Source organism: Adiantum capillus-veneris, chromosome 16, assembly GCF_014529385.1.
Source record: "Adiantum capillus-veneris isolate H3 chromosome 16, ASM1452938v2, whole genome shotgun sequence".
Taxonomy (NCBI): domain Eukaryota; kingdom Viridiplantae; phylum Streptophyta; class Polypodiopsida; order Polypodiales; family Pteridaceae; genus Adiantum; species Adiantum capillus-veneris.
In genome coordinates this window covers 20,840,647-20,984,825 of record NC_140946.1, presented here as the reverse complement: position 1 = coordinate 20,984,825, position 144,179 = coordinate 20,840,647, and the positions used below count along the sequence as shown (strand labels likewise).

Below are 144,179 nucleotides of genomic sequence, written 5' to 3'. Positions count from 1 at the left end.
GTAGCTTCTATCTACGCTCAAAAAAGACGACAAAAGGAATTTTTTGATAAGCATGTACGGACTAAAGATTTAAAGTTGGGGACTATGTCCTAGTTTACACTCTGAAACAGCATGCTAAGAAGCTTAAAAAGCGAGGGATGGGACCTCTGGTGATTAAAGATCTATCACCAAGTGGAGCCGTCAAGCTTGCTACATTAGACGGAGAAGAAATGCCCAATTGGATTAGTGGATGGAGAGTGAAAAAGTATCTGTTGCCGCTAACACAAGACATGCTTCTCAAAATACATCAAGAAAAGCTGCGTGTCCAAAAAAAGAAAAAGATTGTAGAGGAAGCGCAAGCTGAGGCGAAGGAAAGAATGGAGAAAAGAAGACTACTGCGTCAGAAACAGCGCAATGAAGGAGCAATACGAATAAACGCAGTTAGTATAACAGAAATGGGGAATGACAAAGAAGAACCCATCATTGAATGCAAAGTAGGGACCAACCAAATCAAAGCCAGAGCACTATTGGATTCAGGAGCTCAAGCTAACCTACTTTCACTCAGTTTGTATAGACAATTGACAAATGACACGAAATTACAAACTGCCAAGCAAGAGTTAAAAAGTTACTCTGAGAACTCAATCAAAACTGTCGGATGCACAGTTTTACATATACAGATTAACCAGTATGTGTATCCTCATATGTTTTACGTGGTTGAAGACCAAGCTACACAACATCCATTATTGCTAGGACAACCATGGCAGAAGCAATACAATGCAATGATTGACTGGAGTTCTAAATCAGTGCTTATCAAATACGAAGGTGAAAGTCAATCAGTTAAGTTCACCAAAGGAGCAGAGCCAACTCCAAAGGAAGAATCCACGGACAAGGGCAAACAACAAACAGAGAAAAAGAAGAAGCAATGGCAACCAAAAGTTTCTACACAACTGGATTGCTCGTCGACGAGGAACTCTCAACATTGGATAAGGAAGACAAGCAATAATATAACACCTCAACCTTGGGATAAAACGGAGTCAACGTTGGTATGGAGACCAAAAAAGGCTGTGCCAGAAAACACAAACAGAGTCTTCGATACCAGACAACAGAGTGATCCCCGACAATCAAGGATAGTGAAACAGATCTGGATCCCAAAGATTTGTAAACGGGAATTCCCTTCAGTACAAGCCACGGAAACTCCTAGGTATTTCAAGGCGAGGAAATCAACACACAGAACAAAGCAGGTTTGGGTCGCAAAGAGTTTGTGGTAAGCACAAGCAAAGCGGAAGCAGATTTGGATTGTGAAAAAAGACAACAAGGTAACGAAGAATCTATCTACTGATTCTACTACCAAATTGCCAAAACCAACCCAAAACCCGACCACCAATCCATCAATCAAACAAAGAGCAGCTTTATTGGAAAGAATGTTGTATCGTCGCTCTACAATTACATTGGGAATTTATGACCAAAACAACTACAAGGCTTCGCCCACAGACACTTCATAGTCGTCCGGGAGGACTCAGACTAGGAGGGGGGGAGGTATACAGGAGCTACAAAGCAGCTACAAGCGGGAAAAACAAAGAAAAACAAAAATTATATTACAAGGGCAGTGTCTTACATGATTTTGTAATTTTTTATGTTTGATTGCGGATATTGATAATATTTATGCCCTTATATACCTTGTTTTGCAACAAAAAGAGATCAAATGATGAATTTGGGTCTCTAGATGTGTAAATATCACTAAATAAGAGTGTTTTTGGAGCTAAAAAGTGGTAATCCAAGTCCAGAAATCACAAAGAAGTGTATATTCATATACACAGGGTTACCATCTATTTATCGTGTATGTTTGGAATTTTTTTGCTTCAATTTGCTATTTTTCTTTATTTTTAATGATTTTCTTAATAAAAGTAAAAGAAAAATAAAAAAGCAGGTGAAATGAGATCGGAAAAAAGAAAAGAATAGACGGTGATGGTCCTAATGACAAGGGCAACCCATGGTAAAAATTGGGTACAATTCTGAAAAAGTTGCGGAAAGCCCGAAATGACAATATTTTGGCAAAGTGGACAGATTCCTCAGAAACAGGTCAAAAGGAGTCCAAATTGAGAAATTTCAAATCCTAAAGTGCATTTCACGATGAGATAGGAGTACATGTCAAATTTGGTAACAAGTGATCTAGGAAGCCCGAAGTTAAGTATTTTTCACTTCACTATCAAGCTCATTTCCACTATTACCTTCTTGGAGAGAGCAAAGAGCACACAGGAGCATCCGACCTTCTACCGCCTTCTACGACTGCTACGAGAGCTCAGAGGACACCAGACATGAGAGGTAGACTCGTTGCCATAAGCTTTTGATGCTTATCGTTAACTTTTGTCGCGAAAACTCACCAAAACCAAGAAACAAGAGCAGACGGGGAATGGGGAAGAACGCTAGGTAGGGGCACAACCGCCTAACCAAACCTTGCAAGAACTTAGAGGTGGGTTACCCTAGTATAGGAGATGAGTTTCTAACACTCAAAGCTCGAGAAAGAACGACTGAAAAAACCCTAGGTCAACAGAGCCTGCAAGAGGCAAACAGAAAAAAGTTGTCGGAACGACACAAAACTTCTCAGGAAGCTTAACAACATCGAGGGCAATGCAACCATGGAGTATCTCCGGGTTTGGATCACCAAAAGTAGGTCGGAACAACCGATTCGGCTGCGGACACACAAAGCGTCATTTTGGCATAACGGCTAAAATTGACGACCAAATGACATGAAACTTCACAAGCAGCTTCAAATATACATGGATGACTTATGTTTGCAAGCAAAACCCAAAAGAAAGCTGATTCACTTACCGATGGTGAAAAAGACGCTTTCGGGCAACCAAATGGAGAAAGATGGAGAACGGGGAGCCAAAGTCAAGTTCAACCAAATAGGTGGCTTCACAACATATCCAATGAGCTGGAAATGCAACTCTCGAGAAGAAAAGTTGAAGAAATTCAACTCCAAGGCAAAAAGACGACTTCGGAGACTGAAATGCCTATAAGGGGGCTTTTTAGCTAAACTGATGACTTTTTAAGTTGAAAACTAGTTAGCAGGGCTTAGGGCACTAGCACAAAGCATTCTTTGCACAAAAAAACCAACATTTCAAGAAAAGACATCATACGCGTATGATGTCTCACAGCATGATTTTCACATCCATTTCAACATTTGAGTGCATAGCCTCATTCCACATGTTAATCACATCCTATGAACCAAGTATCATGAGAATTGGAGTTAGAAAACCCAAGGAAAACCAAAAAGACGCAAAGTAGGCCATAAAATTGATTTTTGGTCCTAATTTTGTCAAAATAACTCCAAACTCATTAAAACTTTGTAGGATTGTTGATTAACACATCTACAAGCTATCTGGAACCAAAAAGCACCATTTTGACACAAAAGACGTCATACGCGTATGATGTCTATTTGCACCTACAGAGCAAAAAATGCTCATTTGTCATCATACATCCATTATATATATCTAATACATGCTACATATGAAGTTTGGAACCATTTGGTCAGGTGGATCACCCCATTAGCCCAATTAAGAGAAAATCCTTCATACAAAGCCTATTTTTGTCCCAAATCCAACATATTCAAGTCCAAACCAAGATTTGAGTATAAACAGTCCTTCACTAGCAAATGGAGAGTCCACAGAACCAATCCCATGAAAAATTGATGAAAAAGACATCATACGCGTATGATGCCTCCAGAGCCATTTTTAGTCCAAATTCTATCCAAACTTGATAAATCCACTGAATAAGCCTATCTAAAGCCAAAACCAAGCTTATAGAGAAAATTGGTCCAAAAATGCACTAAAAGACATCATACGCGTATGATGTCTCACTATGTGATTTTGGCACCTCAGGGCTTCAACCACCAAACAGAAGTGATCTACATGCCATTTGAAGGTGAACCACCAAGTTTTATCCAATTTGGATCATAAAATCCATTTCCCTTTCAAAATTTTGCCAAGAGCCTGAACTGGACTGAACTGGCCAATACTTGACCAAATGGGATCCAAACTCAAATCCAAGCATATGATACTCATGTATACACTATCAACTACAAGCACAACCAATATGAAGTCATTCTGACACAAAAGACATCATACGCGTATGATGTCTCAAGCATGATTTTGAGCCCAGTTTGCATATTTTTTCACCTACATTGCATCCTTAGGCCCTGAATAGCTCATGTTTCAATTTTCAAGTCATTTGAATAGTTAAAAGCTTCATTTCGGCTTTCAGTACTAAAAAGACGCTAACTTCTGTAATTGGACTTACAGGATCCATGGATTCCGCTAAGTCATCGGCAACTAAGAGAAAAAGACCAACCATCAAGGATGCTCTTGCAGAAGCAGAACCTTTTGATATTCCAACAGAAACCCTCAAGCCAACCAAGACTTGGGTGGAGGAAGCACTACTAGAAAAAGAGGGAATAAAGATCTACCAAGGGACTTTCAGAGATCCTCAAGGGCAATCGGTCGATGTACCTATGATCCCACGAGAATTAGTGGATTATAGCAGATCAGAGAACATCAGCAGATACCTGGAAAAGGCTGACTTACACAGGTTCTTCACCTCGAGACCATCAGGTGTAGACACAAGAAGAGTGTATGAGTTGGCAACATCCATTCAGAAGGATGGGAAAGCCACGTTGACAGCCATGGATGGAGAAACAGTTGAAGTACAGATCACTCCATAGCTCATTGCAGATGCATTGAAGCTGCACAACAAAGGGAGTTCTGTCAGAGAAAGAAGGGAGGCCATAGAGGTCTATGGATCAAAGAAACAAAATACAACCTACGGAGATATGGCAGATCAACGAGCGGCAACCCTTTGCCGATTATACAACCAGTTTCTCCATGTGTGCAGTAAAAGACCGCAGAAGTATACTACACCACCCCATGCCATTGTGACAACCATCACATGGGCACTGAAAGCAACATGCCAAAAGAGGTGAATTATGCTCAATACATCCACGAGCAAGTAATCGCCATGCACAACCAGAAGCCAAAGTACATAGGAGGAGGAGAAATCCTAACAAGAATAGCTTATGAAGCTATTGGAGCGAGGGATCAAGGGCCACGGGTTCCCTCCCAGAATGAGTGGCTTAGAGAAGCCGATGAAGAGAAAGAACAGCAAGAAGTATCCAAGAGCGCGTCCACAAGAGCACGCCAAAAACTAGAAATAGTTTCAGAACCTGAAGAGGCTGTGGACGAGCCGCTCAAGAAGAAAGCGAAGAAGAAGGCTGATCCCAAGCAAACCAAAAGTCAAAAAGCCGCAAGAATGGAAAGGCTGGTGGAGCAGTTTAGAGCGGAAAGAGCTCTAAAGGGGGACTTTGAAGAAATGTGGGTGCCAGACCCCACTAAAGTCGGAACCAGCTCAGCCAGGCCACATGTTGATCAATATGATCAATATATTAGAGCTTATGAGGAGTCGGAGGCCATACTGGAGCAGCAACCTGTCGAGCCTTATACTGAAGAGGAAGTACAGCTTTTAAAAGCTGAGCTGAAAAAGGACGACAAGGAGAAGAAGGAAGTAGATGAGTCTACTGAACTTCGAGAGAAAGACGGGCAAGCAAACAAAGGGAAAGCCAAGATGACTGAAGACAATCAGCCCTCCTTTACTGATGTACCAAGCCCGAAGAAGACGGAAATTATTGTGGAGGAGACCACAATAGAAATAGAAACAGAAGTTATGGAAAAGCCGGAGGCCGGGACCAAGGAAAAGGAGATAGATCCAGTTCAGCAAAAAAAAGATGATTATGAGGATCTGGTAGCGATCGGATACAGTGAAGAAGAGGCCCTGGAGGCATTTTATGGGATATCCCTACGAAAACAAGATGATCGGGAAGGGATGAAGGAAAAGACAAAGGGTACAATGGAGAGTGAAGAGAAAATGGACGAACAGAACATACTAGAAGAGCCGAAGCCATTGGAGGTGGTGGCAGAAAGAGCTGTCAAGTTGACAGATGAAGATGAAAAAGACATGCACATGGTGCATGAACTGCTCAGCAAGATTAAAGAAAGATCCAGAGCAAAGGAAGTAGCAATTGAGACAGCAAAACAAAAGGAAGCAGAGTTGCAGAAGAAGTTAGAGAATGCTATGACTGAATCTGAAAGTCATAAAGCATCACTCTACGACGCAGAAAACGAGAGAGACGGCTTGATACTCCAACTAGCCGAAGCTTCAAGAGAGGTAACAAGTTCATAGGAAGCAAAGGAGCGAATAGAAGATGAGCTGGAGGCAGCCAAGGATGAGCTCATTGAGCTAAGGTAAAGAGTCGAACTTCAAGAAAGGACAATCACGAGACTCAAGACCACCCCTAGAGCTAGCAGAGCAGGAACAGAACAAGAGGGAGCCCTCGTACCAGCTCTGGAAGATCAGGTCAGAAGTTTGCAAAGAGAGCTAAGGTTAGAGCAAGTGCAAAGATTGCACATGGCGGAGGGATCATTGGCTGCAGAGGAGAGGCTCACATCAGAAAACCAAACACTTAGGACAGAAAATGAGGCCCTCCGCAAACAGCTCCAAGACCTCCAAGAGCAACAAAGAAGAGAAACAGAGACACCACAAGAAGAAGCAGGGGGAGCAGCCATAGAGCTACCAGAAACTGGAGAGGCAACCACAATTGAAGATCCAGCCCCAGTTCAAGAAGTGGCCTCAACTTCAGGAATCTCTGAAGAAGAAGAACAAAGGCTCCAGGACCAAATAGAAAAGTCAACAGAGGAAAGTGCCAAGGCGGAAATGGAATGGGAAAGGAGACTCCTCATCTCCATTAGACTTCAAGGTTTAGACACAAAAGTGCTCCATGAAGAGTGGATGCAACCCAGCCTGCCTTTCCCTCTGATGAAATTTGAAGTGATAAAGACGAAAAAGAGAATAGAGGAGGAGCAGTATGTCGCTCTTTACGAAGGCGACATTACAAAAGATGAACAATCAAAGAAGATTGTAGATTCTCAACCTAGATGGAGGAAAGGTTGGCTGAACAAATACCCAGCCTACCTCATCTACTTGGTAGAGGCTCCAAAGGAGATTCGGGAGGATGCAACCTTCTGCCCGGTGCCAAGAGTCAGAAGCTGGAAAGAGCATGGCAGGATTGCAGAAAAGAAGCCAAATTGGCTTAATTACCCAAGGATGCCAGGACCAAAGGCAGGAGAGAGAATAGGTAAAGCCTACATGGTGAAAACCCTAACGGGCACCATCAAACTCTTTACTGGCTCTCCTGACCTTTCGTGTCAGATGCTAAAGAAAATCTGCAGGACTCTCTTAGCATGCATTGAAGTGTTCGCGCCAGATAAATCCACGACCTCGAGTCTACTATCGACGGCCGACACAGTGACGGATATGATGTATGATCTTTCATTGCAGCCATCACCAAAGGTGTTACATCTCTTATACCAAAGAATTATGTTTTTGCCTAGCTTCCACATGCAAACATTCGAAGAAGCTTTCTACACCGGCTTTTTCACTCACGAAAGCAAAATATTCGGCCAAACCTTGACCATCGGCAACCTACGCTACGAATCACATTTGCAGATGCTCAAGACGACAGGACTCTATTGACCAAGCCTAAAAGTCATGTCAGGGACGACATGAACGCGAAGGGGGGGAGTGTTGAGCCAGCAGAGGAAGTGTTGAGCCAGCAGAGGATCACACCCACATTTTTGCTCACACCCATCATTTTGTAACCATTGATTGTAATAAATGTCGTTCCGACATTAATTTTGATTTGAGCCATTCATTAAGTAACGGGACTCAATTGAGTTTCCAGCTTGTAATCCCGAAGTAATTTCACCTGTTGATGTAAATAATTAGAGATGTTCTCACCTCCAAGGCTGAGGTATATAAGCCAAAGTTTTGTAACCTAAAGGAGGATTCAATTAATCAAAGTGAGTTTTTGAGCGCCGTGACTGTGTCTGAGAGAGAGAGAGAGAGAGAGAGAGAGAGAGAGAGAGTCTTATCTTCTTGCTACACGAGCTACGGGGCCGCCATTGGAGAAGCGACACCGCCATTGTGTTAGCAACGGTGAGAGCTACGCACAGATACCAAGAGTGCGTGCTATCGGCTTCTACGTGTGGTAAGTTCCTACGAGCTTCGGTGTGAGTTTTCTTCCAACTCGTGTGTCAGAATAGAGCGTGCAGCATATCTATAGAACCACAACGAGTAGAGCTACACTTTAGTACCATCGGGGTCAAGTTTCGGTCACCTGTATTTTTTGGCCTGTCTTCATACGCGTTTACCGCACGGAGTGGTTATAGGTTGATTTTGCAGTTCAAGTATTTAGGGTGTTGTTCTTACCTAGTGTATAGACTTCCCCTTGAGTTTGAGATCGATTCAATGATTCTAGATCCTGTTTCGTATAGCATTCGTTCGTAGTACGGATTTCAATCACTTGCGTATTTTAGAACTTAGATTTGATTTCCTTAGTAGTGATTGTCATTAGAAGGTCGAGTAGGTGATTTGACACCCACCTAGTTGTTTCCATGCGCCTGCGGGTCAAGCTTCGTCCTCGTCTGACAAATTCTGTTGTTGGTTGAGTTCTCGCTATTTAGCTTCCGCTAGCGGCGTAACCGCCTTAACACTCTCCATTAAGTAATCTACTCAATTATCTATTTAGCTACGTCTTATTTCCTAACAACTGGTATTAGAGCAAGGTTTGCTCGTAGCTAAATTATCTCAAAGAAAAGAATTCCTTGAATTGAGTGAAAGTTATGGCGGAGAAAGGGAAGCTCAAGATTGAGAAGTTCAACGGCAAAAACTACCAACATTGGAAGATGCAGATTGAAGACTATCTTTACCAGAAGGACCTCTATTTGCCACTAGGCGGTCTTGCAAAGAAGCCCGCAACGATGGCAGATGAAGCATGGATTGTCCTTGATCGAAAGGCCCTAGGAACAATCCGGTTAATCTTGGCGTCAACGGTGGCCTTCAATGTTTCGGAGATGAAGACCACGGAGGACTTGATGAAGTCACTTGACGACTTCTACGAGAAACCATCGGCATCCAATAAGGTATTTCTTATGAAGCGCTTGTTCAATCTAAAGATGGCAGAGAATGGTTCAGTTGCAGAACATCTAAATGACTTTAACACAAACATAAGTCAACTTCGATCGGTGAAAATCAATTTCGATGACGAAGTGCGAGCTCTCCTTATACTATCATCTCTACCGGATAGTTGGGACAACCTTGTGATGGCTGTAAGTAATTCTATTTCTGGCACAAATACTTTTAAGTTTGATGATGTTGTGGGTGTTCTCCTAAGCGAGGAAATACAAAGGAGAAGCACAGGAGAATCATCAAGTGCTGCACTGTCAGTGGAAACAAGAGGAAGGCCTAAGGAGAGGTTCAAAAACCAAAAGGGTCGTGATCGCTCAAGGCGGAGCAAGTCACGCACAAAGTCGGTTCTTGAATGTTGGAACTGCAGCAAGAAGGGCCACGTCAAGAAGGATTGCAGGTCCAAGAAGAAGAAGGAGACAGAGTCTCAAGACAACAAGCCAACATCGGAGGCCAATGTAGCAGGTAAAGTAGAGCAAGATGCTCTACTTCTCTCATTAGACAATGTGTCTAATTCCTGGATAGTAGATTCTGGGGCTTCATTCCATACGACACCAAACAAGCAACATTTCCAAGACTACACCAAAGGTAATTTTGGGTATGTATACTTGGGAGATGATGAAGCTTGTGAGATTGTCGGCAAAGGTACAGTTTCTGTCAAAACTGCTAACGGAAATGAATGGAAGCTTAATGATGTTAGGCATGCTCCTTCTCTTCGCAAGAATTTAATCTCTACAGGACAATTGGACGATGAAGGTCACAACATTGCATTCGGAAACAAACGGTGGAAGATCTCAAAGGGATCTTTGGTGGTTGCCAAGGGAGAAAAGGTCGGTACACTTTACTTGTGTACTGTTAGCACACAACCTTCAGCTTGTGCAGCAACTACAAAAGTTGACAGTGCATTGTGGCACTACCGGCTTGGGCATATGAGTGCCAAAGGAATGAAAATCCTTCAAACAAAGAAGCATCTACCAGGTTTGAAAGAAGTGGACTTAGAGTTCTGTGAAGATTGTGTTTATGGTAAACAAAAGAGGGTAAAATTTCAAAAATCAGGAAATGAAAGAAAAAATAAAAAACTTGAGTTGGTTCATTATGATGTTTGGGGTCCTGCAAGTACACCATCACTTGGTGGCTCATTGTACTATGTAACATTCATAGACGATGCGACTAGAAAAACATGGGTTTATGTCATGAAGAATAAATCTGATGTATTTTCCATATTTCAAAGGTGGAAAGCCTTTGTGGAGAATGAAACAGGTACCAAGGTTAAATGCCTCAGATCCGACAATGGAGGTGAATATTGCAGCCAAGCTTTTGAAAGCTTTTGTGCTAGCAATGGCATTCGGAGGCAAAGGACAACCCCAAGGACACCTCAGCAAAATGGTATTTCGGAAAGGATGAACAGGACAATTATGGAGCGAGCACGAAGCATGCGGCTACATGCAGGCCTACCGCTTGAGCTTTGGGCAGAAGCTGTAAGTACGTCTGTGTACTTAATCAACCGGTCACCCTCAATGGCATTGGATGGGGGAGTTCCAGAAGAGGCATGGACAGGTAAACCGGTGAATTATGCATTGCTCAAAGTGTTTGGGTGTGAGGCTTTCATGCATATAGATAGAAGCCTAAGATCAAAGCTAGATGCAAAGTCCAAAAAGTGTTTCTTCATTGGCTATGGAGAAGGTGACTTTGGGTATCGCCTATGGAATCCTGAAGATGGTAAAATCTTAAGGAGTAGGGATGTAATTTTTAACGAATAAAATATGTACAAAGATTACTTGGAAAGAAAACAAACAAAAGAAACAGGTGATGAGTACATGGAGCTTGAGGACGGTGAAGACTCAAGGACTGCAAACGGTGACAATGTGCAACAACGTCAACCAAATGAGGAGCCTCAACCTATTCCCCGAAGATCTACAAGAGCAAGTAGACCTCCAGAAAGGTTTGTTCCTTCCTTCAATCATCTCTTGATCTCAGATTCTGGAGAGCCGGAATCATACGAAGAAGCTATGCAACATGAATCCAAAGAAGAATGGACGAAGAGCATGCAAGTGGAGATGGACTCAATACATCGCAACCAAACATGGGAGTTGGTTGAGTTGCCTAAAGGTAAGCGGACACTTCAAAACAAATGGGTGTACAAGGTGAAGGAAGAAGAAGGTGGGAAGAAAAGGTACAAGTCTAGGCTTGTGGTAAAAGGGTTTTCTCAAAAGAAAGGTATTGACTTCAATGAAATATTTTCTCCTGTTGTAAAAATGAACTCAATTAAGCTTGTCTTAAGCCTTGTGGCTGCTCATGATCTAAATCTCGAGCAAATGGATGTAAATACGGCATTCCCTCACGGTGACTTAGAGGAGGAAATCTACATGCTTCAACCAAAGGGGTATGAAGTAAAAGGTAAGGAGAAAATGGTTTGCAGATTAAAGAAGAGCTTGTATGGTTTAAAGCAAGCATCAAGACAATGGTACTTGAAGTTTGATCGATGGATGTTGGATCATGGATTCACAAGATGCAACTCGGATCATTGCGTCTAGACGAAGAATTTGGGAGATGGGAAATTCATCATCCTAATGTTATATGTTGATGACATGTTGATTGCAAGTGCTAACATGCAGGACATCAAAGACCTAAAAGAGGAGTTGTCTAAATCTTTTTCAATGAAAGATTTAGGTGCTGCAAAGAGGATACTTGGTATGAAAATATCAAGGGATAGGACGAAGAAGACAATAAAGCTATCTCAAGAAGATTACATCAAGAAGGTACTAGAAAGGTTTGCAATGCAAAATGCAAAACCAGTTTCTACACCTTTGGCTGGTCACTTTAAACTAACGAAGGATATGTGTCCAAAGACACAATAGGAGATAGCCTATATGTCTAAAGTTCCATATGCTGCAGCAGTAGGTTCTCTAATGTATGCTATGGTTTGGACAAGGCCAGACATTGCACATGCAGTGGGAGTTGTGAGTAGGTTCATGGACAACCCAGGTAAAGAGCATTGGCAAGCTATGAAGTGGATACTTAGGTATCTAAAAGGGACAACAACAAATGCTTTGTATTTTGGAGGAACTGATATTTTTCTAGAAGGGTATGCTAATGCAGATATGGCAGGTGACAAAGATACTCGAAGGAGCACTACTGGCTATGTGTTCATGGTTGGAGGCACAACAGTAAGCTGGGCTTCAAAGCTGCAGAAAGTGGTTTCACTTTCTACCACGGAAGCAGAGTATGTAGCAATGACGGAGGCAAGCAAAGAAATTATGTGGCTTCACAGATTCTTAGAAGAGCTTGGATTCAAACAAGACAATTCTGTCTTGTACAGTGATAGCCAAAGCGCTATCCATCTTGTGAAGAACTCAGCCTTTCATTCAAGGACAAAGCACATTGAGGTGAGATATCACTTCATACGCACTCTTTTGGAAGAGGGACATCTAAAGCTAGGAAAGGTGCATACAAGTGAAAATTCTGCAGACATGTTTACAAAGGTGGTCAACAAGGAGAAGTTGAGATTTTGCTCATCTTCAATCGGCATTCAAGGATAAGAAGCCAAGATGGAAAGCAGTCACAGGTTTGGTTTGGAGATCAGTCTCCAAGTGGGAGATTGTTAAGTATGGAGCCTGATTTACCCTTGTAATTTTCTGTGGTAAAAGCGCACATTTGTAAGGCCCCCATTATGAGGAGAAGCCATCGTGAGTGAAGGAAAATCACTCACCGGAAAGCAAAATTTTTACGGACAAGAATCAGGGGCAATTTTAGGGGCCTCGGGGGCGGAGGCCCCTGAGACTTTTTTTTTCCCTCGCTAGAATATTCCTTTTCGCCGGAATATTATGGCCGGACGGCGGCCAAAAAGTGGTCGAAAAACAACCGGTCTGTTGGCTGGTGGTCGGAAGTCAATGGCCAGTGGCCTGTGACCGGTGGCCGAATTCAAAAGCGGACTTGTCTTCTCAAGGGCGGCCACACATGGGCGGATTGGAGGGTCCAATTTGGACTTATTCACACAAGGGCGGCTACACATGGCTGCCTCTCATAAGAGAGGGCGGCTCTTTTGGCCTATAAAAGGAGGCCATTTCTACACACATTTCATAGTGTGAAGTTGATGCAACAAGGTGAGTGTGAGGTGGTGAGAGTGAAGCAAGGCAGGAGCTCCATTAAGGGTATAATCCCTTTGTAAACTACTTCTTGTTTTGAAGTACTAAAGCCATTGAGTGGCTGCTTTCCCGTGGACGTAGCCCACATTGGGTGAACCACGTATATCGTGTGTACTCTCTCTCTCTCTACTCTATAATCTCGTGTATGTAAATCTGTCTCTCTCCATTAAGTAATCTACTCAATTATCTATTTAGCTATGTCTTATTTCCTAACAGGCTCATCAACCTTTGGAACGTAGCTGGAGCATTAGTTAACCCAAACGGCATAACCCGATAGGCAAATATACCCCATTCTGTTGCAGAAGCAGTTTTGTGCTGATCTTTTGGGTCAACCAAAAGTTGATTGTATCCCAAAAAGCCGTCTAAGAAGCTGTAAGCTTCTTTTCCTGCAACTCGTTCTAAAACATGCTCGGTTATCAGAAGAGAAAATTTGTCTCTGACGTTAGCTGCATTCACCTTTTTGAGATTAACACACACTCGTAATTTTCCATTCTTCTTGGGTACTACCACAATTGGAGACACCCAATCTATGTGTTCAATTTTGTAAATGAATTCGGCTTCCTTTAGTTTTGCAATCTCTTCTTTGATCTTCCTAGCAAATGTTTCATTATACGTGTATGGTCTCTGTCTACTTGGTCTTGCGTCATCCCTCATGGGTATAGTATGTTGACAGATTTCTGGATCAACACCCTTGAGATCCTTGTAAGACCAAGCAAAAATATCTCGGTATTTCTTTAACAAGCTCAGCAAAAGCTTTTCTTCTTCTTCTGTTAGGTCATTCGCAATGTAAGCAGGTCGAGGCTCTTCTCTTGGTTCAGCCAAGTCTATCCTTTTAGCATTTTCAGGTCCTTCGTAAGACTCGCCCTGTTTCCGTAGTTCCCTAACAGGTTGTTCAACTATAATTTTTTGATCTTGGAGAGTATACTTTTTGTAATGGGATGGAACATGCATTACATCCTTACCATCCTCTTCCGTGGTTTCTATTTTGGTTATGTATATCTCCTTTAGAGTTGTTTTCAACTCTTGATATTTCTTTTTCCGCTCGACTCTGGTCATGAGTGGTTTCTTATCCTGTGATTTTTCTTGAGTACCCTTCCTTGTTTTTCTCAATGTCTGAGACATTTCTAAGTTTTTTTTTGAAGGATATCTGCTAGTTATTTTGTCCTTGACACAATCATTAGCATAGGTCGTGTTTTCACAATTTTGGTGTCTCGCTTTCGTCTATACCATTTTTGTCTTCTTGATTTTTGGTTTGGAAAGTCAAAAAACTTTTTCTCCCCTCCTTTTAAGAGTAACTTAGCTCTTGTATGCTCTTTTTCTAATCCCGAATCTTCTGAGGTACCTGAGTGTTCATCTAACTCATCAGTTGCATCGTAATAGAGGTCTGAAAAGACTTATTGAGCTTTCATTAAGTCCTTGGGTTCCTCATCTTCGTTTTCAATGTTGAAGATTGGAATCATTTGGATGGGAATTATGTCGTAGCCATCCTCATTGCAAAATTGAGTAGGCATAGACGTATTCACACATACAACCATTGTTGCTAAAATTTGAGTCCACTTGAATGGCTCAAACAAATGTTCTGGAAAGGGTTTAGGTACGTAGGCTTCGTCTGTGCAGTCCCTTTCTAGGATACATTCTTCTCATCTTAAGCTTCCGTTTTCTGAAGCTCCACACATCCAAATAGGAGTGTCTTTGTTTAACCAGGACGGGAGTTTGGTTTCAGCTGAAGAGACTGAATCAAACTCTTGGATGGGTGTTTTCAAGACATCTCTATAAGTGTGATCTTTTAGATTGACTCTTGTATAGGTCCCACTTGCTTCAAGTACAGATAGTTGTTTCCCCAATCTTGGATAAGCTATACATGTTGCATGAAAGGTCTTCCCAATATGATTTCATAGTTGAGTTTTTTCCCAAAGTCTACTATGGCAAAAGTGTGTTGATATTCAATTCCACAAGAATTGACTATCACTTTTTCAAGTAGCCCTAATGGTCTCTCAATGTGTCCGTCAGCCAACTACAATTTCATTCGAGTTTGTCTAATGGCTGGCTATCCCCAGGATTCTCATACTGCTTTAGTGGCTATGGCTATGCCAGCTCCACTATCCAGTATCGCCATGGTTTCAATGTCATTATATTTCACTGGGAGGGTGGTGTTTCCTTCTTCCCCTTCATAATATTCTCCGACCTTGTTCATAGGAACTGATCAAATCTCTTTGTTTTCCATTTCATTTTTCAAATTTTCCAAATTCTTTGAGATTTATCCCATAATCCCCACCTTCTCTAGGGTTTTCTGTAAATCGGTCCACGAGTATGGTCTGAGATTTAACAGTTCTCCCAAGGTAAGAGTGCATTGGATGAGTGTAGACATGATTGAATTAATGTTGTCTACTTCTAAGGTCTGTTCAGCTCTTTTTACTTGAGTGGTATTGCACACGATGGATTCATCTTCGTTACCTCCCAAGTAAGAAGGTAATGTTTTTAATGTTAATGGTTTCGACATTCCTGAAGCTTCCGATCCTCAATCCCCATACAAGGATTGTAAATCCATGTTCATATCAGAAGGTAGGTTATCCAACCAGACTTCCTCTATAGGAGCTGACTTTAAAGTTAGGCTCCCATCATTGATCTCTCTCACTTTTTTCCATAAGTGGCCTTGCCAGTCTTCCTCAACGAATGGAATTCTGTCTAAGACATCTTTGCTGTCGGCACTATAAACTCTGGTTCATTTGTTTCAAAGTGGGGTTCTGCCATCACATCGGATTTTGCTTTCGTTTCTTCTACCGCAAGCTCTTCAAGTTTTGCAATACTTTCAAGCTTGGGTTTTTGTTTTTCCAGCATTTCTTGCGTGATTCTTACCAAATTTTGATAAGCTTTCAGCTTAGCTGCTTCCATGTCTAGAGATGGATAGTTTTTCCACTTGTTTTCCATGTTTTGGCCTGCTTTAAGTCCTGCTTGGTAGGCTTCCAAGGCGGCATTGATAGGCTCAAAAATTTTATCAACCAGAAGGGATTCTCCAGATTTCACGGTTGTTTCCTTGAATTCACTGCTAGCTTCTTTGCTTTCTCTTCGATTTCAACCCATTGTTTTTGTTTTCTCATCTCATATCTTTTGCTTCTGCTCCTTTTGATTCTTTGAGAAGAAACTTTTGTATTTTCCGAATCATCAGAGGAGTTGTGTTTGTTTTTCTTTGCCTGGGCTCTAGTGATTACCTCCATTGGAACAATCGGTTCACTCTCTGATGAACTACTAGGCATCACTTGGACTACGTTTACTACGATTTTTCCCTTGTTCAAAGGATTTTTATGACAATCTTCCAGAAAGTGTCCTCCCTTTTTTCAACATTGTATGCAATAGGCTTCAGTTGGTTTTTGTCAGGCTCTGGATATTTGTTTTCGCAATGGTCATCAGCACCACAATTATGACAGTTTCCTGTTCTAGGCTTCATCATGGGTCTTCCCATGGGAGGTCTGACACCTTGATTAGCTACATAATACATCGATGCTAGCTCTGGTGGAGCATAAGTCACGTTCTCTTCCATTGGTGGTGGATGTGGATTATACCAATCTCCTTCTACCATTACCATAGATGGACCAGGCTCTGTGTAGGGTGTAACAGGCACTAATGCTTGTTCATCTACGACTCCTTCAGGGTGCATGTACTTTACAGGCACTGCATTATGCCTTGGATACTGAGGTTGTTGTCCCAACACAGGTTGAGGTCTTTCCATGCCCATTGGTGGTCTTTGAGATTGGGCCATATTAGGCTGATATCTGTACATGGGTTGTCATTGTGGCCTCATGGGCACGTACTGAACATTCCCATCATACTTTGGTCTGAAGTAGCACTCGTGGGTCTCATGGTTGGTCCATTTACCCTCGATTGCACACCATTTTTGTGGCTTAATTGGTTGTCCATGTGGAGGTATCCCTTGTCCTGGTCCTCTCATAGGTGCTTTTTGCATGTTGTTCATCATGTCGTTCATCCTTTTTAGCATATCTTCTATGGCTGAGAGTGGTGTCGCAGCAGACGTTCCCACTTGTGCTGATTTTGTGGATGTTGTCTTCTCGCTTTGGTTATCCTTAGGGACATCTTCTTCGTTGAAAATCTCACAATTGTCTCCTAGGTCAATAGCATCAGACACACACACTTCTAGGGTTGTATGCTTTTTACTATAGAGTATAGCATGAAGTTCTTTGTTTAGCAGTCCCTCCAGAAACAAAGATACAAGTCGTTCTTCTGCAAGTATCTCCATATATGGGCATCTAGCAATGTATTGTTTCATTCGAGTTGCACAATCCCTAACAGACTCACCATGTTTCTGTTTAAAGCTATAGATTTGAGCTACCGTATTATGTTTGATCCCCGTTCTGGAACAAGTAGCTACAAATCCTTGAGATAATGTGTTCAAGTCCATGATTGACCTTGGTGGAATGTTTTGGAACCATGTCAATGCTTTTCCTTCTAATGTCATTCCAAACCCCTCGAATTGAGTATGGAAATCGAATATATGCTCTGCTCTTAGCACTTGCTTAAAGCTTGCTAAGTGGTCGTATGGATCCCCTAATCCACTGTATTTTCTGACCCATTTTTGAAAATCAGTTGGTCTGACGTGTCTGTTTAGTTCAACTCCAGGTCTTCTGGGACTTGGTCAAGTTCCGAGTCCTTCAAACCAATATGTTGGAAATAGTGACTCATGTAGCCCTGGACTGGCCTTAGTGTCACCCGGTTTTCTACGTGGTGAGGTGGTTTCTGGTTTCTTCACATTACTCTCAGATAATCTCTCACGGTGTTCATCTCTTGGAATTGTTTCTGGTCCTTGCCTCAATATCCAATCCTGTATGAAATACCCTTGGTATTTGGTTTGTTCTACCTCCTCGAAAGTCATCATAACAAAGTTGTTGTTATAACAATCCCTAAACAGGTAGGTTGGTAGGTCTGTTGATCCCTTATCTTTGATCTTGAAGATATAGGTTCATCGTCGTTAATTGTCCTGGTTTGGCATGAGAAGTCCACAGAAGATCTTTTATGTTTCAATCTTTCCAAAAATAGACTATAGGATTATCCGCACTAAGCCGTTTCAAAGGCTTCAAGTCTACTTGATCGTATCCCTCAAATTCTAAAGTTGGTGGTCCTTCTTTTGTTGACATGTCCGGGATTATGGTGTTTACTTCTAACCCCCATTTGTCTATCACGTCAGGGTTTTCGACTTGTAAATACTGAGTTCCGTTTTGATCCATGTACATTTTTCCTTGTTTGTTTGCCCTAACCTCTTCTTCGAACGCAATACCATGGTCATCAATGCGAATAGCATACTCCTCGTTAGGGTCCAAGTCAACCTAGGCTCCATAACGATTAGTCTTGTAAAAAGATAGTATATGCTTATAGCGCACCATCGTTCCGGTTTCCGAGTGAGTCGAGTAAGAAGACATTTCGGATGTTGAATCTGAAAAAGTGTCTGAGACTTCTTAAGGAATTGTGTGCAAGGAATTTCCTTGATTAACGCTTTCTTCGGTAGATACTCTACTGGAGGTTTTTCCGAGTATGCCCTGATTTCCTAGTATCCGACCAGATCTAAGGTTCATATAGACTTATGAATCCCTGGATAGAGTACTCACCTTTGGATTGACTTGTTGTCAATTTCCACCTAATTCAGTTGCAACTTTCTGTCAAGCCACTAATTCCTGTACAAATTTGATTAAGTTAGCTATTCTTCTATAAAGACAGTAGAGTTTTTGCTATTCTCGTGATTGATCTCTATCTATCACTTCAAATCGAGCTATGAAAGTCAAAATTTGACTTTCAAATTAGACTTTAGCAAAAATCAAAGGTCTAATCTGCAACCTATAAACTGAGTGTACATGTATCAATTTTGATCTGATTGAACCCAAAATTGCCCTGTGGCTTTATATTATGTTGGCCTATCACTGTATAAGTTCAAAAATAAAAAATGATGTCTCTGGATAGCAAAAGTAAATAATCACGATTATTTACTTTTGTCAGTTTTTGGCACTTTTTTTATTGGTTTGGCAAGTATACAACTTGCTTAAGTCCCTAGACAAGTTTCAACAAGTTTAGACAAAATCTGATCAAGTTTATCAACTCTTTGATGTCCGCAGACTCTGATTTTGAGAATCTGGCTTAAGTCTCACTTTTGGGATCCCAATTTCACCAAAATTGATTTGAGAGGTCTACTTGATGTGCTTGACCTTGTGGTATACTCAAATTTGCAAAATCATCAAGTTTTGAAGCAGATGTAAATAATCGCGATTATTTACTTCAATTATATTTTTACAAGTTTTTGTCCCAACTTTGACACAGATCTGTTAAGCACCTTAAGTTAAGGTCACTAACCAATTTTCAACAAGTTTGGATAATTTTTGGTCAAATGGTCATCAATTACCTGTCCGCACACTAACTTTACAATTTTAGTCACAAATTTTACTCCAATGGTGCAAATCTTTCCAAATTTGTTTGGTGGGCTTATTACAACATGGTGAAACTAGTGGTATGGTGACTTGGTCAAAAAAGTTAAAAAATTGGGTAGATGTAAATAATCGCGATTATTTACTTCTGATAATTTTTTACAATTTTTTGGTCAACTGAGCATGTACACATGTTTATCACATCAACATAAGCCTATGAATCAAATTTCAATAACTTTGGATAAATTTTCCCCCAATTTATACTCAAGATTCAAAAAGTCAGTACAAACTTTAGTTTTTACCCAATTTTTTGCCAGTTTAGTGATCCAAATCTCTTGGGCCTTTACAAAGTTGTTTTTACACATGCAATGAGTCAATGGTATGACCCTTGGCCAATTTAGAGCAGAAAGTTAATAATCGCGATTATTAACTTTAGGCTTAAAATGAGCACTTTTTTGCAATTTTCTCAATGACAGTCTTTATATGAGCTATTTTAAGCCTGTGAATCAAGTCAAAACTTAATTTGGCCTCAAATGTCAAGAAAAAGTAAATAATCTAAGTTTTGACCAACTCTTGAAATTTTTACCTCGAAGTGTCTTTGAGCTTACCAACTGGTTCAAACAACTCTTAGGCTTACTCTCTAGTCAGATTGAGTGGATTCGAGTCTTTTCGAGCTATTTCTAGTCGTAGACCTGAAATTCAGCAACTTCCAATAACAACTTACACTTGATTCTTTCAGAGAGAGCAATGTTCTGAATTCCACCTAGGATCCTACTTACTCTACTCCTAGATTCTCATGCAATTAGATTGTGGAAAATGTCCACAAACACTCGTTTTTTTGTGTTTTTTTAATGTTTTTCAGAGCCTTGATCTTAAGACTTGTTTCGTCTACCAATCATTCTCCAATTCCTAATCTAAATCTACAATCCTACAATCCTAAAGGCACTCGACAAGTACGATCACTTCCAAGCTACCTCTACAGAGCAAAAGACTACAATCTTAAGCTATGTGGTTTCTAAAAGAAAGTTTTAAACTCTAGGCGAACCTAGAGGAAGATAATGGACAACTACACAAAACGCTCGTGTTTTTCCCCAGTTTAGGTCTCTTCGATCCCCGACAGCGGCGCCAAATGTGGGGCGCATGTCTAACCTCACCATCCTATCTTATTGCAGTATTAGCGAGAACCACGATTAATTTGTCAAACCATGGGACGAAGCTGACTCGACTAGTGCATAGAGGCTACAAGAGGTTGTCAATCTCTTAGAAAACAACTAACAGCTCACATCTAACTCAAGCTAAACTCAAGTGAGTGAAATCACCAAAAGCCAATCGCTCTCATCGGCGACAAGCAAATCACATCCGTTACAGCATCAAATGACATCCAAACGTAACGAAACTTTTAGGACAAGTTTATAAGACCTAAGCACACATGCTTATGGTCTCAAACCCCACTTAAGGTCAAGTTCCAAAATCACGATTATTAACAAGAGTGGGATTTTGACCTAGTCGTTTTCGACCCAGAATGCATCTAAATGCTTAGCAATGATGCTCCAATACCCCGCCTATGCTTAGTTTTCGATTTAAAAGTGTAAATTCCTAGTTATGATGAAATTAGGCCGCGGGTCGACGACGCCAAAAGCTACGAAATACTGTGAATGACTTACGTCAATGCGTAGAGCTCTTACCTGCGGTTGCAATGTAACAAACGCAATCACAATGTGACAACTGGAGAGGGAGTAGGAAGCGCGAGAAGGAGAGAAGTGAGCGCCGTTAGCTCACGCTATATATTTCTTATCCAAAAACTTACAAAAATTGGCTTTTATACCTTAGCCAAGGTTTTTGGGCGATCAAAACTAATAATCTGGAGTTCTACCAAAGCTGAGAAATGACTGACTGATACAATCTAGAAGCTTGTAGCCCCGGCTCATTAATTACAAAGTTTATCCGAAAAATGGTGTCCATGTTAGCTTCTTGCTAACAATCATTAGCACCTTCATGTGCAAAATCAAAGTCATCAATGTTCATTCTACTCTCTTGGTTATTGTCAGCCATGTTAACAAATTTATGTATGTACTTAGTGTATGCTTTGGAAATTCAAAACCTTAGTTTCCACTCCTCTTAGCCTTTGAAAATTGGCTCTTAAGTATCTACACCCACGGCTCAAAGCGGTTAATTATAGAGAGTAGTGGAGTAGGTCTAACATAGCAAAGTTGTCGAGGGCTAGCTCCTTTTGAACTTTTTATGGCTCAATAATAGTAAAGCCGTAGGCAAGTCTAAAAAGACTCCATTATTAAGTCCAAATCTCCCGAGGTGTGCACTATATCCAACATAGTGAGCTCAACAAAACTGATAATATATCCCAGCTCCACTTACCCTAATATAATTAACACAGCGTGAGCTAACAACACTCACTTCTCTCCTTCTCACGCTTCCTACTCCCTCTCCGGTTGTCACATTGCGATTACGTTTGTTGCATTGCAACCGCAGGTAAGAGCTCTACGCATTGTCGTAAGCCATTCACAGTATTTCGTAGCTTTTGGCGTCGCCGACCCACGGCCTAATTTCATCATAATTAGGAATTTACACTTTTAAATAAAAAACTAAGCATAGGCGAGGTATTGGAGCATCATTGCTAAGCATTTAGATGCATTCTGGGTCGAAAACGACTAGGTCAAAAATCCACTGCTGTTAATAATTGCGATTTTGGAACTTGACCTAAAGTGGGGTTTGAGACAATAAGCATGTGTGCTTAGGTCTTATAAATTTGTCCTAGAAGTTTCATTACGTTTAGATGTCATTTGATGCTGTAACGGATGTGATTTGCTTGCATATGAGCGATTGGCTTTTGGTGATTTCAGTCACTTGAGTGTAGCCTAAGTTAGATGCAAGTTGTTAGTTGTTTTTCGAGAGATTGACAACCTCTTGTAGCCTCTATGCACTAGTCGAGTCAGCTTCATCCCATGGTTTGACAAATTAATCGTGGTTCTCGCTAATACTGCAATAAGATAGGATGGTGAGGTTAGACATGTGTCCCACAATGATGATGCCTGCATGTTTGTCAATTATCTCGTTACTAGGTTGCAGCAAGCTATGGGCAACCCTACTTTGCAAGCGAAAGTTACACAACAACATCGCGCTTATGGGATTCCCTTCCTCCTTAAGAGGAGAGAGAGCTTAGGAGTCCTCTTGAAGAGACCCCCAAAAGAAGACTCTCTCCCATACGAGAGGAGGAATCCAAAAAGTAAGAAAGCAATGAAACTTTAGGTTCCTTTGAAGATGTGGCTCCACCACGAAGATGGCGGTCTAGATGATCGTCCACTCCTCCCAAGAGGAAAAGATCGACACACAATCCTTCTCCTCATTACTTCGAAAGGGAAGAGAGGAAACAAAGGAAGAAACCGAGCAAAGCAACAATTTTGTGCGGGATTATCTGAAGAGATGGCCGAATATGTCTCAACGGCCTCATTCTATCACTGAAGTAGTCCATCACATCATGGTTGCTTCACGCATCAATTTCCAACAAGGGGCTAGACGGAATGTCAAGCCCAAAACAAAGATAAAAATGATGCAAAGGGGAAAAGCAATGCTCAAAATTCTTCCCAAGGCACTTCCAACAACAACAACAACAATCAGTCCAAGGAGAAGGGCGTTTACAAAGGCAAAAAAAAAAATCTCTCCTAAAGAGCTTGAAGCTTTTTGCAAGGACCATAAGTATTTCAAGTGTGGGGAGCAAGGGCACGGCTATCGTTCTTGCCCCAAGAAGAATGCTCACAATGAGACTCGTAGGGCTTCCACCATCGAAGCTCTAAAAGAGGATGCTCATTGCAAAGGATCATCACTTTCCTATGCTTGGGGAAAGGTAAGAGAGCATGATGCCTTCATCTTGTTTGACCCTGGCTCTACTCACAACTTCATATCAACGGAATTGAACACAAAGTTGGGCATTCAAGCTTCCAAGATGGGAGGTATTGTAACAGCTGACACAGCTTTCAAGGGACAACAAGCCTCCATTACTCCCTTGATTGGGAATTTGAGGCTTCATGTCCAAAGCTATGTCGACAAAGAATACTTTTTCATCTCTCCTCTCCAACATGAGGATGCTATCCTAGGGGCACCCTTGTTTGATCGCATGGTTGCCAATATGAAGTTCCTTGAAAGGAGAATCTACTTCACCTACAAGGCAAAGAACATGTATATAGATGCTAGTGAGCGTGGTTGCACTATTCCACTTGTAAATCCTCCTGCTTTTGATAAATCAATGAAAAGCTCGGTCTCTGCGTACATGATTTTTGTCAAAGAGTCTCTTTAAAAGATCCTAATGTTTCATCAAATGTAAATGGTAGGAATCAAGAAGAGTTGGACTTGTCTAATTTTCTAAAAGGATTCCAAGATGTGTTCATCAATGATATCCCTATGGACTTACCTCCAAAATGAGGGGATGATGACCATTGAATTGAGCTCCTACCAGGAAGCTCAGCGCCTAACAAGCCTCCTTATTGAGTCTCTCAAGCTCAACAAGAGGAGATCATGAGGCAAGTACATGAATTTTGTAGACAAAGGGATGGTGAGGCCTAGCTCCTCTCCATTTTGTTCTCCAGTCCTTTTAGTGCAAAAGCAAGATGGTACATACTGTATGTGTGTGGACTTCGAGCACTAAACCATACCACTATCAAAAACATATTTCCTGTGCCTCAGGTAGAAGATCTGTTTGATAAGCTACAAGTCTATACCTACTTCAGTAGGATTGACTTTAAAAATAGCTATCATCAAATAAGGATAGTGGATGAATATATCATAAAGACCGTGTTTCACACAACGTTTGGTCTTTATGAATATCTAGTCATGCCTTTTGACTTGACTAATGCACCAGCTACGTTCAATCGTCTACTGGAATTTTTTTTAGACCTTACTGTAAATTTACTGGAGTGTTCTTTGATGATATCATCATCTACTCCAAGTCTTTGGAGGAACATAAGAAACATCTCCAAGTGATTTTTCACAAGTGATTTTTCACAAGTGATTTTTCACAAGTGATTTTTCAAGCATTGAGGGAGAACAAGCTTTTTCTCAACCAAAAGAAAAGTGAATTTTTCCTTCAAGAGATTCAATACCTAGGTCATATTATCTCTCAAGATGGTATCCGTATGGATCCATCGAAGTTAGAGGTAATAACAGCATGGCCTAATCCAAGGAATCTACGTGAGCTAAGAAGCTTTATTGGTATGTGCGCATACCATAGATGCTTCATAGAAAAATTCTCTCAAATAGCAGGACCACTACATGACTTAACTAAGAAGAACATTAAGTATGTATGGACTGCTAAGGAGCAAAATGCTTTTGATAAGCTCACAGAAAAGCTTACCTCCCAACCAGCTCTCATGCTTCCGGATCTCTCAAAGCCATTTGAGGTCTAATGTGATGCTTGTGGTGATTCCCTGGGAGCAGTTTTTCTTCAAGAAGGACATGCCATAGCATATGAGAGCCAAAGGCTCAATACCAATGAACGAGTCTTGGGCATTTATGAGAAAGAGCTTTTAGCTATTCTACATGCCCTAGACACATGGAAGCACTACTTATTGGGGACTCCATTTATTCTACAAACCCACCACCAAAGTCTCAAGTATTTCATGACACAAACCAAGCTTTCCAACAAACAAATGAGGTGGGAAAATTTTCTTTCGCAATTTCATTTTCATATCACTCACATTGTTGGTAGGCACAATCAAGTGGCCAATGCACTTTCACGATGACCAAAAGTTAATGCGGTGTCTATAGCTACTCACAATGATCTATCTTCTACCGACCCTAACTTTAGAGACATGATGTCAACCCTTGCTTTGGGGAAGAAAGAGGAACCATTCACCTTGCAGGATGGTTATCTTTTCCATGTCAATATGCTATGTGTTACCCATTCCCATGCTCCTCCCTATGCGGGGCATAGAGGTATTCAACCTACTCTTTGAGGAGTAGAAACGTATTTCTATTGGCCTATTATGAAAGTGGACATACAAGAGTATGTTTCAAAATGCGTAGTATGCCAAAAGACCAAGTATGATAGAGGGAAGCAACCCAGATTACTCCAACCATTGCCTATCCCAAATTCACCATGGGAGAGTATATCCATGGATTTCATCTTTGGATTACCCATGTCTATCCATGGGAATACAGGAACATGGACAATAGTCGACAGGTTTAGCAAGCAAGCACAGTTTATTCTTGTCAAAAAGACTATTAAGGCACACCAAATGGCAACTCTCTTCATATCACAGATTTTCAAACACCATGGATTACCAATATCCATTGCGTCAGATAGAGATCTTAGAATGACCAGTAATTTTTGGAAAGGTCTCTTTGAAAATCTAGGAACAAGATTGAATTTCTCTTCGGCCTGTCACCCACAAACGGATGGCCAAAGTGAGATAGCCAATCTTACGATACTCGATCTACTAAGACTTACATTACCGAAGTAGATCAACGCTCACAATGGGAAAAGTACTTACCTCTTGTAGAGTATGCCTACAATAATATTGTACATACCTCTACAGAAGAGAACCTTTTGAGATCATTGAGGGAAGACCTAAAAGTCCATTGCTACTCAAAGTACATGGGAAGATCTTCGTTGTCGATGAGTATAGCCGTGACCTACAAGAATCTTTTCAAAAGATGAAGGAGGCTATATCCATCTCTCAACAAAGGCAAAAAGTTGCTGCTGATAAGCATAGAAGGACCTTAACATTCAAAGAAAATGATTGGGTCTTACTTAAGTTTCCTAAGACTCGATTAAGGCAAAATACGGGGAAAAATCCTAGAGCCATCAAAAGTATTATGCTAAGCTAGCAAAAAGATACTATGGTCCTTTCCAAATATTGAAACCTATCAATGAGATTAATTACCAACTTAAGATGCCCAACCATTGGCTCTTACACAATGCTTTTCATGTGAGCCTACTCAAGCCCTACAAAGGAGAGCCACCAAGCGAACCAATTATTGAAGACCCTCCCGAAGTTGAAGACCAAGAAGAGGTACTACAACCCGAAGCTATTCTTCAGCATGAAGACAAGATACTACGACAAAGTAAGATTATCCGACGATATCTTATTAAGTTCAAAAATTATCCTTTTGAAGATGCTAGATGGATGCAAGGAATACAGCTTAAGGATAGTATGAACCTTGCCAATGCTTACAATGCTACATTAGAGTAAGCAAATGTACAAATTTTTTTTAAATGACCCATGTTTTTGTCTTATAAGACTAGTTCTCTTTTTAATTGTGCACAAATTTAAATAGTATCCATACTTAGAATCATGTTTGTGATGACGACGTCTCTCAAACACCGAGTAGAATTTGTCACTCTACTTTGGGAGAATGAAATGGACTAAAGAGCAGACATGCTTGCGGTAGCTATGTCTCCCAAGCACAAAATGGATTGGTCATCCATCTTAGAAAGATGTCATAGGGGAAAAAGGGATTCTCTACCCGCTAAGTAAGATCGACTAATGACTGAGGCTTTATCTCTTCTACCTCATAGTCGAGGACGACTATGATTTCAAGAGAGAAGTAATGTCATAAAATCTAATATCTAATCAACACGAATGATTTTCTCATATTAAACTGATCATTTAATGTGGGAGAATGAACGGGAACAAGGGTTAGGATATAGACATGTGCTTATAGATCTATCTCAATACGGGGCCAATCATAATGGGCCCCAAATAAGAGATGGTCTATCAAAGAGCAAGGCTAACCAAAGGAGCATAAAGACCTTAGGGTTAGCTTCATTGAAGACCTCCAATAGTTAATGTAAAAGTCCTTTGACCTTAGGTAAGCTAGGGATGAGCTTGAGGTGGGAACCCGGCCCAAGGTTAAGGTGCTTGATGTGCTTGATGACTGAGATGCTTGAGGTGCTTAAGGTGCTTGATGACTGAGATGCTTGAGGTGCTTGTCATGCTTGAGATGCTAGAGTTGTACTTGAGGTAGGAACCCGGCCCAAGCTTGAGGGGCTTAAGGGACAAGCTTGTGGTGGGAACCGGGTCCAAAATTGAGTGGCTTGAGGTGTGCAAAAGTCAACACTAATCCCTACAAGGAGGGGGCGAGCCCTACAAGAGGGGGGATGAGAGAGAATACACACACACACACACACACTCACACAAGGTATGCTTGGTACTAAGAAAGAAAAAGGGAAACTTGTCAAGTCCGTCCTCATGTTGTGCCTAAAGCCTATTGGTTGGCCACCCATGGGGTCGAATGATAGTTTAGAAGTTTTAATTAAATGCTAAGTTTATGTTGCTATCATCAATTATGTTCACCCGCTATGCTCACAAAGTAATTTCACAAAAATACTCTCTTTAATTTCCACTACTTAAGTTAATAGGCCAATTCCATTACACACTGCATAGATTGCTGTTGTTGCCACCACCCTCAAAAACCAAAGACCGCGCGATGCCCATATTCTTGGGCACTCTCTTGCATGCCTTGGGAGGGGGACTGAGGCTTGCACATGATTCCGGGGTGCTCAATATGGCTAATTGACTGGGGCTAAAGTGTTTACCGAGCTTGGTCTTCAGTTATGGTCAAGAGAAAAAGAAACCATTGCAAGAAAACAGGTTAATATCCAATGTGAGATAAGAGGTAAAGTCATAGGGTAAAGAGCAAAGCTGGCCAAGTCATAAACCTTCTTCAAAATCCATGTCCTTGCTTGTGCTCATCGCATTGTTGCTCCCATACTCGTCAATCCCCAAGTCATCATTTCCAAAATCACAATCCTTTGACACCATCAGAAGGGTACGAAGACTTGACAAGTGGAATGGTGCAACTCTAAAGCACTCAACTCATCACATGAGGATGCAAGGTAGAATGAAAACATGCGAGTTCAAAAGAAGATGACTAACTCAAACAGCAAGGAAAAGTTATATACAAAATCCAACACAGAAAGAGGGATAGAGAGACAACACACACAAGGGAGGTAGAGAGAGACAGAGAAAGACAAAGAGAAGAATAATGGCACTCATAACTAAGACTTTCACATTTGTATTCGAATTAAACAAAATAATGTATGACATTAGATTTTTATTAATCATAAACACCACAGACATACACACAAAAAAAATCCAAAAATAAGCCTCTTACAAATTCCAAGCACAATTAGACAACGCCACATGCCAAAGCTGGTCCACATACTTCTGTCAAATTCTTCAATGAGGCATGCCCTTGCCCAATGGTCTTGCCACAAAAATTATGTCCTGCGTCTTGCTTGCGACGATAAATTGCCATGCACAATATAAGGACATGGGGACTGAACATGCTAATCTCCACCCGTCCATGCCCTATATAGGCCCTTGGCCTGCTAAATATAGGGACCCCCTTGACTGCATGTCCATCCTAGCCCTTGGCCGTGACTGGTCCTACCCTTGTCCTGACATTACTCCCCCCTTGGAGAAGCGTTTTCATCCACGAAAACACAAGTGTATCTTCATAAGAACACTAATGTCTTCTACCGTAACATCCCTCATGGATCCAACGGTTCATTTGAGCGGAACCCGGGTCAGTAGGAGGTTCAATGAAACCAAGAGTAACATCTTGATTTTCTACATTGTTGTCCATTTGTAACCATCTGATGGTATTGGTTCCTATCCAAACATGGTGTGTAGACTCCATTTAGAACGCTCATGAGCATGGTAAACGAGTTTATCACAACAAAGATGTACCAAAAGAGTACCTCTTGTCACTTTCCATGAAAGTAGCTTGCTGACATAACTCATCAGCCAAGTTTAAGTCCTTGACTTGTTCCCAATTCTCATCATCAGTAAACAACCCCACCCTAACGAGTGTTCACGGTTGAGAACCTGACTTATACATGAAGAGACTACCTAGTTGCAACATGCGTTAACTGATAGTAAGTAAACTCCAAGAAGAGCAATAAATGTGCTATTTGGATTGCTTGGTGCTAATGTACGCACTTGTAATCTGCCAATCCCCTTGGATACTAACAATACTGAGGTGTGTTTCCCCCACGGTTTACAGACAGTCTTCCCAAACAACTGATAAACGGGGAATCACAATAGCGTATAACATTCTTGAGGAATCAACAATGTCCGGAATAACCGTCCTGGTTAACTTGGAAAATCCACAAACACCCAAACCGAGCCATGACCTCTATTGGTGATTAGTAGACCCAAAAGTAATCTCATAGAGATAGTGCACATAGAGTGCAAAATGCTTCATAAGCAACAACCTGAGGAATATGCATGTCGTTCCAAATCAGTCTTTGCTAAACACTAGGGCCCATAACACCTAGTGTGCATGCATTTAGCAAAAAATAGATCCGAACCTGTATATCCATGGTGATCCTTGCCAATACTTATGGCAAATGTGATGCGCATAGCACACATTAGAAAAGAATGTAAATAGTTCTGAAAAGAAACTAAATACTTTCAGTTGCAATCTTTTGCAAGCCTTGCTGAAACGTCTGAATGGCAATAGAAGGTGAAACATTGATCACACCTAGGTACAGACAATGAACCTTTTTCATTAACCACGTATAGCCTTGCTATATGTAAACAACCATCTGTAATATTGTTTAGCAATACTTGTATAGCTGAACAAGTCATTCTAGGTATCCGACAATTTTTGAACACTGAAATTGCTCCTGATACATCGTGTTGAAAATGGTTTAGAAAACAGATGTGACCAGCACCTAGGGACTTTGTCGTGACACAGATTTGAAATAGTGGGTGCCAGTGTCAGTCCCAGAGACTCATATTCGCCACATGTGGAATATGTCTCAACTAAGGATGTCTGAAAAAAGAACATCCTACAAGTACAAGAGGTACTTGTGTGTGGAGGTAACTATAAACACTCTGCGACAAGAGTGAGAGGGACCCTCATTCGTTGCTCCACACTGGCTAAACCGAACTCCTTGAATTCCTAGACCATGTTGTATCCCATGTGACAACATGTGCCAAATTGAATCCTACAAGTAGGTTCGTAACAGCATAAGGCAGAAAGATAGATTGGACACTTGGCCCCAAAATACTTTGTGCCGACATGCCCTTGGGATGGCTCTGTAACATTCAAGCGTACTTATACGTCTTGAAAAACCAAGCAAAGCATACAAAAAATGGAATAAAGCCAAATCAATAGATGCATATCTGGAGATTTGCACGTAATGTTCACTTACCCGTATTCAAATAGAGAGGAGCATGTCCCCTACCTAAAAAAACAAACAACATTGCAGTGGGAACCCTGGGTGCTGCCTTCGCAATCCAAACCTGTTGGGTAGAAGCTACGTAGTCAAACTCCTTGGTAAGACCCTTTGTAGAACTGCGCAACTAGCAGGTAACGGTAACCAACCTAGTTAACCGTGTTCTAAATGACTGGAATCAACTTAAAAAGTTGAATTTGTCCGCTACCCCATGGTAGATGACTGGCTTCTTTCCTTGAAAGTAGAACTGAGATAGATCAAACTATGATCCTCAATGCCTATGGGGAGATGTAGCAATCACCCGCCGGGTCTTACCCCAAAACAATATGTACATAGACAATCCGTAGTGCTATAGAGGGAGCCAGAGATTCACACAAGTGAAATGCCTAGCTCTTATGGACAGCCATGCTGTCTCAACCTATTGCTGTATCTATACTCCGTGGTAGAGATCAGTTGATGGGAGTTTACGGTTATCAAAAACTCAACTCGAGCATCGCACTGAAAACATGTAGTGCAAAATGACACACTAAAAATCTGTAATGACAAGACTCTTGCTTGTCAATTAACGTCAATGTGTACTCCACTAGGTAGATTTGTTCGATGTTGAGAACAATCATCCAAGGAATACCAACAATTGGGTCTTACCCTAGATTAAACAATGGCTCTTAGCCAGCGTGTGTGGCTCATAGCCCTCATGGCAATTAGTGTTCAATCATCAAATCAATGAAGACTAATGTGGATGGCATCTTGCCCAATTTCTAGCTGAGAGTTAGAGCACCTTGGCTCGGGCTGACTCACCAGTGAAACATGTATCAAGAGATTCTTAGAAAGTTTTCATTATTCTTCGAGAGAGAGAACGAGAAAAACACAAACACATCTTGACCTACCTACCTTGCAGGGGTCATGATTGTATTAGAAAGAGTTAGCATTGGCACTTTTCCTGTAAATGAAGTCCAAATTTTAGGTTCCTTTTAGTGTTGTTGTGTGTTGACATCAACCAACAAGCATGTTAAACAATCTAGAACTTATCTTGTCCTTGACAAAGTGTCTGGTGTTATAGCGGAAGCGTATTTCATGAGGCGGTAGAAGTGAAACCACTTAGCTAGCATGCCGTGCAGACAGACTTGTAAGCCCTTGGCAAAGGTGATGGCCTCAAACGTGAGAGCCAAAACCATAAGTGCCTTGCATAGTCTAGACTGGTAGGGATGCAGTAGGTGATATTCCCTATTATGTTAGTTCCCCAAACTTGTGTGCCAATGGTCTTGATTCCAAGTCAATGGGCAATATCGTGGCATGCATGAGAAGTTGTGCCTCAGTGAGATTGTCAAAGCACTTTGCTTTGCATAGCAAACAATATTCTCTAAAGTAAATGTGAAACAGGGAAAAACAAGGAAAACTTAGAATTGTCTAACCTGGTCATTTGGATGTAACCCCTTGTCAGGTATATCATATACACCCTCAGGTATCGTTTACGCTTGTCTAGCACGTAACGAAAAACAACTTGCAGGCATACTGACAAATTTTCCTAAGTTCGTATGCAAATAGCATATTCCAAACGCTGAAAATGTCAATGACAAATGCTGAAATTGAAGCCTTGCTTCACATAAGTAGTTATGGAGTTTATGTGCTCCTAGCTAACGGAGACTCCTGCTAACAGACAGATGTCGTAGTAGCAAAGCAAAATCGACCCTGTCGAGCAATTTCAACCAAAATTGGCTAGTGTTGAGTGGCAAGCATCCTTTGCTAGCTTCTAGAAGCACTGACAATTAGTCAGCCATGCCAAACACTTTGCACTCTTCATCAAGTCGAGCAGCAATGTGCTTTTGCATCAAAGTGAACCGCTGACGAGCCGTGTTGCAGATCAGGGCGGTAGGTATGCAAACCATGCTTGATTCAAGTTGGCAATGTAAGCATGGGTCTTATGCCAATAATGGATACAATATGGCATGCATAAAACAAATTTTCCAATGATAATTATGTCCCATATGCAGAAGACGTATGCATGCAATCCTAGACATGAACGATCAGTCATGTTAGTCAATCCTCCATGCCGATAAATGGAAGTGACTAAAGTTAATACTAGCCGTGCTGTACTGACAATTAAGCCTTGCTTGATAAAATCCAACCTACCCCTTGGGCGGCCATCATGGCATAAGTTTTCATTCACAAACACAAGCGCAAACTGAAACATGCGTACCTGGAAACGTGTCAGAGTTTCCAATGTGCCTCGCAATATGCCGGAGGATTTTCATATACCAACGCCGCTTGAATCCTTTATCCCTTGGACAATCGATTGTGTCGGATACAATAGTCGAGTCCATGTCGTCATAGTGGTGTGGAGCCTTGCTCCTCTCTACATACTATTGGATGCACCATGACGCATCTCCCATATACCAAACATCCTTTGAGATGTACCAAATTCTGTCAAAAATCCTTGAATCCACGACCTTGTCATGCAGGGTGTTCATTCAAATTTTTGTGAGTATAAAAAATCAGCGACTTGTCGAATATGTGTCATAATCTTGCCAAGATGCGGCACCTTGCCGTACTCGATGAAGATTTTTTAATTTTTGTTTTTGTTGATTTTACTAAGGTTGCGGAAGTTCTGCAAGACTGTGCCTTGACAATCTCATCGAAGGGGGAGAGAGAGAGTGCTCTCTTGTGGTGGCCATGGAGCTCTCACGTGCGGGTGCTGCAAGGTTGGTGCCGTTGACAAACTCATCGAAGCATGGAACAAGAGGATGGGGGGCCGACCGTGGGCATCCCTCCTTAATCATGTTAGTCAATGGCTCTGCCTACCGTGGGCGGCCAGGGTGAGAACACCATGAAAATAAAAAACTTGAAAATACCTACTTGCCTGCACACCAATGGCGAATTCGAACTGTGCTTGAAGGGGGAAGGAGACAGAGCGTCCTCTCGTCCTCTATGCATGGTTGAGCAGTGATGAAGTTTGCAGCTTTTCTCAGCGCCATGCTAACGAGCTTCTCTGTGCTCAATTTCATCCCGGTCGACTGCCGACCCAATCACCAACAGAGGACTTGTTCCCGCCCTGTTTTGGTGTCGTGAGCTTGCCATGAAACTCCCATGTAAGAGGTCACTCTTGCGGCTCTACCCCCCATTTAGCCAAGCTTGCAAACGGGGGGCAGTCCCATGTACGCATCCTCTCAGTTCTAGCATGCAGCACCTTTGAGATCTCCAAGGGCGCCATGAAAGATAGAGAGAAAGAGAGAGAGAGAGAGAGAGAGAGAGAGAGAGAGAGAGAGAGAGAGAGAGAGAGAGAGAGAGAGAGAGAGAGAGAGAGTCGAAGTCATGCAAAAACTCAACTTCTTCCTCCTCCATAGCTTCCCCCCTCCTCCCTAAGCTCTGATACCAATATAAGGACATGGGGGCTGAACATGCTAATCTCCACCCAGCCATGCCCTATATAGGCCCTTGGCCTGCTAAATATAGGGACCCCCTTGACTGCATGTCCATCCTAGCCCTTGGCCGTGACTGGTCCTTCCCTTGTCCTGACACACAAGTCTTTTTGGAGGTAGGCAAGACAGTCACGATGTGCATGGCATGGACTCAGTGCACCACGTCCGCCATTCCATGAATGGAAGGTGGCGTCATCGACCACCACTAGCAGACGGTCAGACTTGCTGCTGCTGCAGAAAACTTTCAAAACTTGAATTAACCTACGTTACACGTGTTTCAATCTTAAATGATATAATCCTACGGACTACAAAAGGTCATGACAATTAAGACTTGCGCACATGGCCTTATGCAAGCCAAAAATCAAACGCTGCTACCTTCCAAAAACCCTCTAACTTTCACATGAGAAGAAATTCATTACTTTTCAACAACGAAAATCAATATGTATAAAAGTATGATAAGGAAGAGAAGATGCACATGGATGATGAAATCTGTCATAATAACTAATATCTAATTCTCCTAAATGATTTTCTCATGTTAAATTGATCATTCAATATGAGGAAGTACCAGGGGAGAAGCAGCTAGAATATTGGTTAGGCTGGCAGACCGGTCACAGTAGGGATTTAAAGGAGGGAAAATGGGGCCATCTGCAAAAGAGCAATGTGCATCAATGGGCTTCAAAGACCCTAAGGTTCAGCCCATTAAGACTTTCAAAATGCTAAGGTTCGAAAATTCAAAGGTTATGTCCAATGGTCAAACCTTAGGGTAAATTGGATGCTTGTGGGAAGACTCAAAAGTCTTCCCACATCCCTATCTAGGAGGGGGCAAGCCTTTTATGTAGGGGATGAGAGAGAAACACACCCACTCTTGCAAGCTCCCTTTACACAAAGGGCATAGTGGACACATGTCACCTCCCTAGCCCAGTTGCCCCCAAGGTGCATTCAAATCCTATTGGATGGCCATAGAGGTGGACCAATGAGAATTAGGCTAGAGTAAATTTAGTTTAATTCATTATAAAACACTCGATAAAAGAACCAATAGAAATTAAGCTCTCTAGAAGACTATTGGACAGTCTCCCAAGGGGTCCAATGAGCATTCAACAGCCCAATGGCTTGCCTGATTCCTATTGGCCAGATGACTAAAAGATCCAATGAGGTTTAATTGCGTTATTTAAATACATAAAGCTCTCACAAAAGGGGAAAGGGGGACACATGTCACAAGGCTATCACTTATGCTTCTTAATTGTCATTGGCTAAGCTTTGCAGGGGCCAATAGGATGCCAGCATGAGCAAATAGCAAGAGGGTTCGACCAAGAGAGAGAGGGGGATTGATTTTTGCAAGGCATTATCACACACACTCACACAATCTAATGTGTAGAGTAAACAAGACTATCTCCTTCTCAAGCTTTAATGGAAATCTCATCATCTACTCCAAGCTTGTGAGAAGGGAGGCCTACACCAACAACCCTCGGCTTTGTGATGCAAATCCAACCAAGAACCAAGCTCCAATGCATGGTCATCTCCTCTACCATGCTAATTACTAAGCTATCCTAAGCTATTACGAGTGATTATGTGAGGAGACATACTTCTTTCTCATAAGAATACTCCTTTTTCCTCTCGATCTACTCTCATACCTCGCTAGCTCTCACCATCTTCGAAGGTGTGTGAGGTCTTGGGTCTGAGACCGTGAGGGAATTGATGTTGTGTTTTCAAGTGTAACCTTGGTGCTTGAAGCTTCCATCTTCATTGCACCATCAAGTTATTGAAGGAACACAAAGTATTGTATTGTAAAATGTCTCCCTTGATGGGGGAAACCTATAATACAAAGCCTTTTGGAAGGGGGATCGGCTCCATGTAAATCCGGTCCTCAACTGTTGTCAATAGCTAAATTTCTCTCTCTTTTTGAAGTATTGTTCATGCCTATCTAACTAGGCGTTATGCTTTTGGTTGCTCTCTCCATCCAAGCACTCTTGCTATGCTCATTAGGAATCTATTCTTAATGAAATGCTCACTATGTCTATGTTATTTTCCGCTACACACAAGTTACTAGAACATTAAATGTTACAAAATCGCTGATTTTTGTCAGATGTAGCCAATGGTTTCAAGCAAGATATAGGCCGGGTTCAAATGGACCCGCGGAAGAAGTGGAGGTGAGCTGGACTAAAGTGATTTGCAAGTGCGAAGAACCCCCCTCTTCCGAACCCGCCATTTCCTTTCGGCTACCCCTCCCTCCCCCCCGGAAGAGCAGATTACCGCACACAAGAAGACAAAAGAAAACATAGAAAACCATCGAATTGTGAATGCATGTTTTTGTTCTATGGTAAAAGTTTATGTTATCACCTCTCCTCTCTTCCGCTGGTGTCGTCTGAACCATAGCACGCAGGGTATAAGTCGCCTCTCTTTTTTTCCATCAGGTCGTCTGAACCCGACCATAATTTGTGTCACTTGAGGGACGATGGTGTCATGTAGCGTGAAGCTTCTTCGTTCTTTGTGTGCTCATAGGGCAAGACTTGCTAGTACTCACAAGCTAAACTCTATGCAAATGGGTGCAAAGGACATGGAAGATAGGCTTCTATAAGAACGATCTGTTCTTGGGAGGGAAGGTTTTGAAAAGCCAGGAGCTGCTTATTGCAACACAAATTGTTAGATTCTACTACTTCAAACAGGTCTCGAAGGCTAGGAATGATCGTTTATTCGACAAAACCATGGAAACAACTAAGTTCACAGATATAATACAAAAAAGCAGGGAGGCAATCCTGGCCTTTGAAAAACGCGAGAACTTTGATAAATGGAACAGATTGATTGACACCGCTTTAACTAACTGTCATAGATAAGGACCCCGCGTTGTTCACAGGGTGGCCCCTCTATTAGCCGATGTATCAGTGACATCTAAGAGTTCTCATGGCTCGGCACGAGCATGGCAGGAATGTAATTTTTTGTGGTTGTCAATATAATTCACTCACCATTGTGAGTTTTTCCACACAAAAAAAAGACTCACAGGCTAAACTCTATGGATGCTCGAAAATGAAAAGCAACAAGTTTTCTAAAACGTGAAGCCTGAAAGGGTACGCACATGAAGGCACCTTGTAGAAAGTTTTCAAGGGGCCTTCAAGGGGCACACTCAAATGGGATCGAGGGTGGAGGTGAGAATAGTGAGGCGCGTGTATTGTAGACCGTACGATCAGACGATCCAAGTTTACAAATTCGCACGACCCGAATTTATAAAATTGCACGGTTCGAATTCATTTACATATGTGACGTTGAAATGCCACATACTTCAGTGAACGCATACGGGCGTGGTGGTTAGAGCACATGCATTGCATGGGGGAGGTCGTGGATTTGAAGCTCAAGGCGCGGACTCCAATTTACCTACTGGCTTGAATTTACGTGCTTGCCCGAATGTACTTTTCGCCCCAAATTTACACGATCGTCCGAATTTACAAAAATGTGTTCACTGAAGTATGTGACATTTCAATGCCACATATGTGAATGCGGGTCGATTTGTAAATTCGAAACACTTAAAAAGATTCAGACTGTGCAATCTTGTAAATTCGAGTCTCGCGAATTTATAAATTTGGGTTGTACGGCTTACAATACAGGCGCCTCACCATTCTCGCCTCCGGTTTCAAAGCATGGGATCAATGGCTCTTGTGCAAAATCAAAGGCGCACGCAAATCTTAGCCGTCGGACGGGTAAAAACTAAACTCGGGATCCCGATTTTAGTTTTTATGGTGGTGTCCACAAAAACTAAACTCGGGATCTCGAGTTTAGTTTTTATGCCGAGATCCCGAATTTACCTTCAAATAGATGTGAAATCACATCTATTTCAACGAGGCACACGTGGGCATGTTGGTCAAGGCGTGTGCCCCCCACACTGATGACGAGGGTTCAAAACCTAGCTGGGAAAGCGAGGCGTTCCGAGATTAGGCTGACCTTTCGAGATTAGTTTTTCGAAATCTAAACTCGAGATCCCGAGTTTAAATTTTAATCGATCAAGGATCCAGATCGATCACCATCCCGCCTTTCAATTGGGACCATTGATCCGATGCTTTGGGACCCGTGGCAGTTAAAGGGGAGGCTCAACAACCTCGGGGTCACATCACCGAACTGAGCTAAGGGCCCGCCCTCAGCTAGGCGTTTTAAAACTATTCGTTGTTCAACCTTGGCAACAGAGATTCAGCTCTGAATCGTTCGAAACGTGCTTTGTCAAATGGGAGTGCGGTGAGTTGTACTGTTCGTTTCTGCATCTGCAGCAACGTGCCATTGAAGGGTTCGCTCAAGATGTTCAAAAAGTAAGCGCTGTAGCTCTCCGTGTGCTGTGTTGTTGTTGAGAGAGAGAGAGAGAGAGAGAGAGAGAGAGAGAGAGAGAGAGAGAGAATGAATCAATATGGTCGCTTCCAATGGTTTGGATCCTGGAGGATGACTTCCACCGCACTGACAGTTGAAGGGCTGCATCTTGTCTTAGCATCAGTCAGGGGACCTTGGGGTACATATGTGGGGATATATTTAGTCCAGTTTGATTTGCACATTGTTTTGTCTTTGCTGTTTTCTTTCTTTCGTTTCCTTGTTTTTCTTTTTGGTTTTGTTGTTTTGGTTGAGGTTGGGTCGTTGGCTCGGTGCTATGCTCTCCTCTCGCTCTACCAGGATTTTACAACAGGTTCTCACATGGTTGTTGTCGTAAGCCTTCATTGTCTTCTTGGAGTTCCCTCTCCACCTCTAGTCTTTAAAGCCACCTTCAGCAAGTGGATTGATCTCTATACTAGCTGATAGCTCTTTGCCTGATCTAGTGTAGTTCACCGTGTGCCCCCTCCTGGAGTCTCTTGGTGATGCCAACTATTTCTTATCGACTGCTCTCTCCCATCCACTCGCCTTTTGCTATCAGATGATACCGGTTTGTAGGCGTATGTCTGACGTCAAGCTCTTCCTATTGTAGATGTTCCTTTGTCCTTTTTAGTGATGGTGGCTTTTGGTGGTTTAGGTTTTTGATATACTACTCAATGATCAACGACCATGAGAGAACCTCTTCTCCGTAGAGAAACTCAAATTTCTTCTACCGAACACATCTCAAATAGAGATTCTCGTGTCGGAATATCCTTGCGCGCAAAAAGGCGCTCAAGAGAGTATAACAAACTCCCGTTTAGTTCCTGAAAAGGAAGTTGGTTCATCTCATTCCGTTGAGCAGGAAAAAAATTCGACTGGTAGACGACCCACCTTGGCATAGGTCTGCATCTTCGTGTGTTATCCATGTACCCAAAGGTGTACATAATTCTTAAGTTGTCTTAGAGTTTCGGTGAACCTAGGAAATTACCTTCCCTTCGTAAGATCCTTAGTGCGAAGACGCTCAACCTGATGATCCCTTGGCTCGATCTTAGAGCAAAACCCGCTCATCAAATAAACTTGGATTTCAAATGTGGAATTCTACGAGCATAGGCCAAGGACGTCTCTCTTGCTTTTTCCCTCATAAAGAGAGTATTCCTTCACTTGTGCGAAAAGCACTACCATATCTTCCCTTACCGGGTAGGGGGTGTGGGCTTAAAGAGTACTCAAGTTGCTTGAAAGCTCATAATGGTTCTTTCATTATTTCCTATCCGCAATAGTAGGTAATCTGTTCGAGAATTACCGGATACCAGATCAATCATGGACCTTCCGGATGGTAGCAAAGCAGTTCATCGTATAAAACAATGTTCTGACTCAACCCTACTCTCATAAACACTCAAGAGTGATCAGTCCTGGTTAGACATATGCATTCCTCATGCGAAAAAGAAAACGCACTTTGTAACTTCCTCAAAGTTGTGACTTTGATCAGACCTTCCCTCTCACTTGAAGTTTGAGGGTCTTCTATTCAAAAACTGAGGAGTTAAATTGAATTCCCTTACTCCAAACTTTCTCCGGATAGCAACGTATCCTTCGAGGAGAGGTAACAAAAGCTCATTGTTTTTGTGTTCAATGGTTCCCGTCCCACTGCGGGGATTAGATTCTATGTACATTGAGGTGTACACTTTCAACTTGTATTGCTGACTCCAGCATCCGCTGCAAAGTATCTTGCGGATGCGTTCACAAAATTCAGGCAAAAGTCCTTCGTTAAACTTCTTTATCGTTTCTTCCTTATAGAGGTTCAAGAATGGAGCCACTTTGGAAAAAGTGAACGAATATTGATTCACATAATCCATGACTCGCTCGTGCTTCTATCAGACAAACCGATCCCAATCTTCTTTGATGCCTTCCTCAAAAGCGTAGAGGGAAAAAATTGGTCCAAAAATTCAGCCTTGAATTGAATCCAAGTCTTGTTGTAAATTCCTTATAGAGCTTTGGTATACTACCAAGTACTTGCAATTCCCCTTGAGGTGTTTGATCACATGCCTCAGCTTCTATGCTTATTAGAAATTGCCATTTGCAAAGGTAACTTCAAATTATCAAATGAAAGCAGTAGCTTTCGGGGCATTTTCCCTTTTGCCAACAGTATCAAACTTGACTGAAGTGTTTCTAAGTCTAGAGACCTTCTTCATATCCTTCCTAGAATGATGGGATTTCATGGCTATGATTTTGGATTGATGTTCATGGATATTTTCTGGATTCTGAAGGATCTTGAGCATTCCGCTCCTTGGATTCTCTAGGTTCTTGAAAGTTGAGCATCATGCTCTTGTCGCCTTCTCAGATAATCTCAAGTCTTGCGTCGACTTCTTGCAGAGAGAAAAATTCTCCAAACATTGCGAACTTTTCCTGCAAGACTTAGGTTTCCGCCTGCTTATTTCTCTCTTGGCTTGTCATGGATTCTTCCCGTATCTTCCCAGAGTTGTCTCCTTTACAGAGAAAGAGAGGAGACCATGCCTTGATACCACTGTGACAAACGGGAGCGCATAGCAATATAGAATATACTCGGATAAATAGAATTTATCACTTAATACTGAAGCCAGAGGATATAGAGAGAAATAAATAGAGAGAGAGAGATAGAGAGTGAGAAGATCAACACAGTACTAGGGACAGAAGAGGGGCTGGTGTCCCCCCCTCCCGTAATAGTATCTTTATTACTGAGGAGAAGTCTATACAAGCACTTGAACTGAACGTATTACCACGTTCGTTCTAGAATAAGACTTGATGGTTCTTGGAAGCCTCGGCTTCCTATTCTTAGGGCAAAGCCCTATTCCAAGGAACTTCATTCCTTATTTCAAATCCTCGAGAATCAAGGTTCTCGCCTTTGGATCTTACCTTCCAGTCTCAGGGCATGGCATCCCTACAACTCTTTTCTGACTCTGTTCCCAGAGTCCTCTTCTTGCAGAACGCGAAGTCCTTCCTCCGGAATCTCAACTTCCGGATCCCCAACTCAAGAGTCTACCACTCTCGGATCCATGGATCTTCGTCCCAAACTCGGGTACGAAACCCTTGGGCTGATCTGGCTCTAGTTCCTTAGAGCGCTTTCTCGTGCAGAGGCTCATACCTTCCTCTGCTCCTGCTCCCTCACTAAGAGGAAGTACACCTGCAAACAAATACTCAGAGATCATAACATGAAAATCGTTACCTTCAAAGTCTCGACGCTCGAAACGCAACTCGGTTCTCGAAAAGCAATTCTGCGGAAGAGATCTCTACATAGAAAATCCTCTCTTCCAATCCTACACACAAAAGAGGTGTTCGCAGGTTCCTTCTCATAAATCAGCCCCATCTATGACGTTTATGGGCTGAAAATAGAGAAAAACAGCAGCTTGTCGCGATAGAAACACTCTCCGTAGGCACTTCTTCACGAGGGAACTCGCGCACTGGCTCCTGGCGACATTTGGTATACTTGGGGCAGCCATGGGCATCACCGGCAACGTCTTCTTTGCGGCTGAAGCATCTCCTCCTTGCGAAAACTGGTCTTTCCTCTTGGAGAGGGCGTGTGATGCTTTTATAGCTCCCTGGCCACGACAGAGCTTCCTTCGTCTTCTCCAAGCTGTGTGTGTTTGCAACCCTAATTCCAACAATTGGTATCAGAGCAGGTTGCGTCCTCCTGGGCTTAGTCGCTAGCAGCTTAAATACACGCCTGCTCACTTTCTCTGATTTCAGTGAGCTTTGGCGAGTTCACATGTCGATAAAAATTTCGGGCTCATTTCGGCCTTCGTATCCACTATAGGCAGTATTGCACAGGCTATTTCGTCATTTTGTGTAGAATTTCTGTCAGTGCCATTTTCTGCATAACAGGTCCCTTACAATCTTCTATGGTTTGTGCTATATAGCACGTGTTGTTCTTGCTTCGTTTCTCCTCTTTTCAGGAAGTTTTCACATCAGGTGCAACATTACCATGGATGATAACAACACAAATGTGTTCAAGATGTTTGCTGCTGAGGACAAATTGGATGGGGACAATTACCCTATGTGGGCTTACATGATGCAATATGTTACTTGTGTCAAAGGGCGTCTGGAATATTGTGTAGGGCATTGATGTACGTCTTGGTTCTGAGGATGTAGGCGATGTTGAGGATGTTGCAGGTCTTGCTGCAAGGATTGCTGCTGTTAGAGTTGTTTTGCCTACAGTAGAATAAGCTCGTTGGGTTGTAAAGGATGCACAGGCTCATGTGTTGATTGCATTGTCTGTGAAGCTCACATTCGTTCAGCGAAATCTGCAAAACAGGCTTGGGATATTCTGGCCGATCTTTATGCAAGCCGCAATGAGACAAAAATTGCATTGCTACGTACAGAGCTGGAGTCAAAGACTATGCATGAGGAAGATGATATGGACACTTTCCTTGCTGGTGTCAAGGATATCAATGAGCAACTTATTTTTGCAGGTGAAGTCATTTCAGACAATCCCCTTGCGCAGACTGTTCTTGATGCCTTACCAGATTCTTACGAGACTTTTGCTAGTACGTGAAGACTTATGACCTAAGGAAATCCTGAAGTTGTCAAGTTTGATGCATCATGCACATTGTTGTTGCAAGAGTCACTTGCCATAAAAAAAAGGACTAGACAGCGTGTAGTTGAACAGGCATTTAACAACAATGCAGCCACTTCTTATGGTTCTTATGCGAGTGGAATATCACCGACAACAATTCGTCTAGAAATTCTGGTGATAAGGGCAAAAAGAAGATGCGCTGCCATTATTGCAAAGCTAATGATCACTTGATCAAGCAGTGTCCTAAGTTGAAGGCCAAAGAGTCTAAGAAGAAAGAGGGTGGTTCCACTGCAAGTTCTGGTTCCACTACAAATGCAGCTATTGTTGAGTCTTCTGTGAAAGGAGACTGTGATGCTGAAGTTGATGCAGAATGGGCTTTTAGTGCAGAGTGTACCTGTAATCGTGCTATCCATGATGGTATTTTGACAGTGGTGCTACAAAACACATTACCTCACATCGTGATTTGTTCACCTCTCTTGAGTCTGTCCCTCATGGGAATTCAATTACATGTGCCAACAATGCCTCTTATCTTGTTCAGGGAGTTGGGAAGATTGTGCTTACTGCTGCTGCAAATGGCAGTTCTTTCACACTTGTTGATGCACTTTATGTACTTGGGATCAAGAAGAATCTTTTGTCTGTATTTGCACTTGCTAGACTTGGTCTTGTAGTCAAATTTGTGGATGACAGATGTACAGTACATGATCTCAGTTTCAGTGATGAAATTGTTGCATCTGGTATTTTATGCCGTGGGGTGTATAAGCTCACTTTGTATGGCAAGTGTGGGCATAATTTTGCAAATGGAGTTTTGGATTCAAAGGCTATTTCAGATGCAAAACTTTGGCATGCACGTTTTGGTCATCTGAATTGTGCTAGTTTGCTGCGTTTGGAGAAATCTGATATGGTTGTTTCTTTTTCGCCTCTTGAAGCACCTTTCAAACAAGCACCTTTCAAACATGTTTGTGAAGATTGTATTTTGGGTAAGATGCAACGTTCTAAGTTTCCAAAGGATGGTTTAGTTAGGGCCACATGCAGGTTGCAGCTTGTGCATAGTGATGTTTGTGGGCCATGCAAACTCAGTCCTTGGGAAATTACCTTTACTTGTTACTCCAGGCATGCATTGGTATTTCCGCTTAAAATGAAGTCCGAAGTTTTTATGTGCTTCAAACAATTTCTGGCTATGGCTGAAAATGTCTTGAAATGTACTATAGGTACCCTCCGTTCCGATCGAGGGGGGGAGTATATGTCTCATGAATTTAATGCATTTCTGGCTAGTCGTGGGATAAAACACCAATGTACAGTGTCTTATACGCCTCAACAAAATGGTGTTGTTGAGAGGAAAAACAGATTACTTACGGAAATAGCACGTTGTATGGTCAAAAGTCAAGCTTTGCCGCATTCTTTTTGGCTTGAGGCCATCATGTGTGTTACTTATGTATTAAACAGGTGTCCTACGAAAGCTTTGCAGTCTATTACTCCATATGAAGCATGGCATGATAGAAAGCCTTCTATTGAGCACATGCGCGTTTTTGGTTGTTTGGCATATGCTTTGGTGCCACAAACACAGCGCAGAAAATTGGATGATAAGGCTGTCAAATGTATTTTTGTTGATTATAGTACTGAAAGCCAAGGTTACAGGTTGTATCATCCTCAAACAAAGCGTATCTTGGTCTCACGGGATGTTGTGTTTGTGGAAGATTTTGTTCAGCCCTTGTTGTCATGTACTAGAGACAATAATGTCAGCTCACAAGACATTTATGACACTTTGTTGCCTCTTTTTAGTGGTGGAAGTTCGAATGTAAATTCCAATGAGGCAAATGTATAGCCTATGGGGGTTTCTGAATGGCTGATTTGGGTGTTGGACAGGACACTGCCAACACTATCTACATTGACAGTCAGAGCGCATTGGCAGTTGCGAGGAATCCAGTTTTTTATGCTCGCACAAAGCACCTTGAGGTGCATTACCACTATGACAGGGAGAGGCTCTCAACAGGAGAGATCAGCTTGGCTTATGTGCCAACACAGGACAACCTTGCAGATCTTTTCACAGAGGCATTGTCTCGTGAGAAGTTCGAAGCTTTCCGCAAAGCTTTGGGCTTACTCCCCTTTGTGGACTGATCATGTCCTCGGGGCATGGCACTTCCCTTTACTCTTCGTGCTAGCTCTCGTTCACCGCATCACTCTAGGGGGGATTCGTTCATATACATGTGGTAGTGATGTGTGTGAACATACTTAGGACCGCCGAGGCATTTTTCCCTCACTAGGAGGTTTTTTCCCCGTGCATTGTATATACGCCCATCATTCTAGGGCTATCTATCTTTCTATTGCACAGTAAGTAAAACACTCTTTGTTGTGTGCCTTGAGCTGTAAGGTGCAGCGGAATGAATGTTTGATCTTTGCTCAAGATGAGTGCTCCGAACTGTGCTCAAGGTTCTTTTTGTTCTTATGGAAGGGAGAGCCTTCTGTTCTTAATGAGAGAGTGCAATGGACACAAACAAAGTGAATGGACACTGTGCGTGAGAGTGTGTGAGACTGAGAGATAGAGAGAGAAGAGAATACGACACCAGAGACGTAAAACCCTCCTTCGAAGGCCCCACTCTCGTTGGCGAGAGTGGTCTACTATTGATTGCACAAACCGGTACAAAGTGGATGCATGTGATTGATGCAAGTCTAGGCTAGGTCGATGTCCACAACGGGGATGACGACCGATCTAAGGGCCGAAAATGGGTGCTTTTGTCCTGCTGTCCAAAAACGCCAAGGGCTGAAATCTACTGCTGCTGAAAACGCAAGGAAAAATGCTGATTTGCTGGTCTTTACTTGTTGAAATTCTACTGCTGTGATGAGGCTGAAAATGCTATGGAAATGGGGGCGACAATGGCCTGTTGAAAACGCCAATGGCTGAGATCCGTGGCGATGATTGCTTGGATGAAAAACGTTAGGGCTGAGAGGATCGCCTGCTTGGAAGAAATCGCCCAAGGGATGGAAGTCTTGCTGAGAGAGAGGGGGAACCTGCTGCCAATGGCCTGTGTTCTCCTTGCTCATCTGCCAAATAGTGCTAGCCTTGGTTTGCTTATATATTATCTTACCCAATTTGCCCTACTCAGTTCCCAACAAAAGTCACTTAAATTAATAAGTGAAAAATGTCAAAAATAGGGAAAATAGGTTAAATGCACTAGAAAATTCCCCTGAAGGATTCTGTTGGGAATGCTTATGATCATGCTGTGTGCAACCAGAGGATATGCATCTACACTAAGTGGCTGGGCATGCACGGTCTGCGAACAGACTCACAAAAGTGCCAGAACACTTCTAAATCTAGACTGACTGGACTGACTAAACCCTTGTCGTGCTGTACCTTGTCCACGGACACATAGGGTTGGATGTGTCACGTGACATCCCCTCCTTTTCAAAGTGAGGTACTGGTACCGAACTGTATGGCGTCGAGGGAGATCGCCAATAGCATCCGGAATCCTGGAAGGGACTCTTCGCTGGCCCACTCTGATGTGTGGGTCGTGTGGTACTTGAACTTCATAAAGGTCTGCAACGCTTGCTTCTTTCGGCCGCGCCGAAAGCGACACAAAGTCTTCTGTGGCTCCTTCAATGCTTCAACTTCGTCAAAAGTCATGCTTCTTTCTTCTTCAAGAATCTCCATGGCTGAAAATTCCTGAAACCACTTCCAACACAAAAACATGGACATACCCATTCCATGTAAAGTGACTGGAAAAAATCTTGTCTTCCTAAAAGACTGTGCATGCAATGTAGATGAACAAAGAGACGGAGTGCCAAACCGTTCACCACACACACGCAAACAATGAGATCGAATCTTTCTCTTATGATCTAAAACAATTAACTGTGGCAATTCACAACGGAAATGCCCATGCTTGGTGCTCATACTTTAATGTGCTCTTTCTACAATTGTGTTGTGCCAAAGAAGAGACATGGAATGTGACTCCCTTGAATGCATACTTTTTAGCTTTTCATGAACACTTTGCATACATTCGTGCTCATTCATGAGTGAAACATGCTCAACGTACAATATGTCATGCCTAGGAAAAGGGATCACATAAAGACGCTGACGAAAATACAGGAAACGATCATGAATGAAACACTCGTACAATGCGTGCTGACAAATCATTCAAACACATAGTACTTCCTGTGAGGGTTCTTTGGACCTAAGCTCGAGAGCCAAGATTGGTTCTTCGTGATTGATCGAATCTGTAACTAGGTTAGCTTCGCTAGAAAAAGCATCAACTAACTCATCATCCTTGTGAACAATCACGTCATCTTAATGCAAATCATCATGCTTGTGAGAAATCACATCTTGATCATGCAAATCATCATGCTTGTCATTGTCATCCAAATCATCATGCTCATCATTATCATTCAAATCATCATGCTTATCATCATACCAATCCTGTGTATCATGCTTTGGAGAAGACGAGACCGAGAGAGTCTCCTTCTCCTGAATCCGTTCAATCTTCGCCTGCACATTAGCAATGAGAGAGGGAGAATGAACAACTTGCTCTCCACGAATGACAATGGGAGAGTCACTTTTGGCATTGAAAGTGAACGTATTTTCCGCCCAATCAATGAGAGGGTTATGCTCACGAAACCATCGAATGCCCAAAATCATATCACATCCTGAGAGAGGAGAGACAAAAAAATTTCTACGGAAAGCAGCTTGTTGAACTGTAAACAACACATCAAGGCACTCTTTCGTGATGAGAGAGTCCATACCGGGAGCGAAGCCAGAGACCTCGAGAGGAGATTTCTGACTAACCTCTAGGCGGGCTCTCTCAACAAGGGAGGGACTGATCACATCATGCATACTGCCTGGGTCAAACAATATGACAAAATGTTGCCCCGTCATATGACCATAACATTTAATGAGAGACTTATCAATGGGAGAGTCAAGAGAAACTTGGGGTACACTCGTGTTGTCATTGATTGCATTGACAGAGGAAGTGGGTTCTGTGGATTCTTTAGAGTCATTAGAGTTAAGCTTAGGACATGTTCTTTTTATGTGACCCTTAATGTGACAATGAAAACAACGACCTTCCTTAGAATAAGTGCTTTGCTCTTCCGACGTGATGTATCCTCTTAAAATTTCTTGTGCTACCTTTTCATCTGGAGTGAGCTTAGGTTTAGCAATTGTGTTAGCCTTACCCTTAGGTTCATTGATAGAGTTCTTTTCTGAGAGTGTTGGAAGATTGGTTAGAAGAGTTACCGTTCTTACCATTCTTACCGTTCTTTTCTGAGAGTGTTGGAAGATTGGTTAGAAGACTTACCGTTCTTACCATTCTTACCGTTCTTACTCTTCGGAGGGTTCTGAGAAGTCTGAGAGGTACTTGTGGAAGTCTTGTTCTCCTTAGGCTTTCCTTTGTTGTGCTTCATCTCCTGTGCGAGAGCAATCGGTAGCGCCTTGTTGAGATCGATTGGATCGAGCACCTCGACATCGTACTTGATATACTCATCCAATCCATAAAGGAATGTCTCCTTGCGCTCATCATTCAACTTGCGTAATTGGGTACCTAGCTGCAAAACACGATTAGAGAAAGACATCACTGGCATACCATTTTTCTTGAGAGCGCGCCAATCGTCCTTTAATTGTGCTAGGTACTGAGGTGGCATAAACCGCACCTTGAGCTTGTCTTGGAAATCAATCCAATTGAAGGAAAGGGGCGTGAATTCGTCGGCTTTCTCTAGGTGCGCGGCTAACTGTGCCTCTTGCCGTGCGTGGTACCAATTGATGGCATCACCGGCAAGGTACATAGCTGCCGTCAAAACCTTGCTATTTCCTGTCTTCTTAGTTGTCGCAAAATAAGCATTAAATTGATGCAACCAAGAATGAATAACCGTAGCATCCTTCTTACCATCATACTTACTGAAAGTCAACTTCTCTGTGACTGGGTTGTTGGAGTCCGCATCCCGGCTTGCGCCACTTGAGGAACTACCAACATCTTTGGCTGGTTCGGACTTCGAAGCGAGAACATGTCGTACCAACTCTTGCATGCGTTGTTCACTCTGTACCGCACGCTCGGCCTGTCGTTCTTCGGCCGCCAAGTGCGCTTAATCACGCTCACGCTCAAAGGTGTCTTGTCTGAGTTGGCGTTCACGCTCCAAGGCTTCCTGTCGTTTTGCTTTTCTTTCTAGTTGTGCCATCGCAACGCGAGTCGTTTCTTGTTGTTGTGCCATCATCTCCATCATCGACTTGACCATCGCCTCCATAGGATTTGGTACAACTCGTGGCATAGATGGGGAAAGGGGGGGTCGGGAAAACCTCCTGGTGGGGAAAACTCTTCTTCGCCACTTCCATGCTCACCACCTGTATGCGAAGTATCCATTCCGCTTCGGGTGATGACCATGCACTATGATCTTTGGTTCTTAAGTTCACGAGGAACTTGGGTTCTTGAGGGTCTTGGGTTCTTGAGGGTCTTGAGGTTCTTGAGGGTCTTCTTTTGCTTGCAATCTGTGTTTGAGAAGGATCTGCTCTTTTCTGCGGGTGCATCCCTTGGCGGCCTTGCGCTCACACCAAGGTTGCTTTCTCCCACCTCACGTCGATTGGCCGGCCGCTAAGTGCACGGTCCGCTCGCAATGAGTGAAAGAGGAGGCACAAGGGGAGGCTGGACAAGCCCTTCTTTCTTGGTTTTCCTGTCACTCTTCAAAAACACGATTAGGAATCGACACGCCCAAGTAAACTTGGGTTTGTGCGACCGCAACAAGCAAAAAATAAATAAAAATTCTTGTGGTTCTTTCCTTGAGTGATACAGAACACTACCAAAGCTCTGATACCAATGTAAGGCGCAGCGGAATGAATGTTTGAACTTTGCTCAAGATGAGTGCTCCGAACTGTGCTCAAGGTTCCTTTTGTTCTTATGGAAGGGAGAGCCTTCCGTTCTTAATGAGAGAGTGCAATGGACACAAACAAAGTGAATGGACAGTGTGTGAGACTGAGAGATAGAGAGAGAAGAGAATACGACACCAGAGACGTAAAACACTCTTCCGAAGGCCCCACTCTCGTTGGCGAGAGTGGTCTACTATTGATTGCACAAACCGGTACAAAGTGGATGCATGTGACTGATGCAAGTCTAGGCTAGGTCGATGTCGACGACGGGGATGACGAGACCGATCTAAGGGCTGAAAATGGGCGCTTTTGTCCTGCTGTCCAAAAACGCCAGGGGCTGAAATCTGCTGCTGCCGAAAACGCAAGGAAAAACGCTGGTTTGCTGGTCTTTACTCGCTGAAATTCTGCTGCTGTGATGAGGCTGAAAATGCTATGGAAATGGGGGCGACAATGGCGTGCTGAAAATGCCAATGGCTGAGATCTGTGGCGATGATTGCTTGGATGAAAAACGCTAGGGTCGAGAGGATCGCCTGCTTGGAAGAAATCGCCCAAGGGGTGGAAGTCTTGTTGAGAGAGAGGGGGAACTTGCCGATGGCCCGTGTTCTCCTTGCTCATCTACCAAATAGTGCTAGCCTTGGTTTGCTTATATATTATCTTACCCAATTTGCCCTACTCAGTTCCCAACAAAAGTCACTTAAATTAATAAGTGAAAAATGTCAAAAATAGGGAAAATAGGTTAAATGCACTGGAAAATTTCCCTAAAGGATTCTGATGGGAATGCTTATGATCATGCCGTGTGCAACCAGAGGATATGCATCTACACTAAGTGCCTGGACATGCACGGTCTGCGAACAGACTCACAAAAGTGCAAGAACACTTCTAAATCTAGACTGACTGGACTCTTTTCGTACTGTAGCTTGTCCACGGACACATAGGGTTGGATGTGTCACGTGACATGAGCTTCCTTCGTCTTCTCCAAGTTGTGTATGTTTTCCTGCAACCCTAATTCTAACACTTCTGCCAAAAAAAGAGAGAAAAATCGTTGGTTGGTTTTTATCGCTTTATTTAATCATAGGCTGCCCACTTATTAAGTGGGTGTCCGGTCACCTTAAAAAATGGTCTGAATCTGCCAAAAAACTCAATGAAACCTTATAAGTTAAAAACAAAACTTTCACAGCACTTCATAGGCGTCCCTGGATGCAATCACATGCACAGTTGCAATGCATACATAGACTTCCTCGCGGGAAAGCATCTGCTTTCCCGAAAAGCAACCCACTTTCTCAGAAAGCATCCGTTTTTTCCTCAAAGTTTCCTATTAACCCATCTTCATTCAAGTGGTTGCTTTTCCTCGTGCACAATTCTAACACATTTTGATATCTCCTCCTGACTATGGATATTCCCCTTTCGATGCACCTGTCACCCACCTTGTGACGCATCAGGAATACCCATCACCTAGTTCTTTCCTACCAAACTTATGGTACAATCTCCTTCACGATGCTATATGTCACTCATCCTATGACGCATCAGAGATGTCCGTTCCAGGATGGTCGGATACTTCTTTCAGATGTTCCCTGTCACCCATCCGCTGTGACGCATCAGAAGTACCCATTTTTGGTGGCCTTATAGATTTTCTCGTTCTAAGTGCTCCCGTCATTACTTTGAATGACACACTAGGAATACTCTGTACTCGGATGTCTCCAGTGAAAAAAACCCTCACTTAAAATTCTAAAAATCATTTTGAATTATTTTTCTTGGTGTTCCAAGCGAGAAAACCCTCTACTTAGAAATCCAATAATTCATTTAGGATTATTTTCCTATCAAATAAAGCCAATTTAGCAACAATAAGTTGAAAAATCTTACGTCTCTTCTCCTTTTGCTAGGGTTTTGGCGGGCATCTATAGGTTGGCTAGGGTTAGGCTCAGGGAGTCCTAACCCTCCGAGTCTTTAGTGGCGTGACACGTCAGTATTTTGTGACATCATCCCATTCTTGAAAGAAGAGTAATCGTCCGCAATTATAGGTGCAAAACAACTCAAGTTAGATAAAAAATATTCAAGGGTCATTCCGAGGGTCAATCCGGATGGTCATTCAGTTGTCTTATTCCTGTGCTGAGGGTCTGTCGGCTGTTTGAGCAGGGGTTGGCTCTGAGGGTGCATTTACTCTTTGGGGACATGTATAAAAATTATGTCATGTTTGAAAACATCCAAAACATCGGCCTTCTTGTAATAGAGTTTCTCATTGTTGTAGCGTCAAATGAGGCTTTTGTGTTGGATTTTTATGAGAATCCGGGAAATTGTTCATTGTGGTTGAGGGATCTTCTGTAGTAAACACAAGCTTTCCTTTCATAAGCTTGTATCCGACCGCGGCATGGTCCATAAGTTCTTGCATTGCGGCAACTTGCTTGGATAAATAATAAACTTGTAATGGCGATGGAAGTCCAATAGTGTAACGTTCGCACTGGTCCTTCAAGGTGATCAGCTTGAAGATTGACACCGGAAGATAAATATTGAGAAACCTTTGATTGTAATTTCCATGGTTTTCATGGCGAGAATATTCAAGTTATTTCATTTTGATAGAAGCTGTACTTCAAAATAGGGATGCCATGTGGCTCCGGGCAAAAATATGCTTGAAAGTTTGCCAAGTCCTTGAAGTGTGTAGCTTAGTAGTTGTAGAACTCCACCACTGCATAGCATTATCTTTGAGAAAACTTGTAATGGCGATGGAAGTCCAATAGTGTAACGTTCGCATTGGTCCTTCAAGGTGATCAGCTTGAAGATTGACATCGGAAGATAAATATTGAGAAACCTTTGATTGTAATTTCCATGGTTTTCGTGGCAAGAATATTCAAGTTATTTCATTTTGATAGAAGTTGTACTTCAAAATAGGGATGCCATGTGGCTCCAGGCAAAAATATACTTGAAAGTTTGCCAAGTCCTTGAAGTGTGTAGCTTAGTAGTTGTAGAACTCCACCACTGCGTAGCATTATCTTTGAGAAAACTAGCGGCTCGAGATATTTTTGATTCTTTAGTATGATTCCCCAGAGCATAGATGTTGTCAAACTGTTGTAGAAACTGTAAGGCTTTCTTTCTATCTTTCACGCTTGAAAAGGTGAAAAATTTTACTATAGATGTCACGAGACTGTGACAACCACTATCTATATTTGTTGGTTTCTTTGCCTTGATTTTTATTTAATGTTTGGGACCCTCTTTTTGAAATCACAAATGCCCGGACATTGCATGTTGTGAAACGGCCGTTGACTGGGAGTTTCACTCGCAAGAGTCAAGGCCAGGCAGCCACGAGATGGGCCGATCGATACTGGACTCCGACTATAAAGAAGAAGGCTAGGCTCAGTTAAAGTCATTTAGGCCCCTCGGCCAGACTTTATGAGTTGGTGGTTACTAGGAATTAAACCAAAAGGAGCAAATTGGACACATGGCAGTAGGAGAGCAATTTGCAGGTTAACTCTCACTTCCAGAATTCTCATCCCAAGTGGGGGTGCTCAAGAGTGAGAGAGGAGGCTGATTTTTACTCATAAGTGAACACAATGTGTGTGTGAGTAATGGGTGCAGGTTATCACAACTTTAATGGAAAGCTTGCCTTCTGCCTTGTCTCATGTAGCGCGATGATTTGCTCTCATGCATCTCTCTCTCCTTTGCACATATGATAATGCCCCACTAGCTGGGCTTCTCAGATGACGATGTACAATTTTGGGGGTTTTATGCACGTTTGCCAAGGCAAGAGCCTTGTGTACAAGAATCGGATTAGCTAATTGCTAATTCCCCACAAGTACGCGCAGTTCCATCGCGAAGAATTGCAAAACCGTAGATTTTTCTCGCGTGAAAATTGTCACAAAATGATGATGTGGCATGACCATTTATCTGAAACTGTCCGGGTGGATGCCACATCATCATTTTGTGACAAAAACTCGTCCAATTCAAAGGGGAACCGTTTCATTGCGTGCGGGAGCTTTTGAGACATGTAGACGTGTTTGCTCCACTCAAAATGATGCAAAACAGAGAATTACAGGTGGCTGTAATTTTTTGCAGGTTTAGGATTTTGGCCAGTTTTGATGCCTACAAGGAGCTTCGAGGCAGCTAGGGAATCACCGAAGAGGTGTTTTGGTGCAAATTGGAGGCCAAAAACAGAGAGTTCAACATGCTGTATATTTTTGTCAGGTGCTCTAAAGTGCGTGGAAAATCACCGTTCACTTGGGATTTTGTTCGTGGAGACTCCCATTGTTGTTATGTTACCGAAATTGGGCTAGAGTAGGGGAATTTCAGCCTGATAAAAGTGGGATATCTTGTAGAAGTTTACAGGTGTTTCTCAAGTGCAATAAGAATAAAGAAATAGCGAAAGGGGCGCTAACCTTTGGGGCCAACAAGGTGTTGTTGTCTACTTGGGATTGCTTTGGCTACCAAGTTGTGAATTGTTTTGAAGTCCTGAATTCCCATTACAGGTTCATTTGTAAAGTTACTTTGTGTCATAAAATACAGGGAAAGTTAAGTCGTAGAGATCGGGTGAAAGCCAAAGTTTACCGCCCTTTAGTGAGGCTATAGGCTGGTTTCATGGTTCTATTGCCGGGACAACATCACTTTTTTCTCAAGAAGTGAGCCTTGGTCAGTTTTTAGTGAAGACACAAAGCACAAGAACTTGGAATTCCATTGTGGTTGACAGGATGAATGACACCAAAGAAGAGGGTTCCTCTTCAGAGGACAAATAGGCTATTCCTCCAATGTATGAGGTTGGCGAGAGTTCATTGCCACCACTGCCTGTGCCTTTTGTAACAGACTTGGACACTCCAAGTCGAGATTCTACCGTGACACCACAAGAATTCACTTCAAAACAATTCACAGTTCACAAATGATTTGACACTGGCCCGACGGAGTTCCGTGCCTAGAGATATTGGCCCCAAAGACTGGCGCCCCTTTCGGTATTTCTTTTTGTATTAATCTACAACTCAAAGTACAAGGGCGTGGTCGGGACTCATTCTCAGACTCTGCGTCCAGATGCTTTGAGAAGTGAGAGCCCAACAATAAAAGATTACAAGGGATGCCAAAAGCAGAGCCCCAAAAGCTTGTAAATCAAAAGCTGTCCCAAAAATAAAGCATAGCAATTCCTCTCACAAGGCTTAGTGAAATAAAGCAAAAGCTCTCTCTATCTTTTTCTCAACTGCCTTGCGTAGAATAAAGCAAACAATTTGTGTAGCCAAAAAGCTGGGCGTCCGTACACAGCTTCCGCGAATGGGGCCGCAAAACGCGGGTGTCCGTACAACAGGCCACGTCTGTCACAAAAGACGGGCACCACGTGCCAATAGAAAAGAACAGACTGAACAAACTTTTAGCACTTCAATAACAACTGAACTGAGAGAGAGAGATGACACGTGACACGGAGTGGCGGAATTCCACCCCAGAGAGTATTGGCCCCAAACCTTGGCGCCCCTTTCGATATTTCTTTATATTGCATCAACACAGTACAAGGAACTCCAGACTCTGCACCTTCTCTAAGAAGCATGCCAGAGAATGAGCCCTAACCTCATATTTAAAGGCCCTTGGCCTGAAAAGCACTTACAGTGAAAAGCCTTCAAAACTCAAAAGCTTTTGGTCCAAAAAGCAAAGCCAAAAACTGCTAGCGTAATTTACGAAAATCCGCACAGCTGGCCACATCATCATGCCAGCGCAATTTTCGGAAATATGCCACGTCATCAATTTTTGCATGTGTGTGTGTCCTGCTTTATTTTAATCCTTTATGTCACTTGGGGCCCCCATCGGACGGGGTCCCCATAAGGTGGTAGGACTTCTTCTTCTGCTACTACTTGTTCTTCTTAGGGTTTAGGCCCCTCAGCCGGCATCTGTAAGTTGGTTTCATTCTTTAGGCTTTGACACGTCAGCAGCTTGTTACAACGTGAGCAGTGCCATGTCAGCATTTTGCCCTTAATTTTCGGGAGCCCAGTCTGCTACCAGCCGGTGTGTGTGAGTGCTGGGCAGCCACGTCACTGAGTTGTGACATACCCCCCTCTTGAAAGCATTGTAATCGCCCTTGATTACGCCTGCAAAACAGACAGAAGCCATAAACTGTCTTAGCAGACACTGACTGTTAGTACCGACGCACTAGGAACACACATCTAGCACATGTACCAATCGACAATCACATCACATGACATCACTAGACATCACAAGACATCTCATGACAAATCAAATTCAACATTCAATCGGATCTCAAAGCATGGTTTTGTCGGCAATGCAATTAGCAATCGCATCTAGAGCCACTCAGGATCTCATAGATGCCCGATTGACTAATCCCTATTGCAACCATGCCTATCGAGTACATTCAGACCAAAATGCTGCAGTAATTTCGTCTATCAGTTCTTGCACTAAAACAAGTCAAGAACAAATTAGTATCATATTATCGGGAATTCCAGTTTATAAAGTCATACAACAGAATATTGTTAGCTCTCAGTATCCTTGAAGCTCAAAGAGACATCAATGACTAGTATCAAAAATCGAGGCATCAAAGGAGCGGAGTAACTCCCCTCTTGTGCCTACCCACTGCACTAGATATCCGGCCAAGCTGAATTCGGGGCTCCATTTGGAATAGACTATGCTAAATCAAAAGCTTCAAGGTAAAGTTTCACAATCTGAGGAGTATCTGCTAGGTCCTCCTCCTCCATCCACTTCACATCCAATTTAGGATAGTTCTTGAATTTAACGAAGAACCGCCTTCTCACTTTACCCTTAATCTTTCTGTCCGTATGTGCCAATATCTATTCCGGAACGAGGATCTCCTCGTTTTCTTCCACCTCGGGTTGCTCATGAGGCTCCCCATCTTCAGGCACATCGCCTTTAAAAGGCTTCAAGAGACTCACATGAAAAGCATTGTGAATCCTCCAAGTGTCGGGCAGCTTCAGTCGGAAGGAGACATCATTTATCTTTTTGGAGATCTTGAAAGGTTCGTAGTATCGCATACTAAGTGTCACGTGACACATCCAACCCTATGTCTCCGTGGACAAGCTACATCATGACAAGGGTTCAGTTCAGTCAAGTCAATCTAGAATAGGAAGTGATTTGGCACTTTTGCGAGTCTGTTCGCAGACCGTGCATGTCCAGACACTTAGATTAGATGCATATCCTCTGGTTGCACACAACATGACCGTCAGATTCCAGTCAGATTCCATCAGTAGCATTTTTACAGTGCATAGACTTATTTTCCCTATTTTTGACATTTTTCACTTATTATTTTTAAGTGACTTTAGTTAAAAAGTAGGTAGGGAAATTTTGCTAAGTTTGTATAAATAAAAACCTAGTGCTAGCACTTTCTGGCAGAAGAGGCAGCAGGAGCACTCGCTCAACAGGCAACTTCTCAGCAGAACCCGCAAGATCCCTAGCGTTTTGCCTCACAGCAGCTACCCTAGAGTGTTTGCATCAGTAGACCAGCCTTGGCGGTTTTGTTCAGCAAATCAGCCCGGCGTCGTCACGACACAGTAGATAAGCCTAGCGTTTTGCATTTGCAGTACAACCGGCAACAGCAGGATCAATTTCAGCCCTAGCGTTTTTGGGACAGCAGAGCACCTAGCGTTTTTCAGTTCCTCCGCGATGGAATCAGCATAAGCATGAGCGTTTTCACTTTTCAGCCTTTAGCACCCGCAGAAGAACCCCCAAACCTCGTAGATCTCACCTTCCCGCAGCAGATCCTCGCCGCACGGTCAGACTCCGCAAGGTTTACAGTTTCAGCCCGGAAAACGCAGATTTCAGCATCTGCGTTTTGAGCGCGTCGTCGTCACATCGTCGTCATCGACATCGTCCCCGACATAGAGTCAAAATTCAGCAAGTAAAGATTTGCAGATTTCAGCCCTTAGAGTTTTCAGATTTCTGCCCGTCTCGTCATCGTCGGCAAGTCCAAGTATTGTAGAGATTTGTGCAATCATAAGTAGACCGCTCTCGCCATAGAGAGTGGGGCCTTCGGAGGAGGGTTTGACAACATCTCTGGTGTCGTATTCTTTTCTCTCTCTATCTCTCAGTCTCAGCACTTTCACGCACAGTGTCCATTCACTTTGTTTGTGTCCATTGCACTCTCTCACTAAAGGAACAGAAGGCTCTCCCTTCTGTAAGTAAAAGGAACCTTGAGCACAATTCGGAGCACTCATCTTGAGCAAAGTTCAACATTCACTTCTGCTGCACCTAACATTGGTATCAGAGCTTTGGCAATGTTCTGTATCACTCAAGGAAAGAACCACAAGAACCACATAATTTTTTTTGCTTGTTGAGGTCGCACGAATCCAAGTTCACTTGGGCGTGTCGATTTCTAATCGTGTTTTTGAAGAGTGATAGCAATCCTAGGAAAGAAGGGCTTGTCCAACCTCCCCTTGTGCCTCTTTTCACTCATTGAGAGCGGACCGTGCACTTAGCGGCCGGCCAATCGACGTGAGGTGGGCAAAAGCAACCTTGGTGTGAGCGCAAGGCCGCCAAGGGGTGCGCCCGCGGAAAAGAGCAGAACTCTGGTGAAGAGAAGATCCTTCTCTAACACAGATTGCAAGCGAAAGAAGAACCTCAAGAACCTCAAGACCCTCAAGAACCCCAAGAACTCAAGACCCTCAAGACCCCCAAGAACCCAAGACTCACAAGAACCCAAGTTCCTCGTGAATTTAAGAACCCAAGACCACAAGAACCCACAAAAACCCCCGACTTCAGTGGATGGTCATGACTCGAAGCGGAATGGATACTTCGCTTGGAGGTGATGAGCATAACAGAGGCGAAGAAGAATTTTCTCCACCAAGAGGTTTTTTCGACCCTCCCCCTTTCCCAGCTACGCCAAGGATTGCACTAACTCCTATAAAGGAGTTGACGCAGTTGTTTATGGACAACAAGTTCGAACGCGAAGCAAGAGAAGCAGAAAGAAAGGCCTACGAAGAAAGTATGGCAACCATAGATCGTGAATACGACGCAAAAATGGAAGCCATAGAGCATGAGCACGAGTGCAAGAACAAAGAAAGACTAGCAAGATTTGATATCGAGAACAAAGCAAGAATGCAAGAGATGCTGCGACTCTTTTCTCAAGTGCAGGCACAGATGCAAGAGATTCGGGAAAAGGAGACTCTCAGTCTCGTTTTCTTCAAAGCATGATACACATGATTTGCATGGTTATGATAAGCATGATGATTTTGAATGATAATGACAAGCACGATGATAAGCATGATGATGAGCATGATGATTTGCATGAAGAAGAAGTGATTGTTCACAAGAAGGATGAGTTAGTGGATACTTTTTCTAGCGAAGCTAACCTCATTGCAAATTCGATCAATCACGAAGATCTGATCTTGGCTCTCGAGCCTAGGTCCAAAGAACCCCCACAGGAAGTACTATGTGTTCGAATGATTTGTCAACAGGCATTGTTCGAGTGTTTCATTCGTGATCGTTTCCTGTATTTTAGTCAGCGTTTTTATGTAATCCCTTTTCCTAGGCATGAGATATTGTACGTTGAGCACGTTTCACTCATGAATGAGCACAAATGTATGCGGATTGTTCATGAAAAGCTGAAAAGTATGCATTCAAGGAAGTCACATTCCATGTCTCTTCTTTGGCACGACACAGTCGTAGAAAGAGCACAAGAAAGTATGAGCACCAAGCATGGGCATTTCCGTTGTGAATTGCCACAGTTGATTGCTTTAGATCAGCAAGACAAGATTAGATCTCATTGTTTGCGTGTGTGTGGTGAACGGTTTGGCACTCCGTCTCTATGTTCATCTACATGGCATGCACAGTTTGTTCGACAGACGAGATTTTTCCCAATCACTTTACATGGAATAGGTATGTTCATGGTTTTGTGTTGGAAATGGTTTCAGGAATTTTCAACCATGGAGATTCTTGAAGAAGGAAGAAGCATGACTCTAGACGAAGTTGAAGCATTGAAGGAGCCACAAAAGACTTTGTGTCGCTTTCGGCGCGGCCCACAGAAGCAAGCATTGCAGACCTTTATGAAGTTCAAGTATCGCACGACCCACGCATCAGAGTGGGCCGGCGAAGAGTCCTTCTCAGGATTCCAGACCCTGTTGGCGATCTCCCTCGACGCCATATAGTTCGATACCAATACCTTACTTTGAAAAGGAGGGGATGTCACGTGACACATCCAACCCTATGTGTCCGTGGACAAGCTACAACATGACAAGGGTTCAGTTCAGTCAAGTCAGTCTAGAATAGGAAGTGATTTGGCACTTTTGTGAGTCTGTTCCCAGATTGTGCATGTCCAGACACTTAGATTAGATGCATATCCTCTAGTTGCACACAACATGAATATCAGATTCTAGTCAGATCCCATCCGTAGCATTTTTACAGTGCATAGACTTATTTTTCCTATTTTTGACATTTTTTACTTATTATTTTTAAGTGACTTTTGTTGGAAAGTAGGTAGGGCAATTTTGCTAAGTTTGTATAATAAAAACCTAGCGCTAGCACTTTCTGGCAGAAGAGGCAGCAGGAGGACTTGCTCAACAGGCAACTTCTCAGCAGAACCCGCAAGATCCCTAGTGTTTTGCCTCATAGCAGCTACCCTTTCATTTTTGCATCAGTAGACCAGCCTTGGCGGTTTTGTTCAGCAAATCAGCCCGGCGTCATCATGACACAGCAGATCAGCCTAGCGTTTCGCATTTGCAGAACAACCGGGAGCAGCAGGATCAATTTCAGCCCTAGCGTTTTTGGGACAGCAGAGCACCTAGCGTTTTGTAGTCCCTCCGCGACGGAATCAGCAGAAGCATCAGCGTTTTCAGTTTTCAGCCTTTAGCACTCGCAGAAGAACCCCTGAACCTCGCAGATCTCACCTTCCTGCAACAAATCCTCGCTGCACGGTCAGATTTCGCGAGGTTTACAGTTTCAGCCCGGAAAACGCAAATTTCAGTATCTGCGTTTTCAGCGCGTCGTCGTCACATCGTCGTCATCGACATCGTCTCCGACATAGAGTCAAAATTGAGCAGATAAAGATTTGCAATTTCAGCCCTTAGAGTTTTCAGATTTCAGCCCGTCTCGTCGTCATTGACATCGTCGGAAAGTCCAAGTATTGTAGAGATTTGTGCAATCATAAGTAAACCGCTCTCGCCATAGAGAGTGGCGCCTTCGGAGGAGGGTTTGACAACATCTCTGGTGTCGTATTCTTTGCTCTCTCTATCTCTCAGTCTCAGCACTTTCACGCACAATGTCCATTTACTTTGTTTGTGTCCATTGCACTCTCTCACTAAAGGAACGGAAGGCTCTCCCTTCCGAAAGTAAAAGGAACCTTGAGCACAGTTTGGAGCACTCATCTTGAGCAAAGTTCAACATTCACTTCCGCTGCACCTTACACTAAGCTTTGGAAAAAGCCTCTCCTTTCCCTTTTTCTCTCTCAGGCGTGCCTTCTCAAAACGTAAGAGCACCAATCGTTCTCCTTCAATTTCAAATCGCGACGATGGTGATGTGCTGCCTTTTTCTGTCTTTCTTGAGATTTCTGCAAAAGCCTCGCGGACCTTGGCAAAAGCTGTGTCCAAGTCACGTGTGTACTCATCGGCTTCAAAAATCTCATCTTTCGTGCTTAGGAAGGGTGGAACCTTTGTAGCACCTTCAATAATCTCAAATGGCGCCTTCCCCGTCAAAGAGTGTAACGTGTTGTTGTAGGCAAATTCCACCAAAGGTAAATACTTTTCCCATTGAGTCTTCTGATCCGAGATGTAAGACTTCAATAAATCTTGTTCCACTGAATTGGCAATCTCAAATTGCCTGTCAATCTACGGGTGGAAAGATGACAAGAACTGTAACCGCGTGCCAATGTTCTTCCAAATAGCCTTCCAAAACAAACTCGTGAATCTGGGGTCCCTGTCGGAGACAATCGTCTTGGGCATGCCATGTAATCTGAAGATCTGGGCCACAAATAGTCTCGCTAAGTGATCCGGCTTGACTGTTTTCTTCATTGGAAAGAAATGAGCTTGCTTGCTAAATCTGTCAATAACAGTCCAGATACCATCGTGACCACTCTATGTTCTCGGGAGATAAAAAATGAAGTCCATTGCAATACTTTCCCAGGGGCGGGTGGGTATGGGCAAAGGCTGTAACAATCCCTGTGCTTTATGCCTGTCAAACTCGACCTTCTGGCATACCAAGCAACTGCGCACGAACTCGTCGACATCCTTCTTGAGTCTTGGCCAAGAGAAGTATCTCTCTACCCCTTTCAAGGTGGTAGCAATGCCGCGGTGACCCGTAAAAGGTGGACAGTGGCATTCGGTCATAACCTTTTTCCTCAACGGCTGTGTAACGCACAACATGGTTTTCCTCATCAAGTACCCATCCCGAATGGAATATCCCGCTACTGTCTCCCCATCCCGTATCCGTGTGAAAATGTCTGCAAAATCTGTATCAGTGGCATACTGATCGACCATATCCTCAAAGCTCCTATGATGTATCGCGGAAATAGCCAGAACCAACGGTTTGTGAGACACACAAAGCATCTGCCACCAAATTCTTCTGTCCCTGCACATGGACAATCTGAAAGTGAAACTGTGACAAGATGTTCGCCCACCGCATCTACTTTTCTGATAGCTTCTTCTGTGACAAGAAGTAGCGTAAACTCTGATGGTCTGTGAAGACAGTAAAATCCGCTCCGAGTAGGTAATGTCTCCACTAAGTAAGAGCATGGATAACCGCCAAAAGCTCTTTCTCATAAATCTGTGCTGTCAATTCCGGCCTTGAGAACAGTCGGCTCTCACAGGCAATGACATGGCTTTCTTGCATTAAGACCGCACCCAGACTACTACCACAAGTATCACAATATACTTCAGATGACTTCTGCAAGTCGGGCAAAGTCAAAATTGGTCCTGTAGTCAATTTCTCTTTCAATGTCTGAAAGGCAGTCACCTTTGTGGGTCCCTACGAGAAAAGAACTCCTTTTTGTGTCAAAATATGCAAAGGGGAAGCAACCTCTGCAAACTTTCTATAATGAACTGCCTGTAGTACGAATACAAGCCCAAGAAGCTTTTAACTTCATGGACATTCATCAAATCAAGCCAATTACGGATAGTCTCTATCTTGGCCGGGTCCATCTGCACTCTTGCTGTTGAGACAATGTGTCCCAAAAAGTGTATCTCTGGTAGGAAAAATTCACTTTTCTTCGCATTTATCACCAGCTTGTGATCTTGTAATGCCTGAAAGACCTGAAGCAGATGTTCTCTATGTTCTGCCTCATCCTTGGAGAAAACAATGATGTCGTCAAAGAAAGTGCCAACAAATAGTCTGTACTCTCGAAAAATCCTGTCCATCATTCGGTTAAATGTTGCAGGAGCATTGGTTAGGCCTAAAGGCATCACCAAAAACTCAAATAACCCAAAAGTCGTCCGAAAAGTTGTCTTGTAGACATCTCCTGGTGCGATTCGGATCTGATGATATCTACTTTTCAAGTCGATCCTGCTAAAGCACGAGGATCCCTGTAGTCGGTCAAGAATATCATCGATCATAGGAATAGGAAATGTGTTCTTGATGGTGATTTTGTTGAGAGCTCTATGATCGATGCACATTCTCCAAGATCCATCTTTCTTCAAAACTAACAACACTGGAGAGCAGTACGGTGAAGTACTAGGTTGGACAAGACCCTTTTCCAAGAGGTCTTTCACTTGGTTCATAATTTCTTTGTTCTGGGCTTGGCTCACACGGTAAGGTGGCCGGTTCAGTGGTGTGCTTCCAGGTATCATATCAATAGTATGATCCTCAGGACGAGCGGGTGGTAACTCGCCTGGCAAGCCCTCTGAAAAGCAATCGGCATGAGTGAGGAGAAAATTGTGGAGTTCTTTGTCAAGTTTAGACATATTTGTCCTATCCTCATCATTCAACTCTTTCAAAAAGATCGAGTAAACAAACAGACTGGATTTCATTAATTTTGAAATGACTGAAGCCGATACAATAGGGACAGACTCGCCCTTAAGTTTTACATCAAGTACAATGGTTCTGCCCTTCTCTGTGGTCAAAGTCGCTTTTCTTGCCCGATAGTCAACCACGGCGTTGTTCTTGTGGTACCAAGGAATTCCTAAGAGGACATCACAACCTTCCAAAGGCATTATGTAGAAGTCCTCATGCCCCAAATACCCCTGACAATGCAACCGAAGTTTGCAAATGACAGGTGTAATGGCTACTCCCTACCGGGTGCCACTAGCACTGCCTCTGCTAGTGGTCCCATCCGATCGGGTGTGATCTCGAGCCGTGCCGCCAATTCAGGTGAAATGAAGTTGGCCTTGGCTCCTCCATTAAAGAAGATCAGGACTTCTTGGTCTTTCACTTTGCCCCATGCTCGGCAAATTTTTGTACTCTCGTCCACCGTGCTTGGGTCAATCCCCACGCAATCTGGAACCAGTCCTGTTTTCATCTTGCCTTTCCGTCCACGTTCCTCAGCTGCTTTCGAACCCTCTGGCGTGTCTTCATCCTTGTCGTTTTGTTCTTTCGGTATCCTTTTAGGGCACTTAGTAGAGATATGCCCAATTTCCCCGCATCCAAAGCACTTCCCCTCTTTGATGTAAAGATCTCTCTCTTTGAGGAGTGAGTTTGGGTTGTGCATCCTTTTCTTTCTTTTCTGGGTTGCTCTTCCTCTTTCTACTTTCATTTTTCGAAGTCTGTTCGGTCCTTTGCGTCATGATTTCATCTGTGGGGTAGGTCAAACTGCCTGAGTGAATGGCAAAACCCCGTTTCGGATGACTCATCAGTCCCTGAATAGAATCTGACTTTTGCTCTAAGCAGTGATCTCGGATCTTTGTAGGAAGACCCAAGGTAAACCGCTCAATCTGTTCTTTGAACGAGATCTTAAATGAAGAGGCGGGTAGAAAAGAGCTCCAGAATCTCTCGCAATATGCGTTTAATGTATCCTTCTTGGTCATCCGAAGATGGTTCCAAGCAGTTCGTATGTCGCGTTTGTGCTCTCGAGTCAGCCAAGAAGAAATAAAAAGCCTTTTGAATTTTAGTCATTTAATTGGCGCCGTCTTGTTTAATAGAATCGTGGACCACCAAGTTCGAGCATTTCCATTGAAGTAAGCGGTAGCCCTCCGAATCTTGGAGTGCTCTGAGTAATGCCCTCTAGAGAAAGCCCTCTAGACAAAGCCTTCGAACGCATCTCTATAACCAGAAAACATGTCAAATTTAATTGACTGTCCACCTTCCTTAAACTCTTGGAATTTCTTGCCTTTATCCTCCAGAAAGTCATACTGGTTGGCTTTATAAAAATTCTTCTTCTTTGCATAAAAGTTGGTGTCGTCAGAGTCCGAACTATCGGAAGACGAGTCCTCAGTAGAACTGTCCACAACTGGGCGAGATTTAGACCTCTTTGCCTTTTTATTGCCCTTTCCGAAGCTTTGCTTTTTGCTTCGCTTTTTGCCCTTGTCTTCTTCGCTCGCGTTAGAGGAGCTATAAGAACTCGAAGAAGAAGAAGAAGAAGAAGAAGAAGAAGAACTGGGTACTCCTTCAAATCGAACACGCTTCTTCTGCTTTCTTGTCGATGCAAATGTAGACTGACGACCCAAATAACCTGGGAATTCAGTTCCTTTCTTCTGCTTTTTGTCGTGCTTTTGTGCTTTGTTTTGCACGTAAAAAAGATGAGCAATTTGTGCATCAACCACTTCTTCAAATTCTTGCTCTGTATACATCCTTGGAGTAGGAGGTTTCTTCAATGCCGGTTTGAGGGGTGGTTCTGTGGTTTGCTGCCACTGTGAATGCACCTCGTCGACGGAGGTCTGGCTCATAAATTTTGCAAATTTCGGGTCCTTCGCAAAATTTAGCAACATCTTTGCTGCATCGCCGATCAATCATCGACGCTCCATCTCTTCGAGCTCCGCTTGAGTAGGCCGAGGCGGGCCATACTCCTCACGTGAATTGTCGTCGTGATCTCTTCCCGCATCTCTGGATGCAGAGGAAGTCGACTGATCTCTGTCTGAAGCCATAAGTGCCGTGTAAAATGATCGGATTTCCCGGTAGGAGAGAAATCGGCGGTGCTCTGATACCATTGTAACAGACTTGGACACTCCAAGTCGAGATTCTACCACGACACCACAAGAATACACTTCAAAACAGTTCACAGTTCACAATTGATTCGACACTGGCCCGACGAAGTTCCGTGCCTAGAAATATTGGCCCCAAAGACTGGCGCCCCTTTCGGTATTTCTTTTTGTATTAATCTGCAACTCAAAGTACAAGGGAGTGGTCGGGACTCACTGTCAGACTCTGCGTCCAGATGCTCTTAGAAGTGTGAGCCTAGCAGAAGCAGCAGAAATTGATGACATGGTATTTGTATGAACAACCCGGATTTTGTGCTGACTGTTGACGTGGCAACCTGTACGGATTTCCGCATTTCACACTGACAGCCTGTACGGATTTTCGTGATTTGCACTGATAGGTGCTGACGTGGCACTGTACGGATTTTCGTAATTTGCACTAACAGCTTTTGGACAAGATGCTTTTGTATCAGATGCTTTTGAGTTTAAGGCTTTTTCATGTAAACTGCTTTTGGACCTAGGGCCTTTGAATATGAGGCCATGGGCTCATTCTATGCATGTTTCTAGATGAAGGTGGAGAGGATGGAGTATCGGCTTGTACTTTGATGATGCAATATAAAGAAATACCGAAAGGGGCGTCAAGGTTTGGGGCCAATACTCTTTGGGGTGGAATTCCGCCACTCCGTGTCGCGTGTCGTCTCTCTCTTTCTGTTCAGTTGTTATTGAAGTGCTAAAAGTGTGTTCAGTCTGTTCTTTTCTATTGGCACGTGGTGCCCGTGTTGTGACAGTGGTATTAGAGCATCAGGCGTGTGCTTTTCTGAAAGGATATCGGTCCTACAAAAGAGCAGACAAAGCAAACCAAAGACTATTGGAATTTTATTTGAAGTATCTTCGGGTTCCGATCTCGGACTTATTAGCCACTCCCACCCTTACTTCATCGCATCTGGCGCGCTCCCGTCTTCACCGCTCATGTCTTACAAGACATAAGCCATTAAGCTCACTTGCAAGAAGAGAAGGATCCAAGATTTGTTTCGAGCTGCTGTTTTCTCAAAGGCAGTGCCATGTAGATGTTGATGTCTATAGCTACCAAGCCGCACACTCCAAGGACTTGGCAAGCTTTCAAGAATTTTTTTTGCCCGAAGTTATATGGTTTCTGACATCTTCTTTCAAAGTGCAGTTTCTTGCAGAGTGGGGTATCCTGAAATGCTTGCCATGGAAACCCTAGCAGATTATAACTTGAAATTTTTCGACATCTCTCAGTAGATGTCTCTTCACGAGCTGATGACCTTGGAGGTCCGATGTGATTGCTATGGCTTGGGATTACCATCGCCGCCAGAGGAACATTACTTGTCCAAGAGCTGATTGACCATGTTGTGATTGTCTACGACCTTATGGGAGAAACCTAACCCTAATTTTTTTGGTGCAGGTCTTAAGATGGAAAGTTAGTCGACTTCTCGAGCTCGGCTGAGATTGCTTTTTAAGTTTGAGTTCTGTTTGAGAACTTGTTTGGTGATCCTGTTTGGATTTTGTTTGAAATGGATGGTATCTGTTTTGAACCTGTCTTGGTGCTGATGTGAATTGTTTGACTCTGGCTTTAATATTGATTTCAATGATTGGTGATTTTACTCCCAGGTTGAGTAGTGAGAAATGATGTTTGAGAATGCTTGTTCATACTCATGGCCCGGATCCTTGTGGTTATTTGCAAGGGGAGTATTGAATGATTGAAAAGTGTTGTTTTTACTCATGGCCCGAACCCTTGTGGTTATTTACGGGGGGAATATTGTTGTTGATACTCATGGCCCAAACCCTTGTGGTTATTTACGGGGGGAGTATTAAGAAGTCTGAGCAGTGGTTATTCTTAGCACCTGCAAATGACGCAAGCTGCGGTCTGGGGGGCGTTTGGTTGTAAAGGGCCTCTATATCTCATGGCCCAGACCTTTTTAGGTTATTTGCGGGAGGAGTGATGAGAGATTCGTTGAACAGCTCATGGCCCGGACGTGGATGGTTATTTGCGGGGGGGAATGTTCATCGGCGACTTTATGTTTATTTGTCTTGTAACATGCATATGTGAGCATTTGTGTTGCATTGTGATGTGCCAACCACTGAATATTCCTAATTGGATGAGATTGCCTATGTATGTCATTTTAGTGCATCAAGACACTCGTGGAAGCTCAGTGCGGTTTGTGTGTGATGGCTAATTTTATTACGCCGGAATATCAAGAGTTCTGATTTGGACGAAAGAAGAAGCCAACTCCTTGATCAAAAGAAGCTGAAGGAGAAGCCAACTCCTTGACCAAAAAAAGAGCAAACTGATTGTCCCTCAGATTGTCCCTCGGAAATTTTTGAGCTAACTTGAGTTGTTTTGCAGGTATGCTGTAATCGCGGACGATTACTCTCTTTCAAGAAGGGGGGATGTCACAAATTGCTGACGTGTTGACCCACTGAAGAATGGAGCCATTGTGTAGATCATTGGCCGAGGGGCCTAAACCCTAAGAAGTAGAAGCAACAAAAACTTGATGACGTGGTAGTTGTACGGACAACCCGGATTTTGCGTTGACTGTTGACGTAGCAGCTTGTACGGATTTTCGCGTTTCACGTTGACAGCCTATACGTATTTTTGTGATTTGCGCTGACAGGTGCTGACGTGGCATTGTATAGATTTTCGTAATTTGCGTTGGCAGCTTTTGGCAAGATGCTTTTGAGTTTAAGGCTTTTTCATGTAAACTGCTTTTGGGCCTAGGGCCTTTAAATACGAGGCCATGGGCTCATTCTATGCATGCTTCTGGACGAAGGTGCAGAGGATGGAGTATCGGCTTGTACTTTGATGATGCAATATAAAGAAACACCGAAAGGGGCGCTAAGGTTTGGAGCCAATACTCTCTGGGGTGGAATTCCGCCACTCCGTGTCGCGTTTCGTCTCTCTTTCAATTCAGTTGTTATTAAGTGCTAAAAGTCCGTTCAGTCTGTTCTTATCTATTGGCACGTGGTGCCCGCCTTGTGACAGGGGGGCCCTCCCTTGAGAGGGTTGGTTGGACCCCATCGGGTGTTGCTCTTCTCTTCTCTCTCCCTCTACATATCTCTATTGCATTCTCTCAGCCCCTCCCATAAGTGCCACGTAAAAAGGATCAGATTACCCGGTAGGAGAGAAATCAGCCGTGCTTTGTTTCCATTATAACAAACTTGGACACTCCACCAAGTCGAGATTCTACCACAACACCACAAGAATTCACTTCAAAACAGTTCACAGTTCACAATTGATTCGACACTGGCCCGATGGAGTTCCGTGCCTAGAGATATTGGCCCCAAAGACTGGCGCCCCTTTCGGTATTTCTTTTTGTATTAATCTGCAACTCGAAGTACAAGTGAGTGGGAGGCTCTCACTCTCAGACTCTGCGTCCAGATGCTCTGAGAAGTGGGAAGCCTGGCCACTTATTTAAAGGTTTACAAGGGATGCCAAAAGCAAAGCCCCAAAAGCTATTCATAAAAAGCTGCCCCAAAAAATAGTGCAACTCATCTCACTTCATTGGTAGTAATAAAGCAAAGCTTTAAAAATTTTTAAAGCTCTCTCTCTCTCTCTCTCTCTCTCTCTCTTTGGCGTAAATTTTACGTAGACAAAAAGTAGCCCAAAATTTGCCGTTGCAATCCGTACACACTTCCACGTGGCTGGCTGCCCGCTGATTCCGCACGTTGCTGCTAGCTCTGCAGTACGCTGCTTGCCATGTCACTGCATCAGCTAGCCAGGATGTCCGTACAGCAGGCCACATCAGCATTCTGCCCACATTTTCGGGAGGCAAAACTGTGTGCGAGGGGAGGGTGTATGTGTGTATATTGTGGGCACGCCACGTCACTGGGTTGTGACATATTGCATTGTGTATACATTTCATTTATGGAATGTAAAGCAAATACCACATCGGCAACGGTGCGGGGGGCACTTGAGAGGGTTGGTTGGGACGCCATCGGGTGTCGCTCTTCTCCTCTCTCTCTCTTTCTCTCTCCCTCTATACATCTCTATTGCATTCTCTCAACCCCAACTGCTCACGTGTCAAGCCATTGAAGAACGGAGCCAACCTGTAGATCTCGACCAAGGGGCCTAAACCCTAAGTGAAGAAGCAGAAGCAGCAGAAGAAGTTTTACCAACTTGCAAAGTCTTGCTGAGTGGCCTATTTTTATAGAAGAGTTCCCACCAACTTATGGGTCCCCGTCCGATGGGGTCCAAGTGACATAAAGGCATTAAAATAAATCAAGCCCATACACACACACACGCGCGCGCGCGGAGAGCATGTTGACGTGGTAGGCTTGTACAGATTTTCGAAATTTGCGTTGACCTGCTACCGTGGCAACTTGTATGGATTTCCACGAATTGCGCTGTTGACGTGGCAATTGTACGGATTTCCTGCTTTTGCGTTGGCAGCTTTTGGACCAAATGCTTTTGAGTTTACTGCTTTTCATGTAACTGCTTTTGAGGCCAAGGGTCTTTAAATATGTGTAAAGGGCTCAGTCTTTGGCATGCTTCAATGTGAAGGTGCAGGGATTGGAGTAGCGGCATTGTACTCAGTTGAAGCGAACATTTTGGGGCTAATACTCTCTGGGGTGGAATTCCGCCACTTCGTGTTGCGTGTGCTCTCTCTCTTTCAGTTTCAGTTGTTATTGAAGTGCTAAAAGTCTGTTCAGTCTTTTCTTTTCTATTAGCACATGGTGCTCATCTTGTGACAGTGGTATTTTTACGGAGGCCATAGTGGAAATACGTCCCGACGGGAGCCCGGTAGACTCAGTCGAGAGAGATGAAAACTGCAGAGTTATTTATGCTCCAGATCGGTCAGAAACCCGGGTTTTAAGGCTCGTTTTAAGTGTAAGGTTTAAAATTAAAAAAAATGGGTGGCCGGGCCAATCTGAAGGTGGCCAAATCTAATAACATTTAAATAATACAGCAACTAGCGTGAGTTTTTAGAAAGACCAACGGTAGCAAGTTTGCGAGCCTTCTCTTTCTCTCTCTAGCGTCATCTGGCATAGAAAAATTCAAAGATAAGCCTTATAAGGAGATAGCGCTACCATCTGGGAACTCTCTGCAGCAGTGTACACACACATGCTCACAAAGTTTTCTCTCAGCTTCAAGTTAAGCCCCACTTTCTCTCCCTTGAGATAGTTTCCCACGTTGTTAAAACGATCTTCTTCTTCTTCTTCTTCTCTCTCTCTTAGCGCTCAGTTCAGCCCTCTCTTTCTCCTACTAGCAATCTCTTGCTCAAAGCTCCTGTGAGGGCAAAGCAGAACCTACACATAATGCTGAAAAATTGAGTGCACACACACAAGGCTCACAAACTTGCCATGTTGGTCTTTCTAAAAACTCACGCTAGTTGTTGTATTATTTTAATGTTATTAAACTTAGCCGCATTCAGATTGACCCGGCCACCCATTTTTAAAGGTTTTAAACCTTACACTTAAAAACAAGCTTTAAAACCCGGGTTTCTGACCAATCTGGAGCATTAATAACTCTGTTATGTGCTTGTTCTGAACTGTTCTGCACTGTGTCTGGCTACTGTTTTGTATTATAAGAGGTGCTTCGTCTGTAGATACTACCGAGGCTTGATACTAATGCAACTGTATGGGAACACTCCCCATTGCCTACACCTAGCAGACACTGGCTGTGCTCATGTGGAATCAGAGGGTATGCAACTACTCTAAAATGCATGGGCATGCAAGTCCTGTGTACAGGCTCACAATGGTGCCAAAACACTTCCTAGGTTGTCCTTAACCGTAGCAGTAGGAGTTAGCTTGTCCACATGCACATAGGGTTAGGTGTGCACTCGACATTCACTTCCTGGCTCTAAAATCAAAGCAATTGTCCTTGATTGCAGATGTTTAACTAAAGGAAAGCGCAAAATTGAAGAAAAGTAAGACAACATACAAATATTAAACAGATGTACAATGACATGCTTTCTTGTGCTTTGTGTGGTGGTAGTGTGAGCCCATGAATTAAGGTAGCTATAGACACCTTGTGAGTCTGAAAAGTCTATCCATGGTCATAATCATACCTTTTGAGTGTGATCATTCACTAAAGCCATGTTGTTTCTAGGATGCCTTATCTTTAAGTATGTACACCCCCTAAAGCCATATTATTGAGAGTTTACACCACTCAAAGCCATGAGGACCTGTGGAGGCTATCGTGTTGGATGCAATCCCTCATACAAAGCCATTTTGGGACCATTGAAGTGAGCACTTTGAAGCATCCCATTCGGCTGACTTCATAATGAGGGATTTTTATTGGATCTGCACATTCTTCAACCAATCAATAAAGGAAGCTATAATATCCATCCATCATGTGTGCTTTAATCTCTTCCCCTTAATGTGCAAAATCTGAAAATGTAAAATAAGCCAATCTAATCTGCTTCTTAGATTAGGAAGCTTCTTTGCAAAAATCTCGCAATTCTAATTTAGCTGCTCTGCTCCATTCTATGTCAACTCATAGAGCAAAGAAGTAACAGCCTCAAAGTGCTTCATTAATCACCAAGAATCTGCACTTTGACAGATACAATCAAAGGCTTCAAGAAAATACAAGTCGCCATATGCTGAAATTCTCAGCAGAAACCCTAATTTTTTTTGCTGCAAACCGGTACTCGAAATCAAGATCTGTTCGTGTTAATGAATAGGACTTGATGTGAGGATTAACTTGCCTTATGTAGCGTCTTCAAATTCTCATCCAATCAAGAAATTTTTGGACCTTTTTGCCAAAAAATTTGTCAAAAAGCTTGTTTTTAAATCTTTATAAGGCAAAAAAGCCAATCATTTTAAGTCTAAAGCTTGTTCCTAGTTGATTCTCCATGTCTGCACATGCTTCCATATGTGCGTCCACATGGGGCGGTCAACATTGGTCAAGACTGGTCAAACCTGGCAAATGCCATATTTGCTCTCTAGTGACTTATTTCATGTGTAAGTCAAGACAACCTTTTCTCTGCATGTGCTCATGTTTGGGAGCTTATTTGCTTGGGGTGTGCTCCTCATAGAGTTGGGATGGTGCTTGGGTATTTATTTCAAGCAGATGGACCATCTTGACTCTTGCTGTTGTGTTTTCCATTGAATTGTGTCCGCTCAGTTATTTTTGTTCTCTACAGCAAGTGTTCTTAAGTAGAGTAGAGGCTCAAAAACCCCTTAATGCACAGGTGTAATTTGGGTTGGCCCTTGTGCAGGTTTACGCAAGAGGAAATCTCAGCACAAAATCAAGTAAAGGCATCTGTTCAACGGAGGATCCGGCAAAGCATTGCTGACGAGGTATTAGAAAGAACTGAATCTGATGCCTGGTATAATCCTACCAGTAACCAACCAAACGATTAGAAATTGCACACATGTATGCAATTTCTAATCCTTTGGTTGGTCTATTGGGAGGATTATACCAGGTGCCAGATTCGCTATGTTCCATTTTGGATCACAATATCGACCTTGATATCTATTCAATGAACATAGTAGTTGGCACTCTTATAATCAGACGTGCTCCCCTTTTGACACACAATTCATGGATGTGCATGTTGTGACACATACTACAAAATGTTTTACTTGCAATCATTTTAAGTGTCATTGCACAGCTCTTTTGTCATATTGACCGTTTCTTGAGTGTTTGCAGTATCCTGACCTGGAGCCATTATTGGATGACCTTTTGCCAAAGAAATCGCCTTTGATTGTTGCCAAATGGTGGGTCCCAAACCTTTTGTTCGGCAATGTACCCCACTTTGTTGAAATGATAAACCACAAAATGCGGTGAATGTGTTCATCGCCTTAATATGGTGTAGCTATGGACATGTTATATGAGTAAATGTTGCTTATTGATTTTCTATTTGAGCAGTCAGAATCATGTCAATCTGGTGGTTGTGAACAATGTTCCTCTTTTTTTCAATGTTCGAGAAGGCCCCTATATGCCAACACTACGTCTCTTACACCAGTGTAGGTGATTTTAGCCATTTTATTTGGGGAATTCATTTTGTAATCTTTCTTATCTCATCTCCTGCTTTGTTTTGTAGACCCAACTATTATGAAAACATTCAAAGTTGACAGAGGGGCTATTAAGTTTGTTCTTGCTGGAGCAAACATAATGTGCCCTGGTTTGACATCTGCAGGAGGTGCATTGGATGAAAATGTACCCACAGAAGCACCTGTGGTATGAGATTTTGATATTACAAGATGCACATCCACCAAATGGCATACATGCATTCGGGCATATATTTGGTTGAGCACACCCTCCATCCACATGTGGGAAAGTCACACTTACCTTATGTTTCGGGATTTTACTTTAGTGCAAGGCGGGGGCGACGGAGTGCTTATTACTAAAATCAACACAAAGAAACGAGAATCTGTTCATGCACAGCTTCCTCGTGGAACATAAATACAGGATTCACTGCTTAATTTGTTCAAACTTTATAAGCCAGCAGGCAATGAAGCTGTATGCTAGAGCTGCTCCCTTTTGTACGTTGACACCTCTCCCACGTTGAAGTCCTCTTAGGGCTCTCCCAATTATATCCCTTGTGAAGAACTTTATGTGCAAGGCCAGGTGGTTGTGGTCCGGGGTCTGCTACAAGATTGCATAAGTCTGTCAGGTGCTGGGATTTGTGATTGTGTGCCAAGGTCAGCTGATTTAATTTGCAATTGCGCTACCGTGAATGGTCTTTCCTTTCAAAGTTCTAGTGAGTCAAAGTATGGTTTGATTTTTGTGCCTCCCACACAAAAATCCCTTAAGTTTAGCTTAAGAGTCTTAGATGGGTTTGAGTTTGGCAAGACTGTTGTCATATGATCAAGTTGAGGCAACATCTTTTGTGTAAAGCTTATGGTGGATAGACCAATGAGGCATTCATGATTGCACCATAGCCAATAGATGATTAGGAGTAGATTAGAGAGTGAGCTCGATACACAATATAGAATGAAAATAACTTGCTTGATTGATTAGAATTGGAGAGAGGGAGTTACAAGCTTTGGATATTGCCCATTTATAAGCTCAATGTGGAGAAATGCAATCAATGGTTGGATGGATATGCACCACAAGTGGAAATGGCAAGGGTAATGTGAGCTACCATCAAGTGGCATGTGGCTATCAAGTGTGTAGCATGTGTTTAGGGAATGAGTAGCATGTGTGAGACTTTGTAGGTTCCATAGGAAAAATGTGAGTGTGCACTTAAAGCGTGCATGCTTGGCTTTTAGGGAGTGTTCTCATTGCGAGTGTAAGCTAAGGCTTACCCCAACAGATTGTTAGAGTTCAGATTCTTGTCCAGTGGTAGCTCCGGTATCTCCCAAGAGCAGCTTAGGGAATGAGGGCTGTTTGGTGGCTGTGCTCGGCCGTACTTGAGGTAGACGTGCCTGTTCACGACGGTGCACTTCACTGTGTTGCTCACCCGGTAGGCTTGCATGAGGCGGGACCTTCGTTCCTAGGGTTTCTCGGGGTCAGAGTCTGGAGTCTTTTGCAGATCTACTTCTAAACCAGGTCACTTTCAGTGAGTTTACATATTTATTAGCATTTTAGGTCATTCTACAAGGGTCGTGGGGTTTTTTGGCTGAGGTAGGGCAAACTTGTAGTTTGCCTATATAGGTTCGTTCCTAGGGTTTCCTAGGGTTTCTCGGGGTCAGAGTCTGGAGTCTTTTGCAGATCTACTTCTAAACCAGGTCACTTTCAGTGAGTTTACATATTTATTAGCATTTTAGGTCATTCTACAAGGGTCGTGGGGTTTTTTGGCTGAGGTAGGGCAAACTTGTAGTTTGCCTATATAGGCAGCTGAAAAAAAACACGCAAAGAGGATCTCCCGGCTACACAAACCGCCTATAGACACGCGTCGGATGAACCACCCGACCATAGCCACCATCCGGTAGCACCCCCATTCTGGCAAGCGTCCGAGGACGTAGGCGTGCACTTGTAAGACCGAGCGTCCCATACCACCCGGCCTCACCTCCTCGAGGTGACCTCATGCACTCCTAGCCTCACGGGCTAGCCACACAAAGAGGATCTCATAGCTACACAAATCGCCTATAGACACGCGTCAGACGAACCACCCCCGACCATAGCCACCATCCGGTAGCACCCTCGTGTTGGGGCTAGCGTCCGAGGACATAGGCGTGCATCTGTAAGACCGAGCATCCCATACCACCCGACCTCACCTCCTCAAGGTGACCTCGCGCACACCTAGCCTCACGGGCTAACCATTGGCACTCTGCCAATGGGGACCGATAACTACAAATGAGGTCTTGGCCTCTCTTTAATAATAATGGCCGGCCACTACGTTCGCCCAGACATTGGACGCCCATCCCGACGACAGCCTTTAGGCCCGATCCCCTCTCTTGGAACGGACATAACATCTTCCCCCCTTAAGAACCATTGATGTCCTCATGAATGAAGTGGGGGAACTGAGCTTTTAAAGCTCTAACTGATTCCCAAGTAGAAACCTTTCAGATTAACCCTTCCATTTAATTAAGTACTCATCGTAAGGCTTTTGGCGTGAATGACGGGTACGATGATCTAGAACAACCTCTGGTTCTCGAGGAATATACTCGGTTGGCATATCTTGCCATACATTTTTCTCGATAGGCACAACCACGTCGGCTTTGCCTAATCTATCTTTAAGGTAGTTGACATGAAACATTGGATCTACACTAAAATCCGAAGGAAGAGCCAGTTTATAGGCAACTTGGCCAATTTTCTTTGTGATCAAGAACTGACCACAATATCTAGTTGAAAGCTTATAGTGCTTTCCAGTTCGCATAGTCTTGGAATCCTTGGGTATCCTCAGATAGACCCATTGTCCCACCTCTAGAGTCCTTGGAGATCGCTTTTGATTATCGTAAGTGGTACTCGATCACGAGCTGTCCTTATACTATCCTTAGCCAATTGGAGCATTTCTTGCATGCCATACAAGAAATCTCGAGCTTGGCGATCCTTGACTTTCTCTAAGCCAAAGCAATAGGGGATTTAGGCTCAAATTCATACATCAACATGAATGGGCTAAATCCAGTAGCAGATGCTTGCTACTATTGTAGGCAAACTCTAATTGTGGAAGATACCTTTCCCAATCAGATTGCTTGTGAGAGACATAAGCTCTCAGCAATAAGCATGTCCTGTAACGTCTGGTTCATCCTCTCAGTTTGTCCGTCGGACTCAAAATGATTAGAGGACGACATACTCAACTTCGTCCAAAGGTGAGCAAACACATCTTGCCAAAATCGGCCAGTGAACTTGGTATCTCGATCACTGACGATATCCTCTGGCAGACCATACAGCTTGTAAAGCTGATTGACAAATAAAACCGCCCACTCATGGCTTTTTACCAGTCGACTTCGTTGATAAAAAAGCCATTTTTGTAAGTCTATCGACCTCAACCCAAATGGCATCTTTGCCCCGACTACTATTTGCCAACCCTATGATGACATCCATAGAATTACTCAGCCACTTGGCATCAGGAATTTCCAATGGATGTAGCAGGCTAGCTTTCCTAAGGCGTTGTCACAAACGGGAGCGCACACGAATAATCAACAAGATGAAAATAAATAATCTTTCAACTAAACAGAGTTGAGGGAGAAGTTCGACACAGTATTTGGGACCATAAGATGGGTTGGTCCCCCCTTTAAAGAGAATCCTTTATTAGGGAGAATCTTTTTACAAGCACAAGAACCGGAGAAAACCCCTTCGTTCTGAATCTCTGACTCGATAGTCGTTCCTTCCCGTAAGGGAAATCCTAGAGATATGCTCTCAATCCTTTTTCCGTCTGTACTCGGAGTCGAGACTCCATAGACAATTTCCGAATTCCGTTCCTGGAATTCCCACACGTAGGCCGAAGCCTTCTCGCTTCTCCTTCGCGATGAAGTACCTGCAAAGACACACATAAACACGCGACAACAATTCGTATGGCGATTCCACAATAGATACCTGTCGCTCTTGCGCGGGAAAAGTGATTTTCGTGCTTCGTAGTCTCGCGATCTCTTGCGTTATCTGGCGGTAGAGTCTTCTCTTGCTGACGTTGGTAACTCCTTTTTCAATGAGGGCATGTGGTGCTTTTATAGCTCCTTGGCCACGGCATGAATAGCTGCTCGCGTAGAGATCGCAGCCGGTTTTTTTTTTTCTTGTGCTGCTCTACCTAAAATAGGGAGAGAGAATCTGCTGGCTGGTTTTGTTGCTTTATTTTCTAAGTGGCTGCCCACTTATTAAGTGGGCGGCCGGCATATTTTAAAATTGGTATGAACCTGCTTAAAAACTCAATAAAACCTTATATGTTAAAAACAATGCCTTTCACAACACTTCCCAGGCGTCCCTGGATGCAACCACATGCACGAATGCAATGCAAACATAGATTCCTCGCGGGAAAGCGTCTGCTCTTCCCGGAAAACTCGTTAAAATATTCCGCTTTTTAAGAAAAAGCTTCTCAGAATCCATCTTTATTCTTGTGCTTGCGTCTTTACGCGTATTCCTCTTTCCAGTTCGGGTTTCCTGCCAGACCAACGAGATATTCCCTTTCCGATGCTCCCGTCACCCCATCACGTGACGCATCAGGAATATTCGTTTCCCGGTCTCTCCCACCGAACTAACGGTAAAACCCCTTCGCGATGCTTAATGTCACCCATCATATGACGCATCAGAGTTTTCTGTTCCTGATGGCTTTTAATAATTCCAGTAGATCTACAGTTCCTAACCTTACGGTTTAAGTGCACATCTTTAAATATTCTAATTTCAATAAAAAGAAATTACTTGAGAAAATAAGAAAATAAGAAAATAGTCAAATGGCAACATCCCTCTGGCTTCTAAACAGTTGTCCCCAACTGTAGTGCTTGTACATATCCTTCTAGAATCTCGGGATAGGGTGCTAATTCCTGCTCGGTCATCCACTGAGCATCTACAGTAGAATAATTCAACTTTACCAAATACTTTCGTGTAATCTTCTCGGACTTAAGTGGCCGCTCCTGATGATGAATGATCTATTCCTGTTGGAGTATTTCTTCCGTTTCCTCAACCTCAGGAGGTTCCTCAGCAATAGGTTGACTTGGAGGCGGTCCCACATATGGCCGGAGTACACTAACATGGAAAGCATTGTGGATCTTCCAATTAGATGGTAAGTCTAATTGGAACGTCACATCGTTCACTTGGTCAATTATCTTAAACGGCCCATAATAGCGATTGGAAAGTTTTACCACTTTCCCTTTATGAGTCGCTTGTTTCTTTAGTCTTGCCTTCTCAAAGTTGAGTAAGACTAATTGACTGACTATTAAGTCCAAATTCCTTCTGTGCTTGTCCGCAACTTTCTTATGTTTTTCCTGAGAGCGCAAAATTGCTCTCGTAACTTGCCTGTAGGCCGTGTCCAAATCCCGGACAAACTCATCCGCTGCGAAAATCTTATCCTTAGTGACAAGGATCGGTGGAAGCAAAGGCTTACCATAGAGAATCTCAAAAGGTGCTTTCCCCGTAGATGAATGCACGGTATTGTTATACGCGTACTCAACAAGAGGCAAATACTTTTCCCAATCAGATTGTCTTTCTGACACATAAGATTTCAGCATATCCAATACTGTGGAATTAGCGATCTCACTCTGCCCATCCGTTTGAGGATGATATGCAAAAGAAAGATTCAACTTTGTGCCAAGGTTATCAAACAAGGCACGCCAAAAGTTGCCTGTCATGCGAGGATCTCGATCACTCACAATAGACTTGGGCAGCCCATGATGCTTAAAGATCTGTGCTAGAAAAATTCTAGCCATATGGTCTGCTTTGATTGTTTTCTTAACTAGAATAAAGTGAGCTTGCTTGCTAAATCTGTCCACGATAGTCCATATCGCATCATTTCCAGTTTGAGTCTTTGGGAGATTCATAATAAAATCCATGGCAATACTCTCCCAGGGTTGATCAGGCACAGGTAAAGGTTGGAGTAACCCAAGCGTCTTATGCCGATCATACTTTACTTTTTGGCAAACCAAGCATTCCTTGACATATTGATCAATGTCTGCTTTAAGGCTTGGCCAAAAGAAATATCTTTCCAATGCTAAGGTCGTAGGGAGAATTCCCCGATGACCTGCATATGGTGAAGCATGTGCTTCTTCCATGATTTTCTTTCTCAATGGTTTTGCCATGCAAATTGCTTGGTGGTGATAGAGGTAACCATCCCGAATAGAATAGGGATATTCATCCTCTCCGTTCTGTAATTTATTCCAAGTGGAGGAGAAGTCTGGGTCATTCGGATACAACTCTGGAAGTAATTCCAATTCTTGGTGATACATAGAAGTAACTACGTTCACCCTAGGCCGTCTAGACAATGCGTCTGCAGCCACATTCTTACTCCCAGCCGTATGGAGGATCTGGAAGTGAAACATGGACAAAAAGTTGACCCATCTCATTTGCTTCTCAGATAATTTCCGTTTCGTAAGAAAATACCGCAAACTCTGGTGATCGGTTTTGATCACAAAATCCGCTCCTAGAAGATAATGCTTCCAGGTAGACAAGGCGTGGATCGCAACCATAAGTTCCTTCTCGTAGATCGAGGCATCCTTAAGTCGTCTACTTTCATAAGCCATTGCATGGGCTTCTTGGTTAAGCACTGCACCGATGCAATCACCTGAAGCATCGCAGTGAACCTCGAATGGTTTCCTTAAGTTTGGCACTATCAAAATAGGTCCATGGCTTAATAGGTACTTTAGCCTACCAAAGGCACCTTGTTGTCTCGATCCCCACCTGAAAGGGATCTTTTTCCTTGTTAGGTCATGAAGTGGTCTTGCTACTTGAGCAAAGCCTCCGATAAACCTCGGATAGTAAGAACACAATCCCAGAAAACTTCGTACATCATGTACCGTAGTGGGAGTTGGCCAATCTTGCACGACTTGGATCTATGCGGGATCCATTTTCACTTAGTTGTGTGAGACTATATGGCAGAGATAGTGTATCTCAGTGAGGAAGAACTCACTCTTCTTTGCATTCACATGCAACTCATGCTTTCGCAATTCCTGAAACACTATATCCAAGTGCTTTCGATGTTCCTCGGTCTTTGAAAAGACGAGTATGTCATCAAAGAACACTCCTGTGAAAGCTTGGTGTGGGCTGAAAATTCGGTCCATCATTCAATTGAATGTGGCAGGAGCATTGGTCAAGCCAAACGGCATTACCAAAAATTCATAAAGTCCAAAAGTTGTGCGAAAGGCAGTCTTATGGACATCTTCAGGGGCTATGCGTATCTGATGATACCCACTTTTTAAGTCAATTCGACTAAAGATGCTTGCTCCCTGCAGCTTATCGAGAATATCATCAATCCGGGGTATCGGAAAGCAATTCTTGATAGTGATTTTGTTTAGAGATCGATAATCTATGCACATTCGAAACGTGCCGTCTTTCTTCTACACCAATAGAACTAAAGAGCAGTAAGGCGAAGTACTTGGTCGTACTAGACCTTTTTCTAGAAGCTCGTTGACTTGCTTCAAAATTTCCTCTTGCTGAGCAAGACTAACCTGATAAGGGGGTAGGTTTGGGGGAGAGCTACCTGGTACGAGATCAATGCGATGATCCTCCAGACGTTCCGGAGGTAGCTTGTCCGTGAAACAATCTTTATACTTTTCAAGAAATTGAAAACGTTTAATTTCTAAACTAGAGAGCGAACCCTCATTAGTTTTATCTCTTTCACGTGCGAAAATCAAGTAAGCAGAAACGCACTTCTTTATTTCCTTCTTAATGGAGATATGGCTTACAATAGGGAATAGCCAATCCCCTACATCAGCAAAAATTTTAATGTTCTTGCCCTCATGCTCAAAAGCAAGGGTCTTTTCTACATAATCTGGGACCGGTTGCATATGGTAATGCCATGGCATACCCAAGATGATATCACATCCCTCGATAGGTGCCATCAAAAAGCATTCGCGGTCCTTGTATTCACCAATTCGGAGATTGAGTTGTCCTTGCACGGGAGTTGCATTGGTGGGCAACCCCTCAAATGCTGATCCGGAAGTGACTGGAGTTTCAAGCTGAGTAAGGCCCAAGCGTTCTGTAGTTTCCAGTGAGATGAAGTTTTCCGTCGATCCAGGGTCGTAGAGGATCAACACCCATTGGTTATTCACAGATCCCCAGCCTTTAAGGAGCTGACGCTTCCCTTTCTCGGTTTCTGTATTCCCTTGCACATCAGGAATGGAATTCAAGCTCGGTGGAGCGGGTTTCTTCTTCGATTGTTCCTTCTTCGAAAATGCTTGTTCCCGTCGTTGTTGCCGAACAGGGCAGTCGGGCTTTATATGTCCTTTTTCACCACAGTAGAAGCACCTTCCTTGCTCTTTGAAGGTTTGTACTTGGTTCGACGTGAGATACTTAAGCCGTTTTCTGGTACCCTCTGGCTTCTTAGGCTCATCCGGGTCCTCTGGGGAACGCTTTTTGCCTTGGTTGCCATGGTCATCATAGACCGCTCTTTGCCTTGCATGGTATGTGCTATCTTCCATCCGTCTGGGAGTACCAGTGGAATGTAAATCCTTGGCAATGATTGCTGACTCCATCATCCGCTGAAGGGTGTCATGTGGGTACACCTTCATGCTCTTCCGAAGCGGTTGTTGAAGACCTGCTTCAAACTTTCGCATCTTTTCTTCGTTGGAAATCTTCATAAAAGGCGTAACGTTTAGAAGAACAGACCAAAACTTGTCAACATAAGCCGTGACTTTCTCTTGTTCCTTCTGGGCGAGCCAGTCCCATTCCTTCCGAATGTCCTTCTCGAAATCAGGTGGAAGAAATTGTTCATAGAATTCAGCTTTGAATTGAGTCCAAGTTTTGGCTTGAGTACCTTCCAGAATTTTGGCTAGCCACCAGTTGCTTGTAGTCTCTTTGAGATGCATCCCAACATGACGCAACTTGGATTTTTCAATGAAGTTTCCGTTGGCAAAAGCAACTTCAAACAGCCTGATGAAAGACAGTGCCTTGGAGATATCTCTCCGTCCTCTGTAGTTATCAAACTTCACATCCTTGTCACCGGATATGAAAATCCGCATCTTGTGGTGACGTCTGCGGTTATCCCTCTTGAACTGGGGCTTCTCTTTAGTAGCATGTAGGGAAGTAGTAGGAGTTTTCTTCTTGGGAGAAGATTCAGATATTGTATGAGAAGTAGATGTAGTAGTATAATCAGGAGAGTATGATGGAGAAGAGATTTAGACATCCTTGCTTTCATTAAGCAGAGAAAGTTCTTTTTCCTGGCCCTTGCTTTTGGAAGGCCGTTTGTCCTGATCCGGAGATCCCTTGTGCGTTTTGGCACCTTTTTCCGCACCATCCACCTGCGGGTTACTTCCATTCACAGGATTTTCCTGACGCCCATCGACATCCGTTCCTTGCGGCTTCTTGATTCCGTCCAAAGCCTTTTGGACAGCTAGCAACGACATGAGTTGTTGCAATTCCGCGAGTTGTGCTCGCACTTGCTAAAGTTCGTCTTCAGCGGTTCTTCCATGGCTTGTCATGGTTCTTCCCGTTCCTTCCTGGATTTGTCCTTCTTTGCAGAGAAAGAGAGGAATCCTAGCTCTGATACCACTGTCACAAATGGGAGCGCACACGAATAATCAACAAGATGAAAATAAATAATCTTTCAACTAAACAGAGTTGAGGGAGATGTTCAACACAGTATTTGGGACCAAAGAATCCTTTATTAGGAAGAATCTTTTTACAAGCACAAGAATCGGAGAAAACCCCTCCGTTTTAAATCTCTGACTCGATGGTCGTTCCTTCCCGTAAGGGAAATCCTAGAGATGAGCTCTCAATCCTTCTTCCGTCTGTACTGGGAGTCGAGACTCCACAGACAATTTCCGAATTCCGTTCCCGGAATTCCCAAGCGTAGGCCGAAGCCTTCTTGCTTCTCCTTCGCGATGAAGTACCTGCAAAGACACACAGAAACACGCGACAACAATTCGTATGGCGAATCCACAATAGATACCTGTCGCTCTTGCGCGGGAAAAGCGACTTCCGTGCTTCGTAGTCTCGCGATCTCTTGCATTATCTGGCGGCAGAGTCTTCACTTGTTGACGTTGGTAACTCCTTTTTAAAGAAGGCATGTGGTGCTTTTATAGCTCCTTGGCCACGGCACGAATAGCTACTCGCGTAGAGATCGCGGCCGTTTTTTTTTTTTTTTGTTGGTGCTGCTCTACTCGAAATAGGGAGAGAGAATTCGCTGGCTGGTTTTGTTGCTTTATTTTCTAAGTGGCTGCCCACTTATTAAGTGGGCGGCTGGCATATTTAAAAATTGGTCTGAACCTGCCCAAAAACTCAATAAAACCTTATAAGTTAAAAACAATGCCTTTCACAACCCTTCCCAGGCGTCCTTGGATGCAACCACATGTACGAATGCAATGCAAACATAGATTCCTCGCGGGAAAGCGTCCGCTCTTCCCGGAAAACTCGTTAAAATATTCCGCTTTTTAAGAAAAAGCTTCTCAGAACCCATCTTTATTCTTGTGCTTGTGTATTCCTCTTTCCAGTTCAGGTTTCTTGCCAGACCAACGAGATATTTCCTTTCCGATGCTCCCGTCACCCCATCACGTGACGCATCAGGGATATTCGTTTCCCAGTCTCTCCCACCGAACTAACGGTAAAGCCCCTTGGCGTGCTTAATGTCACCCATCATATGACGCATCAAAGTTTTCCGTTCGTGATGGCTTTTAATAATTCCAATAGATCTACAATTCCTAACCTTATGGTTCAAGTGCACATCTTTAAATATCCTAATTTCAATAAAAAGAAATTACTCGAGAAAATAAGAAAATAGTCCATTTAGCAACAGGCGCTCTGCCTTATTGACCTGACAATGAGTGCATCTCTTCACATAGCTCTCTATGTAAGAGAGCATACTTGAACAATAGAAATATTGCTTAACCAATGTCAAAGTTCTCTAGATGCCTGGTTGCCCAGTGCTAGGAACATCGTGGCATTTTGGCATGCAAACTTTTCCATTTTTGAACAATAGTCCACCTCTAATGGAATACTGTCGCTGTCTCATCTCTCCAGCACGACTCATTTGGGTCTCCGGACCACCCAAGCGTATACACGAGTCATGTCCCGCTTTGACCTCGTTCCATATCTTGTCAAAATAGCTATCGGAGCGACATAGCCCTCGGAGAGAGAGATAGAAATCCATCGAGATTTCAGCCATAGACAAGGCATTAACCTCGGGAATCCGGCTGTGTGCATCTGCAACTTGATTGCTGGATCCTTTTCTGTAACGGATCTTAAAGTCAAACTCTCGCATAAGTTCAACCCATCTAGCCTTCCGGTCTTTGAGGTCACCCTGATCACAGATATAGTGCAAGGAGTGATGATCTACCCATGCAACAAACATAGAGTCATACAAGTAGTGCCGCCACTTCCTCAAGGGGTGGACTACGGCGTAAAGCTCCTTCTTATACGTTGGGTAATGCATTTCAACGTCAGAAAGTTTCTTACTTTCAAATGCAACAGGAAGTCCATCCTGATACAACGCTGCACCAATCGCATAATCACTAGCATCCGTTTCGACTACGATGGCTTGCTAGGATCCACGATATGCAATATTGGCGTAGCAGTCACCAAGGGCTTTAGTGTCCTAAAGCTCTCGTTGAGACGCTCATTTCAGACAATAGGGGGATTACCTTTACGATGAGGACCCTAAGTCTTCGGTCCTTTCACCCTTCCTTTTAAAAGTTGCGTAAGCGGAGCAGCAACTTTAGAGTAATCCTTGATTAATCTGCAAAAGAATCTTGTAAAGCCTAAAAAGAACTTTACTTGGCACACATTCTTAAGAATGGGCCAATTTCGCACTTTATCCAATGTTACAAGGTCGACGTGAATTTTATTGCGAGTAATGATGTGATCCAAATACATAAACTCTTGCTTAAAGAATTCACACTTAGAAGCCTTAGCATAAAGCTTCTCAGTTCTCAGTACGTCGAGAACAGCGCGTATATACGGCAAATGCTTAGACAAACTTCGGCTGTAAACAAGATGTCATCGAGAAATACAACAACGAAGTTGCCTAGAAATGGCCTCAGCAAATCATTTATCCATTGTTATAGGGGACGGGGAGGACGGGCCCTAGGGTCGGGGGACGACCGTTACCGGGCCGAGGACGGACCGGGACGCCTTGGGACGGTCGGATTTTTGGCCGGACAGGTGGGTCGTAGGGGGACGGACTGGGTCGGACGGGGACGACCGGGAACAGCAGTTTTCAGGCGGATAAAAATAGCCGTTTATGACTGTTTTTTACCGTTTTAAACGTCTGTTTGCAGCCCAACTGCCATATTTTGGGGGCTTGGCCCTTGGGAGGCTATAAAAGCCCCCTTGGGCCTCTTAGTACTTATTCCCTCAAGGCTCAAGCTCTCCTCTCTACTTATAGTCTCATTGCTCAAGGCTCAAGCATGACTACGCGCCGTGGCCCGTATGCTCTACACAATACCCTTGAGTCTCCACTCTCTCCCTCTTCTACCCACTTTGAAGCTCTCCTCTACTCTCTCCACAGAAGCTCTCCTCTAACTCCTCTAACTCCTCTAACTTCTAAGCTCTACTCTCTCGAGTCTCTCCACCATCATGTCATCTCAAGCCAACTCCACTTCTCAAGCTGGTTCTTCTCGAAGGAGGCCCGCCGTGCAAACGTGGTCGTGGTGGGATGAAGTCGACTTTAGCACGCGTGGCAAAGGTGGCGGTGCAAGACCATGGACATGCAAGCTATGCCCATACAAGAGAACGGGTGGTTCAAACAAAGTGCGAGCCCATCTTCTTCATGAACCCGGTCACGAGGTGAAGTTTTGCCCTCATGTAGCTCCCGAGAAGAGGTTGGATCTTCTTGAGAAGCTCACGGTGTATGAGGTTGCGGAAGCGGCCAAGAGGGGCCGTTTTGTTGCCGTTGATCCCTCCGCCAGGGCGACACCGCGAGAGCAAAGGGAAGCCAACCTTGACGAAATCTCTCGAAGCTTCAAGAGCCATGCATCTACACCGTCCTCTTCTGTTCCGCATCGCCAAAGCACTCTCAACGAAAATTGGAATCCTAAATTGAAGGAAGAGGTGGATAGGTCGGTTGCCCGATTCTTCTTCCACGACCACATTGCCTTCCATGCTTCGCGGTGAGTTTCCCTTGGCATATGCACATTGCAATCTTCCATTTTGTATTCATAATGGGTTATAACTTCTCGACTCTCGACTCTCCATACTAACACAACGTGCTCTATTTTGTGTGGATAGGTCTCCATACTTTCGAACCATGGTTACGAAAATAGGGGAATATGGCTCCTCTTATGTGCCACCTTCATCGGAGAGGCTTCGCACCACCCTCCTTGACAAAGAGAAGCTTGCCGTGGAGCAAGCGGCCCAAGCAACAAAGGATTTGTGGGAGACCAATGGCGTCTCTCTCCTTGTAAATGGATGGAGCGACACCCGCAAGCGGTGACAAGCACCATAGAGATCATCGGCCCGGAGAATGTCCTTTGTATGGTTGCAGATGGAGAGGCGTCAAATAGGGCAGCCGAGGCTATCATTGAGGGCATGTATCCCAGCATCCATGTCACATTTTGCATGGCGCATTGCCTCAATAACCTCCTCAAGGACATAGGGAACTTGTCATGGATTTCACCCACCATTGGTGACGCCTCTCGAATTGTCTCCTTTGTGCTCAACCATCAAAAAGTGCACCATGAATTCTCAAAGAGGAGCCACTTGTCCTTGCTCAAATATTCAGAGACAAGATTTGCATTCAATTGGCTTATGCTAGGCCGCTTGTCTACATGTGGCAGAGCCTTAATGGGCCTCTTTCTCAGTGATGAGTTTCGGGCCATGCCGGAGTCTACATCAGCAACAGGATTGAAATGCCGAGAATGGGCCGACGACGTCGCTTGGTGGGAGGAGGTGAAGACTCTTGACGCCATGGTCAAGCCTATTCTACACCTACTTCGAGTGGTGGATGGCTTGTAGCCATGCATTGACAAAGTCTACGAAGCCATGGATCGGATGATAGAGGCACTTGAGAAGCTTGTGCTTGACCCTGTTCAGTATGTGGAGATTCATGGCTTGTGTGAGTGGAGGTGGAATGGATACTACTCTCCACTTCATGCGACAGCTTGTGCTTGACCCTGAGTTTCAGGGAAGGCGTCAAGAGACCGACAAGGAGGTGAGCAAAGGATGGCGGCTTGCATTGGAGCGCCTTGAGCCTAGCAGTGACATTAGGCGCAAGATTAGAGACGAGCTACTCAACTACAGGCAAAAGACGGGCTCCTATGGATGTGTAGATGCACAGCTTGATCGCAACAAGATTGGCTCGGTTTTGTGGTGGGAGGACTATGGAGGAGATGGCCCACATTTGCAGCGCTTGGCTGTTCGTGTCCTTAGCCAAGTCTGTACCACTAGTTGCTTGGAGCAACTATGGAGTGTGTACAGTCACATTGCCTCTAAGAAGAGGAATCGCCTTGGGGTTCAGAGGGCCAATGATTTGGTGTTTGTGAGCGCTAACTTGCGCATGCTTGCCAAGAGCGTCACACACAGGGCAGATCCCTTCACTGAGTGGGAGATGGCACAAGAGAATCCATCTATGGCCGATACTCTTTTGGAGGAGCTAGAGGAGGACTTCGAGCCTCAATGCGAGCCTCCCGAGCCCTCATACGTTGCTGACGACCTCGACTACGACGACAATATGGAGATTCAGCAGGCGAGCACTTCTTGAGTTTGATGATCATTGATCACTCGACTCTCGAGTCTAGACTCTTGAGTCTACGACTCTACCTACTACATAGCCCTTTGTACTTTTTGTTATCCTTGAGGCCTCAGGCTTGTCCTAAGTCCTTTAGGCTTTTTGACTCTTGAGCCCTTGTGGCATGCACTTCTCATTTTGTATCCATCGATCATCGATGTTTTATTAGCACCTTTCCGCCTATATGACTCGTGTGCTTTGGTCTATTTAGTGTAAATTTATGGTCAAAGTGATGCTCTATGTGTGTGGCATGTGTGTAGGTCAAAAAATGCCAAAAAAACTCTCTTTTTTTTTTGCCGTTCCAACCCCCGTCCCCGTTTCCTCACTTTTGCCGTCCTGTCCCCGTTCTCGACCCCGACTTGCCGTCCCATGTAACTATGCATTCATCATCTGCCGCAACGTAGCAAGAGCGTTGGTCAAGCCAAAGGCAAGACCAAAAATTCATAGTGACCATAACGCGTATTTGGTGATAGCCTGATTGCAGGTCTATCTTCGTAAAATATAGTGCTCCATGGAGTCGATCTATTAGATCATCCATACGCGAGAACGGATACTTGTTCTTGACAGTGAGCTTATTCAACCCCTTGTAATCCACGCAGAAGCGCATATTCTTTTGAGAAAGTAACATAGGCGCTCCCCACAGGAATCTACTTGGTTGAACAAAACCCTTGTCGAGATAATCTTTGAACTGTCACTAAACCTCGTCCTCCTCGGTCTTACTAAACCGATAGGATTTCTTTGAGAAAGGTTGGCTACCAGCCACCAACTCAATGGCATGATCTACTCTCCTCCAAGGCGGCAAGCCAGAAGGTAGGTTCCGTACAGGAAAAAAATTTATGTGCGTAAAAATACGTACTCTTGTATAAAAAATTCAATTTACCAAACTTTCTAGGACATTTTTGATGAAAAACAAGAGAGGGTAACAACTTTTAGAGACATTTAAAGACATGTTTTACAAGACAACCACATACTGTGTAACTACTGCAAGAGACTTCAAAGTTTAGACGATATTGATGATTGAACAGGCATATCAAAGCTCAAATGAGAATTGGTTTGGTTGCCCAAAAGTTAGCAAAATGCATCAAAAACCCTCAGCCACGCTCATCTTCCAAAAAAAAAGGAAAAAAATCGTTGTACAGATCGTACAGTACGTTTGTACGGTATGGAACGGATCCGTTCGTACGTTTTGATCCTACCTCCTGGTAGATCATCAAGGAAAACATCCTTGAAATCAATCATGATTTCTCGGATAAGATTGGATTCGTCGGAATCCCGAAGTTCAACAGAAGAAAGAGAAGAAAATGAAACATTTTTACGAAATTCAGCGACAGAAGTACCAAGCACCAATGAATCAAACCAAGGAGATGGTACTCATTGATAAAGTCAACATTAGAAAACTTTATATGCTTAAGCAATAACAATTGGTATTGCAAAACCATTATTTAGAGAAATCTGATTACAAAGCAAAATAATACAAGAGGCATGTCCTGTTTAACCGAAACAAGAGAGTGATGTACGTAGTATATATACGTAGTATATATACAACGTGTCTTGTTTATCATAAAACCATGGAATTTCTAAAATAACATCTGCTCTGTCCAGGCACATGATGTGGAAATCCAGGTTCTTATTGTAATTAGCTAGCTTGAGCGTCAAGTCAGGAACCATCTGATTCCATATATCCGTATCCTCACCACGAGCCATCTTCACGCGATACTCATGGTCATTGTATTGCATGTGCAGGCACAGTTTCTGCACCAATTTTGCATCCACAAAATTGTGTGAGCTTCCATCATCAAGGAGTACAATCACGTCATGGACCATTGATCTTCCTAGGGAAACGGAGAAGATCGTGCTTATCAAACACTTCAGTGACAAAAGTACATTTAGTGCATGAACTCTACGCTAAGTGATAGATTTCAACTTGAATAATATTGGAGTTACTTGAGATCTCGTGAATGTCACGATTGTGACTATGTTGCAGTATTACATACACTCCTAGTTGCAGATACGTGAAGTGCCATGCCAAGGAGGACCCCTACGCTTGGATGGTCACACCCCTTCGCCCAATAGACGTGTCTCTTCGCCAAAAGCCACACTCCTTCGACGATTGGTCACACCTCTTCGCTCTACGGGTGCGACTCTTCGCCCAATGGTTGCAGCTCTTCGCCGAAAGGATGTATCTTTACGTCTAAAGTCATGTCTCTTCACCAAGAGACATGTCTTTTCATTTGTGTCTCTTCGTCTCCTATATAAGGAGCCCTTGTATCACACATTCAATCAATCAATCAAACACAGAGTCTTCTAAGTCTTGATTTTGAGTTTAGTTCAAGTTTCTTAAATCTTAATCATGAGTTTAAGTACTTAATTAAGGATTAGTAAGTAGAATCCTTACAGTGGTATCAAAGCAAATTTTTTCCCGAAGGTTGTGAGCCTCTCACCCTCGTCGCTACCCTCTCCCCCCCTTCCCAGAGTTACATGGAAGCAAAAGAAAGGTGGTTTATTGCTTAATTTATGACCTCCTTACAGTGAGCCTTATTTTCCTTACACGGTTATCCACGGATGGTCGGAGATTTGGAGCAGTCAGTGAAGCGATGGATGTTGCCAGTCATCTCTTGGCGCGATGTTGCCACAACTACCCTTTGGTGCCTACGTTGCCTTTCTCCCCGCTCTGTACCCGCTGGTGATGCACCCTACCGAGGTGCTGTGTGCTGTCCAAGACTCTGCGTGCCGTCCTTTTGGGACTTGGCGAGCCCTTTTTCAGCCAGCGATGAGCCACGAAGCAGCCAGCCAGCGTGTCGATTTAGCCCAGGCAACGTTTCTCGTACGAAAACCAGCATGCAATCAATTTTTGCCCAATTTTTTTGAAGTGCTGATGTGGCATTAAACTATTAAGGTGGCACCCTTGGTCTGCATGAATAAGTTTAAAAAAAAAACAATCGCTACAACACTGCCAGTGTTGGGAAATTCTTTACACTATGCAACAGGAGCGTCACGCCACAGGAACACTGCCCCTCCTCACCATCACTGCCTCTAGGTGCTCCTCTTCGTGCTGACAGTTGCATGGATGCCGACGCCGACAAGTTCCGCGAGCCAATGCCATACCTGAGCTACATTGACGTACTCCCAGAAGAGATTATCCCGGAAACCAACCCGCACTTGGTTCTTCAGGTGCCTCTCTCGGACCCAGAACCAGAGCCTCTCCCGGAACCGGAACCTCTCTCAGAACAAGTACCCGCACTTGTTCCCGCATTGGCACCTACAGCAGCAGAGAGCCCTCTTTCAGAACCGGTTCCACAACACCCATTACTCGCTCCAGAGGCCAACCCCATATAGCAGGAATACAGGTTGTATGTGACACATCGTCACGCCATAGTTCAATTTTTCCCTCGAAGCAATCGGCATGGCGGAATCACAAGATGGCAAGAACTCTATTCCACCCAAGGACCCGATAGCTGTTCTTAAAGAGCAGATGGCAACACTCTCCACGAACCTCGCATCACTTCACACTCGCTTGGAGCAGATGCAAACACAAACCTCTTCCCAAAGGCATATTACTACTTCTCGGACTACAAATGCTACTTCTCCACCATCTTCTTTTGAAGCTTCAGTGGTCGACGAAAAAGAACCACTCAAACATAAGCCTTCAGAACCGAAATTTTCTCACCCAAAGCATGGTTTCTCAGAGACAACTAGACACAAAGTACCTTCGTGCGAGCAACAAAAGTCTCAGCATGAATATTCTTGGAAATGCTACAATTCTAAGCAACCAACTTCTTATTGGAATCGTCAACAACAGAAGCATCAATATGAAGCCAAAGGATCATCAGCAATATCAAGATGGGCTTACGAAAAACTAGGAGAAAATAGCAAGCTTCTCGAGTGTGTAGGCTCGCTGCTGCTAGCACCCCCACCCCTGTCGCCATCGCTGCCCCCCCCCCCCCCCCCCCCCCCCCCCCCACCGCTACCCTCGCGCTGCCCCCCTGCCTACCCTCTCGCGCGCGGCATCCCAGCCTGCCCCCTGTTGCGCGCAGCCCTGCTCTCCTTATCCGCTGTCGACCCGCTTCCCTCTCGCGTTGCCACCCCACGCTCGCTGCCTCCCCCCCCCCCCCCCCCCCCCCCGCTCCGGTCTTCGCTCGCAAAAATCCCCCCCCCCCCCCCGCCACTCTATTCGCTCTCCGCCTCTTTCCCGAAGGTTCCCTGCAACTGGCTCTGGCAGTGTTGTTTTTTGGACAGTACTCAACGCGTTTTGTTGCAGAGTAATTCCTCCTTCCGCTTCTCCGCCACAGCAGTAGACACAGATGGAGGCTCCAGCTCCGCCACAGAGGGACTCGTCCGAAGCCCCCTCGCCCGACCCCGTTGAGCCCACCATTCGACTTGCTCTTTCATCGACAGAGCAAGTGAGCCTAGCCGCAGAGGTAGAGCGCTTGCAGGCGACTTCTGTCATCTGCAAGATTCTCAGCACCCGACCCAACAGAGGAGAGCTGCGTGACCTTCTCCAGGCCCGCCTTCTCGCAGAGGTGGGCAAGATCTTGGACGTACAGATACTCGGACGAGGTTACTATTAGATCAAGTTTGAGACCTCCGAGATGGCGTCTAAGGTCATCGCCATGAGTCCATTGACCATCCGAGCAGCCCGAGCCCACTTTCGACAGTGGAGACATGGTTTTGACCCTACTTCTGATGTTCTGGTAGAGGAGGCAGGCATCCCTATCTCTGTCTGCTTTCCGGGTTTGTGGAGGGAGTACTTACCACTTTTGTCCAGGATGGTCTCAGCCATTGGGACTGTCCTGGAGACACCTCGCACGGCAGCCTCAGTAGCTACCAAGGTGGCTGGCATTCCCTCAATTCGCGTTCTAGTTAGGGACATTCACACGCTCCCGAAGGTCATTCTTGTGCCTCGGGTGAGTGGGGGTTGGTTTAGACGGAGCGTGGAGTATTCGGCAGATGGGCCATCTTGCGAAGGCCTGTCCACGGAGGAGGCCTCGACCTACACCACAGACTCGGGCCCAGCTTGCAAGGGCTGGCCAACAGCCATAGACAGAGACACAACGCACACATGCAAAGCCACCCTCTGAGCCTTGGGCTCCAGCGGAGAAGGGATGGCAGCAGGTCCGTGGTCGACGACGACAGGGGCCACAGCGACAGCCTGACACTCATAGTGTTCCTCAGGCGCCTACCCAGCAGCAGTGGGTTCCCACGGGGAACCTGTTCGGTCCTCTTGAGTAGGATGAGGTCCCTGCTCCAGCCCCCACCCCAGCTTCACCCTCAACAGCCCCTCCCCCCCCCCCCAAGAGTTCCCCCCCTCCTCATCATCCTCCCCCTCGCCTCTTGCTCGTGCCGCCTCTTCCCCCCGCCCCTCTTCCTCTGCCGCTCCCCCCCCACCCCTCTTCTCCACCTCTTCCCCCTGCTCCTACTCCCCCTCCTCACACTCCAGTTCCATAGTCGACCAAGGGGGCAGGGCCATCTCCGGCTACTAGGAGATCTCTTGGCAGCGCCTTTGCCACGAGTCGCTTGGCGAGAGAGGGACAGCCTTTCTTGCGACCCCCTCTACAGGTATAGACGTCTCCCCTTGCAGCTATCCCTCGTGGACCAGCATTGACATCCGGCGCCGATGGGACTTCTTCGACTACGACTTTACTCGTTTTCTCGACGACCCCTCAGCAGACCATGAGGCAGCCTGCTTCAGGGTCCATGTTCTGTTCCTTGCAGCTAGGGGGACAGAGGCCTTGGACTCAGCGGTTGGCTTCTCCTTTCCTCTTTGCGGCATGGACCAGACTGAGTGGACTCTCGACTCAGTGTTGGGATGGTTGCACACACAGGTCCTAGAGTTCTCTCACCACATGGGAGAACTAGGAGTTATAGACATGCTTCAGACTTTGTGGCCATTGGCCAAGTTTGCGGTGACACCTCCAGATACAGCAGGATGTAGACACATTGTGGTTTACTTCTTTGCCTATACACAGTGCTTGCCATGCTATGTACACATTCATGAGGACTCCTGGACAGAGGAGGTTTCTTTACGTACTGCTTGCTCTGCTTGGGCTTGGGTGAGGGACTCGTTGCAATCGCGCCTATCTAGAGGACGCTCGGATGCGGATTACTCCCCATCCAAGCAAGCCTCGAAGATAGCCCGTTTAGTTGATGCGGCAACATCTGTTCTCTCTCGCTCCCTATGAGAATCGTTTCATGGAACGTGCAGGGACTTGGTGGGCCCCAGTTTCAGCGTCAGCGGGGTTGACTGCATCAGTAGCTTTAGCGCTGCCTTGTGGAAGGAGAGATTGATCTCCTTATGCTTCAGGAGCACCATCTGTGTGAGAGCCGCATTAGACGTTGTGGTCAGCTCTTGCGTGGACGATATGATACTTTTTGGTCAGTTTCTTTTGGACCTGGAGGCATCCAAGGTGGGGTATGTATGACTATTGTGGATTCTTTGCAACAGGCCATTGTGGGCAAAGGGATTATTGTGCCAGGTAGGGTTCAATGGATTACTATACAGGTTCAGGGTTGCCTTGTGGGCTTCCTGAACATCTATGCGCCCAATGTGGCAAGTGCTCGAGCAGAGTTTTGGTCACAGATAGTTGAGTCTCTGCCGCAGGCAGAACACTGGTGCATAGGGGGGGACTTCAACATGTTGGAGGACCCTTCTGACAGGGTTGGTGGTAGCCATGCTACTGTGCATGGAGTTGAGCTGGCAGCTTGGGAGAGGTTTTGTATGACTCTGAGGGTCTCGGATGTTTGGCAGCACCCTAGTTTTGTGAGGCCCCCAGACAGCCTTGCCTTCTCTCGTTCGGACCGCAGAGTGGGAGGAGTGAATCTATTGCGGATAGATCGCTTCTACACTAGTGACCATTTCAGTGACTTGGGAGGGACAATTGGCATTCTGGCAGGGACTTCCTTCTCGGACCATGCACCAGTGATCCTCACAGTGGCAGATAGGCAGAGGAGGGGGAGCACGATGCTTTGCATCCCAGAGAGGGTCTTGATGGACTCTGCACTCAGAGAGCGAGTAGAGGCTCTCTGGACAGAGAGCTTGGACAGGCAAGATTCTCTTATTGACAGAGTGGCCTCGGGACTAGCTCAGATTAGTCGTTTCTTTCTCCAGAAGTCTTTGGCTCACCGGGCTGCAGCGAGAGAGGAGGAGGAGCGTCTCAGATGGGGCATTGCTTCGTTGCAGAGGATGCAAGAGCAACATGTGTCACAAAAATACGGAAGCGTAAACTGACTTTTAATTGTACTTCAAATACTCAAGAGAATTAGAGAGAGAGAGAGAGAGAGAGAGAGAGAGAGAGAGAGAGAGAGAGAGAGAGAGAGAGAGCTTGATACTTCATTGGGGACTAGAAGATGGGCTGGTCCCCTCCCATAAAGAGAATGTCTTTATTACTAAGGGAGAATCTTTACAAACACAGGAACGGGGCGAAAGCCCATCCTCTATTCTTCCTTGTCCTTTTTCTGCTTCTGACTGAGAGAGTAGAAGAACTGCTCTCTGACTACTGAGAGGATCTATCCTCTTCTATGAGATTTTGGGAAGCTCTTGTAGGGGAGAGTCTACCTTCCACAAAACTCATCAGAAGCTCTCATAAATGAGAGTCTATCCTCCGCTAGCAGTGCTTCCGATGAGTTTTGTGGAAGGTAGACTCTCCCCTACGAGAGCTTCCCAAAATCTCACAGAAGAGGATAGATCCTCTCAGTAGTCAGAGAGCAGTTCTTCTACTCTCTCAGTCAGAAGCAGAAAAAGGACAAGAAAGAATAGAGGATGGGCTTTCGCCCCGTTCCTGTGCTTGTAAAGATTCTCCCTTAGTAATAAAGATATTCTCTTTATGGGGGGGGGACCAGCCCATCTTCTGGTCCCCAATGAAGTGTCAAGCGTTTTCTCTCTCTCTCTCTAATTCTCTCGAGTATTTGAAGTACAATTAAAAGTCAGTTTACGCTTCCGTATTTTTGTGACAGCATCCAAATACTCCGTGGTTGGAGAAGTAGCTACAGCAGGCTCGCCAGGAGCTTGTTAGCACAGAGGAGCAGCGACATGAGTTTGCTTTCCATCGACAGGCATCTCAGTGGACACAGGTGGGCGACAGAGTGATTGGTGCTTTCTTCGAGGCAGTGGGACCTCGGCATTCGCATGCCAAGGTCAGTCAGTTGAGGAGGCCCGACGGGTCAGTTGCTTCTGAGCCCGAGGATATGCGTGCAGTTGCTACTGACTTTTATCGTGAGTTACTGTCTGCAGAGCCTCAGTCAGAGCGTCAGGATGCATGCAGGGAGCAAGTGTGGGCACAGATGCCTTGCCTTGTGACTGAGGAGATGCGTCAGAGGCTTGAGCTGCCACTTCAGCTTGAGGAGCTGCACACGGCTCTTAGTGCCCTCCCTCGTGGGCGCTGTCCAAGTGAGGATGGGTTGACTCCCAGTTTTTTCTTGGAGTACTGGGACTTGCTTGGCCCAGATCTCTGTAGTGCTTTTCAGTACATCTTGCACACAGTAGTGATGCCTGACAACATGAGTGAGGGCTTGATCTACCTCATTCCCAAGGAGGGTGGCTCCTTGGATGAGATTCAACAGTGTCGCCCCATCACCATCCTCAACTCAGCTTACAAAATTCTTGCCAAGGCTCTGAGTTTGAGGATCCAGCCACTTCTAGAGAGCCTTATACATGGGACTCAGATAGGTTTTGTCAAGGAACGGAGTATCCTTGACAACATCTTTACTTTTTGGGAGGCTTCTGTCCTAGCGCGGCTCCGTGGTGAGGACCTGGTGATTCTTCTTCTCGATTTTGAGAAGGCATACGACAAAGTTGACTGGGACTTTCTAGAGGGCACTCTACGCAGGATGGGCTTCTCAGATGCTTGGATCAAAGGGGTGTCAGCTTTGTACAGACAGGCTCACAGTCAGGTACTTTTGGCAGGAGGTAGAGGTGATCGCTTCATGCTCACACGTTTGGTCAGACAGGGCTGTCCTCTTGCCCCCTTCCTCTTTCTGTTCTATGCGGAGGCGATGAGCAGGTTTTTGGTGTCGCAGTAGGTTGGTCTACGGGGCTTAGCACTCCCTATTCGGGGAGATGAGCTACTGGACGCTGAGTTTGCCGACGACTCAGCCTTGTACTTAGATGGCCAGGAGGCCAACCTCCACAGGTGTGAGCAGGCTCTGGAGACCTTCTGTTGTGCATATGGCGCACTGATCAACTGGAGAAAGACAATGGCTCTCTTGGTTGGTAGTGCTCCTGTGCCCGATTGGATGCCAGGAGAGGGTTGTAGGTGGATTCCCCCAAGGACTGCAGTTCGGTACTTGGACTGTCAGGTTGGTTTGGACTCGTCTCCCGAGCAGCAGATTGCTCCCCTCCTCCTGTCTATCAGGAGGAAGTTGTTACACTGGAGCTCAGCACGACTTTCTTTGGCTGGCAGAGTAGTAGTGGCCAACCAGGTGTTGTTGGCGACTATGTGGTACATCACTTCTTGCTGGAGCCACTTGGGTGGTAGTCGGCCTCATGTTTCTTGGGGTCCCATGGCAGTGGGTCCAACACGCTCTTTAGGTGATTGGTTAGAGTTTTCAGGCTTGTCAGAGGAGGTGCAGGGTTTCCAGCTACTGCAGGGCATGAGAGGGGTGCAGAGCATGTGCGAGGACATCTCAGAGGCAATTCCAGCCGAGTGGCTCACACCTCTCGAGCCAGTAGCACCCAGGTGGATGGGAGCCTTCACATGACTGGAGGTTCTCATCTCAGTCCGGGCCTGCTCAGAGACTGTTCCATCCCTTTTCTTCGAGCTACAGGGTGAGGGACGCTTACAGCGAGTTGCAGTAGAGGCCTCGTAGGTGGCAGAGTGTTATTTTCAAAGGATCCAAGTGGTGGGCATCTGTGGGAGGACTTGTGTCATCGATCCTGACCCAGCAGCTCTTGAAACTGGACATTGGAGGCTGTGGGCTTGGGAGTGCTGTCCACTGGCACAAGTACAGTGGGATCCTGGTGAGTGGCTTTGGAGGGACCCTTTCTCTTCTGCAGACCACCCAGGTGTCCCGTTCTTTCACTACACTGTTCGACTGGGACGTCACATCCTAGCAGCACAGAGAGAGGCCCGTCCCGCTGCAGCACCTCATTGGCAGGAGGAGGGTCTCACAGCTGAGTTCTTGGCAGACTTCTGGGAGAGGTTGTGGGACTCCAGACAGCCGAGGCGAATCACCTTGTTTCAGTGGTTGGTCGCACACAGAGCTACAGCAGTTGGGAGCTGGCTAGTGCATAGTGGTCTCTCGGCCGCATGTGCAACTTGTGACCATCTTGTGGAGAGTCGTGTCACTGTCTTTGGGACTGTCCTTTGGCACAGCAGGTGTGGCTTCGAGTTCTTCGGCTGATGCCTGCTCTTTCTACGGCTCGACAGTACACTTGGGGAGCAGCAGCTTGGTCCACCCTCACGGGCCCGGCACTTCAGTTTGAGCTATCTTCCACCAACAGGACGATAGTGATGCAAGAGGGGCAACCTACACTCCAGCCTGCCCACAGAGCTTACTCAACAAGAGTGGTGTAGTGAGAGAGAGGAGTGTTGGGAGCTCATCAGTGGCCTGACACTCCGGTTCATCTGGCGGGCCCGTTGCTTCCTCATCTTTGAGGCGCGCCTTGTGCCACCAGCAGAGACTGTTCACGATCTTTGGCTAGAGCTGATCCACACTCTCAGAGGACAGCTCGAGAGACTACAGGGCAGCTCCAACCGCATGCGGGAGTGCAGAGAGGCTTTCTTCGACTATGGCGTCTTGGGCCTTTCTACACCATGGTCCAGGGTGTACTCCGATGGCACTACCGACCACGTGTGTGGCTTTTCCCTCCCCCCATTTCTTGATTTAGCCCCATTGTACATACGCTGGTTTTCATTGGGAGAGTCTCCCCATCATGGTTGTTGTAGCCCTCTCTTGAAGAGGTGGTTGTAGCCCTATGGGCAGTTTCATTAACTAATAGAAGGATCTTTTTCTCGGGGGAAAAAAAAAGATGGGCTTACTTAGTGGCACATATATCCGACCCTAGTCGAGTACTCTGTCGTGAATGCTGCAACGCTGGACAAGTCCCCCCTTGCGCGCCATGCCCTACATTTAAGTCTTTCTTATCTGAGGGGGTAAAGTTGAAGATTTATTGATCCTTTCCTTGTGCAAGAGGATCCTTCAGAGATCTAAGAGGCAACAACTCCCTCAACCTCCCCCTTCTCAATTGGAAGCCTTAATACCCGCTGAGAAAGCTGAAGATTCATAAGATTCCAGTTCTTATGTGACAACCAACAAGCACATAACTCCTTCTTTGGCCGTGATCGAGGTAGGAAAATTCGCCTCGTCACCGCCTTTGCAGAATATAGTCTTTGTCTCTAAACAGATACCAGATGCTATGGTGAATGATAATTTTTCAAACTCGAAGATACCAGTTCTTACCTTCAATGATACAAAGGATAAAACAGATACAGAATCTTGCAGCACGACTTCAGTCGTTGCAATTGAATCTTTGGACACAACTTGTTCCATAGATAAACCTCTACAGATGGATATACCTTCAAATACTACTCTGTTTGAGTCTACGACATCCCTTCACGAGGATTTTATTGTTCCAAACAAACCAATGGAATACCTTACAGATTTCCAACCAGTGGTCATCACTCAACAGAAAACTCAAGTCAGTTTACCAATAATTTCACTCAAAGTAGATACAGATTCAATCTTTTATTGGACAAAGCTCGAAGTTACAAATGACTTTGACAAAGGCACTTATCAAGTTGCAGATATGATGAGTTTTCAGTTTGGCAAAATAGTCATGGTCAATAACAGTGCCATGACATGGGACTTAATAGAAAGAGCTTTGGATGCAAAAGCACAACAACAATACATTTCCTTCTCCCGGAGTTTCTACAACTACCGTGGGTTTTATTTAAAGAGGGAGGGATGTCACGATTTTGACTATGTTGCAATGTTACATACACTCCTAGCTGCAGATACGCGAACTGCCATGCCAAGTTGGACCCCTACGCTTGGATGGTCACACCCCTTCGCCCAAAAGACGCGTCTCTTCGCCAAAAGCTACACTCCTTCGACGACTGGTTGCACCCCTTTGCACTACGGGTGCGACTCTTCGCCCAATGGTTGCAGCTCTTTGCCGAAAGGATGTGTCTTTACATTTAAAGTCATGTCTCTTCACCTGGAGACATGTCTTTTCATTTGTGTCTCTTCGTCTCCTATATAAGAAGCCCTTGTACATTCAATCAATCAATCAAACACAGAGTCTTCTAAGTCTTGTTTCTGAGTTCAGTTCAAGTTTCTTAAATCTTAATCATGAGTTTAAGTACTTAATTAAGGATTAGTAACTAGAATCCTTAGTGAATCTGAACCGAAGGGTGTTCTTGCGGTTTCTTGGACTTCTTCTTGGGGCAATCTTTGATTTGGTGGCCCATTTGGTGACATCCGAAGCAAGCCCCCTTCTTCAATGCATCAGCAATATCAACATTCTTGGCTTTCTTCTTCTCCTGAGAAGGTCTCAACGGGGATTTAGACCTTTGCTGGAATCGAGGTCGCTTCCTCGAAGTGCTTTCGTTGGATTGGTGGTCTGAACTTCTTTGTTTTCTAAGCGGTGCCCATCTTTAAGAGGTTTTGGTGGATACATCTTTAAGAGGTTTTGGTGGATACCATCTCCCTCTTCCTCCTCTCCCTTCTATAGTTGCTAGAGCACCATTTACCCTCATTAGGATGGGTTTTTCCGCCTTGGAGTATTTTTAGTGTTTTCAAAAAATTTATTAGTTTTGGCCATTGACCATTGTAATTTCCTACAGGCACCTTGTAACAGTTTTTACTCTCCCTTGGGGTCGGCACCATTTTGGGCACTCCAAGGGGGGTTCAGCCGTTCAAGGTAATAGAATGGCAGCGTTGTCTTTTTGAGAGAGAGAGAGAGAGAGAGAGAGAGAGAGAGAGAGAGAGAGAGAGAGCTGTTATGCAGGCTATAATGGCAGAAGGCAAGCAACATGCTCTTGCAATTGGCTTTACAAAAATGTCTGCGAAGGACATGTAAGAAATTCATAACAGCTAATTTTATGGCTTGAAAAGTTAATGATGTGTATTTGATGCTTTATATTGTACCAATGCTGGCTTGTGTATATTTCGTGATTTGATTCACTCTCTGATTAATCGCAAGTAGTGTCCTGTCTAATTGATGTATTTGGCATACATCATGGTATAAGCTCACTTGGTTTTTACAGAAAGGTTATAAATAAAGGGATTGGTGTTGACAACATGCATTACCTGAACGATGGACTGTGGAAGGTACAACGACTACCCTAACTATAAAAGCATTGTGGGTTTTTAGTTTTGTAAGGAAATCTGCTGCTTACATGGTATTTCTTTTTCAGACTCTCTCTCTCAATTGAGTGTCTCAAAGGAACGATGGATACGAAGACACCCTCTACAAGGAAAGTAGCTGTTCTAAAGCATAGTATGTGTAGCTTTGGAACTAATTGATATGCTTGATAGAAATTGTAATCTTTAGGAAAATTTTCCAAATTTGTACAGAACCTTGGATCAAAGGTTGTGTGTAAATGAGGGTTTTTTTCTGCTAAAGGTGTGGCAGTCAATTATGCTAGTACTTGATGAGGAATACTTTCTTCAATTGAGGCAAATAGCAATTCTGCTGCCATATGAAGGGGTCCTCTGTTAAGAGCCAAACACTGTTTTGATTTAGTCGATACGATTTAAAAGACAAGGTTTCTGATGTGTTATGTAAGCAGTGACTAGTGCAAGGCATTTGTTCTCTCTCTCTCTCTCTTTGTGCGTGTGCAAAAGAAAGAGGCTGATTTCTATACTTGAAACTTCCTTCAGAATGCCCAAATGGTGTTGATCTTGCGGGCAAGTACATGACTAAAGTACGAAGCATGCCGGAGAAGACATCTAACAAAACCATATACAACTAGCCACATGGCCAAAACTGAAGAACTAAATAAGCGGAAAAGGAGAAACCTTCCCCTAAAGAGAGGTAGAAGTGCCCGCCGGCCAACTATGGATGACAGCTGCAAAGATGGCTTCTTTCCACTAAAATTGCTCTGGGGTTGCATTCCAAAATCCCAAGAGAAACCAAAAAGCCAGTGTGTATCAACAAGTAAGGAATGTGGAGTGAGATGAGCCCACAAACTAGGACCATCTCCATGGAGACATGGGAAGTAACTAGCATCACCAAGAGACCTACAATGGAAATCAAGAGGGAGTTTAGTAAGAGCACTAAACTTGAGATACCAAGGAGGTCTCGATCACTTTAGAAGATAATCCAATTGTTGAAGGTGGCTCTTGTAGTTCAAAAAAGGGGAGGTGACTCCAAGAAGACATGTGGTGGAATTTCTGGGGCCCACCAGAAGAGGTCCATTTGATGAAACCTTTGTAGAGAGAGTAGAGCTTTAACACCCCCCCCCCCCCCCCCCCCCCGTTTTTTGTCTTCAAACCATACTATCAAGGTTTTCCAACTTTTGGGTAAAGTTTTCTTAAAAAAACTTTAGGGATCAACACCAATTGCCATACATGTAGAGCTTGTAGTCGTCTCTTTTTGGCTGACTGAATGTTCTCATGAGCATGATTTGGTGGAAACCATTCTTGCTTTCCTTGAAGACATATTATTAAGCTGCATAATCATAATGTATCTGCTAATGCTCTGGCCCCTTGTGTTTGTTGGAGTATACAATCGTGTTTGGCATAAGCTACATGACACAGACAAATCCTTTATTAAATTATTAATGACATAAAATCCTGGATTAAAGCAAGTTTGCCATTTCTTTGCAATTTGAGAGGTCCTCTGCGGTGATGATAGGTACAGAGGAGGTTTGGGAACCTTACATTGATCCCATGATGCATGAGGCCATAATGTGAACTTTAGGAAGACAAGGAAAGATAAAAAATCTCTGCAAACTAATCATGGTGGAGCTGTTGTTCAATAGCAAAACTATATTTTATTTTATTTAAAAAAATTTGATGCCCAAAGGGCCCACATGGGGAGGTGCTTATCCCTTCCAAATATTAGCCATGAAACATGGCCGGGCAAGGGCCATGTACCATCGGGCAAGAGCCACGCGCAAGCATCACCATGGCCACCTATTTGATGCACCACGTGTTCTGGACGACGGAGAGAACTCGTAGCAACCAACTAGGAACCTCCTCCTCGGGTGATCCGCCGCCCCGGGAGGAGGATGCACTTGAGTGTCCAAGGACAGCATCGTGAACACCAGGTGAGCACAAGGTGTCCCTCTAGAGGTGACCCAACGGGGGAGTTGAACCCACAACCCGTAGGTTGAGAGGCCAAAGCCTTACCGTTAGACCAACTCTTTGGGGATAGCAAAACTATATTTTGACGAGAGTATTTTGAGTAAGTTGTGTTAGATGTCTATGGTGGGTTTGAAACGTACGATACCTATTTTCTATAGTTGAGGCTAGCCTCTCATTCTTGGAGAAGAATGAAATTGGGATGTTTGAAGGAATAGGTAATTATTGCATCAAATTATTAAAGCATTATAATGCAAGATTATCTACTATCAGTCAATTCACAGAATTAAGATGGCTGAAAATTATGAACGAGGCATGATGATAATGGTCTGGCATTAAGTAACAATTAGCTTCAAATGCCACAAATCTTTGGTCATGGGGAAAAATATTCTTGATAAAGGTATTACATATGGTATGGCATATGATATAGGGGTCTTTGGCACTCTTGATTTGCATGGAGAAAGCTTGGTCTACTACGATGACAACATCAACTCCCTTATACGATAATATGAATACCCCCTAATTTTACCAGTGAGTGGAATCATTTCGAGATGTGCCCTCGGTGTATAGCTATGTGACTGTATATTTGTGGATCATGTATGTTTGTTTTTACATATACAGTAATAAACTATACACATTTGAACAAATCCCTTCAAAACAAATTCTTGACTCAAGGATATGGAAAATATGCACAAAATTTTAATGTATTAAAAAGTGGGAAATGAAAATTCACTCAAAAGTGAAGTGTCAAGTCCAAAATATGCAGTATCTTCTCTATTGATCATTGATAAAATGCAAAAAAATCACAAAAGATAGAGTCTCACCCACATCCAACCTAATAGAAAAATAGTTTAATAGGCATGGTAGGTATAGGTGTCAATAGATCTACCAAAGTTATCAATGCCACTACGTTTTTTACCTAAACTATTAATTGTTCAAACTCTACTAGCACATATTTTTTATGCATGCCCAAATTGGGTTTTGTTAAGATGTTCTTATTTGAGAAGATCCAAGGTATTACCTTCAAGAGTATTATATGGAGTATAAAAGGTTTTTTAAACAAAATTTGATATGTTCAAGTGATTGTATATCTATCAAAAATCACAGTGCCACCTAAGTACAAACTCCATGTATTCCCTTATGAGTGGCATAAATGGCTAGAGAGTAGAGATTGAACCTGTTGTGTGCGTTTGCTCAATTCGGGTTTGAACTTCTTCCTTATGATTATTTATTCCTTAAAACGTCTTAAAGGACTCATGAGATTTGAGACAAGTCAACCAAAGAAATTGCAAACTATCCTTGTTCCTCATCTCTCTCAAGGGGTAGGTCCATCAGCGTGGTCAATTCCATGCTTCAAGCTTGTTGGAATTAGGGTTGCAAGGAAACGCACACAGCTTGGAGAAGACAAAGGAAGCTCAAGGCACACAATAGAGAGTGTGTTACTTAGTGTGCAATGGATAGATAGATAGCCCTAGAGTGATGGGCATATATACAATGCACGGGGGAAAAAACGTCCTAAAGAGGGAAAAACTACCTCTGCGGTCCTAGTGTGTTCACACACATCACTACCACATGTATATGGTAACAAATCCCCCCTGGAGTGATGCAGTGAACAAGAGCTGGCACATGAGTAAAGGGAAGAGCCATGCCCTGAGGACGTGATCAGTCCACAAAGGGGAGTAAGCCCAAAGCTTTGCGGAAAGCTTCGAGCTTCTCACGAGACAATGCCTTTGTGAAAAGATCTGCAAGGTTGTCCTCTGTTGGCACATAAGCCAAGCTGATCTCTCCTGCTGAGAGCCTCTCCCTGACATAGTGGTAATGCACCTCAATGTGCTTTATGCGAGCATAAAAAACCGGGTTCCTCGCAATTGCCAACGTGCTCTGACTATTAGTGTAGATAGAGTTGGCAGTGTCCTATCCAACGCCCAAATCAGCCATAAGGCGTCTGAGCCATACACACTCAATCGTAGCTGTGAAGACTGCCCTGTACTCATCCTCACAACTTGAAGTGGCCACAGTAGGTTGATTCTTGCTCAACCATGATATACATGAACTGCCAAGCATGAAACAAAAACCACTTGTGGACACTCGCGTTTCAAAACAACCAGCCCAATCTGAGTCCGAAAAAGCGTGTAAGTCTAGCGGCAATGATCCCCTCTTGGGATAAAACAAGCCAAGATGTAAAGTGTCACTAAGGTAGCGGAAAATCCTCTTGACAGCTTGCCAATGCTTAGACCATGGGCTATGCATAAATCTGTTCACCTGTGAGTGCAAACTAAATATCTGGCCTTTTGTTGCATACATAATGAGGCAGCCAACAGCAGTTTGGTAAAGAGTGACATCAACAGGATCGCCAACATCATGTAGACTCAACTTCAAACCTGTTTCCATGGGAGTGGCAATAGGTTTGCAATCCTCAAGTCCAAACTTACATAGCAATGTCTCTATGTAACTTTTCTGACACAAGGCAATACCACCATCAAACTACTTAAACTGTATGCCCAAATAATGATGCAACAGCCCCAAATCTTTCATCTTGAAAGTAGCATTCAAATCAGCCTTAAATTCAGCAATATGTGCCTCATTGGGACTAGTGATCAACAAATCGTCCACATAAAGAACAACAATGAGAAGTACATCACCCTCGCGCTTTACATACAATGTGCTTTCCGTTGGACTGTTTTTACGAAAACCTTGTTTGACCAAATGAGTGTCAACTTTCTCATACCAAGCACGAGGAGATTGCTTCAACCCATACAAAGCCTTCTTACATCTGTACACTTTGCCTCTTGTACTTTCTCGACAAAATTGCGAGGCTGCATTACATAAACTTCCTCAAATATGCCACCATTCAAGAAAGCAGTAACAATGTCTGATTGATGTACATCCCAACCAAAATAAGCTGCCAATGCACATAGAAAACGCACAGTAATCATATGACAAGTGGGAGCAAAAGTCTCTTCATAATCTATGTCTTTTTTTTGTGCATAACCCTTTGGAACAAGTCGAGCCTTATGGCGATCGATCTCACCATCCGGCTTGCGTTTGAACTTGTAAACCCACTCGTGCCAATGGCCTTTTTGCAAGGAGGCAAATCATATAAAGTTCATGTGTCATTTTCTATAAGTGCATCATATTCTGATTGCATGGCAGCCATCCAATTTTCTGAATTTTGTGCTTCATCAAAAGACAGAGGTTCCTCAACATCATGTAAGCTACACACAGCCAAAGCATAACAATCTGTTGCATAAGATGCATGGTGAGAGCCTGAACGAGTATGGCTAGACAAAGGTGCATCCGATTTACTGTCACATAATGTATACACCGGTCATTTTGGCATACCTCTAGCCTATTGTTTCCTCATCAAGTACATCATGTACATCTGCATCAGTATAATAGGCTGATCTGTAACATTTTCAAAAACCCCCATAGGTTGTACATTTGCCTCATTGGAATTTAGATTCGTATTTCCACCACTGAAAAGAGGCAACAAAGTGTCATAAATGTCCTGTGAGCTTACATTACTGTCTCTAGTACATGACAGCAAGGGATGAACAAAATCTTCCACAAACATTACATCCCGTGAAACCAGAATATGCTTTGTTTGCGGATGATACAACTTGTAACCTTTGCTTTCAGCACTATAACCAACAAAATTACATTTGACAGCCTTATCATTCAAATTTTTTTGCGATGTGTTTGTGGCACCAAACAGCCAAAAACACGCATGTGCTCATTTCAATAGAAGGCTTTCTATCATGCCATGATTCATATGGAGTAATAGACTGCAAAGCTTTCGTAGGACACCTGTTTAGTACATAAGTGGCACACATGATTCCCTCAAGCCAAAAAGAATGCGGCAAAGCTTGACTTTTGACCATACATCATCCCATTTTCGTAAGTGACCTGTTTTTCCTCTCAGCATCACCATTTTGCTGAGGTGTATAAGGCACTATACATTGGTGTTTTATTCCACGACTAGCCAGAAATGCATTAAATTCATGAGACATATACTCCCCCCCTCGATCGGAACGGAGGGTGTCCATAGTACATTTCGAGACATTTTCAGCCATAGCCAGAAATTGTTTGAAGCACATAAAAACTTCGGACTTCGCTTTAAGTGGAAATACCCATGCATGCCTCGAGTAATCATCAATGAAAGTCATGAAGTAAAGGTAATTGCCCAAGGACGGAGTTTGCATGGGCCCACAAACATCATTATGCACAAGTTGCAAGTTACATATGGCCCTAATTGAACCATCCTTTGGAAACTTCGAATGCTGCATCTTACCCAGAATACAGCCTTCACAAACATGTTTGACAGGTGCTTCAAGAGGCGGCAAAGAAGCAACCATATCAGATTTTTGCAAATGCAGCAAATGGGCAAAATTCAAATGACCAACACGTGCATGCCAAATTTTTGCATTTGAAATAGCCCTTGAATCAGCAACTGCATTTGCAAAATTTTGTCCACACTCATCATACAAAGTGAGCTTATACAGCCCACGGCAGAAAAGTCCAGATGCAACAATTTCATCACCAAAACTGAGATCATGAACTGTACATCTGTCATCCACAAATTTGACTACAAGTCCAAGTCTAGCAAGTGTAGATATAAACAAAAGATTCTTCTTGATCCCAGGTACATAAAGTGCATCAACAAGTGTGAAAGAACTGCCATTTGCAGCAGTAAGCACAATCTTTCAAACCCCCTGAACTGGATAAGAGGCATTGTTGGCACAAGTCACTGAATTCCCATGAGGGACAGACTCGAGAGAGGTGAACAATTCACGATGTGAGGTAATGTGCTTTGTAGCACCACTGTCAAAATGCCACACATGTGAATCTGCAGCAACTGACAGGCATGCATCATGGACAGCAGGATTGTAAGTGCACTCTGCGCTAAAAGCCCATTCTGCATCAACATCAGCATCACAGTCTCCTTTCACAAAAGACTCGACAATGGCTGCATTTGTAGTGGAACTAACATTTGCAGTTGAACCATCCTCTTTCTTCTTAGCCTCTTTGGCCTTCAACTTGGGACACTTCTTGATCAAATGATCATTAGCTTTACAATAATGGCAACGCATCTTCTTTTTGGCCTTATCACCAGAATTGCCAGACGAAGTGTTGCCAGCAGAAGCATTGAGAATAGAAGTTTTACCACTCCACAGCAGAACCATAAGAAGTGGTTGCATTGTTGTTACCACCCTTTCTTTGAGAAGCAATAAAAGCCTGTTCAACTGCACGTTGTCTAGTCCTGTTTTTTCTGGAAACTGACTCTTGCAATAATAATGTGCATAATGCATCAAACTTGACAACTTCAAGATTTCCTTGGGTCATAAGTCTCCAAGTACTAGCAAAAGTCTGGTAAGAATCTGGTAAGGCATCAAGAACAGTCTGCACAAGGGAACTATCTGAAATGACTTCACTTGCAGAAATAAGTTGCTACCCTTTGACACAAGAACATGTTGCATCATGTAAGCCACCATAGGGTAATTGTCCCCATCCAATTTGTCCTCGGCAGCAAACATCTTAAACACATCTGTGTTGGTGTCAGCCATAGTAAATGATGCACCTACTGATGTGAAAACTGCCCGAAAAGAGGAGAAACGAAGTGGGAACAACACGTGCTATATAGCACAAACCTTAGAAGACTGTAAGGCACCTATTATGCAGAAAACGTCACTGACAAAAATTCTACACAAAATGACGAAATAGCATGTGCAGTACTGCTTGTAGTGGAAACGAAGGCTGAAAGGAGCCTGAATCAAAAACCTAAGCAGACTGAGCTCTACGGGTTTTTCCAAAAAAAAAATCGACCTGTGAACGCTCGCCAAAGCTCACAAAAATCAGAGAAAGTGAGCAGGCGTGTGCTGGAGCTGTTGGCGATTGAGCCCGGGAGGATGTAACTTGCTATGATACCAATTGTTGGAATTAAGGTTGCAAGGAAATGCGCACAGGTTGGAGAAGACAAAGAAAGCTCAAGGCACACAATCAAGAGTGTGTTACTTAGTGTGCAATGGAAAGATAGATAGCCCTAAAGTGATGGGCGTATATACAATGCACGGGGGGAAAACCCCCTAAAGAGGGAAAAACTACCCTAGCAGTCCTATTGTGTTCACACACATCACTACCACATGTATATGGTAACAAAGCTAGCCTTGAGTCTCCCAAAATAGCTCTTAGCAATAGGATCAAGTCAAGGGGAAATATCAACTTGGATGGAGTGTGTGGATGCCTTAGAGCATGTGTTGCTTTGAACCATATGCGCATCAACATCCCCATACTTAATCCACATGCACTTGCCAATTTAAGGTTTAGGGTTTAGGGTTGATACTTTTGATTCTTACGAAACCAAATATTTTTGTGAATAATTTTTACGTTTCTGTGAATTTTGTGGTCATTTTGATATTGTAAGATTTTTTTATGTTTGACTAAATGATTAATGGAAATAAATAGGATTTCTTGATGGGTGTCTTGTTGTATGGAAATTTCATTTTACTCTTGGTCTACGATTGCTAAATTTATGGATAGATTATTGCATGGATCCATAGTTTTACACCCTTGAGAAAATTGTATATCCCCAGTGAGATCCATGGACTGAAATTTTGAATGGACCACTTGTATAGCTAACCCTAGAGAATATAGTAAGCTGAGCCTAAGTGTGGAGTCAAAACCTAATTCAACCCTTATAGAGTCCCAACCCCACAAATTGATGGTTTGACTAGTATAGACTTATTTTTATACCTTTTACGTGCATGGTTGCAAACAGGTTGGACCATTTGTTAATGGAGATAAAATATCTCCTAAACTTGACATCGTAACAAAGTCACAAGGAGTATTGAAAAAAACACTAATTGCACTGTATGTATATGCATGCAAGTAAACACATAGCCCTTTGTTTCCTCTTTATCCCACTACCTAACTCTACTCCTAAACCTACTAAGCAAGAATGAGCTTTCACTAGAAAAAGTGAATGATTGGAAATGAATGACACTTTTGACAGTGAGCCTGGGGGGTGGGTGTGTGTCTGTGTGTGTGCATTAATATGCATGCGTGGGTTGAGGACAACCCACTTGCTTTGATCCACTTGCTAGTCTCTCTCTTGTAAACTTTGATCTTCCTTTGGTTAATAGCTAGCAAATCCCATATTGCCACTTCTCCACATTGAGCTCACTATGGACATTTGAAATATGATAGGTGTGATTGATAATTAACTTGTTCTGAAACTTGAGATCATTGGTGCGCCTCCTTACCAAGCAATAGTGCCAAAAGAGAACTATTGATGTAGCATATCACACTCTGCAAATCAACCCAAATCCTCCAAAATATCAATCCAAGGGGCTAGGTGACCCACAAGCTAGCTATGGCATGTTCTCAACCCCATATATAGGCCAAGAGAACAAGAAACATAGATTGCATGCCCACCAATGAGAAGCTAAGCCTACATGCAAAGGACACTCTAGTTGCATCACTCTCATTCTCTCTCAAGTGAGGACCGTCTTGGAGAAGGGACTTCATGTTGGTCTATTCAACAAGAAAGTAGTGATATAGCATCACACTCTTTTTGTATCCATTGTGTGTTAGATCTATCCCAAGGTCATGCATTAACCCTCATCTTAATGAAGGCACAAATCAAAGTAGAGAAAAGATTCAGCAAATGCACCTCCAACTTAAACAAGATAAAGCATCAAGCATTGTCATTAGGCACGCATTCATAATGAGAGAGAGAGAGAGAGAGAGAGAGAGAGAGAGAGAGATTGGAGCACGATTATATTCCCCTTAGAAAATGACATCTCATAATCATGAAAGGGCATGGAGTAGACGAGACTGCAATAGAGCATAGGAATGTGTGACAGAAGCTACTTGTTAGTAGTGACTAACACCTACACGCATGCACCAAGTAAAGGATATGCCATAATGTTTTGTATATCGTTCAGTTTTGGGCTTATTTGGAGTTCCAATCTGTATAAATATGGGCTATGGGCTTACTTCAATTGTAATTCATAGTGGTGTGGAGTCCATAACTATAAAAAAACACTAAGAGAGTAGCATTCTTGGGTGAGAAAAGCTCTTGTAGATATGGTGGTCATGGATGTTCTTGGTGCCAGTCTAGCGATGACTGATGCTAGCATGATGCTTCGTGGAGCATTGCAGACATCTTTGTATGGTCTGCAATGCTCCATGAAGGGTCATGCTATCATCAGTTGTCGCTAGACTGGCGATACACATGTAATTCTATGGCAAGAACTTGGGAAAAATCCGCCAGATTTTCCCCACAAAGTGATCAAAATCACATCAAAACTCAGTCATAAAATACAATCCACATCATGCATACATCACCTACCAAACATACGGCAATTGAGCTCAATCCTGCATGAGTAACTCTCTGGACAAAGTGCCCAACACTTGTATGCACGTGAATCTGTCACCTGTGAGCTCTAACTAGCTCTAACTATATCCGCACATGCCATACATAGCAAAGCCTCTATGAATCTTTGACCACACAATCATTCATGTGCACAAAAGTTGTGCCACATAGTCCGCATGATGAGGCAAAACCTGTGAGCAAAATAGATCCACAACCTGCTCAAAGCGTAGAGCACCTGGCTGTCAGCAAATCACCTGAAGAGTAAACCACCTGCACTCTACCTTGGTAATACGGCTTGAGTCTCACGAAATCAGCCCCACACTTTCACATATGCATTCATTCACTCTAAATGGGCTGAATATTCAGCTCTTCAAAGCTTTCCATCACCCTGATCTGAAGCCCTGATTTAAACTTCGAAACACGTACTTGTGAAAATTCCGAAATACACACAACTGCTGCAAAAAAATTTGTGATCAAAATTAGGTCAAATGGACATCACCATTGCATCTGAAACGTGCCAAAAACCTAGATAAGAGTCCTGTGGTTGCACAGATTGAGTCCGTATGAGGGATTTGTGCCCAAAAAAGTGATTTTCGAGCCCAAAAATGCACCTGCGCGAATTTGTTTCTGCAAATCTGTCTATTGTGTGGTGTGTATGGGCTGATCTGTGGACACAAGGAGGTGTGTGTTTTGAGCACACACAGTTGCTCTCTCTCTATTGGTTGCTCGAGTCACTCCTGCTATCCTAAATCAGGATAGACGATTCCTTGTGCGACGGGCTTCCATGCTGAAACGGCCCCTCGATTCCTCCTATGTGCAGATCATTCAATCTGACTATTTCCCCCTTGCTTCCAAGAGTGCCACATAGTGTTGGAATTAGGGTTGCAGAGAAACACACACAGCTTGGAGAAGACGAAGGAAGCTCAAGGTACACAATAGAGAGTGTATTCCTTAGTGTGCAATGGAAAGATAGATAGCCCTAGAGTGATGGGCGTATATACAATGCACGGGGGAAAAAACCTCCTAAAGAGGGAAAAAATGCCCCGGCGGTCCTAGTGTGTTCACACACATCACTACCACATGTATATGGTAACAAATCCCCCCTGGAGTGATGCGGTGAACGAGAGCTGGCACATGAGTAAAGGGAAGTGCCATGCCCTGAGGACAGGATCAGTCCACAAAGGGGAGTAAGCCCAAAGCTTTGCGGAAAGCTTCAAGCTTCTCACGAGACAATGCCTTTGTGAAAAGATCTGCAAGGTTGTCCTGTGTTGGCACATAAGCCAAGCTGATCTCTCCTGCTGAGAGCCTCTCCCTGACATAGTGGTAATGCACCTCAATGTGCTTTGTGCGAGCATGAAAAACTGGGTTCCTCGCAACTGCCAATGCGCTCTGACTGTCAGTGTAGATAGTGTTGGCAGTGTCCTGTCCAACACCCAAGTCAGCCATAAGGCGTCTGAGCCATACACACTCAACCGTAGCTGTGAAGACTGCCCTGTACTCAGCCTCACAACTCGAAGTGGCCACAGTAGGTTGCTTCTTGCTCAACCATGATATACATGAACTGCCAAGCATGAAACAAAAACCACTTGTGGACACTCGCGTGTCAAAACAACCAGCCCAATCTGAGTCCGAAAAAGCATGTAAGTCTGGCGGCAATGATCCCCCCTTGGGATAAAACAAGCCAAGATGTAAAGTGCCACTAAGGTAGCGGAAAATCCTCTTGACAGCCTGCCAATGCTTAGACCCTGGGCTATGCATAAATCTGCTGACCTGCGAGACTGCAAACTGAATATCTGGCCTCGTGTTGCATACATAAATGAGGCAGCCAACAGCAGTTTGGTAAAGAGTGACATCAGCAGGATCGCCAGCATCATGTAGACTCAACTTCAAACCTGTTTCCATGGGAGTGGCAATAGGTTTGCAATCCTCAAGTCCAAACTTACATAGCAATGTCTCTATGTAACTTTTCTGACACAAGGCAATACCACCATCACACTGCTTAAACTGTATACCCAAGTAATGATGCAACAGCCCCAAATCTTTCATCTTGAAAGTAGCATTCAAATCAGCCTTAAATTCAGCAATATGTCTCTCATTTGGTCCAGTGATCAGCAAATCATCAACATAAAGAACCACAATGAGAAATACATCATCCTCACGCTTTACATACAATGTGCTTTCTGTTGGACTGTTACGAAAGCCTCGTTTAACCAAATGAGTGTCAGCTTTCTCGTACCAAGCACGAGGAGATTGCTTCAACCCATACAAAGCCTTCTTACATTTGCACACTTTGTCCTCTTGTCCTTTTATGACAAAACCGCGAGGCTGCGTTACATAAACTTCCTCAAATATGTCACCATTCAAGAAAGCAGTAACAATGTCTGATTGATGTACATCCCAACCAAAATGAGCTGCCAATGCACATAGAAAACGCACAGTAGTCATACGACAAGTGGGAGCAAAAGTCTCTTCATAATCTATGCCTTTTTGTTGTGCATAACCCTTTGCAACAAGTCGAGCCTTATGGCGATCGATCTCACCATCCGGCTTGCGTTTCAACTTGTAAACCCACTTGGTACCAATGGCCTTTTTGCCAGGAGGCAAATCACATAAAGTCCATGTGTCATTCTCTATAAGTGCATCATATTCTGATTTCATGGCAGCAATCCAATTTTCTGAATTCTGTGCTTCATCAAAAGACAGAGGCTCCTCAACATCATGTAAACTAGACACAGCCAAAGCATAACAATCTGATGCATAAGATGCATGGCGAGAGCCTGAACGAGTACGACTAGATAAAGGTGCATCCAATTTACTATCACGCAAAGTGTGCACCAGCCATTTTGGCATACCTCTAGCCTGCTCATTTTCAGCCCTTTCCTCATCAAGTACATCATGTACATCAGCATCAGTAATAGGCTGTTCTAAAACATTTTCAGAAACCCCCATAGGCTGTACATTTGCCTCATTGGAACTTACATTCGTATTTCCACCACTGAAAAGAGGCAACAAAGTGTCATAAATGTCCTGTGAGCTTACATTACTGTCTCTAGTACATGACAGCAAGGGTTGAACAGAATCTTCCACAAACACTACATCCCGTGAAACCAAAATACGTTTTGTTTGCGGATGATACAACCTGTAACCTTTGCTTTCAGCACTATAACCAACAAAAATACATTTGACAGCCTTATCATCCAATTTTCTGCGCTGCACTTGTGGCACCAAAGCATATGCCAAACAGCCAAAAACACGCATGTGCTCAATAGAAGGTTTTCTATCATGCCATGCTTCATATGGAGTAATAGACTGCAAAGCTTTCGTAGGACACCTGTTAAGTACATAAGTGGCACACATGATGGCCTCAAGCCAAAAAGAATGCGGCAAAGCTTGACTTTTGACCATACATCGTGCCATTTCCGTTAGTGACCTGTTTTTCCTCTCAGCAACACCATTTTGCTGAGGTGTATAAGGCACTGTACATTGGTGTTTTATCCCACGACTAGCCAGAAATGCATTAAATTCATGAGACATATACTCCCCCCCTCGATCGGAACGGAGGGTGCCCATAGTACATTTTGAGACATTTTCAGCCATAGCCAAAAATTGTTTGAAGCACATAAAAACTTCGGACTTTGCTTTAAGCGGAAATACCCATGCATGCCTGGAGTAATCATCAATGAAAGTCACGAAGTACAGGTAATTGCCCAAGGACGGAGTTTGCATGGGCCCACAAACGTCACTATGCACAAGCTGCAACCTGCATGTGGCCCTAACTGAACCATCCTTTGGAAACTTAGAACGCTGCATTTTACCCAGAATACAGCCTTCACAAACATGTTTGATAGGTGCTTCAAGAGGCGGCAAAGAAGCAACCATATCAGATTTCTGCAAACGCAGCAAACTGGCAAAATTCAGATGACCAAAACGTGCATGCCAAAGTTTTGCATCTGAAATAGCCCTTGAATCTGCAACAGCATTTGCAAAATTTTGTCCACACTTGTCATACAAAGTGAGCTTATACAGCCCACGGCACAAAAGCCCAGATGCAACAATTTCATCACCAAAACTGAGATCATGAACTGTACATCTGTCATCCACAAATTTGACTACAAGTCCAAGTCTAGCAAGTGCGGATACAGACAAGAGATTCTTCTTGATCCCAGGTACATAAAGTGCATCAACAAGTGTGAAGGAACTGCCATTAGCAGCAGTGAGCACAATCTTTCCAACTCCCTGAACTGGATAAGAGGCGTTGTTGGCACAAGTGACTGAATTCCCATGAGGGACAGACTCGAGAGAGGTAAACAATTCACGATGTGAGGTAATGTGCTTTGTAGCACCACTGTCGAAATACCACACATGTGAATCTGCAGCAACTGACAAGCATGCATCATGGACAGCAGGATTGTAAGTGCACTCTGCGCTAAAAGCCCATTCTGCATCAACATCAGCATCACAATCTCCTTTCACAGAAGACTCAACAATGGCTGCATTTGTAGTGGAACCAGCATTTGCAGTGGAACCACCCTCTTTCTTCTTAGCCTCTTTGGCCTTCAACTTAGGACACGACTTGATCAAGTGATCATTGGCTTTACAATAATGGCAACGCATCTTCTTTTTGCCCTTATCACCAGAATTGCCAGACGAACTGCTGCCAGCAGAAGCATTAGGAACAGAAATTTTGCCACTCGCAGCAGAACCATAAGAAGTGGCTGCATTACTGTTACCACCCTTTCTTTGAGAAGCAATAAAAGCCTGTTCAACTGCACGCTGCCTAGTCCTGTTTTTTCTAGAAAGTGACTCTTGCAACAGCAATGTGCATAATGCATCAAACTTGACAACTTCAGGATTTCCTTGGGTCATCAGTCTCCAAGTACTAGCAAAAGTCTGGTAGGAATCTGGTAAGGCATCAAGAACAGTCTGCACAAGGGAACTGTCAGAAATGACTTCACCTGCAGAAATGAGTTGCTCATTGATATCCTTGACACTAGCAAGGAAAGTGTCCATATCATCTTCCTCATGCATAATCTTCGACTCTAGCTCTTTACGCAGCAAAGCAATTTTAGCCTCATTGCGGCTTGCATAAAGACCTGCTAGAATATCCCAAGCCTGTTTTGCAAATTTTGCTGAACGGATGTGAGGAATAATGGTGCGCTTCACAGACAACGCAATCAATGCATGAGCCTGCGCATCCTTAACATCCCAACGAGCTTGTTCTGCTGTAGGCAAAACAACTCTAACAGCTGCAATCCTTGCAGCAAGACCTGCAACATCCTCAATATCGCCTACATCTTCAGAACCAGGACGTACATCAATGCCCTGCACAATGTTCCAGACACCTTTTGACACAAGAACGTGTTGCATCATATAAGCCCACATAGGGTAGTTGTCCCCATCCAACCTGTCCTCAGCAGCAAACATCTTGAACACATCTGTGTTGTTGTTGTCAGCCATGGTAAATGCTGCACCTGATGTGAAAACTGCCCGAAAATAGGAGAAATGGAGCGGGAACAACTTGTGCTATATAGCACAAACCGTAGAAGACTATAAGGAACCTGTTATGCAGAAAACGGCACTGACAGAAAATCTGCACAAAATGACGAAATAACCTGTGCAGTACTGCCCGTAGTGGAAACGGAGGCCGAAATGAGCCCAAATCAAAATTCTGAGCAGACCGAGCTCTTTGATCTCTCCCAAGAAATTTGTCGACCTGCGAACGCTTGCCAAAGCTCACTGAAATCGGAGAAAGTGAGCAGGCGTGTGCTGGAGCAGCTGGCGACTAAGCCCGGGAGGACGTGACCTGCTCTGATACCAATTGTTGGAATTAGGGTTGCAGAGAAACACACACAGCTTGGAGAAGACGAAGGAAGCTCAAGGTACACAATAGAGAGTGTATTCCTTAGTGTGCAATGGAAAGATAGATAGCCCTAGAGTGATGGGCGTATATACAATGCACGGGGGAAAAAACCTCCTAAAGAGGGAAAAAATGCCCCGGCGGTCCTAGTGTGTTCACACACATCACTACCACATGTATATGGTAACACATAGACTCTTCTTTTCCTCTTAATTGCATATAACATAAGCTCCAAGCTTTTGAAGGCTTCTTTGTGTGAGCTTCAAATAAACATAGTCCAAATTCTCTGCAATTATGCAATTACTTGCACCTAAGGCTTGAGCCTTAGCTCGCTGCAAAGATCTCATTCGCACGGAGACAATTTCAATGATGCCGTACCTCCACTCTGATACCAGTTGTACAGTGCGCGTGCGGTGCGCGAAGCGCGCCTGCGAGAGAGGTGAGTGCAAGCGTGAGAGGGTGAGGTGCAAGGGAGACAATATGTGGTGGATCTCTCAGAGGCAATACCCTGTATCCCCTTATTCTCTATATGTACATAGTAATAAGATGAGGGTTAGTGTGAGTGGTCAGTGTCAGTGGGCGGCCGGGCACTGGGCACCTAGCCCGTGGTGAGGCACACCGCCTTTACCCCAATACTTGGGATCTCAATTCCTTTGTAACTCTTGATTCTCATCAATTAAATCTCAATTATTCTTATTAGTTTACTTTGTATTGATTGTGGACAAGTGAAGTGGTTATATTCTAAATCTTTGATCACTCTCTAATTAATCTCAATTCTTCTTATTAGTTTACTTTGTATTGATTGTGGACGTGAAGTGGATTACTTTCTAAAACTTTAATCACTCTCTATTAATCTCTTCTAGCCATATCATTGGACATTTATTAGTGAGGTCTATGCCTTCCTACTCTTGTCTTTTGTTTTCACAATGTGTGTGTGATTAGTGTTAGTGCATGTTGATTAGCATTGAGTGGTTGGACCAGCATGTCAACTCTCATGTAAAGTAGAACATGTTAACCATAGTGCTTGTGTATATGTCTAATTAGGAGTGGTGAATAGGAGGATCAAGGACGTGTGAGCATGATTAGGGGAAGCATAATCCATGGATTCTTTCCTATGATTGTAGAGTGATCCCTTGAATCCTCTTATTCATGTCCAATGACACTCTCGCACTCCATTGTGTGATGCCTCCAAGCCCTAGACGGGTTATGGTCCTTGGATTGACATTTTTGTTGGTCTAATATTGTGTCATTGTTTATGATACAAACAACCCCTCAACATTTGGTGTCGTTACCAGAGACGATAACCTTAGCTAGTGAGTAAAAGATGCAAAGATATAAAAGATTTCATCACTAGTTTTGTTGGATTTGAGTGTTTGTAATTCAAATTTGGTTTGACTTGGTTATGTGTGTAAGGTTTGGAAGCTAATTTGGATACATATTATCCCAAACATCCCAATTCCACTTTCATTTCTACTAATTTTGAGACATTTTATCCCAAACATCCCAATTCCACTTTGATTTCTACTAATTTCACTTTCATTTCATTTCTACTAATTCCACACTAACCCTCAATAATTCCACTTTGATTTCATACTAATTTTCATGAAGTTCATGATAATTCCATGTAGCATTCACTAATTCCTAGTAACATTCAATAATTTTTACTAGGAATGATCCGTAACATCATTTATCTCTGGTACATGAGAACAAAGGCTGAACATAATCTTCCACAAATACAACATCATGTGAAACCAAGATATTTTTTGTTTGAAGATGGCGCTACTTTTGTGGCACCAAAGCATAAGCTAGACAACTAATAACGTGCATGTGATCAACAGATGGATTCTTAGCATTCCATGCTTCATGATGAGTCTTAGAATGCAAAGCTTTAGTAGGGCACGTGTAATGTACATAGGTAGCACACATGATAGCCTCAAGCCAAAACAAAATGTGGTAAAGCTTGACTCTTGAGACCATACATTGTGCCATCTCCATAAGAAACCTATTTTCCTCTTAGAAACACCATTTTGTTGAGGTGTATACAATACTATACGTTGGTGTTTTATCCCATGACTAGCCAGAATATTGAATTGGACAAAAGGATCATAAGTACACTGCACTAAATGCCCATTCTTTATCTACATTACCATCACAATCTCCATTTACAAAAGATTTGGGAATATTATCTTTTTGGCATGGATTGCATTAGAATCTAGGAGATTTGTGGTTTGTTTGTAACATTTTTATATGAATGGAAAGCACTAATGATTGAGTTTTTTAGAAGGGGTGATTAGCAATGTCAAACTTTTTAAACTAAATGAGGGGCAGATACAGTGCTTGAAGTCCACACATCATCACAACTAGAATTTTTCAAAAACGATTGTCCTAAAAAGTATGCATGTTAGCTTCAATTGACTACTCATAAAGGAATTAAAATTGTGGTTACCTTTCAATGATGACACTATTATGTGTGCTAGGCTTGATGCATGAGAGTAGGAGCTACTCATTTTGTTTGCATTCATTGATTGATGCCACTCTCTCTCTCTCTCTCTCTCTCTCTCTCTATTTGTATGTAATAATTCACTACACGAGAGCAAAAGAGAAGAGATTCTATGCATCCATCATTGATTGAATGTATTGAATTTTTTTTAATGAATTGAAAGGGTTGCATTAAACTCTTGATACTTGTAAATGACCATGATTTTTTAGTAATTGCTTTGAATGAAAAATCCTTCCATACACTAATACTGGATCTTTTTTGAAGGGGATGATAGATCAAATTTCATTGATCCATGGAGGGGTCAACATTGCTTTATATTATAGTATTTGGCTTTCAAGAGCCACTTCATTTTGTTAAAAGTTGCAATCTTCTCTAGCTCATTGGCTTGACCTAAGTTGCAAATTTTCAAATGAGCTAGTAATTGCCAACTCTTTTGATCATGTATAAGTGATTTTAAAATTCCAAATTTGCTTATTTAGAAACATACTCTCTCATTTTTTGTTGTGTATGTAAAAATTTGCTACTCTAAAGCATTGTGTGTGTAGCCAAAGGCACTTTTCTCCTCAAGGGTTTTTTCCTTTGGCAAACTCGGGTATTCAAAACCCTAGGATTAGGTTTAAAATAAAGATTTTTATGTTTTAAATTTCAATAAATTATTTTTTGGGCTTGTGTTTTTGTGAGTGTATTAGGAGGTGCATGCGGAGTGCGGATGAGTACACATCGTGTGGGTGGAGCACACAATGAGTAAAGAGATAGCTCACTACTCTTTATTCTTATGTTATATATAAAGAATAAGGTTATGGGTTAGGTTAGTAGTAGGAATCTACCAGCCTGAACCCCAACAATCTCCCACTTGAAGGCCAAAGTGGCCCAAGTGGCCTATATATGTACATCTGTGAAGCATGCAAGTGGCTTCACCTTACACCCATCATCTCCATGCAATGTGCAAACCTCTTAGAGGGTAGGCTCTTTGTGAGAGCATCTGCAAGGTTGTCATCCTTATGAACCTTGACTAGCTCAATGCACTTGCTAGCCAAAATGTCAGGTATCACATGAAAAACGGATGTCTCTGTGTTTTGACTTGGAGTGAACCACACAGCTTCCTTGCTAATGTGATGACACTCTGACTATCACAATACAACACTAGAGTCTGAGTAATGCCAAGATCTCCAACTAGTAGGCGAGCTAACCACACAGCTTCCTTGCTAGCATCAAAAATTGCCACATACTCTGCCTTTGTGATAAAAGCTGACATACAATTTTGGAGACATGATCTCTATGGCATGGTTGCTTTAACAATTAGAAAAACATAGCCAGACATGGATCTTCAACTATTTACACAATCTGCATTCGAGTAACCCACAATGGATGCATCATTATTCCCAAAGTGCAAGCACTTGTTTGTCATACCTTTCAAATATCTCAAGATGTGCTTCAATGCTTCCCATGCTTTCTGCCAGGATTTTCCATAAATTTGCTAACTAATCCCACTACAAAAACAATGTCATGTCTTGTGGCTACCATGGCGTACATAAGAATGCCAACTGGTGAAGACTATGGCACCTTGGCCATTCTTGCTTTCTCGGCATCAGACTTTGGAGCATCATTCTTGCTAAGTTTTGCATATGCATGCATTGGGGTACTCAATGTAGCCTTCCCCCCTACATACTAAAACATTGCAAGACTTTGTGACTATACATTTCCTGAAATAACTCCGGTATTCCTTGTTTTCTATCCCTCTTGATACACATAGCAAGAAAGTGGCTTGCATCTCCCAAATCCTTAATAGAAATCTCCCTGCTCAGTGACGTCTTCAAATGGAAATCTCGTCTTTGGACTTGCCGGTAATGAGCATATCATCCACATAAACTATCAAGATAATAAGTGGACCATCCTTCAACTTCTGTATATATAAGCATTTATCTTACTGGCTCCTTCATACCCTTGGGATTGCATGTACTTGTCAAACTTCATGTACCACTGCCTTGAGCCTTGTTTTAGGCCATATAATGCCTTACACAATCTACACACCAGTTTTGCCTTCGTAGGGTTCTCAGGTTTGACTTCAAAACCCTTTGAATGTTTCATGTAGACATCATCATCAAGATACCTATGAAGAATATTGTCTTCACATCCATCTGGACCAATTCCATGTCCTCAATGGCTACTAGTCCGAGCACAAGACACAATGTAGTCATCTTGACCACTAGAGAAAATATTTCATCAAAATTTGCACCTTTCTTTTGCTTGAAACCCCTAGCAACCAATTCAGCCTTATACTTAGGCTCGTGATCCTCTGTCGTGCACTTCTTCTTGTACACCCATTTGCAAGGCAAGGCTTGTTTTCCCTTTGGCAACTCTGTCAGTTCCCAAGTTTTATTAGCCACAATTGAGTTGTACACATATTGCATTGCTTGCTCCCACTTCACACTATCTTCCATCTCAAAAGCCTCTTGGTGGCAGGTAGACTCTCCACAGTCAGTGACTAATAGATAGCCTAAATCTAGATGAAACCACTCAGGGCATGAGATACACGTGTTGATCTCCTTATTGCTTCCTAATTGTTGGACTTTTCTCTCTTAGGAGCATCACTGGCTCTCTCTTGAGCACTACTAGCGGAAGGTACACCACTAGTAGACCAAGCTATTTGCATAATTAGACTTGAGGCTACCTTTTCAAATTCACTTATGATACTCAACCTCTTTCATGGGCAATTTGTGCATCTTTGATTCATTAAATATCACTCGTGAGCTATGAATAACTCTTCAAATTCCAGATGCAAGAGACCATAACCCAACTCTTCATTTGCACCATAGCCAATGAAGATGCATTTGTGTGACTTGGGGTCCAGATTTTTTCTAAGCTCTTTAGGCACATTTGAGAATGCCTCACACCCAAACACACATAAATTATCATAATTAGGCCTCTTGCTTGTCCACATATCCCCTATAGAATCTTGTAGCTCAATGGTGTACTAGGTGACCTATTGATTATATGCACCGTTGTCATAACAACCTCTTCTCAAAACTCTTGAGGTGAATTTGCCATAGATAGCATCGAAATGACCCTCTCTTGTTCTATTCAAGAGCTCAAGAACTCCATTCTGAGAAAGTGTATATAGTGTAGTAAATTGCCTCCTAATGCACCGTTTTCTATAGAAGTCCTTAAACTGAGAGGATACATATTCTCCCTCGTTGTCAATATGCAAGGCCTTCAGTTTCTTGCATGACTGGTTTTTAACCATAGCCGGGAACTTCTGGAAGACACCAAAGACTTGTCTTTACTCTTCAAGAGGTAGACCCACACCTTTCAAGTAGAGTCATCTTTGACAGTAAGAAAATATAACACCCCCCCCCCCCCCCCCCCTGCACGAGACTTATGCCGCATAGGCCCACATAGATCACTATGAACCAAGTCTAGAGGATTCCCTAACTCTCTATTCAATGGCAAAGTGGTAAGCCTAGTCTGTTTCCCCTGTATGCAATGCTCAACAAAGTAAATCAAAATAGTTTAACACATGAATATAGCCAAAATGTCATAGTTGTTTCATTCCCTTCTCACTCATATGACCAAGTCGGCTATGCCACAACATAGTAGAAGGCAGCTCGACTACATAGATAGAGTTCTCTTTCACAAAAGAGACATACAAGAAATATAATGAGCCAAACTTTTGGCCTTTAAGCATGACCAAGTTACCTTTTCTGATAATCTAGGAACCATTTCCAAACATTGGCATATTCAAGATCATCAAGTTTGTCCTATTGAAGCCAAGCTCTTTGTTAGCTTTGGCACATGTCTAACACTTGTCGCAGCATGAACTTAATACCATTGCACATATGGAACTTCACATCTCCAATGCCACATATCACAAGCTGATGAGAATCGCCCAGCTTAACTCAACCATGTGTAGAAGCATAACACTGGAGAACCACTCCTTGTGAGGAATAGCATGAAAACTGGCAATTGAGTCAATAATCCAATTATGTGCATGCCATTTGTCAAGAGCTAACAACATCTCTGGACTCAAATCAAAAGTGAAGACCGGTACATTTAATGGCGGATACAGCACATCAGAAACGACATCAACATGTGGAGACTCGACAACATTGAGCTCCTCTATCTTCACACTGCTCTTAGGAGGTGCAAAATTCACGGCGACAATGACTTTACCCTTCCCTTTTTGCAACAAACGGAAATCTTTTTTCACGTGTCCTTGCTTGTGGAAATGGTAGCATTCGATGTTCCTTGTGTCACATCCACGACTCTTGCTACAGGAATTCTTGCAATCCTGAGAATGAACGCAATTGCGCCTATGACCTCTTTGCCTTTGATTGATCCTCTGGCTACTTTCACTTGCCATATATGCATCACTATGTCCACTAGTGTCAAGAGACTGATGTGGAATCTCTTCCATGAGCAAAGCACTAGTAACATCACTGAAAAAAGGCTGCCCTTAGAGGCGGAGTTACTAATGACAATGTTAAATGTTTCCCATGATACAAGCAAAGAACATAGCAATAAAATGGCTTTCATTTTGTCATCAAAATTAGGCCCCTTTGCTATCAATTGAGAACACATTTTTAAACTCGTATAGGTGTGAATTGACAATGCTACCTTTTTTCATATTAAGAGGCATAAGCTTCTTCATCAAAAACACTTTGTTCGATGCACTCTTACCATCCCATGTTGAGCATAAAGACTCCCAGTTCTTTAGTGTTGGTCTTGTCCAAGAATATAGAGTCACCAAGATGCAACCTAATAGTTACGTAACATGGCACAAGCATCAAGTTCCTCCCACTGATTATCAGTGTACAAACCCTCTATGTGCTCTTTCAATGGCGATGCAAGTCCTTTGTTAATTAGGACATGAAGCATTCTCTACTTTCCATATAGTGAAATTTGTGCCATCAAATTTCTTAATGTAGTAATCTTCTTTTTCAAAAGATCCTGACAAGATCCAACTGCAAGAGAGTAACGCTAAGAACTTATGGAAATTTTATTGACAAAAAATTTGAGCAGTCTCTCTGTATGGAGATCAAAATCTCAACTAGAAACACAGAAAATCATTGAAATGTCAATGTAAAAGAGTATTGTAGAGGACTCGCAAGAAAAATCTAATAGTTTCCTCTGTACAAAGATCAAAATCTCAAGAAAAACTTAGCAAATCAATGCATAAATTGTAAATAGAGTACTTTTAAGTCATAAACCAACACACACTACTCAAAAGAACTGTCAAAAGAATGCCAACATGGTGTCAAAGTATGTATACCCATTTATTTATGTCCTATGGTGAGGCCACGAAGAATGGGGATCTTCAACAACCTAATAATCCACCTCACACTCGATAACCTAGCTCCCAATGCTCGATGTCATTCATGTAACGAACCTCAACAAAAGGCTATGCAAACACGGCCCTTTTGGATCAAATCTAAGAATCGGTCAGGACTGCCAAAACAAGGTACAATGGTAGTATCCACAACATAGCCTACATCCAAAAACATAAAACTATCAGTGCAAGACCATAGGACACGCGTCAAATAGGTGCCACAATGAGATGCAATCAAAAATCTGGACTCAATTGATCTCCCTCTACAGGGTGCTCTCAATAGAGCACATGCATACATAAGGTGCTAGTCATGCATGTCCAAACGCATAAAACTCTCAAAGAGAAGTGGTCATTCGTCAAATATCTTTGATTGAAACTGAAATCTATCACTGACAAAACCTGTCAATTGTAGTCAACTAGGCTAGTCAAATCAAACCACAGATGACATGCATGCACTAACTAGCATCTTTCAAGTGTAAGAACAATAGTTTTGTAGTAGAAATGTTTGCCAAGAAAACCTAGAAACATGTAGCTTTGTAGATGTGTGATTCCAAAAAGTTGAGAAAATTGAAAACCTCTGAGCCATCTAAGCATCACATAACCAAATCATAGTAGGCATACGTTAGAAAATCTATGCATAAGGGATCACTAAGAAACCAAACAGTAACTATCAAGACCACTCTCCCTAATGATGCCATAAAAACACGATGTGTTGATTTGAGAAAAGCCCATTGGATTTCAATGTCAATTTCTATCGTCGCATGAAAATGCCTTGTTGATGTCAATCATCGAGAAAGACGATGCGCTCTCTCTATCACACTCTATGCCAAAGTTTTCGGAGCTATGAAGATTTGTCTCGCCAATGTCGCAATTCAAAAAGATGGTGCTCTTGTTGCTCTCTCACCGAGAGAGTGAGAGTGCCATGAGAGAGGCAAGAAAGCTCGCCATGATGACACACACGAACATTCCTACTACATCTTATTTGCTAAATGATATATTTGCCACCACATTCTGCTTACCACCCACATGAATTATTTGGAAGTGAAATATGGACAACCCCAAGACATCAACTTCTCACAAAGGTTGGACTAAGCTGAATATCATTTAAAGACTAATTTCATGTCTCTACCGTAGGATCTACTTCAAGAAGATAATGCTTCCATGACTCTAATAAGTGGATTTTTTTTTCTTTTTCTTTTTGCAAAACCACAATTGCGAGTGATTGTATTACAATGTCACCAAGAAATATACAAGCCAGTCTAAAGCTCATGCCGAGCATTGAGGGACAGAGGGTTTCATCCGAGCTTAGTTAAAAGTACCTAGTAGCGTACTATTACAAAAAGTCCAATCCTTTACAAAGCAAGGATTGGACCGGATGGTGAGGGTCACCCTAAGCCAATTATATGAGTTATGCCTTTTACCTACCACATATATTAACTCCTTGGTTTCTTTTTGTAGATATGGAGATTCCTCTCTAGTCCTTTAAAAATGTAAATCTCATAGGCAATCACATGTCCATCTTGAATCGATATAGCTTCACTACTATGACCACGTTCATCACATTAAATCTAAAACAATTTAGACATATCATAAGCAACACAAATATTGGCATCAGAGCACATTTTGCCTTTCAAATTGCAAAGCATGGCTTGTATTTCTCCCCAAAATGGAAAAAAAAACCTCGGTCAACTCATCCAAAGGTGAAGCAATCTTTGCAAAGAATCTAATGAGTCTCTTATAAGAACATAGCCCCAAGGACCTTCTTGAGGATTCCAAGGCTCATTGACAACCACATATTGCATTCACCTCTCCGAGATCCACCCTTGTGTTTTGCTTTAAGATTGTGTCCCAAGAAGTGAAGCGAAAATCTCTTGACCACTAGATGCTATTTCCTCAAGGTCTCAAAAACTATCATCAAGTGGTCTTTGTAAGGTATCATAAATGCCATCTTGGATACATCTTTGGATGGCTGATAGTATGCCTTTTTTAACTCAATCCAACTAAAGAAATCCATCTTTATTATTAGTCGATGATTTCAATTATCCTTGAGACCTTGTTCAGTGCTTTGAATTTAATGCACATCCTCCAAAATCTGTCCTCCTTTTGGACTTGAAAAAATAAAATTAGCAGACAACAAGGCCTCTTCATCGTACTTTATACCTGTGGCCGTTTTTTTCCTTTTGCATAATGAGACAAGGATTTTGCCAAGTTTCTTGATGATCCAAGGGGTATTTTAGGAGTATTAAAAAGTTAACAAAGCTACAAATTTGGATTTGACATAGGATATCTATCGTTGTTTGGAAAAGTTCAACGTATGTTTTTATCGCACAAAGGAAGATTCCAAGGGTGTCTTCAATGCTTTGTGTTTGAAGCTTAGAGTCCTAAAATTTATGGTTCAATGCTCTTTATTATGAGTATAAACATATTATGGTAGTGATGTGTGTGCACTTAGGACCACTCGGGCACTTCTTTGCTTGTCATGAGGGTTTTCCCCTTGGCTTGTATGTACACCCATCGCTCTAGGGAAAGCTTTATCTTTGTATTCTACTTATTGTGTTGTGTGCTCTTGAGCTTCTCCTTCATCTTCTCCATCTTCATGTGCATTCCTATAGCCATGTTTCTAACAATTTATATCAGAGCAAGCTTTAACAAGGGGCAGTGTCACCAGCACCCCGCACCCTTTCGGCTCACATTCTTTGATTGAGGTGATTATTGGTGATATTTCTCAAGGCAACATAAACTTTGTGAAAGAAATTTTCTCTCAAGATCGTCAACATTTTGATTCGGGCTCATTTTGGCCTCTGTTTCCTGTACTACACCGCAGTTTCGTCCTTTTGTGCAAAATTTTCAACAATGCAAATTCTTGCAAAACAAGAACTCTCTAAATTTTTGGTGGGAATTTCTACATAGCATAGTGATCTTTGGCAATTTCTCTTTGATACAAAAAACTTTTGCATCAGGTGTGCAATCACTAGCCATGGTTGACGACAATAATGCTTTCAGTATGTTGTCTACTTTTGAGGACAAATTGGATGGGAAAACTATCCAGTTTGGTTGTACATGATGCAACGTGTCCTTATTGCAAAGGGAATTTGGAATAGTGCATGGTTATACTATAAGATCAGGTTGCATGGATAATCGTGCAAGTTCTAGTAATTCTACTGCTAAATTTGTTACTATTGAACAAGCATGTTGGTATGCTAATGATTTTTACGCTCATGCGTTGATTGCATTTTTTGTTAATCATTTCATTACTACACAAATTCACTTAACACGTATGGCAAAATAGGCATGGGATAGACTAGCTTCTTTATATGCTAGAGTCCAAGGTTATGCAAGATGTAGATGATGTGGATGCATTTTTTGCACAGATTAAATATCTCAATCTGAATTTAATTTTGATTGGTGAGGTCATTCCTGATACTACTCTTGTGCAAACAGATCTTAATGCTTTGATAGATTCGTATAAGCCTTTTTCCTCCATCTCTAGGCTTGTGACAAACAGTAAACCCAATGATGTAAATTTTGATGGTCTTGTTTCTATATTGCTGCAAGAGGCCCAATCCCAAAAAAATAGGGCTAAGTAGTGTGATGTCAAATGGTCATTTGTGGTTGCACATTAAAAGAGGAATATCATTGTTGCCACCTCCAATGCTTCTACAGGTAGTAGGCCTGAACTATAGCCACTGCTCCTTCAAACAACAATAAGTCTCAGAAGTCTCAAAATAAAGGCAAGAAGAAGTTGGGATTTTTTTATTATAGGGAAAATGATCATCTCATCAAGTAATGTCCTAAGCTTATAGCTTAAGAGGCTCAAAAGAAAGACAGAAATGCAACCATTGCAGATGCTTCTTCCTCTGCAAATGTGACAAACATTGCACAAGATGCAAAATGGGTTTTTAATGTGTAGTGTCAATAGGACCCATTTGTTCACGATGCATTGATAACAAAATCTGTGGATCATGTGTGTTTTGGTAGGATTACAACTAAGCACATGATGTTTCATTGTGATTTATTGACTTCTCTAGAGACTATCCCCTAACAAAAACACACACGTGTGTCAATAATGCCAATTATTTAGTTAAGAGAGTTAAGAAAATTGTGCTTACTAATAAAATGGTAGATTCTGCACACTTTTGGATGCTTTGGATGTACTTGGGATCAAGAAGAACCTTTTTTCTATATGTGCACTTGGAAAACTTGGTCTTATAGTCAAGTACGTGGATGACAAATGTACTATGCATTTCTTAGTATTGATGACACTATTGCGATCTTAGTATTGATGACACTATTGGGACATCTAGAACTTTGTTTTGTGGACTATACAACCTCAATGCTTCCAAGAAATGTGTGGAAGATTGAACATGTAGAGTTTTTTATTCAAAGATAGTCTCAGATGCAAAACTTTGGCATGCACATTTTGGTCATAAAACTTTTTCTAGTTTGCAACATCTACAAAAATTTGATGTGGTTTCTTTGTTTCCCACTCTTGAGGAGCCATTCTACATCATAAGGTTGGTTCTATGCGGGTTATTTACATATTGCAACTTGTTCATAAAAACATTTGTGGTCCCGATGCATACTCAATCTTTTGGGAATCATTTGTACATTGTGAATTTTATTGATGATTACTCCATGCATGCATGGGTGTATCCTCTTAAGACAAATTCCAAATCATTTATATGCTTTAAGCAATTTTTTGCTTATGATTGAAAATGTATTTGGTTATACTATAGGCACACTCCATTCCAGTTGAGAGGGGGAGTAACTGGTTGTTTATGGAGATGGCACAATGAATGGTCAAAAGCCAAGCTTTGCCACATGTGTTTTGGCTTGAACCTATCATGTATATTGCATATGTACTAAATAGCTACTTCACTAAAGTGTTGTAGTGTATCACTCCATATGAGGCTTGGCATGGCAATAAGCCATCCATAAGTCACTTGCATGTGTTTGGTTGCTTGTCTTATGCTATGATGCCTGAGAAGAAATGCAAATTGATGGTTATATTATCCAATCACAAGTATGGCTTAATCTTTAGATAAGTTTTTAGCATGACTATCAACCATTACTTGAATGTAGAGTCAAAAAGAATGAAGGATCTGAAGAGTGCACGGTGTGTGTAGAATGAGAGGGAGAAGAAGACCAGATATAGAGTGTTGGTGGAGCTCTCAGTGAGGATTCGGAATTGAATAATCTCTCACTACTCCTTGTTGTTCTATATGATCAAAAGAATAGGTAAGGTTAGTACGATCAATGTGATGGGTGTTCGGCCAATTGCCCTAAACTCTAATAATCTCCCACTTAAAGGCCAACATGGCCCAAGTGGCCTATGTATATACATGTGTAAAATCATGAAGCAATCATGTGGCTTCACCCTACACCCATCATCTTCATACAGTGTGAAAACTGCTCTGAGGATAGGCTCTTCATGAGAGAATCTGCAGAGTTTTCATCCATATGAAACTTGACTAGATCAATGTTCTTGCTAGCCAATATGTCTCGTATCACATGATAACGAACTTTTATGTGTTTCAACTTGGAGTGAGGCATGGGGTCCTTCGCTAATGTAATCGCCCTGACTACCACATTGCAACAATGGAGTCTAAGTATTGCCAAGACCTCCCACTAGGCGAGCTAACCCCAAAGCTTCCTTTGCTATCATCACAAATTGCCACATATTCTACCCTTATAGTAGAAAATGACATACAATTTTGGAGACATGATCTCCATGACACAACTGCTCCAAAAAATAGAAAACATATCCAAACAGACGTGGATCTCCAACTATATGCACAACCTGCATAATATGCATCTGTGTAACCCACAATGGATGCATCACTATTCCCAAAGTGTAAAAACTTGTTTGTTGTATCTTTTAGATATCTCAAGATGTGCTTCATCACTTCCTAGTTCTTTTTGCTAGGATTTGCCATAAGTCTGATAACACTCCCATTGCAAAATCAATTTCAGATCTCATGGCTACCATGGCATACATAAGACTACCAACAACTGATGAAGAATATGGCACCTTGGACATTTCTTTATATCATTATAAGCTAAGTGTGTGAGTACTTCATTGAGAGAAAATAGGACAAGGGTAATTTGAAAATACACATGATGAAGGGAAAGAGATAAGTTCACTAAAACATGGTATTTGTCAACGCGTTTTGACTTCTAGAGTCTCATCAGGGCATTCCATGAATACAAAATTCTCTTTGAGGCTTTTGATTATATAAGCACTTTGGAGGGACAATTTGGTGAGCATTTGCAAGGAAATGTGGTTAGGTGGAAAATTGTTAAGCTTTACTTGAGTGTACCATGAGATAGAATCTCTTGATTGAAAGTGAAAAGGTTCTATCTTGGGAGTAACAAACCAATGCATAGATTTGTAGATATGGAACAAGGGCACATGTGGGTCAGAGATGTAAGATATAACCTTTAGCTATTCTTTGAAAAGCCCATGGAGATGTATAAAAATGCATAGGTTCTTAAATCTAGGTTCCATTCACCACAAGAAAAGGGTCTTAAAGTGGTTCAAAGGGCTAGAGGGTTTCAATAAATCACTGAATACTTTTTAAAAGTTGTGTCCACAAAAAGAGAGACTAGATATCTTGAGGGGACTTTGATGTAACCCCCCTTGTAATAGATTAATAAAACTTATTAGCATTCCTTTTAAAGCATTGAAGGATGAAGCTCCCCCCCCCCCCCCCCCCCCCCATATTAAAACATTGCAAGACCTTGTGGATATACTTTTCTTGTGACAACTCCAATATTCCACATTTTCTATCCCACTTGATACGCATACCAAGAAAGTGACTTGCATGTCCAAAACCTTCATAGAAAATTGCATGGGCTAAATGACATCTTCAAGATAGCAATCTCATCTTTAGACTTCTTGGCAATGAGCATATCATCGACATAAAGTATGAGGATGATGAGTGAACCATCATTCGACTTCCTTGTATATAAGCAGTGATTTTCTTGGTTCCTTAAATAAGCTTGGGATTGCATGTACTTGTCAAACTTCATGTATCAAACACCATATTAGAGGGTTTGAGACTTTAGAGCCAATTTGAGAATCACCAATGTCTTGAAGATTTGGCCATGTGAAAAAATTCCAAAATATTTTTTAAGATCAAGGCCTTCCATAAGGTAGTGCCTAAAATGACGTTCCAAGCCATGCTCTCAAAACTTTGGCTAAGATTTGGCCATGTGGTCAAATCTTAAGCCTTTATTGAAAGTGAGAATTGGGAAATTCCCAAATTCACTAATACGGTGTTATCATTTCCTTGAGCCCTGCTTTAGGCCATACAATGCCTTACATAATCTACACACCAATTCTACCCCTATAGGCTTGTCAGGTTTGACTTCAAAGCCCTCTAGTTGTTTCATGTAGACATCCTCATCAAGATCCCAATGAAGGAAAGTTGTCTTCACGTCCATCTGGACAAGTTCCAAGTCCTTATTGGCTACTACTCCAAGCACAAGATGCAATGTAATCATCTTGTCATCAAAATCCATGCCTTTCTTTTGCTTGAAACCCTTAGTAACCAGTGTAGCCTTGTACTTAGGCTCAAGATCTTTTTCCGTGTACTTTTGCTTAAACACCTATTTGCAAGGCAAGGCTTGTTTGTCTTGTGAAAACTCGGTTAGTTCCCAAGTTTCATTTGCCATAATTGAGTTCTACCCAGATTGCATTTCTTGCTCCCACTTCATGCTATCTTCCATCTCAATAGCCTCTTGGTAGTAGGCAGGCTCTCCACAGTCAATGACTGCTAAAAAATTTCGAGGGACCAAGATATCCATGTAGATCTCCTCATTGGTGTTGCCTGACTGCTAGACTCTAGTCTCTCAGGAGAATCACTAGCTCTCTCTGGAGCACACTCTTGGTGTATACCTAGAGTTGAGGCTACATCCTCTCGAATCTCACTTTGTGATACTCAACCTCTTTTACAAGAAAATATGCCATAGGTGAAGGCAAAATGATATGCCACTATCATGGTCCTCGAGAAATTTATTTTTCTTTGACCTTTGCTCTTCCTTCTCTTTGTTTATCCACTTTTGTTGCATGGTGCCGCTCTCCCACACTTGACAAGGAACATGTTTATATTTTTATTGAATGAAAACTCAATGCCACAAATGCAAAAGACTAAAAACATGCTTAACTTGCCTCCCCTTGAATCGAAAATTCCCAATTCCCAATTCCCAATACCTCATAGTGCTTTGAAGCGGTCTTTGCTCTTGGAAATGGTTCCAAGACTAGTGTCTAAACTCCTCACATTTGCACATATCCTTGATGATAGATGTAAAAGCATACATTGCAAAATAATGGTGCACAACGGCTACAGTGCCATGCCTCCCCTTGATATAAAATGTGCTTATGTGGGAATAGCCGCTAAGACACATAGTTATTTTGAAGATTAAACTATTTTGAAAATTAAATCTAGTTGAAGTTTTGAAGGCTGCCAAGATGCTCTCGCTATTTTCATTGAATCTGTGAAGGGCATTGATTTTCTTTGGCAACTTGTATGCACGGTAGTGGCGGTCAAGCATGTGTAAGAGAAGTTATTGTCATCGCTATTCATCACATGGCTGCTGACTCAGGGGCTTGTTGTTGCTTAAATTGATTGAACTTACTTAGACGCACTAGAGATGCTGAATGTAATGACCATTGTAACAAGATGCCAAGTTTGCCTTGTGTGCTTCAAAAGAACATGAATGGCAGCGCTTAGTATGCCAAGAGCAATCACTATTGAATTGTTGATTGGCCAAAAGATTTACACCTTCAACCATGTTACTTATTGCCACTTCTCAAATTTTTTTAGTGACTTTGAAGATGTCCCTTATGGGTAGATAGTGTTGCTGTTTGTGTGTTGCAGTTGCTTTGACTAAAAGATTTGTTGAGCGAGCCTAACCAAAGCTCTAATACTACTGGTAGGATCATGGCGGGTGCAAGAGAGTGGCATCCATGGCGTGTGTGTGTGTGTGTGTGTGTGTGTGTGTGTGTGTGTGTGTGTGTGTGTGTGTGTGTGTGTGTGTGCACATGCGTGTGTACTTAGAGAGAGAGAGAGAGAGAGACAGAGACTCAATGAGAACTCAAAATGATAAATAGATTATGGTTGAAGTTGAACCCTTACAATGAGTGCGTACAATGCCTCTTATATAGGCATACACCAAATGAACTCATGGGTGACTTCATCAGATAATACATCATCCATTGTGTGAGCAGCCCTAGGTGGAAAGTGGCCACATGCTACCACATGGGATACACATGCCCAATGCCATGTAGGCATCCTAGTAGACTAGAGAAGGTTCACACAAATAAGCATAAGCGTAGGCCAAAGCCCATAAATCCCAACAATCCTCCCTTTGAGGTTTGGGATATGACACATGGCACAACACACTCGTAACACTCCAATTCAAGAGCACAATAATCTGACATCCCCGATGTAGGGGCACATCCAATCTTGGAGCTAAACAATAGCTCCAATCCAGGAGACCACTGCAAGTCTCTAATCCAAGAGACTACTACACGTCTCTAATCCAAGAGACAAAATGAAAAAACACCCCCCCTCAAACCAATGTCTACAATTCCGAGACCAAGCTGAGCCTCCCGCTTGAAGCTATCTTCAAAATGTATCAATTGCAAGAGGTGAAGGAAAAGTCATCTGACACTATCATGGTCCTCGAGAAATTTCTTTTTCTTTGACCTTTAATTTTCCTTCTCTTCGTTTATCTGCTTTTGTTGGATGCCGCTCTCCCCCACTTGACGAGGACCATCTTTGTATTTTTATTGAATGCAAATTCAATGCCAAAAATGCAAAAAACAAAAAACATGCTTAAGTTGCCTGCCCTTGAATTGGAAATTCCCAATTCCCAATTTGGAGCGGTCTTTGCTCTTGGAAATGGCTCCAAGACCAGTGTCTAAACTCCTCACAATTGCACATACCCTTGGTGATAGATGCAAAAGCATAAATTGCAAAAGAATGGTTCACAATGGCTTCGGTGCAATGCCTCCCCTTGATATAAAATGTGCTTATGTGTGGATAGCCGCTTAGACACATAATTATTTTGAAGATTGAACTATTTTCAAAAGTAAAGAAAGCTTTGTCTAATCTAGTTGAAGTTTTGAAGCATACCAAGATGCTCTCGCTATTTTCACTGAATTTATGAAGGGTGCCGATTTTCTATGGCAACTTGCCTGCAGTATAGTGGCAGTCGATCATGTGTAAGAGAATTTATGGTCCTTGCGATTCAACATATGGCCGTCGACTTAGGGGCTTGTTGTTGCTTAAATTGATTGAGCCTGCTTAGATGCACTAGAGATGCTGAATGTGATGACCTTTGTACCAAGATTCCAAGTTTGCCTTATGTGCTTCCATGGTGGTGCTCAGTACGCCAAAAGCAAGCGTTATTGAGTTGTTGAGTAGCCAAGATATTCACACCTTTGACCTTGTTAGTTATGCCGCTTCTTATGACTCAAAGAAATTATCAAAATGGCTGCCAACTTGGCGTCAATGCGCCTATACTTGTATATACATATCTTATTGGCGAAACCACAAATGAGGATCTCCAACAACCTAATCCACCCCAAACTGGGTAACCTGGCCCCTAGTTCTCTGCTTCAACAAACCTCACACAACGACCCTGACAACAGGTTATGCAGACACAACTATTGGGGTTAGCCCAACTTGGGCGGTCGCTCCTATGTGAACACATTGTAAAACTTATTTAAGGCCTAAAAATATAATGCAAAACTCTCTTTCATTTTGTGTTCACTCGTATCTTATCCTCTCTCACTCTTTCTTCTCTCTGTACACTTCCTTGCCATGTCTCTAAGAGAAGCTATTGGCTTCCACTGCTAGCTCTACAATGACTAGCCACCGTCTCAAAAAGGGCTCTTCCTGATCGAAACTTAAAAATGGTCGGGACTGCCAAAACAAGTCAAAATCGACTCCATAACGATATACAATAGGAGTATCCACAACACAACGTACATTCAAAACATGAAATTGTCATTGCAAACCGCAAGACACGTGCTCAAACAGGCGTCAATGAGTATGCAAGCAAAAGCACAAAATTAGCTCCTTACGGAGAGTAAAATGCTCTCAATAGAGCACAAGCACTCTCAAGTGCTAGTCACGCATAAATCATATGCATCCAAACTCCCATTGGAACAATAATGGTTGTTACTATCAAAGTTGCTCGCAGATCTGCCATGTCAAGAGGATTTGTGACTATCTCTGTGCGTGTAAAATTGTATCCAAGAGCAGTCTCTAAGAGGCCCTCAACGGCTATGTATAAGCAATACCACAAAGAACATACATCATTGTCAAGCATGTATATGGAAATCAAAATCCGCTCTCAAAAAATGCATAGAAAAAATGCTAATGGCAATCTGTAACCTGGCTCTCACTGTCGACAAATTGTCTCTATGTCTCGCTCTCTACAATGCAAGAAAGCATGTGAAAACTTGTAGTCAATGTCGCCAATGCCGATGCCAAAGCCGAGAAAACGGGTTGTCGATGTTGGGGTCGCCAAGGTAAGTGGGCGGGCCGCCAAGTATGTACACATATTCTTTTGTAAAAACCTAATAAGAACTCACTATGCTCTACACATTACAGTAGAGCGAGTTCACCATATCATCCTGCTCTTCTTCTCGCACTCTCTCTCGCATCGCACTTCTGCTCTTACTCCTTCAACTGGTATCAGAGCTCAGATCGAGGCTCGGGGCAGCACTGCAGGAGGCTAGAGTCACCAGCTCAGATTGGAGTGAAATTCGACAGGCAAAGATATGGCCCCAAATCTTGTGGGAGTACCCGTAGGACGTGGTGTGCTCAGAATTTCATTTTGAGGTCATCTCGGTCACCGTTCGGCTTCGACAAAGTTCTGCGCAGGCCATTTTCGACTACGTGGTCTCAGCGGGTGCAGATCCGACTCTGCAAATTTGGGGTTTTTCGGCCTACGACTGCAAGTGCTGAGGATATTGACACTCCTAGAGTGTTGATTTGTGGCTGTCTACACATCGAAAGACGGCTCACAGTTCTTGGAGGCGTGTCACATACGACACGGGCGCATCTACACACAGACTGTAGGCGACATCCACTAGTTCATCAGGTAGCTTGTGTTTGCTGATTGATATTCCAGATTTCATCCTGACATTGCAGGTACTTCCACATGGGATGTATTGTCAGAGATGATGTATGTCTGTTGAGGGTTTGTTGGCTGTGAGTCACGCAGCAAACAACCGCCGCAGCGGTTACAGCATACAGTGGGAAATTTGTGGATGTATGACTTTGTGGGAAGTCTATGTACTGTCAGATTTACTACAGCCTTTGTTGAGGGTCAAGTGAGGTTTTATTGAGCTGGGGGATTCTCGAATGTTGAGATCCTTTCGGTGATACAGGTCTTGGAGCGATCCCTAGAGCACCCTTAGATAGGCAGCTAGGATGTATTGACTGTGAGTTAGACAGTTGGGATTGCATCTTTGCTTTACTGCCGTTGAGGCATTGTCGCAGTCTATGCTTACAGGACAGTGACAGGACAGTCAGAGACAGTACAGGTGCAGGACAGGTTTACCCACAGCTTACAGTGTTAGAGAGACAGTGGTTTTTTTTTAGCTGTTTTTTGGTCTGTTTTTAGTACACCAGAGCCATTTTACAAAGGAGACTCTGCCAAAATTTCTACAGAATCTGAAGCTTTCTTGGTTCATTTGACAGGTTGATATTGGTTCAGAGGTCAGTTTACAGGGGAAACTCTGTAGAATTTTTCCCAGGAAAGTAAACTACTGTGAAGCGTAGCTATGGCTGGATCACAGGACACTGCTCTTTACTCACAGGACACTGCTCTTTACAATATCAAGAAGCTGGATGGAACCAATTTCCCATTGTGGAAGAAGCAGATTTGGCACGTGTTGGTACAAAAGAAGCAAATAAAACCTATAAAGCTCAAAGGGATAAAACCAGAAGATATGGACGAAGATGAATGGAGCGAAATGGATGAATTGGCACTTTCTACCATTATGCTGACTTTGGCAGAAAGCGTTTACTTCAATGTAGAAAACGAGATGTCGGCTTATCAAGCATGGTTAAAGCTGAGTGATCTTTATGAGAAGCAGAGTGCAGCTTCACAGGTATACTGGCTTAAGAAGCTTGTTGACTTGAAGATGAAAGAAGGGACACCTATGTCCAATCATCTGAATGAATTCAACACAATCTATAGTCAGTTGTCAGCTCAAGGTGTCAAGTTTGATGAACCTGTTAGAGCTATGTTCCTGTTGATCACATTGCCGGAAAGTTGGGACACTTTTCGCACATCTTTGAGTAATTCTGCACCTCCAGATGGTTTGAACATAGCAGGTGTAGAAGGAAGTCTGCTTACTAAAGAAACCAATAGAAAGACAATGGACAAAGGCAAAGGAACAGCCTTAGTTGTCAGGGGAAGGACCAAAGAAAAGTACAAAGGTGGAAAGAGGAATCAGTCTCGTAGCAAGTCCCGCAGTGCTAAAGGCAAGAGTGACATAGAATGCTACCATTGTGGCAAGAAGGGTCACATGAAAAGAGACTGCAGAGAATGGAAAGCAGAAAAAGGCAAAGAGAAAACTGAAGACCATGGTGAGAAGAACAAGTCCTCAGTGAAGATTCAAGAAATAAATGTGACAAACACTGTTGCAGAGGATGACAGTCTAGTGTCAGGAGACATCTACTTCTTGAAGAATACAATGGACTCAGCTCTTCTTACAGCATCTGATGGAAATGCACTGAGTGACTGGATTATAGACTCAGGGGCATCACTTCATGTGTCTCCAAACAAGGAGTGGTTTACCTCTTATGTGACCACTAAAGATCATGTTCGGCTAGGCAATGGGCAGACATGTGAGATCTTAGGTGTTGGAGATGTTCAATTGAAGTTTCAGAATGGCTCTTCTTTCACGCTGAAGAATGTGAGACATGTTCCCGCAATTACAAAGAGCTTGATCAGCACAGGTTTACTTGATGATGCTGGCTACGTCACCACTTTTGGACAGAACATGTGGAAGATATCCAAGGGTTCTATGACAGTAGCACATGGAGTAAAGTCTGGAGGACTTTACATGATTTATGTATCAAATGTCTCTAAAAATGTAATCAATGTAACCGAGCAGCCGAACGTTTCTTTGTGGCATAGCCGGTTAGGACATATGTCCAAGAAGGGAATGGAAATCTTGTCTCGTTCTGGTTATTTTCCTGGCTTTTCATTTAATGATTTTGAATTCTGTGAACATTATCTGTATGGTAAGCAAACACAGCAGCCACATAAGCATAGAAGCAGTAGAAGAGATACACAATTGGCACTTGTTCATAGTGATTTGTGTGGACCTATGCCTAACCTATCTCTAGGGGGAGCTTCTTACTTTATGACATTTATAGATGATTACTCGAGGAAAGTATGGGTTTACTTTCTCAAGCACAAGGATGAAGCGTTTAGTGTTTTCAAAACGTTTGTGACACTTGTGGAGAATCAGAGTGGCAAGAAGCTTAAATGCTTACGCACTGACAATGGTGGAGAGTATGTTTCAAAGGCCTTTCAGGACTTTTGTGAGTCAAAAGGTATAAAACGTGAACTTACTGCTCCTTACAATCCTCCTCAAAATGGTGTTGCTGAGAGGATGAATAGGACCATACAAGAGAAGTTCAGAAGTATGTTGTCTAATGCACAGCTGCCAAATGGGTTTTGGGCTGAAGCTGTATCAACAGCTGTTCATCTTGTAAATAGATCTCCTAGCAAGGTTTTGCAGAAGGATTTAGTGCCAGAGATGGTATGGTCAGGCAAAATGCCCTCATACAAGCATCTCAGAGTCTTTGGCTGTGAGGCATATACTCACGTTCCAAAGGAATTTAGGAACAAAGTTGAGCCAAAGAGTAGAAAGTGCATCTTTCTAGGCTATGGTAATTCTGGTGAGATGGGGTACAAACTTTGGGATCCCGAATCCAGAAAGGTTGTCCGCAGCAATGATGTTCACTTTAATGAATCCAAATATCATTCTAAACCAGAGAGGGTTGAGGAGATTAGAAGAGTTGTCTTCCAAGAAGATGGACCTGCACGTGCAAGACAAAATGTCAGGGCTCAAGAGGAGCAAGGACAGGATAGAGTGGAACCACAGGTTGTGGCTGAGCCTGAGCCACCTATTTTGCGTAGATCTGGACGTGTCACGCGACCTCCTGATAGGTTTGTTCCATCTATGAACTATGTCATGTTGACTGATGGCAATGAGCCTTCATGTTACAAGGAAGCAGTGCAAATGAAGGACTCCGGGAATTGGCAATTGGCCATGCAGTCAGAGATGACAGCTCTGCATAAAAACAAGACATGGAAGCTAGTTAAATTACCACAGGGCAAAAAGGCTCTACCTTGTAAATGGGTTTATAGGTATAAGATCACCGCTCGTGATAGTCAGCCAAAGTACAAAGCAAGGCTTGTTGCCAAGGGCTTTAAGCAACAACAAGGCATTGACTTTGATGAAGTCTTCTCTCCGGTGGTCAAGATGACTACATTGAGATGCTTTCTTGCATTGGTTGCCATATTAGATTTGGTGTTGCACCAAATGGATGTCAAGACAGCGTTCTTGCATGGTGATTTAGATGTGGAAATTTACATGCAGCAGCCAGAAGGGTTTGTTGAGAAAGGCAAGGAAGATTGGGTATGCCAGTTGTTAAAGAGTCTTTATGGCTTAAAACAATCACCGAGGGCATGGTACCATAAATTCCACAAGTTTATGCTTTCTCAAGGCTACAAACGTAGTGAGTTCGATCACTGTCTATATACAAAGAAGGCTAAGGATGGTAGTTGGCTGATCCTTATTTTGTATGTGGACGACATGTTGATTGCTGGCAAGCACTTGGAAGAAATTTCAGCTTTGAAGTCAAAGATGGCAAAATCGTTTGACATGAAAGACATGGGTGAGCAAGTCATATACTTGGTATACGCATTGAGAGAGACAGATCAAAGAAGTTGATTTGGTTATCTCAAATAGAGTATATTGACAAGGTTTTGCAACGTTTCAATATGGAGAAGGGAAAGGCACTGAGTGTTCCATTGCCACCATATGTGAAACTTAGCAAACAAGATTGTCCTATGTCTGAGGAAGAACAGGCTGAAATGGATAAGATTCCATATGCGTCTGCAGTGGGTAGTTTGATGTATGCAATGATTGCTACTCGCCCAGACATTGCATTTGCAGTGGGAGTAGTAAGTCGATACATGTCAAACCCAGGCAAGAAACATTGGGAGGCAGTGAAAGGAATATTGAGATACCTGAAAGCTACAAAGAGTATGCGTATATGCTATGGGAGTCAGGAGCTAAGTGTAAACGGTTTTACAGACTCAGATTATGCAGGTGACTTAGACAACCGAAGGTCTACGTCAGGGTATGTCTTTACATTGGCTGGTGGAGCAGTATCATGGCGTTCTAGATTACAAGATTGTGTTACTCAGTCTACTACAGAGGCTGAATATGTTGCAGCATCAGAGGCATGCAAAGAATCAATTTGGCTTAATCGACTAGTAACAGATTTGGGAATCAAAGAAGAGATGCCTGTGTTATATTGTGATAGTCAAAGTGCTATACAATTGGCTCGCAATCCAGTTTATCACTCAAAGACAAAGCATGTGGATGTGAAGTATCATTTCATCAGGGAAATGCTCGAGGATAAGCAACTTCAGCTTGTCAAAGTTCACACCACAGAAAATCCTGCTGATCTACTTACAAAAGGACTTCCCTCAGAGAGCTTTGCGCATTTTCGCAAGTAGATAGGTGTAGGGTAGTACATCACTTCTCTACATCTCTTGTATATTAGCTTGTATAGTAGCTTCTCTCACACTTAAAGTACCACATTGGACTTTAAGTGGGAGGTTGTTGGGGTATAAAGCCCAATGTGGTCGCCCAGGTAAGTGGGCGGGCCGCCAGGTATGTACACATATTCTTTTGTAAAAACCTAATAAGAACTCACTATGCTCTACACATTACAGTAGAGCGAGTTCACCATATCGTCGTGCTCTTCTTCTCGCACTCTCTCTCGCGTCGCACTTCCGCTCGTACTCCTTCAGTCGATGCTAAGAAACGGAGTGTGCTAAGAAACGGAGTGTGGGTGTGCATTATGCACACAATCCCTCTATCTTTCTATCAAATCCCCTTTCTCTTCTTCAACGAGAGAGTGTGTATTCTAAGCCTTCAATGCTGAAATTGAGATCAAGCTAGCTCTCTCTCTCTCTCTCTCTCTCTCTCTCTCTCTCTCTCAACTCGAATGCACAATCTGTCCTTAGAAAACTTCCTTTGTGTTTTTTATTTTAGAAATACATTCACTCCAAACCAGCTGTTTAGCTCTTCTACAAAGTAGTATAGCTCGAAGGGATCTCTGTTTTGGTTAAAAGAAGGTTTTTAAATTTGTGTTTTGTAGCTTAACTTATGAGCAAAACAATGACCTGCTATCAATCTGCCCTAAATTGAGCTCACAAAAAGTTCAACTCTCACGTCTTTGGCTTGTGGAGTTCAACCCCTTTCCATCTTTATATGTGATCTCTATGTGACGAGCTCACAATGCCTCCATAGACATGGAAACTCCGAACTTCGATACATTGCCAATGTGAAGCTTGCTAAGAAGAGAGAAACGTCGAGAGAGTAGTAGTGCTGCTACAACCTTCGGCTCTAATAACACTTAAGAGTGTGCAATGCATGTGAAGTGAGAGGGACAAGAAGACCATACATAGAGTGTTGTTGGAGCTCTTAGTGAGGATTCAGAATCGAATAATGTCTCACTACTCCTTATATTATATACGATCAAAAGAATAGATAAGGTTAGTACGGTCAATGTGATGGGTGTCCAGTCAGCTGACATAAGCTACAAGGATCTAACTACTTTAGTAGTTAGAACTACTTTGATATAAAAGACCTTGAAAGTGGCTAAATATATGTTGTACCATAAGATATTTGCAAGATAGCCTTCCGTACCACATGTGGCTTGTACGAATATATAATTATGTCCTTGACCTAACAAATGCTTCATCCACATTCAATCGAATGGTGGAAAGAATTTTCAACAACATAGGGCTTACTCAAGGGTAGTGTTTGATGCTATTATACTCTACTCCAAGTCCTTGGAAGAGCACATCAAGGTAGTCTCCCAAGCATTGTGACACAACAAGCTTTTTATCAACCGTAAGAAGAGTGAGTTCTGCTTAAAAATTAGTACTTAGGTCATATTATTTCAAAGGATGGCATCTGTATGGATTGTGAAAATATTGAGGTGAACCCGTGGCCTGGACCAAGGAATCTATGTAAAC

The 144,179-nt window shown here is 43.1% G+C and overlaps 1 protein-coding gene across 1 annotated transcript; it reads left to right on the top strand.

The window, feature by feature from the left end:
• The first annotated feature begins 38,348 nt into the window (after positions 1-38,348).
• Positions 38,349-102,310, top strand: LOC147438689 (pseudouridine synthase and archaeosine transglycosylase (PUA) domain-containing protein). Its single transcript, XM_086484702.1, has 8 exons — positions 38,349-38,523; positions 73,088-73,169; positions 73,519-73,586; positions 73,738-73,835; positions 73,913-74,049; positions 101,502-101,569; positions 101,761-101,824; positions 101,911-102,310. Exons 1-8 carry the CDS (start codon positions 38,513-38,515, stop codon positions 101,926-101,928), a joined length of 546 nt encoding a protein of 181 aa, XP_086340828.1. The 5' UTR covers positions 38,349-38,512; the 3' UTR covers positions 101,929-102,310.
• The last annotated feature ends 41,869 nt before the right edge of the window (positions 102,311-144,179 follow it).

Excerpts from the sequence above, each read along its gene's own strand:
- LOC147438689 (XM_086484702.1), top strand. Across the intron at positions 73,587-73,737 it reads CCTTTGATTGTTGCCAAATG|TCAGAATCATGTCAATCTGG; the intron begins GTGGGTCCCAAA and ends CTATTTGAGCAG. Across the intron at positions 101,570-101,760 it reads AAAATGTCTGCGAAGGACAT|AAAGGTTATAAATAAAGGGA; the intron begins GTAAGAAATTCA and ends TGGTTTTTACAG.